Source organism: Hypanus sabinus, chromosome 13 (assembly GCF_030144855.1).
Source record: "Hypanus sabinus isolate sHypSab1 chromosome 13, sHypSab1.hap1, whole genome shotgun sequence".
Lineage (NCBI taxonomy): Eukaryota > Metazoa > Chordata > Chondrichthyes > Myliobatiformes > Dasyatidae > Hypanus > Hypanus sabinus.
This window is the reverse complement of record NC_082718.1, coordinates 41752299-41896477: the sequence shown is the minus strand read 5'-3', so window position 1 is coordinate 41896477 and position 144179 is coordinate 41752299. Positions and strand designations below refer to the sequence as shown.

Here is a 144179-nt window from a genome sequence, read left to right as displayed (position 1 = left end):
GCGCAGGAATACCTCTGGCAGGGAACGACCCACTGGCAGCGCAGTCATTTCTAAATTGACTCCAAACAGATGTAGCATATTCTTTTAAATTGACCAATCTGAAATGGCAGAACAAAAATTGAGAAGATGTTATAACATTTCTCATTAATATGGATAGGAATGGACTATCTTAAAATCAGGGAGAAAGGGGACAGTAAGGGCAACTAAAAAGAGGAGGTGATTTGAGAGAAGGGAGAAGTGTCAGAAGGGATGCGGGCGGTGTGGGAAGAAAGGACATTGGGCTAAGGAGTACTGTACCGTTATTCTTTGTGCCCCCGGAAACAGTCTGCCTGGGCTCTGCACTACAATGCTTACAAAAACTAAACAATCAGAGGATTCAGCTGCTCTCCAGAGCTGGCGTATAGAGGGGAACCCCTGGGGAAATTGGCTATGGCAGCAAATTGAAGCTAACGCTAAAACAAGGGATTTTCTGGACAATTGAACTGGGACTTGTAAACTAGTAACTGCGTTGCATTGTGCCGCGGCCTTCCGGGATCCGGATCCCAATGACGATGACAGATTCCAATCAAATCGCCACGAAGCCAAAAGGCGTCTAATATTCTTGACGAGTAGGGTAATTTTTGGCCTCGGGGGAGCAGCAGCTGAGGCTGAGCTCAAAAGAAAGCAGGAGGCACACATTCACTGCCCCATGTCTCACTGGCAGTGAAGCCTAAAGACTTGGGGACTAGGGGTGTTGCAATACAGAACTCCGCCTCACCAAGAGGGGGTGACTAACTACGAACCAGACACAGGGCGATAGTATCTCCATTACATGCTTATTGTGAATTCCATAGACAGAGCCCACCCCGTCCTCCACCCCAATTGAGCAATCCACAAGACTTCCGCAGGGTGAATCCTGTACTGTGGGCACAGCACATGGATCATGTAGGATCAGAGAAATCCGGAGCGGCGCGTCAGGTGACTGTTAAACGAAGTACTCCGGAAGCCGTCACCGGTACTGAACCCGTCATGCAGATGCTGTTGCAACAAGGGGGTTCTGCGACAAACTCAGAACCCTTGCAATACGCCGATTTTACCCATCCCCAAGCCGGGGAGACCGGATGACTGGCGGTTTGTTCAGGATCTACGGGCTATAAATCAGAGAGTGCCGCCCATTTCACCGGTGGTTCCAGGCACCAGTGTGATACTGGCCCCTCTCCCTCTGGATTTCTGTTGGTGTACAGTGATTGATTTGTTGGTGCCCATCTCTCTATACCTCAGCATGAGGACAGTCAGTATTTGCTTGCTTTCACATATAATAGACAGCAATATACGTGGACAAGATTACCGCAGGGCTATACGGAAAGCCCGCAGTCTACGCAGCCGCTTGGTGGTCACTAGGGAATATTTTTGGGGGGCTGATCGTACATAATGGACTGATTTTGGTGTTAATTGTAATAGAGGTTGGTAATTCTGCGCCTTGATGCTGAGGTGTAAAATGAAACCCAGAATCATTTGATCCTGAGTATGATGAAGGTGACTTATTGTGGGCCTCGCAGACATGGACTGATTGTAGAGAAGACTCCATGTCGTTGTTGAATCGTATGGTCGCCGGAGAACATGGAGCCTCCCTACCAGAATTACAACTGCCAGCCCACAGTAACATATCTGGGGGATGTACTGCACTTGAGCGCCCGCCCAATGGCGCCGGGGCATGTGACTGCCATTGGACTGTAACCCAGACCTGCTACCAGAAAACAGATTTTCCTGGGGAATGACGAATTACTGCCGACATTGGATACCTAAACACCGACGCTGCCCGACGCGTCGCAGTAACCAAGGCTGCACCGGATACCATACAGTGGTTTGAGGATATGGAGCAGGTTTACGAAGCACTAAAACGTGCCCTAATACAGGTCCCCGCGTTGGGATTGCCCAATTACAACAAGCCGTTCCAGCTGTAAGTGAATGAAAGGGAGGGTTTCGCAACTGCGGAACCCATGAACATGGTGCCTTACGAAGACCAGTGGCGTATTCTTCCTCCCTTTCGCCTCCAGCGGTTAGAGGAATGTCAGGATGTTTAAGGGCAGTGGCGGCGACGGCAGTAATGGTCAAGGAGGCTGCACCGTTGATGTTAAACCATGCTGACACCTCATGCGGCCACGCAACATCTCCCTGCCGCACGGGGTACGAGGTCATGCGACGTAGCGAGTCGAATTTAACTTAAGTACCCGACTGCGCTACTTGCTATGACGGAGTCCTCAGAACCCCGTTACGTCACCACGGCCTGGCCTATCCACTGCACCCCTTGACAACCCGGAGACGGACGGCTCGTCTGGCGGGCCTGCTGACCGCTCTATACTGCTGGCTCTGCCACAGTGACCCCCTTTGATACTTCAGAGATAGGAGCCTTTCCCCAAGGGACCTCGCTCAGGCATCTCAGCTTTTTGCTTTAACACGAGCTCGCACAGTAAACATCGATACACACTCTCGGTATGCCTTCGGGGTGGCCATTGATTTTGGGTGACTTTGATTCATTACGTCCGCGGGTAACCCCATCTAGCATGCGTATCTCATTAAAACAAAATCTGCTATAAGAAGTGCGATGCCCGAACAAATTGCTATCAAATTGCCTCAGATCCCGGAACTAAGGGAAATGCTGCTGCCGATAGTGCCGGAAAAGCTATGCTCGTTCGTATGCGGGTACAATGTTCCTTTGTCACCCCTACCCCAAACCTGCAAGATTTAATTTCCGCCCAAGACGGGAACCCGGAAAAGGAGAAGGGAGTATGGAAGGAAAAGCAGTGTTTTAGGGACTCGGAAGGAGAGTGGAGACATGCGGACAATCGCCCCGTGTGTCCCAGGAATCTCCTGCATGCCCTTGTATTATACATACGGCGGGGGGTATTATACATCAAATACAGCAACAATGGTTTGCACCAGGGTTAATAGGCATTGCGGGACAGATTGTGCAAAACTGTGAGATTTGCCAGAGAAACGATGGGGGTAAATCACCTGCTAAATTTGACCACCCGCGGAGGCACCATTTGCCAAATGACGAATAGACTTGTGCAATGCCTGTCAGTGGGGGTTATAAATACCTATTAGTAATAGTGGATATGTTCTTCTGAAGGGTGGAGGCGTTTTCCACTAGAAAAGATGATTATCGAGCTGTGGTTAACACATTAGTGAAGGAAATTATTCCCAGATTTGGGGTTCCATACACACATAACAGTGATAGAGGGACACATTTTACAGGTAAATTAATTAAGGAATTGGGTCAGGCGTTAGGATTTTCTTAAGAGTATCACCTTCTGAGTCAGCCCCAGTCCTCAGGACTAGTGGAACGAATAAATGGAGTATTGAAACATACATTGGCAAAGGTATGTCAGGAAACGGGATTGAGATGGCCAGAGGCTCTTCCCATAGCATTATACACTCTAAGAAATCAGGTGAGCCGGACAACTAAACTGACTGCCCTCAGGGTGTTGATGCCGGCGGGATCTCCGGACCCTTTGACTGGTGCACAAACGTCCCTGGTCTGGACCGACGAGGACATCATAGAAATTGTTAAAGTCCTAGGCGAAGCAATAAATACAAACCAAGGACATGTAGCTGCTGCATTACTCACCCCTTTAAAGCCGGAGACTGTATATGTGAAGAAAGACTCTTTCTCCTGGGTGGAAAGGGCCCTTTAGGGTGATCCTGGCGACAAGAGCTGCTGCGAAAGTCCAGGGGAAGCCTGATTGGATACACGAAACCAAGTTCAAGTTCCCTTCTCCTGAAGAAGGGAAGACAGGAAAATGAATTATGAAATTACGTTTGTTGTGTGGACTGTTGGGGTTTATTATGCTGGGAGAGCCTATAATACTTAGATGGGCTTAGCTCGTGAGTATGACGCACTTACTAATGTAGTTGTTGGGTGTGCATGGGGCAAGAGATATACCCTTATGGCCAGTTCTCTTCAGTGAGAAGAAGCGAGAATGCTTCAATAAGAAACCAGCAGTTTTAAAAGCTATTACTGGCCAGACAAAAGGAAGGAATGGATACAGGAGGGAATAGATAATCAACAGAAGAACAAGGCTACATTGATGGTTGATCTTTAAGGGAAAATGCTTTGAGGGATATAATTATACCATAATTTAACAAATCATAACGTGCCTAGATTGCATATAGCTACACAGACAGCTGGAAAGCTTTGGTGCCGGGAAGCTAGACGGGTCAATTAATGGGAAGGAGTAGATGCGGAGAGAAGACTGATTTATGGAGGGGTAACCACAGCGTGATTCAGCGAAAGGTCACCGTGATTATTAGATGGCACGTACTGGATATGTGGGGGTCGAGCTTAAACCTGTTTACCTCTTAACTGGACCGGTTGTTGTTACCCCGGATTTGCACTGACGGCGGTACTTCGCTCTCGTGTCTCGTGCCCACTTGCCCATCCGCGAAGCAAGAGGGCGATGACAGATGGAGAGAGGTTCTGGATGATTATGTTTCCTACGTATGGGGCAGGCAGAACAATTCAAGAATTGATGCGCATCGCTTCAGCCCTTGGCTCTGGAGGGTGTGCATTTACAGATAAAATAAGTAACCTCTGAAATAGCAGCTACCAGATCTGTCTGTGGCTCTGCAGAATCGCATAGCCCCAGATTTTGTGTTAGCTGAGAGTGGAGGCACTTGTGGCATAATAGGACAGGAATACAGTACATTGCCGATGCGTCCGATTGTAAAACTAATCTGGCCGACCACATTAAGGAGAAAATGGAAAAGATGAAGAAGGTGGAGCGGAACTTCATGATTATAATTCCCCGGGGTCTTGGTGGTCACCAGGGAATATTTTTGGAGGATGGTGGGAACCCATCATATATTATCGATGTTAATTGTAATAGTGGTATTGGTAATCCGATGTCCCTGCGCCTTGATACCGAGGACTCGACCCAGACCCGAGGGGATATTTCCTAAAATGAAATCAGAATCATTTAATCCTGCACAAGAGAAAAATCTGCAGATGCTGGAAACCCGAGCAACGCAAAGAAAATGTTGGAGGGACTCGGCAGCATCTGTGGAAAAAAGTATGGTCGACGTTTCGGGCTGAAACCCTTCGGCAGGACAGGAGCGAGAAAAAAAGCTGAGGAGTAGATTTAAAAGGCGGGGGAGGGGAGAGAAAAACTCCAGGTGATAGGCGAAACCTGGAGGGGAGGGATGAAGTAAAGAGCCAGGAAGTTGATTAATGAAAGAGACAGAAGGCCATGAATGAAAGAGAAGGGGGGCGGGGTGGAACGAGGAACTCCAGAGGGAGTCCATGGGTGGGCAAGGAATTAAGGCGAGGGAGGGAAAAGAGTATATGAAATGGTGAAGGGGGGCATTGCCAGAGGTTTGAGAAATCGACGTTCATACCATCACCCAAACGAAATATAAGATGCTGTTCCTCCAACCTAAGTGTGGCCTCATCACAAGAGTGGAGGAGGCCATTGGTGGATATATCGGAATGGGAATGAGAAATGGGATTTAAATGGATGGCCACTGGGAGATCCCGCTGGTGCTGAACTCGTTGACTTCATCCACTTTGCCTCCAGCTTCCACCCTGCCCTCAAATACACCTGATCCATTTCCGACACTTCCCTTTCTCAATCTCACTGTCTCTATCGCCGGAGACAGTGTATCCATCCATTACAAACCCACGGACTCCTACAGCTATTTGGACTATACCTCGTCCCACCCTGCTACTTGTAAAAACGCCATCCCCCTCTCTTAATTTTCATTCCAGATCGAAGGAGGCGTCCTCCTTTTTCAAAGAAGGGTCTCTCTTCCTCCACCATCAACGCTGCCCTCAACCGCATCTCTTCTATTTCACGCACGACTGCACTTACCCCATCCTCCCGCCACCCTACCAGGGATGGGGTTCCTCTTTCCTCACCTGTCACCCCACCAGCCTCCGCGTCCAGCACATAATCCTCTGAAACTTCCGCCATCTCCAATAGCATCCCACCACCAAGCACATCTTTCCCTCTCCCCAACTTTCTGCTTTCCACAGGGATCGCTCCCTACGCGGCTCCCTTCTCCATACGTCCCTCCCCACTGATCCCCCCCCCCCGGCACTTATCCTTGCAAGCGGAACTAGTGCTACACCTGCCCCTACATCTCCTCCCTCACCACCATTCAAGGCTCTTGTTCCAGGTGAGGCGATACTTCACCTGTGAGTCTGTTGGGGTCATATGGCCTCCCGGTATTTCTCCAGTCCTGCCGAAAGGTTTCGGCCCGAAATGTCCACTGTACTTTTTTTATCCCTGGCTTGGCCCGCTGAGTTCCTGTCATTTGATCCTGATTATGATGAAGACGCTCGCTTAAACTGTGGCCTCTAATCCCTGATTACGAAGCCCCGTTTCCAGATGATGAGGAGTAGGGTCGATCTAGCGATCAAAAAGGAGTACTCTGTGAAGGAAAGGGGTTTAGCTTGAGGACTGGGGGTTGGCAGAATCGTAGGGAGAGCATGATAGAAAAAAAACAGAATGGGTCTGTCTTCACGGTAACTGGGTCATGTCGTGAATGAGGAACCGATTGTATAGGTGTTAATCGTCTGAGAGGTGACGGGATTAGTGGATTGTTCGGTAATTGGAGCGATGAGGGACCGATTGTACAGTTGCTAATGCTTAAATTGCGGGAACAAAGTCTGGAGACCGGGTGACCTAGTGCGATTAGATTCAATGTATACATTTGAATTGTAACCTCGCGTTAGCGGAGACGCGCGTAACGGTTCCCCGTGAATTCCCGAAAATGAGACGGTAACTAGCTTCAACATCTTTACCTGCTTTGTCTTTGTTTGATAGGTACTAAATTCTCTATAACAAGAGGGATGAGAAGTCATACCTGGATTAAAGGGTCACATTTCATGAATGGGGACACATGGGACTATTAGGCAACAGGCAGGCTAAATTGAGTGTGACTTGACGTCTGACTTAGGCACAACAGCCTCCTAGTTTTGACTGAGAGGTTTCAGATGAGCAGATAAAAAGAACAAGTCAGAGATGATAATAACAAAATGCCAAAGGACCCACCTGACCGACAATTTGCTGCAGCTTCAGGGGATCGCTTGCTCAAGTCTCATCATTTCCAGAATATAAATTCATTTACTGGGGTGATTTGTATCTCCCAGCCGTCCCCCGTGGCCATTACATGAGCTGAAAGATTATTCTTGCTTCCTTACTGTGTGCACAAGCAGAGTCGGCTGAATGAACTGATCTGACTCGGGAGGCTCAAGGATCATCTGTTTGAGCTCTGCTGGATGCCACTCGTCAGCACAGACGCTTGTTCTGAACGAGTACAGGCAAGCAAGCCACAAGATGAGAAGAGAAATGGGTGAAGAATTCCTAGGTATTTGTGAGGGCCTTGTGGCTTGTCTTGCCCCTGTTACATCTACCTCACACCAGGTGCACGCCACTACTTCTCAGTTCCCTGAGGACTTTTGTCTCATTGATGAACGGGAACGTGCAGATTACTTGCAGAACAGGAGCATTTCTCATGCCTGTATTCTCTTCTGGAAATCATTGTATCTCTCTTTCTCGCATCTGCAAGTTGCACCTGGTTTGTTAGAGCTGTCGGGAGAGTTTAAACTCTCTTGGCAGGGGAGTGGGAACCGGAGTGAAAATACTCAGGATAGGACGGATGGGGAAGAAAGTAAAGAAAGCATGCAGTTAGACTGTCAGGAAGGGCAGGCAGGCAATGGGACTTAGTTGCAGCCAACAGGCTGAGTACCAAATCATTAGAGATGAAGAGTCAGAAAGGATAGCAAATGTAGTACTGGAGGTCTGTATCTAACGATGCCTAGTATAAGAAATAAGGTGGATGATCTTGTTGCAATATTACAGGTGGCAGTATAATGTTGTGGCCAGCACTGAATTGTAGCTAAAGGATAGTTGTAGTTGGGAGCTGAATGTCTGAGGTTACACGTTTTATCAGAGGGATAGGAAGGTAGGCAGAGGGGGTAGTGTGGCTCTACAGTTAAAGAATGGCATCAAATCAGTAGATGTGACAAAGGATCAGAAGATGTTGAATCCTTGTAGGTAGAGTTAAGAAACTGCAAAGGTAAAAGGACATTGATGGCAGTTATATACAGGCCTCCCAACCGTGGCTGGGAGCTGGACCACAGGTTACAACAAGAAATTGAAAAGGTTCGTCAAAAGGGCAAAGTTATGGTAGTCATGGGAGATTTTAATATGCAGGTCAATTGGGAAAATCAGGTTGGTAATGGAGAGTGAGTTTGTTGAATGCCTAAGAGATAGCTTTTTAGAGCAGCTTATTGTTGAGCCGACTAGGGAATCAGTTAGTAGGTTGTTATGTAATGAACTGGAGGTGATTAGGGAGCTGAAGGTAAAAGAACCACAAGGAACCAGTGAAAACAGTATGATTGTGTTCAACTTGAAGTTTGAAAGTAAAGTCAAATGTAGCAGTATTTCAGTGGTGAGGGAAATTACAGTGGTATGAGAGAGGAGCTGGCCAAAGTAAATTGGAAGGAGCTGCTGGCAGGGATGTCAGCAGAGCAGCAATGGCACGCATTTCTGGGAGGAAGGTGCAGGACATGTATTATAAAAATGAAGAAATACTCAAATGGCAAAATAGTACAATCATGGCTGACAAGGGAAATCAAAGCTAATGTAAAAGAGAAGGCATACAACAAAGCAAAAATTAGTGGGAAGATAGAGGATTGGGAAGTTTTAAAAAACCTACAGAGAGCAACTAAAAAAGTCTTTAGAAAGATAAAGATCAAATATGAAAGCAAGCTAGCAAATAATATCAAAGTGGATAGTGCAAATAAAAGAGAAATGAGAGTGGATATAGGACTGCTAGAAAATGAGGCAGGAGAAATAATAACAGGGAACAAGGAGATGACTGGTTAACTAAATGATAATTTTGCGTCAGTGTTCACTGTGAAGACACTAGCAGTATGCCTGATGTTGTAGTGTGTGAAGGAAGAGAAGTGGATGCAGTTACTGTTACAAGAGAGAAGGTGCTCAAAAAAGCTGAAAGACCTAAAGGTACATAAGTCACCAGACCAAAGGAACTGCACCCTAGGGTTCTGAAAGAGGTAGCATTAGAGATTGTGGTGGCAATAGAAATGATCTTTCAAAAATCATTGGACTCTGGCATGGTGCCAGAGGACTGGAAAATTGCAAATGTTACTCCACTCTTTAAGAAAGGAGGAAGGCAGCAGAAAGGAAATTATAGACCAGTTAGCCTGACCTCAGTGGTTGGGAAGACGTTAGAATCAATTGTTAAGGTTGAGGTGATGGAGTACTTGGTGACACAGGACAAGATAGTACAAAGTCAGCATGGTTTCCTTCAGGGAAAATCCTGCCTGATGAACCTGTTGGTATTCCTTGAGGAGATTACAAATAGATAAAAGGGATGCAGTGGATGTTTTATATTTGGACTTTCAGAAGGCCTTTGACAAGGTGCCACACATGAGGTTGCTTACCAAGTTACGAGCCCGTGGTATTACAGGGAAGTTACTAACATGGTTAGAGCATTGGCTGATAGGTAGGAGGCAGCAAGTGGGAATAAAATGATCCCTTTCTGGTTGGCTGCCAGTCACTAGTGATGTTCCACAGGGGTCGGTGTTGGGACCACTTCTTTTTATATGCTGTATATAAATGATTTAGATGATAGAATAGATGGCTTTATTGCCAAATTTGCAGATGATACAAAGATTGGTAGAGTGGCAGGTAGAATTGAGGAAACAGGTAGGATGCAGAGGGACACTGGGAGCCCTTGTGCAGAACACCCTGAAGGGTAACTTGCAGGTTGAGCTGGTGTTAAAGAAGGCAAATGTCATGTTAGCATTCATTTCAAGAGGCCCGATGTGATGCTGAACCTTTATAAGGCACTGGTGAGGCCTCACCTTGAGTCTTGCGAACAGTTTTAGGCCACTCTTCTTAGAAAGGATGTGCTGACATTGGAGAGGGTCTAGACAAGGTTTACAAAGATGATTCTAGGAATGAAAGAGTTATCATACAAGGCACATTTGATGGCTCTGGGTCTTCACTCACTGGAATTCAGAAAGATGAGGGGGGTATCTCATTGATACCTTTCTAATATTGAAAGGCCTAGACGGAGTAGATGTGGAAAAGGTGTTTCCCATGGTGAGAACATCTAGGACAAGAGGGCACAGCCTCAGGATAGAGGGGTACCCTTTCAAAACAGAGTTGCAGTGAAATTTCTTTATCCAAAGGGTGGTGAATCTGTTGCCACATGCAGTTGTGGAGGCCAGATCGTTGGGTGTATTTAAGGCAGAGGTTGATAGGTTCTTGATTGGACATGGCATCAAAGGTTACGGGGAGAAGGCCGGGAATTGGGGTTGAGGAGGAGAAAAAGAAACTATCAGCCAGGATTGAACGGTGGAGCGACTTGATAGGCCAGATGGCCTAATTCTGCTCCTATGTCTTATGGTCTTTGGTTCTGGAAAGAGCAGTCAGAAGTCATCTGTTGCAAAGTAGGAGCTATTTTATTGTGTATTTACCATGGTTTTCTGATGTTAATTATTCAGCTATTGAGCAGTACCTGCACCACCATCTGCAGTCTCTTGTGTCTCCATGCTTCTGCCAATACAGTAGTTTGAAAGATAGTAAACCCACATATTTGCATACTTGACTGTAGTTCCATATGATTCAGCCCGCTGACCCTGTGCTGCTTTGACTGGACTCCTATTTCTTCACAACTCTTTCCCTCCTTGCATTCCTATCAATTCTTGCACTCACCTACACGAGGGGCGATGCACAATGATCAATTAATTAACCAGTAATCCTGCATGTCTTTGAGATGTGGGATAAAACTGGAGCTCAAGTGAACATTCTGGTTCTACAAGCTGTTCCACTGTACTGTCATAGGTTCTGGACCTCCCCCTACTCTCTGCTTTTTGCAGGGATTGCTCCCTGCATGATGACCTGGTGTTATGGTCTGGTCCGGAGCACGCATTCTGGGTCTTGATCCAGTCCGCGGACTCCGGGTCTTGTAGCTGTCCCTCCTTTCACCCTTGAGCCCAATTAATCATCGTGGCTTGTTGGGACTCAAGGAGGTGCACCTGATGCCCATCGGCTGGCGGTGTATATAGGGGGCTCTGGGATTGAGTGGAGTTGGGGGGGTTGCCCTGGCTTGGATTTCCCCTTGGTAAAGATGAGTTCTTTGAGTCTGGCAGTCACCCTGGACCTAGTTCCCGTCCTATCCCTTGCCTCTGATGGGCAAGCCTGGCCAGACTGCCATTGCCTGGTGTGGGACTCTGCTCCTTTCCATCCTTCACTGCTGATGGGTTGTGCCCTGCAACCTACCCAGGTGTCCTGTGACCTGCTCAGGCCCCTGTGTTCCTGTGTTGGAGGTCTGGGCCCTGCCCAGGAGTTATGCAGCCTGCCCAGTAAACTCCAAGGTCCTGCCTTGCCTGAACTCTAAGACTCTCCCGGAACTCCAGAATCACCTTGAACGTCATGTCCCTTGCACACACCACGGTCACCACATCTTGTCTATCGTTTAGTTGTTCCTGTCCTGCCTCTAGTACTTCAGTGCCTGCGTCCTGCACTTGGGTCCAGCCTCCTGTCCCTCTTATGACACCTGGTCCAATTGTCCCTCCCAGCCAATCTCCCTCATGGCACTTATTCCTGTGGGTAGAAGGAGTGCTACAGCTGCCCATTCCCCTCCTTCCTCCCCTCCATTGAGTGCTGAAAATAGTCCTTCCTGTTGAGGCAACACTTCTTTTGTGAACCTGTTGGGGTCATTTACTCTAACCGGTGCCCCCCAATGTGCTCTCCTCTACACTGGTGAGACCGGACATTAATTAGGAGAATGCTTTGTCAGGGATCTTCTCTCCACCCACAAAAGATAAGATTTCCCAGTAGCCAACCATTTTGGTTCCAATCTGTATTCTCATTCCTTCATGTTGGCCCATGACCTCCTTTACATAAGGCCACTCTTAGGTGGGGGAGCAACACTTCGTATTTCTTTTAGCTTCGAACTGGATGGCATGAGCATCAATTTTTCCAACTTACTGTAATTTTTCCACCTCCCCTGTCTGTTTTCTTCAATTCTCCACTCTGACCCCTCTTACCTCTTCTCCTCTCCTCACCTGCCTCTGGTGCGCCTCTTCCTTCTCTACCTCCACTGGTCCCCTCTCCTCTCCAATCAGATTCTTTCACCTGGAATGAATGTATATGTACCTCAGTAATCTTTCACTCCCAGCTTCTTACTTCATCTCCCATCTCCTACCCACCTGGTTTCACCTATCACCTTCTAGCATTACTCATTCTCCTCCCGCACCTTCTTATTCTGGCTTCTTCCCTCTTCCTCTCCAGTCCTGATGAAGGTCTCGGCTTGAAATGTCTGTGTTCATTTCCATAGATGCTGCAGACCTGCTGAGATCATCCAGCATTTTGTGCATGCTGCTCTGGATTTCCAGCATCTGCAGAATCTCTTGAGTTTATAATTTTGGAAACTGTCTCCTTTAAATTTCTGCAATGTATTTGACACTTGTGGATGAAATGGAAAAACAGCTTTGAAATGCAAAGCAGATGAACGCTTCATAAACATCTTGTATGGTGAAGTTGCTGTTGCTGTCCCTCGAGGTTAAGGATGATGGTCTTTATTCCATTGATCACTTAAAGATGTAGCTCACAGAGCGAAGATGCCTGTGCATGTATTTGTTTAACGTGTACCTGATGTTGCACTCCACATCATTGTGAAGTTGCATACTTCACCAATCAACCATCTAATTCCAATGGCATGAAAACCATGACGATTGGAACTGATGGATTTGTTGCAGCCTTCATCCACCTTCACAGCCGTTGAGTTCAAAGTAACTTCATCCACCTGTTCCACCGTTGAGGTCTTGGTTGGATTGATCTTTGTCAGGGACCTCACCCTTGACCTTATCACCATGGGTGACCCTACCAGGAGCACAGCTCCAGACGGCATCACTCTCGGGATCTCAGGACCACACAAGCTTCTCCATCATGACAAGGTGACAATCCACGGAGAAGATGGTGAAGTAGAATGAGTGTTTATGTACCTCAGTTAGCCTAACCATCAAAAATATTATTTTGGATGAAACAAAAGAAGCATCAAAGAAATTAAACTTTCAATAAATTTACCAGAGATCCTGGGCAATCATATTTCACTGTTGGTTGTTCAATAAGGTACCAGGCTTCTTGCTCTGTCTCCCAGCCCTTTTCCTGGCCATTGTCAGTTCCCTGAGTGACATTTTGGCTCTTTTCACCTACATAATATTGCACCATCTGACATAACTGATTATAAAATACTCAAATTATTCCACAGGCCTTTTAGGTTCCTAAATGTTGGAAGGGCATAAGCATTGACAATGATAGGACTTCCATAACTGTCCATTATTACCAAACACACTGATAGGGAGATAACACTGAAGGATACATATTTAATCAATACTTTTGAACTAAAGCCAGCTGATTATTTGTCCCCAACAGTATTAAAAATGTTAGCACTCAGTGCAAAGCGATTGTTATGTTAGTACTTTATGCAAGGCAAATGTCAAAGTAAAATAAGATCTTTAAATTTCATAAACTAAATAAGTATGCATAAAACAGATCATGTCAATCATAAAACATCGTAATACTTACGGCAGTACTTGGACTGTAGTGGTAAGATTGTCAGCACATTACAAGTGAGATATTACTGCTGTGCCTGAGAGATTATGGAAAGGATTGGAAGTTAATGTGGCTGATAGCTTTAAGACTGAATGTTTAAATGTAGGAGATCTAATCTTGCTTGAAGAAGTCTAAAAGTTGAGAGGAAGAATGATAGAGTTCTTTCATATGTCAATATGTTTGCATACAGTGTAATGTCATAATCTATGCAAATGTTTCTTTTTAAGCTACATTATATTGTAAGATTTTGACAGGTGATATCCTAATCTTTCTCAAATTGTGTTTAATTTGATCTTAAGTAATATTTTATGAGTGAATAATATTGTTTTCTGGACAATTAAACTGTTTACAGTGAACCTTAAAATATTTTCCACCCAACCTCCAATCTATTGCTTTTTTTCTAGAACTGTGGAATATTTCCAGTATTTCTTTTCTGTTAATATTCATTATATTATTAAGGTGAAATGATTCAACAACAGCACTTCTCAGCTTGATTGGTTTTATTTTACTTACATTTTGCCATGACTGTTTTAGAGATCACACAAAGCAGCTCCATACATAGCCTCCTCACCATTGAGGACATCATCAAAACGCTTTGCCCAATGCCATCTTCTCATTACTACTGTCAGAGAGGAGAAGATACACAATGTTTTAGCAGCGGCTTCTTCCCCGCTTCCATTAGATTTTTGAACAGTCCATAAGCCCATGAACAGTAGTGGTTGCTGGAGACTGAGGAGCGGTGACAGGATTGCCTTGAATCAGTGGACTGGGCTGTGTACAAGAACTCATCTGAGGACTTGAATGACTCCACCAGGGTCATTACAGACCTTATTAAAACAGCTGTGGATGAGTGTGTCCCCACAAAATTATTCAGGGTTTTGCCTAGTCAGAAACCCTGAATGAACAATGAAATTCAGAACCTGCTGAGAGCCAAATCAGAGGCATTCAAGCTGAAGAGGTGCAGGTATGATCTCTGGAAAGCCACCTCTCGGGTGAAGTGGAGATTCTAGACAAGACTGCAATTCAACGAGGGATGCTCGATAGCTGTGGCAAGCTTTGAATGCCATAACCTCCTACAAAGCTAAATCTTGTGACATAGAGGACAACAGAACTTCACTTCCAGGTGAGCTCAATGCTCACTTTGATCACCAGAAAAGGGAGGAATCATCGCACACCCCTATGTCTCCCGATAATCCTTTGGTCTCAGAATCAGAAGGTGATGTGTGGGGTGCCTTCAAGAGAGTGAATCTAAGGAAATCATCTGATCTGGATGGAGTACTTGGCTGAATACTGAAGACCTGTGCCAACCAACTAGCTGCTGTATCCATGGATATCTTCAAGTTCTTGCTCAGGCAATGTGTGGTACCCACCTGCTTCAAGCAGGCTTCAATTGTACTGGTACCTCAATGCCTAATGCCCAGTAGCACTGGCAGCCACAGCAATGAAGTGTTTTGAGAGGCTGGTGTTGAAGCATATCAGCTCCTGTCTGAGGGCAACTTGGATCTGCACCAATTGGCCTACTGAAGGTCTAGAGCAGATGCTGTCTCGTTTGCTCTTCACAGAACCCTGGAATATCTGGACAGCAAAGATGCACACATCAGGACACTCTTTATTGATTACAGCTTGGCATTTAACACCATCATCCCCTCAAAACTAATCAGTAAATTCCACGTCCTGGGCCTCAATACCCCCTTGTGCAGTTGGATCCTGGATTTCCTCACTTGCAGACTCCAGTCATTTTGAATTGACAAAAACACCTCCACAATCTCCATCAGCACAGGGATGTGTACTTAGTCCCCTGCTCTACTTGCTTTACACCTATGACTGTGTGGCTAATACAGTTCCAACACCATATACAAGTTTGCTGATGACACCACTGTTGTGGACTGTATCAAAGGTGGTGATGAATCAGTATTCAGGAGGGAGAATGAAAACTTTGCTGAATAGTGTAATAATAACCTTTCACTCAATGTCAGTAAGACCAAGGAACTGATTGTAGACTTCAGGAGAGGGAATTCCAGAGGTCCATGAGCCAGTATCATCGAGAATCAGAGGAGGAGAGGGTCAGTAACTCTAAATTCCTGAGTAAATCTCAGGACCTGTCCTGGACCCATCATATAAAATTGATAAGAAAGCATGACGGTTCCTCTGGGAGTCTGCAGAGGTGCAGCATTTCATGGAAAACCTTGGGAAACCTCTATAGATGTTTGGTGGAAAGTGTGCTGACTGGCTACATTACGGCCTGGTATGGGAACACCAATGCCATTGAGTGGAAAATCCTACAAAAGGTAGTTGATTTGGCCCAGTCCATCACGGGTAAAACCCTCCCAACCATTGAGCACATCTACGTGAAATGTTGCTGTAGAAAAGAGCATCTATCATCAAAGATCGTCACCACCCAGGCCATGCTCTTTTCTCACTGCTGCCATCAGATATAAGGTACAAGAACCTCGGGACTCACACCACCAGGTTCAAGAACAGTTACTAACCATCAACCATCAGGATCTTGAACAAAAGGGGACTGCAACACTCATTTAAGGACTATGTTATATTGTTATTTCATGCTTTTTATTTATTGGTATTTATTTATATCTGTATTTGCACAGTTTGTTTACAGTTACTGTTTTATAGATTTGTTAAGTATGCCCGCATAAAAGAACCTTAGGGTTGAATGTGATGATATGTATGTACTCTGATAATAAATTTTACTTTGAACTTAAATAAATAGTGCAAAAAGACAGCAAAATAATTATGTTCCTTTTATATTTCTTATTGTAACATATAGTATTTTTATGTATTGCATTATACTGTTGCTGCAGAACAACAAATTTCATGACATACCTGTACATCAGTGATAATAAGGCTAACTGATTCTGATTTTTTTTTGCAGTATATTCAAGAGATTCAAGATTGTTTAATGCTGTTTCATGTACACAAGTGTAAGGCAAACAAAATAATCACTACTCCAGATACGAAGCAGTACAAAAAACACACACAAAAGATAAATGCAGTTTGGGAAAGTGTAGAAGTTTTTCAAAGTTGTACTTTGCTTGCTTGGACCACAAAACATTTACAGTGTCAGGTATTTACTGTAATTTAGTACATTTCTAACATAATCTCTTTCACCACAAAAGATCTAATTTTCATCTTCTAAGACAGAATTTCTGTGTCTGGGAGAGCATCTTTGTAATCATTAAATACCACTTAAGTAAAATGGAAACATCAGTAAAACAATGGTATTAACTTAATCATATGGATATTATTTAATGTAATGGATTTGCAAATTAAAATTAATTGTAGAAAACCTTGTAATCGTGATGACTATTTTAATGTGGAAGTATCAATAGCATTGCCTACTATCAATTTAATAAACAACTTAATAGATGGAGGAAATTTTATTTCTATGGGGAAATACATTTCAATAATCCACACATCATTTAGTATTCAATTTAATCATTCTTTTGTCCAGTGTTAAATTATGGTGTCTATAATAAATTTAATATAATGATAATTGAGAACTTTGATTTAGGCCAAATCTTTGGCAAATGAAGACAGTTTTAAAGATTTTAAAAAGTCTGTTTTGTTTTCTTAGCAAGGGAAATTCTTGAAAATGTTTTATATATTAATTACGTTAAAGCAAAACATAATTATCATGCACAAAAGTAATCTTGGGCCTCGAAGTTCATTTGCATTCAGTGCAATGGACTAAATGATGATCGCATAATACACCAGCAGTTGTTTTGGCAGTGGGCTCATCAAGGTTCTGAGCATTACTGAATGATCTTTCCACTAATTTCTTTGTGTGCGCTACCAGTATAAAACATGTGAAAGGAAACTGCAAATAAGAGTTCCTTGAAGGTCTTAGTCAAGGGGCATCATGATTTGGACATAGGTTTGGGTTACATTCAGGGTTGGTGGTTAGGAGAGGATTCTGTTAAGGGCTAGTGAGTTTGAAAGGATTATGGTATTTATTGCAGGAAGGTTCGAGTCGAGATTAAAGACTTTTTATAACAATTGCATAAGATCCAATGAGACTGAAGTTGGAATATTTAGACTTTCTACCGCAGAAAGGAGAGCAATTAAATGATTTCTGGATAGGGGGTCTTGCCCTTGAGGAAAAATTACACAAACTAAATGATGGGCAAATGCAAGGATGATATATCTCCTGGCCTGGAATCACACTCTCAGAATAATGCCTGAGCATATTGGAACTTTTCACTGGAAAATTAAGATCTTCGCAATTTTCCACCCAAGTTGCTCAGACATAGAGTATGATGAAGATGGAAACAGATGTTTAGCAATTAAGGGATATAGATTTAGTGCAGCAAAGTGGCACTGAAGTAAAAGAGAGTTATGCTGTTACTGAATGGTGGAGTAAGCACAAAGAGTTGATGGTCTACTGTTGCTTTTACTTCTGTTCTTATCAGGACCTCTGTGAGGATTGGATTGTACTTTCCTTGGGTGTTGGCGCTGAATAAGGTGTGGGACTGGCAGCATCATCATGGGCACATGGCATCGTATAAGCAGCATTCACGTGGGAAGTCCAGGGGGCAGGTGGGAGGTGATGGAGAGAGTGGAGACTGGTACTATGAAGGCACGGCAAAAGAGAGAATGCATGGAAGTGAACTTGAAATGATGTTGCACAAAAATGACATTATTCAATGTGCATCTCACCCACTAATATGCACTATCAAAACTGATGCAGCTTCTGGGAAATACATTGTCATGATTCAATATGGCGCAATTTGAACCAAAAATTGTTACAATCGCTTTCCGCTGTGGAACTGTTTCTTCACATGGTTGGTACTGAAAATAATCCTTACCATTTATTTACATTTCTAGGTTTTTCAGCATAGAAGTGGTTAAATATTTTAACTGGGTTATTATAACATGAAACTTAAATCCTAAATATGTCATGTAGAAGTTACCACTAGATGACACTATAAAATTCAATATGAAATAAGCATTCATGGTAAGCACGAAACAATGATCTACGTAGCTTAAAATCAGATAAAGAAGTAAAAATCATTGGGTTACGTAAATACAGTGACTATAATGGGAAACACTTTGAATAACAGTTTAAATTTCATACTTAATTACGTGGCAGTCTTTAAGAAAATGTGATTCTGCATCTTGTGTTTTGAGTTCAACACATAATTTTGTCAGTCCTGAGAATACTTACATTTCCCCAAATAAATATTTATATCTGGTAAAACCTTCCATGATAATTTAAGTGGTCATCAGACAAAAACTAAGGATTTGTTATAGTTTGTCCATGGAACTTCACCCTATTAAAGTTAATCATCCAGGTAATTTTAAATAATCAAAAGATACAATCAAACTACTTTCTAGTATAAGAAGTGAGGTACCAAGATTTTATGTTGGTGAACCATCCTGGACTGTTTGGGAATTTCTACAGAAATCAATGCAGAAATTTAGGGAAGTGTTGCAACTGATCCAGACCCTAGCAAAAGGATGAGACAAAGGAAGATACATAATGAATCAGAATTAGAATCAGGTTTATTATCACTGGCATGTGACATGAAATTTGTTAACTTAGCAGCAGCAATATGCAATATATAATACAGAAGAAAAAATAAAACAATAATAAATAAATTACAGTATACATATATTGAAGAGATTAAAAATCATGCAAAAAACAGAAATACTGTTTACTTAAAAAAAGTGAGGTAGTGTCCAAGGGTTCAATGTCCATTTAGGAATCCAATGGCAGAGGGGAAGAAGCTGTTCCTGAATTGCTGAGTGTGTGCCTTCAGGCTTCTGTACCTCCTACCTGATGGTAAAAAGTGAGAAAAGGTCATGCCCTGGGTGCTGGAAGTCCTTAATAATGGACGCTGCCTTTCTGAGACACCGCTTTCTGAAGATGTCCTGGGTACTTTGTAGGCTAGTACCCAAGATGGAGCTGACTAGATTTACAACCTTCTGCAGCTTCTTTCGGTCCTGTGCAGTAGCCCCCCCCCCCCCCATACCAGACAGTGATGCAGCCTGTCAGCATGCTCTCCACGGTACGTCTATAGAAGTTTTTGAGTGTATTTGTTGACGTGCAAATCTCTTCAAAGTCCTGATAAAGTACAGCCGTTGTCTTGCCTTCTTTATAACTGCCAATGTAAGTGACTTGGCGCAACCGTGTTATTACAACATATATAAAGTTTCAATGTTGATGCTTAATCTTAAACTTGCAGTCTGGGGGTTAAGTTGAATGTAGAAAAAAATCTTTAAAATAATCTTATTAATCTGGGTATCAACTGAACACATGTAAAAGCAGTGAAATATGATGGGACTAATTTACTAATGACATGTGTAGTCAAGGTAGCACGTTTCTAATACAGAAATTACCAGTCTTCTGGCTGACAAGGTTGTATGGAAATTTATTCTGGGTGTATCATACTGCTGTAGTTTATAAAAATATATAAGCATTAGGAAGCCCCTATGAAAAATCAAATTTATGCAGAAATTAAAATTTTTTTGTTTCATATCTCTTGACATTTATACTGAAGCTGTATAAACAGCAAAGCCAGTTGCTCCACTTACTCATTTTAGTTTTAAATCCCTAAAAAATACCTAAGCCTTTCTTTCCTCCCCAAACCTCCACTCTCATTTATACTCAGTTCCATTTCTTCTCAATTCTCAGATTCTTCATTTTGCCACTCTGTTTTGATTCCAATTTCTGTAAGTATGCATTCACAAGAAAACACATGTACAGTATATAGCTAGGGCACCTCAGACTGTTACACAGTACTATATTTATCAATGCAGAGCGGCGAATAAGTTTGAAAAATCTGGCAGGAACAAAGGAAGTTGGGAAGAGAGAGGATGGAGCACCACAGGAGGCGGGGGTGGGACAGATGGCAGAGAAGGAGTGCAAGGGGTGGGGTGGCATAGGTTTGTAGACATTCCCAGCCTTGAGATGCCAGGTAAAGTCACTTAATTCCAAACAATTGGTTTATTTTGGGAATTGCTACACAATGATGTCCAAGTCACTTTGTGCCTCGGAGTTTTGAATTTTCTCCCCACTTAGAAAATTTTCTATGCTTTTGTTTCTCCTACCAAAGTGTATGCCCACACACTTCCCGAAACTTTATTCCATCTGCCATTTCTTTGTCCATTTTCCTAATCTGTCTAAGTCCTTCTGTAGACTCCCTGCTTCCTCAACACTCCCTGCTCCTCCACTTATCTTCGTATCATCCACAAATTTGGCCACAAAGCCATCAACTCTGTAATCCAAATCATTGCCATATAATGTAAAAAGAAGAGGTCCTGATATTGACCTCTGGTCATCAGCTGCCAATCAGAGAAGCTTAATTAACCTTTAGGGAATCCTGCATGAGGGCTCCCAAGTCCCTTTGTGCCTCAGCATTTGAATTTTCTCTCCTTTTAGAAAATAGTCTGTGCTTTTATTTTTCTACCAAAGTGCATGACCATGCACTTCCTGACTCTGTATTCCATCTGCCATTTCTTTTCCCATTCTCCTAATCTGTCTAAGCCATTCTGTCGCCTCTCTTCTTCCTCAAAGTACCTGCCTCTCCACTTATCTACGTATTGTCCTCAAACCTGGCCACAACGCCATCAATTTCATCATCCAAATCATTGACATATGATGTAAAAGGAGGCACTCCCAACCCAAACCCCAATGAAGCACCACTAGTCACCAGCAGGCAACCAGTAAAGGCTCACTTCATTCCCACTCTTCTTCCCCTGCCAATCAGCCACTGTTCTATCTGTGCTAGAATCCTTTCTGAAAACCATGGATGCCTAACTTGTTAGGTAGCTTCATGTGTGGCACCTTCTCAAAAGCCTTCTGAAAATCCAAGTACATAGCATCCTCTGCTTTGCCTTTGTCTATCCTGATTGCTATTTCTACAAAGAATTCCAACAGATTTGTCAGGTAAGATTTTTCCTTATGGAAACCACGCTGACTTTGGCTACATTATCATGTGCCTCCAAGTACCCTGAAACCACATCCTTAACGATCGACTCCAACATCTTACCAACCATTGAGGTCAAACTAACTAGCCTAGAACTTCCTTTCTTTTGCCATTTTCCCCACGTTACATTCTATGGATTTGAGATGGTTATATTACATTTAGTGTGTGTATTACAACCTTGGAAATGTATCTTTCTTGTAAATTGGAAAATGTGTTTAACTTTTGCTACTACTGTATCTTCTGTTTTATCTGTGCAGGATGGACCCATGGACTCTTGTCTTACCATGATATAAGGAGATCTCTCTTTAACATTATTTAGCTAAAATTGGGTGTCTGGCTGCTTGCTGAACCCCTAAGCCCAGGTTATTAATTGGACTGCCACCATTAGCAAATAGTAGCCAAGACTCCAGCAAGTTTACATCAATTTACTGCCAAAATCTCCTTTGCTAACAAACTTATCCATGTCTGATTCTGTTATGCTGATGAGGCAGAAGCTAATCAGAGTAACCAATCCACATTCTGTGTTTTGAACAGAAAGAATTCCATTCTGTCATATCTTTTCAGTTGGTATGTAGACTGTATTTTTTCTCAGTGTTATATCGTGCATGTGCTTTATCCTTGCATTGTTTACCTTTTATGTCCAATTGTTTGTCTTTTCACTTCGTGCTGCAGGTGTCTCCTTTGGGACCATGGGGATTATTAAGCTCTTTTTTGTATTTATCACTTTTCTTTAATTTGTGATAATTTAATTAGCACGTGTCTGGAATTCCCGTGTGCTCCAGGGTGTACTTCAGGGGGCATGCCAACCTCTTTCGGTTGGGTCGTTGTGTTTCTTTGTCGGTTGAAACTCAGACCAAGTTCTTCTGTGCATTGTCAGTGATTTATGTTCATCAAGATTCTGTACAATTTGCTTGAACTCTTGTTTATCTTGTTAATTTTCTATAATAAATCTTCAGTATTATGTTAATTGCCAAGGTCTCTGTGATTCCTGCACTTAAGTTCGCTAGTGACCCTCACATGTTCATTCTTCTTTGAAACTATTCAACAAACCATGCAGGATCTTGGGCTGAAAAGCATTAATTATTTTACCAGAAAAACACTATATGACAGTCTTTTAGACTTCCTTATCAGTATAGTGCTGCTTGGAATGCAGAATGTGCCAGTTCAGTGAGCAGCACATCTGGGACATTTTCTGCACTAGGCACAACACATCTGGAACAGAACTTCAGTGGGCTGAACCTCACCGGAACTGACCAGCAGTACACACTAGTACATTTTGTACCTTTTCATTGCAACTGGCAGGTATGGAAATTCATAATGTACATGCACACGTACATGTTTGGGCACATACGTACATAAACACACACACAAAGTTTGCAAGAAGTCCTTTATGGATCTGCCCATTACCTTTCACTCTGATCCCACTCGGTATTCAGTCTGGAAGGCTGCAATGTGCCGAGTCAAAGGAGGAAGTAGTCTTCCTTGAAATTTTGTTGAGATCATTGTGTTCCACCTAGCTGCCTTGTTTGGACTTAGTGAATCAGTGGTCTAAACCTAACTAGCATATAAACATGTGCTCAAACAAAAGACAAGCTGCTGGATGAAGTCAGCAGAATATGCAACATCTCTGGAGGTAAAGGGACGGTCATCTTTTCAGGTCAGGACCCTGTTGCAAAGTCTTGACCAAAGCCATTCCTTTACCTCTCCAGATGCTGAGTTACCCTATGATTTCCTCAAGCAATTTTATTTATACTCCAGATTCCAGCTTCTGCAATCCCTTGTGTATCCATACTTGTGGACTAATTTGTATAAGACAGTCCTACGTAGGCAAGTAACTTTAATGAGTGTCTCCTAACAAGTTTTGTACAGTCAAAACATTAAGCATCTTTATTGTTTGGCTGACAGTGGATCAAGCAGGAATTGAATGCTGTAGCAGGTAACTCAATGACTGGTTTTGTACACTGAGCCTATGTTCACGACTTGTAGTTTACAAATAAAGAATAATTTGTTTTGTTATTATTGTCACGCATTTATCATCATTTATCTGTAGTAACAGACATTAAATGACAGTGTTTGATAGCCAGCTTGGTCCAGCATGATGTAGCTATCTGTCAAAATGTGTGAGAGAGTCTTTATCTCTCAGTGGTGTCTGCTGAGATCTTTGCAGGCTAGGTATTTTAACAATGAAGTATTTAACACCAGTTATGAAATCCTGTGCCGGGTGTGTCTGTTACACCAAAGATAAATGCCTACTGCCCTGGAGTCATTCAGCTTGGGATTGGCCCAAAACCAAATTTTTGTAGGTCATCCTAGATACTAGAAAATTATAGGGAGGAAGGCACTAAAGGTGTTGAGACAGCCAATTTATTTTTTGTATTTATTTATTGTGATACAGTGCAGAAAAGGCCCTTTTGGTCCTTCAAGCTGCACCACCCAGCAATCCTCTGATTTAATCCTAACCTAACCACCGGATAATTTACAATGACCAATTAATCTACCACCAGTGTATCTTTAGACTGTGAGAGGGAACTGGAGCACCTGGAGGAAACCAACATGATCACAGGGAGAACATACAAACTCCTTACACACAGCGATGGAGAATTGAAGCCAGGTTGCTGGTACTGTAAAGCATTGTGCTAACCACTGTGCTGCCGTTATGGGGAAGTGAGTCAATGGAGGAAGTGACTTCGTGGTATTGTGTTTAACTGACTGGACTAACAGATAGAGTTCGAATCCATCATAGATGTTGAAATCTCACCATGGTAGCTGGGGAACTGTTAGTTTGGAATTAAATCACTGGAATGGAACATTGATCACTTCAACATGTTGATGACAATAGAAGTTGTGCTACTGCCATGGTGATTACATGAAGATCTACATCATCAACATGTTTTTTTTTTCAGAATTCTTTTCTGTCAGGATATATTTCTTTGCATTTATTTAGTTCTTTAGTGATATATTCCAGGAAGCATTCCAGGAGGCAGATCTGACTTGAAAGATGTAGTGAGTTCATAATCTTTCCTGGCTAGGGTGAGTGGGGTTTGTCTGTGGACTGCCGATATGGGAAAGAAAACTATCTTTAAATATTTTATATATGTTTTATGTTCAGTCAAACATTAGTATGCGTGGTGTCTCAGAGGAGGACAATTAGAGACATAGGTCCTAAGAGACCATTCAACTAATTTGATATAAGATAGACATTTACAAAACCCTCCTGATACTACAAAATAAATACAGGTATGTGCTTTCTCTCCCTAATGGTTTGGATTAAAAAGTTTGGAGTTTCTTACATGCTTCTTTTAGTTAGAAATATATTATGTTAGATTAACAGAGCAATATTGTATCCTGATAAAACAACTTGTTTGGTATATATTTCAGGTTCTGCTGATAAACGCTAAGACTCAGGTAATCAAAAGGCAGAACATTTTTGATTATCTGAGCCATAGCATTGAATGGTTCTGGTGCAAACCATTAATGCTATGACAGCAATCGAGGCTATGCAATTCTCTCAAGACATTTTTCCTGTCTTCCCGCAGCCCACCAACCTCTCAGCTCTACAAGTAATTTTTGCTCAAGTGTTGTTCTAATAACCTTTTAAAAGTTTGATTTATTGTTGCTTTTACCCCCGTCGGCAGCCAGTCCCAGGTTATTACTGCTCTCTGCGTAAAGAACATATTTCTCATTCCTCCTAAAAATTTTCAAGCTCCATATTAAATCTGGTTTCTCCTGTTCCTTACACAATCTGACCGTGGGAACTGCCTCTCTCTACTTACATATTGTGTGTTTTTTACAGCTATGTTTCAACCTTCTCTGCTCTAGGACAACACCCTTGGCTTCTTCAATCCAATATTGTCCTAAAATGACTCATTCCTGGAGCCATATTTTCTGACACGTGCATTAGCATCTGTATAGCCTTCCATGTGGGAGTAGACTCACACATGGTGGCTTGGATAACGGACTACTTGACAGACAGACCTCAGTATGTGCGGTTGGGAGACTGTAGGTCTGACACGGTGGTCAGCGACACGGTGGTCAGCAGCACAGGAGCGCCACAGGGGACCATGCTCCCTCCGGTCCTGTTCACCCTGTACACATCAGACTTCCAATATAACTCGGAGTCCTGCCATGTGCAGAAGTTCGCTGATGACACGGCCATAGTGGGGTGTGTCAGGAATGGTCAGGAGGAAGAGTATAGGAAACTGATACAGGACTTTGTGATATGGTGCAACTCAAACTACCTGCGTCTCAATATCACCAAGACCAAGGAGATGGTGGTGGACTTTAGGAGACCTCGGCCTCATATGGAGCCAGTGATCATTAATGGAGAATGTGTGGAGCAGGTTAAGACATACAAGTATCTGGGAGTGCAGTTAGACGAGAAGCTAGACTGGACTGCCAACACAGATGCCCTGTGCAGGAAAGCACAGGGTCGACTGTACTTCCTCAGAAGGCTGGTGTCATTCAATGTTTGTAGTGAGATGCTGAAGATGTTCTATCGGTCAGTTGTGGAGAGCGCCCTCTTCTTTGTGGTGGCATACTGGGGAGGCAGCATTAAGAAGAGGGACGCCTCGCGTCTTAATAAGCTGGTAAGGAAGGTGGGCTCTGTCGTGGGCACAGAACTGGAGAGTATGACATCAGTGGCAGAGCAGAGGGCGCTGAGTAGGCTACGGTCAATCATGGAAAACCCTGAACATCCTCTGCACAGCACCATCCAGAGACAGAGAAGCAGCTTCAGCGGCAGGTTGCTGTCAATGCAATGCTCCTCAGACAGGATGAAGAGATCATTACTCCCCAACGCCATTCGGCTCTACAATTCAACCACCAGGGGCAAGACATGTTAAAGTGCCGGGGTTAGGACTGAGCTTAAGTTACCACTCAATGCACTTTAGTAACTATTTAAGAACTTTTTAAAAGCTATTTATTAAAGCTTTTTGGGAGGGTGATTTTAGATGCATATCATATTTATATTGAGTTAAATACTTATGTAATTAGTTTTGCTACAATAAGTGTATGGGACACTGGAAAAATGTTGAATTTCCTCTTGGGGATGAATAAAGTATCTATCTATCTAAAGTATATGGTGATAAACTGGGAAAAGAGAACATGCAACAAGACTGGATGTCCTTCTACACGAGTTGCTGAGAGCAAACGTTAAGATATGCAAATAGTACATTGGCCAACATTGCAATTGGTTTTGAGCACAGAATAAAGGATGACTTGTTGCCACAGTAAGGAGTCTTCATGAGACCCAGTGGGCAGCTTAGAGTGCAGTTTTGGCCATGGACGAATGCAACAAAGGTTTTCTATGCTTATTCCTAGGATGGCAGGATTGATAGACAGACAGACATATTTATTGATACCGAGGGAAACTGGGTTTCGTTACAGTCACACCAACCAAGAATAGTGTAGAAATATAGCAATATAAAACCATAAATAATTAAATAATAATAATAATAATAAGTAAGTTATGCCAAGTGGAAATAAGTCCAGGAACAGACTATTGGTGTCTGACCCTCCGAAGAAGGAGTTGTAAAGTTTGATGGCCACAGGCAGGAATTACTTCCTATGACGCTCAGTGTTACATCTCGGTGGAATGAGTCTCTGGCTGAATGTAGGAGGATGGATTGATTAGGCAAGGCCTTTATTCACTAGAGTTGAGAAAAATAAGAGGAGATTTCATTGAAGCCTACAGAATTCTATCAGGACCAGACAGACTCAATACAGGAAGGATGCTCCCAGCAGCTGGAGAGTCATTCAAAATTAAGACCTGCAGAAGTTTCTTCACCCTGGGGGTGGTATGCCTGTGAAGTTCTCTACCACAGAAGGCAGTGTTGGCCATGTCATAAAATTTATTCAAGGAAGTAGATATATTTCTCAGTGCCAAAGGGATCAATGAATAAGGAGAGAAGGCAGGAGTAGGACACTCAAGCAGATGGACAGCCATGATTGCCTTAAAGAGTAGAGCAGCCTCAAAGGGCCAAATGGCCTCATTCTGCTTCTGTTTTCTGTTTCTCTGCTTCTATGTATAACTTTGCAATCAGAATTAGATGCAATACCTGAATTGTGAATTTGGTAAAATTTTTTATGAAGTATAAATATCCCTGAATCAAAGAAATTACAGCATAGTTGCGTTTGTTTTTAATAGTTCACTGCTGTGTGATTTAAATGTGAAATGATACAGATTGTAAGTGCTGAACCGAATGACATTATGGCAAATTAGTAGTATCAATTAAATCTTTATAGTACCTAATTAAACTATCGTGGGGCCTAAATATCTGAATATAAACGAGCCAATGTTAATGACCTTATTAGCAGAGATGGGAGGTTTTTTCTAAGGTAGTGGGACAGTGATAGCTGATACTTAGGGTTTCATGTACAGAGATCATTAATAACTCATGGACAGGTCTAGAACTTAATCAAATAGCCTATTGGAATGCTATCCCTATAATAGTTTGTGTAATCTCACCTGCAATGTAACAAGTGTCATGCTGCACTCCTTCCAAGGCAAATATAGCAAGGGAAATTAGTTCAGGAGTGGTTGTGTGCAGTTAGCTTGTATCTGTTCAGACCTCATACAAGCTTCATGCTCCTCGCTCTATAACATGATTGTAAAGTCTAGTCTGTGCCAGACACTTTTCACTAGGTCTGATTTCGGGAAGGCCTCCACCAGTTGAAGCTTTGCAGAACAATTTAAATCCAGTTTTAATTTCATGAAAGCAAAGTGAATTGTGACTTTGAGTCCTGGTTGAATTGGCTTGTTCAATAAAGCATGGCATAGCACTAGGGACTGTGGCTCCCTAAACTTCCACTGGCGTAATGGAGACACTGTAAAGGAGGAATGCCATAAGGATCAGGAAACACTTCCTGCGAACTTCGCTTTGCCATTGGGAGGTGGCAGCAGAAGAACTGATTGATCAGAGCTGAGCACCAAGAAACCGGATATCATGCTGCAGAAAGTTCAATAAAGCCACATACATGATTAATGTGACAGAAGACATCTTCAAGTCCCATGAACTGACTAGTAATGTCACACACTATTGCCTTTGCAGGGCAAGAGGATCACATAGAACACATCCCATAATTCCATCTGCATTCAGCCATGAAAGAAGTCTTGATGAATGACAGGTCAGACTCCATTGAGGACAACTATATCCTCCTTCTAATCCTCTTTCCTCCTATCTGTTATTAGAAACATAGAAAACCTACAGCACAATACAGGTCCTTTGGCACACAAAGTTATGCTGAACATGTCCGTACCTTAGAAATTACTAGGCTTACCCATAGCCCTCTATTTTACTAAGCTCCATGTACCTATCTAAAAGCCTCTTAGAAGACCCTATTGTCTGAAGACCCACTGTTGCTGGCAGCCCATTTCATGCACTCACCACTCTGAGCAAAAAACTCACCCCTGACATCTCCTCTGTACCTACTTCCCAGCACCTTAAACCTGTGTCCTCTTGTGGCAACCATTTCAGCCGTGGGGAAAAAGCCTCTGACTATCCACACAATCAATGCCTCTCATCATCTTGTACACCTCTATCAGGTCACCTGTCATCCTCCTTCACTCCAAGGAAAAAAAGCCAAGTTCACTCAATGTATTCTCATAAGGCACACACCCCAATCCAGGCAACATCCTTGTAAGTCTCTCTGCACCCTTTCTATGGCTTCCACGTCCTTGTTATTATCTTCTAAGATTTGAAAAATGCAAATTGTGCAGTAAGTGTCTTGCAATTTCCCCCTTTCCCTCAACCATGAGCTTGAGGTATGCTCCTATTAGATTTGCAAGACTTGCATTATGATCATGCAGTAGTGTGTGAGAGAGAGGAAGGATAAAACAACACTATAATTTACTTTAACACTCCCAGTCAGTGACTCCAATCCATTACTGAAGAGCAAGATCAAACATAAGTTCTATGGAAGAATCGGATACAACTTTCAACAAGTCAACCTGCTAAAAGAATTTAACAGTTATTTACATTGAGATGACTCAGTGATCTCATAAATCAGGCAGGAAGCATGTATGAGTGTCAGAGACATGTGAGAGTTTAGCACCTGTCTTCAATAGGTCTTGCGTATGGCTTCAGACATCCTCCCCAGCAAATTGTGTCAATCCTCATGCAACATCTAACACAAGGGTTCCCAACCGTTTTTATGCCATGGGCCAATACCAGGGTGGCAGGGTGAAGGTAAGTCTCTAACAAAGGAGATGTAAGGTGCTCCTTTCCTCTGGTAGTCAGCAGATCATCCTTAAGCAAGGTGTAGTACCTGCTTAGCACCACCGCCCCCCCCCCCCAAAATCAGGGGCACATGAAGCCATAGGTGGATGGTCATATGAACAGCTGGCGTATATCGTAAGGCCTGGTTATGCGACCACTGATGCCAGGCAGACAATCTCTGAAGAGTATTGATAATGGCTAGGGTCACAAACCTTGTAAAGATACAGCCCAAAAGAAGGCAATGACAATCCACTTAAGAGGAAAATTTGCCAAAAACAATCATGGTTGTGGAACCATGATCATCCATGATATAACATAGCACATAACAAATGAATGTACGGACCAATACCATTAAGCAAGGGATCCGTGGACCCCCAGCTTGGGAACTTCTAACAGCTAATGTATTAGCCATGATTCTTCAATTGCAGTATAATAGCCATACCCAGATTATGTCAAAACTGAAATTCTGACTACTTCAATTGTTGAATAGAAACAGAAAGTGCCATTAGCATTAAGCAGGTGGAAAGAAAAACAAAATTAACATTTCAGATCAGATACACTTAATCAGAAACGGAAAGGAGAGAAATCAAGTTAATTATAACTCCAGTGGGTGGGTAGGATGGATAGGCAAAGAATATCATTGAGCCATCTGGTGACGGGATAATGAATGAAGTTTAGAGAGAGGGAGAAAAAAGAGAGAAATAAACTTGTATCACCTGAACTGCAGGAAATACCTCACAGTGTGGATTATGTTGGTGGAGAGGAAAAAACTGAGTTAAAACTATAGAAAGTAGCTCGTTATGAACCAGCCAGAGAAAGCAAGTTACCTGATATTGAGTCCAAAAGGCTGCAACATACCAGGACAGAATATGAAGTATTGTTTTACAAGTTTATGTTGGGCCTTGCTAAAATGGTGTAGGAGACAGGATGGAGAATTAAAGTGACAGGCAATTGAAAGCCTAGAGGTACAAGAGATTGCAAATGCTGGAATTTGAACCAAAATGACCTAAAGCAATGACTCGCCATTTCCATCTGCAGTTGCAGCCTGACCTTATGCCCCTCTGGAAATGAATTTGGGTCTTGTCTTGAAACGTCGACTGTATTATTTCCGTAGTTGCTGCCTGACCTGCTGATTTCCTCCAGCATTTTGTGTTGCATTGCTTTAGATTTCCAGCATCTGCAGGATCTCTTGTGTTTATGACTCTATGGTCTGTTGAGTTCCTCCAACAGCTTGTTTTCTGCAGCTGCAAGTTCAAGCTGCTTCTGTGAACTGAACAGAAAGCAGTCACACACCATCTAGATTTAGTTTCTTATTTATTGAGTAAGCCACATTGACCACAGGTCCAATAGGCCCTTACAGCTACCTTAATGATACTTCCTGCCACTTAACCTCCTGCAAGGACTCTATTCCACACTCCTACTTCTTCCTTTCTGTCTTTGAACTACTTCCTGTTTTAATGATGCCAAATTGTGAGACAGTACCCCAACTTACATCTGGACACAACTTCTGGGTTCAAACCGAATTCTGCAGTTTGGTTAGCTCATTTGCACTGTTTGCATCAGAACTGGCTAGGATTGTTGTTGATCATCTGTCTGTAAAATTAGGTCTATTTTGCCCTTTCCACCAGTTTGATATACAGGGATTCTTGCAGCATTGCATTCAACAGATTTTACATGTCCCCTTGTGTTTTCTCTCATTCTTTCCAAATATAAGTGGAGAAATATTTGAGTTCATTCTGACGTCCCTTGCACAAAAGAAAGACAGACCAGGCTAGTGCTAAACAGGTATGATTTAGTCTTCTGAAAATGAGCTCATCCTATTTCATGTGCTGAAGCAGGGACATGGATGTTAAACATAATGGCAATGCAGGCTAAATGCAGCAGTGTTTTTCCATTACCACATGCAATATCAGAAATAATTTTGGATCAATACTATATCGCAATGTTCCCACAAACACCAAAATAACAGGTTTTCCTAGTATTGCCTACATCTATTGTAGGTAATTTGCTCTGCCATTCAATAACGTGCATCTGAACTTTTATCTCATCACCATTTTGCTGTGCTAATCCATATCCCTTGATGTCACTAATAATCAGAATTAGTATCAGAATCAGGTTTCTTATCATCTAGGAGGGCATTATAACTGGCTGCATCACCATCCGGTATGGGCAGGGGGATTGCTACTATGCAGGATTGAAATAAGCTGCAGAGAGTTGTAAACTTGGTCAGCTCCATCCTGGACACAAACCTCTGTAGTATCCAGGACATCTTCAAGGATCAGTGCCTCTAAAAGACGGCATCCATCAATGGGACCCTCATCACCCAGGACATGCTTTGTTTTCAATGCTACCATCAGGAATGAGGTACAGAAGCCTGAAGGCACACACTCAACGATTCATGAACAGTTTCTTTCCCTCTGCTATCTGATTTCAAAATGGACAATGAACCCATGAACACTACTTCACTACTTTTTCATTTATATTTTTGCACTACCTATTTTATTTAACGAGTGTATATATTTATATGTTTTCCTATTATTGCGTATTGCATTGTACGACTGCCAAAAAGGCAACAAATTCCACGACATATGCCGGTGATATTAAACCTGATTCTGATATATATCATGAAATTTGTTATTTTTGACAGAGGCCAAGTTCCTGGAGCTTACTTATTAGGCACTTCTCATGTCTTGGTAACTTACAGTAAGAACCACACCCTATGAAGAAAACACTCCTTCCAGGTGAGGCAACACTTCACCTGTGAGTCTGTTGGGATCACCTACTGAATCTGGTGCTCCTGGTATAGTCACTTGTATATCGGTGAGACCCAACATAGATTGGGAGAACATTTCACCAAGCACTTATTCTCCATCTGTCAGTAAAAGTGGGATCTCCCAGTGGCCACCCATTTTAATTCCACTTCCCATTCCCATTCCAGTAAGTCAGTCCATGGCCTCCTCTACTGTCGCAATGAGGCCACACCCAGGTTGGGGGAGCAACACCTTATGTTCTGTCTGGGTAGCCTCCAACCTGATGGGATGAACATTGATATCTCAAACTTCCAGTAATGCCCCATTCCCTTTTCTTTCTCTCTCCTTATCTCCTTACCTGCCCTGCCAACACCTCCCTGGGGTGCTCCTCTCCCTTTTCTCTCTTCCGTGGTTTCTGTCCTCTCGTAACAGATTCCTCCTTCTCCAGCCCTGTGTCTCTTTCACCAATCAACTTCCCAGCTCCTGACTTCATCCCGCCCCCACTTCTGGATTCACCTATTACAGCACTTTGTGCTTCATTCTTCCCTCCTCACACCTTCCAACTCTGACTCATTTTCTTTCTCCTGTCCCGATGAAAGATCTCGGCCCAAAACGTCGACTGTACTCTTTTCCATAGATTCTGCCTGGCCTGCTGAGTTCCTCCAGCATTTTGAGTGTGTAGCTTGGATTTCCAGCATCTACAGACTTCCTCTTGTTATCCGTGGCATTCTGAAGCGTCTCCATCCTTGGATCTTGTTTTAATACCCTGCCCTTGAACATTAATGTAATGGATGCGTGAACTCGCCGCTGTGTCATCTTCCGTGGGGAATTGTGCAGCGCGGGCCCTTTAAACGGTGGTTGGGCTCCTCGCCCAGCCAGTCAATTCTCTTTTACAGACGTAAATTGCCGGCCCTGGCGGTTCCCATGGTTTCTGGGATCACGTGCTCCTGACAGTCGGTGATCGGGGAGGTTCCTCTGGAAAATGCTGCCAATTATTCTGTGCCATTGAAAACGGGCGAGGAACAGAGGGGGGAAGTACAATGACACTTCAATTCAGCAGGGCGGCATTTCCTGGGACCTCTGAGAGTTTGCATGTGTCCGTGTGATCAGGAGAGTTTGTCAGGAATAAGTTGGCGTGGCGTTCTTCTGCAGGCGCTGTAATTCTGTTGTGATTTCCTCGGCACATCACGGCGCAGGAATGAGTATTAACATCCCCGCTGGGTTGACGGACTTGCTGCAAAGCTTCACCGTGGAGGTGCTTCGGAAGCAGCCGGACGATCTGATCGGCTTCGCCGTGCAGTATTTCAGCAGGCTGCAGGCGAGCCGTGGGGTGTCTGTCGGCAGCGCCGCTGGACGAGCCCCCAAGACGGTTAACTTTGCCGAGGAGCCCATGCAAACCGATTCTGAGAACGACGACGAGGACGAAGACGACATCGATGAGTTGGAGGGTAAACTTAATTTCTTAATATGTGCATACAATTAAATTACTGGCGTTTATTGCATTGTATTTAGTTTGGGTTTTGTGGCCACAGGATGTGGCATCATGTGATCATCGGAAAGCTGGAGGAGAGAGATCAAGAACACGGACTATCGGCCAGTTGACTGGGATCGGTGAATTAGATGGTCTCTGTTTAATCAACGCAGTGCAATAACTTTAAAATACATTATGCGTTCGACGCTAGTCATTTGGAGTTCTCACGTAACCCGGGACAAATCTGCGTTCAAAAAGAACGGTGGGAACGTAATGTTTTTTTATTGGGATGAGAGTACATTCTTGAATGTCTTTGGGCTTGACAGGTGGAGGTTTGGATTGGTGTAGACCACTTTTAATTTTTTTTGGGTTGAGGATAGAGAATGTAGTAGCAAGGGCTTGGTGGCTGGAATCGCGAATCTGGCTTGGTGGATGACGAGTTTCCATCCGTCATTGAGTTTAAAGCGGCAGACTCGTTAATTTGGACATTATGTTGGCAGTGACCGAAGGAAAGGCGGTTAATAAGCAAGTGATCGAACTGTTGCAACAAAAAAATGTTACTGGAATGTTTCGTTCTTGGAAATACTCCAATTATGCTGGACAATATATGGTCGCTATTTGCAATTATAATGAAGCGTAGTGTAATCTGTATCTCTCCACCTTGTTTGACATCATTAAAGGTCATGTTCCCTTTTCTCTCCATGTGAACCTTTTGATGTTAAATCAGCTCCCAAGTTCTGGGGATAAACTGATTCTGTCATCTCTGGTGGATTGTTAGTTCTTCTGAGCTTGTTTAAACAGCATCAGAGTTTTAAAAAAATGCTGTGTAAAAAAAAAACACACCCAGAAAGCTGGGACCATTCAGCAGGTCAGCTGTGGAGAGAGGAAACCTGGGCAGAGCTTCGGGTCAGTGAGCCTGCTGTCTTCCAACAGGAAAACAATCAATGTAACATGTCCCAGAATCTGTATATACACTTTGCCAGACTCTCCACAGAGCCTCACACCGCATCCCCACTTCTCTTTGGAAGATTGTTTTGCTGACCCAATTAGTTCCATATTGATCAGCAGCTTTGCAGTCCTCTTGTCTGTTTTGGACGCTTGAAAACATTCCTCTTGTGTACTTAACATCTGTTCTCTTTATACTCAAGTCCTGGTTTTGCAAATCACTTGTAGTTAATATCTGGTTTTGCATATTACTTGTACTTATTATTTGCTCTTTTTCTCAACTTTCTCAGCTGACCCCACTTGGAGTAAGACATTTTTGTTGGCGTCGCCACAGTGAAGGGTGGGGGAGGACCTCCTATCCATTTTCAACTAGTGATTAATGATGCCTCTTGATGTTTTTCTTGTAGCATTGTACTGTACTACTTGGGTTTCTGTCTGGGTATCATTATGCCAGTACCTGTCACTTCATCCTATGCATCCATCAGTAATGCTCCATTGTAACTACTTTCAAGCTTTTATCTGTGCTGGATCTGCCATCTCATTTGCAACCATCATTAGATTTTTAACAGGAGGTTCAGCAGATGCTGGAAATCTTCAGCAACTCACACAAAATGCTGGCGGAGCTCAGCAAGTCGAGCAGTATGTATGGAAGCAGATGAGCAAGCATTGTTTCAGGCTGAGCCCCTTCACCAGTACTGGAAAGGCAGAGGACAGAGTGCAGAATATGAAGGTGGAGAGAGGGGAAGGGGGACAAATTAGCAGCCGATATTTGAGAGTAACAAGCGCAAAATGCTGGAGGAATTCAGCAGGTGCAGCGGCATCTATGGAGAGGAAGAAGCAGTTGATGTTTCAGGCTACTTCGTAGGTGGTAGGTGAGGCCAGGTGGAGGATGAAGTCAGAAGCCGGGAGGGAATAGGTGAAAAGGGTAAAAGGTCGAAGAAGATAGAATCTAATCAGAGAGGAAAATGTTCCAGGGAAGGAAGAGAGAAACCAGAGGGAAGTAATGGGCAGGTAAGAAGAGAAGGCTGAGAGGTTAACTAGAATGAGGAATGGAAAAGAGAGAAGGGGGAAGGGGTGAAATTATTGAACTCATTGTTCATGCAGTTGGGTTGGAGGTTAACCAGACTGAATATGAGGTGTTACTCCTCCAACCTGAGCTTGGCTTTATCGTGACATTAGAGGAGACTGTGGACAGATGGAAATGGGTATCCACTGGGTGATCCTGACTTCTGTGGCAGAGAGAGTGAAGGGGCTCAATAAGGCAGTCTCACAATCTGGCTGATCCCCATCTTCTACATCATTGGCCTGTTCAATGTGATTCTTTAGCTACTATATTATCAAATTCAAAAGGGAAATTTCCTACACCAACTTCTGGTTTAAGATGGCTCTACTTAAGATGGGAAACAGCTTACTGGTGGTTCGTAAAGCTAGAAATGCAACTGAATAATTTATTAGTAACACTTTTTCTGTGGTAAGTTGTGGGTAAATGATCACCGCAAACAATGAAGCGGTGAACAAAGGCGAGGCTGACTTGAGGGTCGAGGCATGAGGGTGCAATACAAAGTCAAAGCAAAGTCAAGACATGGTTGAGGAGAACTGTTTGGAGTGAGGTTGAGGCATGTTTGGGTTAGAGTGAGCGGAGTGGAGAAAAATTGGAGTAAAGATGTTTTAGAGCCCATCCACCTAAACCAAGAGTGAGGCTGGATTGATCTAAGTGCCAGCTGATTTGGAAAGGTCAATTATGGGCCAGAATGTCTTGGCAGGGCCCAGGCCCAGAGTGTGTTGAGGCAATGGGGTCCTAGTGCAGGGTCCACCTGGTGTTTGGACAATTTAAATGCCAGGCCAGATGGACTGAAAAGGAAGGGTGTTGAGACTGGCTGGGGCATTTCTGATCACTGAAATGCCCCAGCACATTTGCTCCACTATCTGTGGTGCTGAGGCTGTGAGATTGCTCCGGCTGTTCCAGGCTTCGTGTCCATGAGCTTCACAGCAATTTGACACTGTGATAGGCTGAGGCTATGGGCCTGCCTGGCTGCTCCAGGTTTCATGACTTTGAGCCAATTGCACCCTGAATGCTGTTGCTTGTTTTTATTGTTTGCAAGATCTTTTCCCTCTCTCTGCATGTTGGGTACTAGTCTTTTTTTAAAAATTGTTTTTTTTTTGGGTTTCTTGTTTTGTGGCTGCCTGTAAGCAGACGAATCTCAAGGTGTATAGTTTATGCAAATTTTGAACTTTGACGACAAGACTTCCAGATATCTGTAGGGACAAGGAAATTTCCATCATCGGGTGTGATTGCTTAGTAGCAGTATTCTGTGGCTTCTTCATGGTGTCTATTGTCCTTCCTTCCTCCAAGAGCATCCTTCTAGTGCAAGGGTTTCCAACTGCAGTCCAGGGAACCCTTGCATAGTGGTAATGGTCCAGGGCATAAGAAAAGTTGGGAGCCTTTTTAGTGGGTCATGCAGTTTAAATTATTTACTTCAGCTGGCTGTTCTCCATCATTGTGTTTCCTTGCTGCTGGAACTTCTTTTTGTATATTTTAAAACATTGACTTGATCACGTACCAGACAATATTAATAGAAGCTCTTACCGAAAACAATCTTCTCTTCCTCTTGGTCAGCTAGCAATCACTTCTTCATGGCAGAAGTTCACGACTTAACTTTACAAAACTTGTAGTTACAAGATGTGATGCATCTGCATTTGCATGCTGACATTGTAGAGATTAATTTTGCTTCTTCTACGGTAAGGGTTCCCAAACTTTTTTATGCCATGGACCACTAGCATTAACCTAGGGGTCTGGGTCTCCAGGTTGGGAACCCCTGTTCTAAAGACATTTCAGATATGCACCCTGGAATTTCTGAACACTCCACTCTGCAAGCTCCCAATTTCTCAGTTGCACCAGGAACCCTTACCTTTATTTAAGAAGCCTGATGGTTCAAGTTACCAGTAACACAGGACAAGTTCCTTTATGTTGTTCAACTTTGCTAAACCTATGCTATCAATATGGTAGAAGCCTCTTTCCATTTCACGGTTCTTGATGATATTTCTCTTGACCACTGGATCATTGTACTAACATGATCCTGGTGCTTCCATGAGCATTAGTATTGGTTTGCTAGAACAAGACTTGTACTTTCATCTAAATGGGAGGAGGAGCTAAAGGCAAAGCCAATGGTCATGGAGACGAGACTGACCTACTGGAATAGTGATTAGGCAGAAGAACCTGTCCTCTTAGTCCTTGTTTCCCAATCTAATCCCAACTTTATTGGCCACTGGATGGAGGAGCAAGGAGGTGACATTGATTAGGTGTGGATAGAATTGTTGTTCTTTTCCGTGCCCTGTAGTGAATTGGGCAGCAACCTTGCCAGTTCTGTAGCATTTTTGTCTGTTCTTTATGAGGCTGAGTTGCTGGCTTGATGTTCAATGCCAAACAGATGGAAAGCATGCAGATAGTTGGCTGGTTTCGAAACCGAGACCACTCTCTTCGGAAGTCTAGTGCTGATGCTAATGCACCAATGGCCGTCTTATATGGATAGGACAGGCACTTGCAACTCTGCTTTCCAATGACCTGGGGTGTCACCAAATGTCTCCTGTCTCATTGGCAGTGTGCTTTGTACAATTGTCCTGCTGAAAGACTAACTTCCTTCCCAGTTTAAGCTTTCTGGCAGAGGCTAGCAGGTTTTTATCCAAGAACTCTCTGTATTTAGCAGCATTCATTTTCCCATCAATCCTGACCAGATTTCCAGTCTCTGCTGCTGATAAGCATCCCCATAGCTTCACCATACTTTTCAGTAGGGATTGTGTTACCTGGCTGATGTGCAGTATCTGATTTACATCACACATATGCTTAGTGCTGAGGCCAAAAAGTTCTACTTTAGTCTCATCTGACCACAGGACTACCTTCTGTACCTTCACAGTATCTTCTAAGTGACACTTTGCAAAGTCTTTATGGGCAAGTCAGGGCTTCTTTCTTGCTACTCTTCCATAAATATCCGTGTTGTGCAAGGCCTTGGAGATTGTGGAGCCATGACCTCCATCTCCAGTTGCAGCCACTAACTTCTGCAGCTCACTCAGAGTGATCTTTGACATGACTGTAGCCTGTTTTGCAAGTGCCATTCTTCTCTGGTAACTAATTTTAGAGGGGTGAGCTGACTTGGGCAATGTGGCTGTGGTTTCATTTTTTTTTTCACTTATTCAGGATGAACTGCACTGAGCTCCATGGTATGTTCAGTGCCTTTGAGATAGTTTTGTACCCTTCCCCAGATTTGTGCTTCTCTACAATCATTTCCTTGACTTGTCTTGAATTTTCTTTTGACTTCATTTTGGTTTGGTCTGTTGAAAATTTACCATGTTATTGGACCTTATGGAGGGGTATTTATTCTTATGAATTGATTACAAACTGCTGAACCTCCAATTTCTTTACATCAACAAATTGGGTGAGTTGGTAAGATAACATACAGTATTGCACCGGAGGAAAATTAGCATTGTAATTACAAAGGGTATGAATACTTCTTCAGCCTGACAACTTTGGTTTTTCATTTTTAGTAAATTGTTCAAAGGTTTTGGAATTTTTCTTTTGATTTGACATGATGCTCGATGTTTTGTAGATTAGCTCAAAAATCCTACTTCAATATATTTGAAATTTAGAAAATGAGACAGTAAAATGAGAAAAGTTGTGAGGGCTGAATATTTTTTCAAGACACTGGATACTCAACATAAAGTCTCATTCATATGTTTTAGTGGCAGTTATGAACTTGTAGCTTTTCATTCTTTTACCGTCTATTTACCATTTGATTGTTAGCTCTAATGGCATGACAACATCCCTTGGTCTGTATTTGCTGGGCATGTTTCCTTGCATTCAAGCAAACTGAACTAGAATTTTTTTTTGGTTGTACTATAATTATAACTGCAGGCCGCTTTAAATCGGGAGGTTGAAGCTGTGTGGCTTTCCTGACATCAGCAGCAAGGCCCACTTCTGCAGTTGTGTGACTTGTGGTTTTCCTGTCTTTCAGGTTCCTGTGGTTAGTTGGTTTACTCCAAAATGGCACAGATAACTTGGTTCTGTTGGAGAAATGATGACTATTGCCATAATTACTCCCCCTGTAGCTTTTCCCTGCCTACTTGTAGCTACACCATTATGCATCTCAATATTATTTCCATCAAAATTGCAATTCTGCTTGCCTTCTGAACGGAAGAACCTCAAACATTGGTGTTGGGTTTGTAATCTGATGTCATTTAAGCTGCACACTAATCTGTCCCTCAACACTCTTGAACTTTCTAAAATTGCTGCCTTGCAAAGCAAATCCCCCACGGTGACAGTGTAATTCCCCATTTCATCCACTGGCATCTGATCATAAATTTGTAACTCTGAAATATTTTGAACAATGCTGTGTTGGAGATGCTTTTAACTACTCAACTATCTTGCTAGATGGGTGACTATTATATTGACCACCTCTCCTAACAACATGGCTTTAAGTTCTATATGCAGATGGTCTTCAGCATTGTTTCATGAGGCCTCTGTATTTTCATTAACCTTTTAAAACATGTCCAAACATTCCAGGTGAACACCCCTTTGCTTTATCATACAGTATTTTCCACACTTGCTAATTTATTTTGTTTGTGTTGTTTCTGCCATCCTGCCAGGGCTCCTTTTCTGAGTGTATTATTCTTTATTTTAGGTTCAAAGAATGCTTTTTTTTTTGCTTCCACATGTTTGATTACTCACCCAGTTCTACTTTCTACAGCCTGAGACTCCAGTGTATCCTATCTCTGTCACCAGTGTAGTGTATTGAATTTTCTATTGAACTGATCTGTAAAGCACAGTATCACTGCTGCTCATTTATTCAAATAAACATAACCTTTAGTTTGTGGGAATCAGTCATCTGCAAGGAAGGTGCTAACACTGTAACAACTCTAAGCTTGTAGCACGGATTAAGACTGTCGGAACTCGACAATCTTGGGTAACACCTCTCCATGCAGCGAACAGACAAACAGAACACCATCCTTCGTTCATGTATTTAGTTATTTATGTCTCAGCATATGCAGTATTGTGGTGTTTGTGTTACAATGTGCAACAAACCACATCCGAAGTAAGGGGTGAGAAGTTGCAAATGCAAAACAAAATTCTCTTAACATTTCAATCACATTTTCTCATTTGTAAGTTGGAAAAGTGTAGTGCTAATATAATGTCATATCTAATGAGATTAGTTGTGAATTGAATGTGAACTCCGACCAGTGATTCAGGATGTAAGTGTTCCCTGCTGAAAGGGTCCTGCACTGAGACTTCTAAGAGACTTGTATTTTAATCACTTCTGCAACTATAGGTTTGGCGGGAAGGAACCAATTCGGCTGGCCTTGTTCTGTCAAGTTTATGTTAATATTATATTATGTCACGTTAAGGTTGCTATTTGTGTATAGTAGAAAGCACTTATGCAAAAGTTACATGAGGCATTCTATGCGAGGAGAGCCCACAAGAAAAGTTCCTTCAGGTTATATATGTTTATGAGCAATGGTGTCTAATGCTTTTTCTCTCTGTTTCTTGAATTAATCCAATGAAATCATAGCTGGTCATCTCTGGCCCATGGAATACACATCATATGCTATATAGGAGTGAATTCCAGAACACTTCCCATGTCCTGGACATGTACAGATGATGGTGACATGGCCACAGATTTCCAGGGACTTCCTCTGACTGCAGGGTGCCGGGGTAGAGATACGTCTCTACCAAAGGAGGTGTAAGATGCTCCTTCCCTCTGCTAGCCTGTAGGTCATCTGTGGACAAGACGTGGCACCTGTTTAGCCCCCCCCCCCACCCCACCAGATCAGAATCATATGAAGCCATGGGAGCAGGTGGTGGATGGTCCTATGAGCAGCTGGTGCATATCAGAAGTGCTGGTTATGCAGCCACTGATGCCAGGCAGACAATCTCTGAAGAGTGTTGATAATGGCTGGGGTCACCTGCCTTGTAAGGATACAGCCCAGAAGAAGGGAATGGCAAACCACTTCAGTAGAAAATTTGCCAAGAACAATCATGGTTGATTGCCTATATCAAAAGACATGGCACTTAACAAACAATCCAATAACAGTGCAGCTATTTGTTAGCCTTCAGGTTTGGGTGGTGGGGCCATTGCAAGTGCCCTGGTTGTGTAGATGAATGTGGTAGTAGATTCCAGGAGTGTTTATGGGAAGAATAGATGGAATTTGTATAATTGGGAACTTGATGGTTGCCTTGGAGTTGTTGGGCCCAAGCACCTTTTTCCATGCTCTCTGACTCTGACTCCAAGTGTCATAATTTGGAGGAACCAAGCTGTAGGTCTTGGAATTGGACTCTTTAACTGATATCCCTGCAGTGCAGCTCTGAGGTTGAATATTTTGTGGATAACATATCTGGGGCCACTCTGTAGTTTGAAAGATTTTGGGGATAGTGGGAATGAGATACAACCAGCTAGATAGTGAAGTGCAGGCAGATAATTCAGGAGATCCCTGAGAGCATCTTGCTCTTAAATTGTATTTAGTGCTTGAGTACATGCAGTCTGTGGGAGTGTTTTCCAATGAGGAGTGAGCCCAGACCACAGATAGTTCAACAGTAAGTGAGGAAGGGGAAGAGGAAAACAGAGTAATAGTTGTAAGAGTGGTGCAGCAAACAAATGTTCGTTGTTTCAGGGTGGCATGGTACTGTAGTACTTTATAGCACCAGCAATTGCAAGTGAGGTTCAATTGTGTAAGGAGTTTGTATGTTCATCCCCCGACTGTGTGGGTTTCCTCCCACATTCCAAAGACATACAGGTCAGGGTTAGTACATTGTGGAAATGCTATGTTGGTGCCAGAAACATGGTGACGCCTCCGGGCACATACTTGGACTGTGGTTGTTAGCATAACTAACACATTTTACTATATGTTTTGATGTTTCAGTGTGCATGTGACAAAGCTATTCTCATCTTCAAAGACAGTTTCCTTTATCTTTAATTGTTTCTAGGATAGGCTGTGACTTTCCTGTGTTGGGATTAAGGATACCTGTGGGAAATTGATGTCAAATATAGTAGAAAAGGAGTGGGAGGGGGAAGATACAGAAATAATTGGAGATAGGTTACCCAGGGATAAGAAATAAAACCGTTTTCACTAGAACCATATCAAGGGAGAGCATAAAGGTCTAAGTTAGAATTGCACTTATGCAATGTATTCATATGAAACATTAATCAAGACGATCGAGAGGAGATTTGATAGAGGTATACAAAATCGAGGCATATAGATAGAGTAAATGCAAGCAGGATTTTTCCACTTACCTTGTGTTAAGTGTGAAAGGTTTAAAGGGATAATGAGGGTAAGAACTTCACTCAGAGGGGAGTAAGGGAGTAATACTTGAGCTGCCAGTGCAAGTATTGCATGTGAGCTCAATTTCAACATTTAAGAGAAGTGTAGATAGGTATGTGGGTGGTTGGGGTATGGAGGACTATGGTCCTGGTGCAGGTTGGTGGGCGTAGGCAGTTTAAATGGTTCACTAGTTGGGCTGAAGGGCCTATTTCTGTGCTGTACTTTTCTATGACACTATGACTAAAGTTGAGCTATTGGCACTTTTATTCACATGGGTTTGCAATCATATCGTGATCCAAAGACTTTTGTAAATGACAGGTAGGTATATTTTCCTAAAGATATAAGATGGGAAATGGATATCAGGAGAGGAATATTTTGCTGCTGGAGAGATGTCCTGGCAAAATCGAGGTTAGAATCTTTCTTGGCGGTAAATTGATCTGTAATTGCATTACTGGTACTAATTCTACAGGCTACTGACTAGAAGGAAAGACACTGAGGAATATATTTGTAGTGCAATGGAGAGACGTGCAAAAGGACAAATATAGTCTGGGATATCAATCGGAAAAAACATGAGCTGTTTTTGAAGTTAGTTCAGAAAAGCTTTCTTGATCAGTATGCTTCTGGTCGACCTTTGGAAACATAGAATGTTATAGCACAGAAACAGGCTTTTTGTCCCTTCATGGCTGTGCCGAACCATTTTTTTGCCTAGTCGCACTGATCTGCACCTGGACCATATTCCTCTATATCCCTCTCATCTGTGTACCTGTCCAAGTTTTTCTTAAATGCTAGAAGTGAGCCTGCATTTACCACTTCATCTGGTAGCTCATTCCACACTCTGTGTGGAGAAGCCCCACCCCCCAATGTTCCCTTTAAACTTTTCCCCCTTCACCCTTAACCCATGTCCTCTTTTTTTTTCCCTTGGCCTCTGGAAAAAGTCTGATTGCATTCACTCTATCTATACCTGTGGTAAACTATGTATACCTGTCTGGACACGCCCCTCTGCTGACTGCTCCTATGGCTCCTCCCACAGACCCCTGTATAAAGGTGATTGGAGGCACTGCTCCCCCCTCAATCTCCGAGATGCTGTGCTCCGTTTTGATGTTAATAAAAGCCTATTGTTCGCCTCCTGTCTCCGAGAGTTATTGATGGTGCATCAATTTTATTAGCAGCAATTTTAAAACATGGAGGGCATTTTACGACCCGACAGATTGGATATTGACCCTCAATCTCCAGAAGCCAGCATCGCTTTTGAACTCTGGCTTGCATGCTTCCAATCGTAACTGGAGGAGATTCGTGTGACTGAGCTTGCAACGATGCACAAAATTCTCCTCTCCAGGGTCAGTCCGCAGGTCTACTCCCTGATCAGGGACCTGCCAGCCTACCAAGGGGCACTGGATGCCCTCAAAAGACAATACCTGCGGCTGGTGACATCACTTAGCGACACGGTGGCAGCGGGCCGGAGAGTCGAGTGCTGAGTTTGTCCGGGCACTATAGTTACTCGTGCGGGCCTGCGACTGCAGGGGACTGACGGCGGAACAGCATGCAGAGCTCCTGGTACGAGACGCCTTCGTTATGGGGATCAGGTCAGTGTACATGCACCAGCGACTGCTGGAACACGCCAATCTTACCTTGCATTCGATGATCGAGCTGGCCGACCCGCTGGAGGCCGCTCTGCACGATGCTGACGCTGTCCAGGCGCACGATCTCCCGCCAGCCCCGTGGACGCCGCAGACCCCACCACCCACCGGCGAATCGACCTCAGCTGCTGCCAGTCGTGAGTCCGTGAAGTGTTACTTCTGCGGACTCGAAAAGCACCCCTGAAAATGCTGCCCGGCCCGAGAAGCTACCTGCTTCAGCTGCAGAAAGAAGGGCCACTTCACCAAGGCCTGTAAGTCCAAACCACGAGCGGGGTCGAGCAGTGCCGCGTGCGAGGGCACAGAATATCGGGACTTTGTGTTACTGGTCATGCCTCAACTGTGTGCCCCTGTACTATTGGGGCTGGACTACCAGAGCCACCTGAAAAGTGTGACTATGGCATATGACGGGCCCCTCCCACCAATCACTGTCAGAAATCCCCAGTTTTGTGGGACTTCATCGTATACCCCACTACTGACCACACACACACACACCGACCTGCACATCCCACCCAACACCATGCTAATGGCCGCACTACTGACATCACTTGCAGCCTTTCCACCCTCAAAATCCCTCCCCCACTGCTATTCGCCAACCCTGACTGTAAACCTGTGGCAACTAAAAGCAGCGCGGGGAACAGGGCCTTCATTAAGTTGGAGGTACAGCGGCTGCTCAGGGAGGGGATCATTGAGCCAAGCACAAGTCCTTGGAGGGCCCAGGTGGTTGTTGTTCGGACCAGGCAGGAAAATAGGATGGTCGTGGACTATAGCCAGACCATCAATAGGTTCACACAGCTTGATGCGTACCCCCTACCCCGCATCGCGGATATAGTCAACCAGATAGCTCAGTACAAGGTGTACTCGACAATAGATCTGAAATCCGCTTATCACCAGCTCCGCATCCGCCCGGAGGACCACCCCTACACCGCCTTCGAGGCGGGCGGCAGGCTCTATCACTTCTGCGCGTCTCCTTTGGTGTCACGAATGGTATCTCTGTCTTCCAGAGGGAAATGGACCGGATGGTGGACCAGTGCCAACTGAAGGCCACATTTCCCTATCTGGATAATATCACCATCTGCAGTCACAACAGGCAGGATCACGACACTAACCTCCAATGATTTTTCCAAGCGGCCAAAGCTCTTAACCTCACCTATAACAGGGACAAGTGTGTGTTCAGAACCACCCGACATGCTATCCTTGAGTATGTTGTGGAGAATGGGGTCATTGGCCCTGACCCCGACCGTATGTGCCTCCTGTTGGAACTCCCCCTTCCCACCACCCTCAGAGCCCTCAAACGGTGCCTGGGCTTCTTTTCCTATTACGCCCAATGGGTCCCTCACTACGCAGACAAGGTCCGCCCCCGGTCAAGTCCACCGCATTTCCACTCTCAGCCGAGACCCGCGCGGCCTTCAGCCGCATTAAAGGGGACATTGCCAAAGCAACGATGCATGCGGTGGACGAGACCATTCCCTGTCAAGTAGAGAGTGGCGCCTCCGACTTCGCGCTGGCTGCTACCCTCAATCAGGCAGGAAGGCCGGTAGCATTCTTCTCTCGTACCCTTCAGGCCCTGAAATTCGGCACTCCACGGTGGAGAAAGAAGCCCAGGGCATAGTGGAAGCTATTAGGCACTGGAGGCACTATCTCGCCGGCAAAATGTTCACCTTGCTGACCGACCAGCGCTCAGTTGTGTTCATGTTCAGCAACCAACAGCGGGGCAAAATCAAAAATAATAAAATTTTGAGGTGAAGAATAGAACTCTCCACCTACAAGTATGACATCCTGTACCGGCCTGGAAGGCTCAATGAGCCCCCTGATGCCCTATCCCAGGGAGTGTGTGCCAGCGCGCAACTCGACTGGCTATGTGCCCTCCATGCAGATCTTTGCCACCCGGGGGTCACCCGACTTTACCATTTCGTGAAAGTCCGGAACCTGACTTACTCCCTTGAGGACATCAGGACGATGACCAGCGACTGTCAAGTCTGCGCTGAGTGCAAACCGCACTTCTACCGTCCTGAAAAGGCACAACTTATCAAGACCATCCACCCCTTTGAGCGATTGAGTGTCGACTTTAAGTGCCCCCTTCCCTCCACCGACCGCAATGTCTACTTTCTCAACATAATCGATGAGTACTCGCGGTTCCCCTTTGCCTTCCCCTGCCCCAACATCACTGCCACGTCCATCATAAAAGTCCTGCACCAGCTTTTCACTCTGTTCAGATATCCCTGCTATATCCACAGTGATAGATGGTTCGCGTTTATGAGTGATGAGCTGCGCCAGTACCTGCTGGCTAGGGGCATTGCTACTAGTAGGACCAGGAGCTATAACCCCTGGGGGAATGGACAGGTGGAGAGGGAGAATGCCACTGTGTGGAAGGCCACACTCTTAGCCCTTAGGTCAAAGGGATTGCCAGTCTCTCACTGTCAGGAGGTCCTCCCCGAGGCACTCCACTGCATCCGCTTCCTGTTATGCACGTCCACCAATGCCACCCCTCATGATCAACTCTTTTCTTTAACCAGGAAGTCTGCCACTGGGACCACCCTACTGGCTTGGCTGACGTCCCCAGAGCCAGTGCTGCTCTGGAAACATGCGTGGAGCAATAAATACTCCCCGATGGTTGGGAGGGTTCACCTACTTCATGCGAACCCCCAGTATGCCTACATGGTCTTACCTGATGGGCGGGAGGACACGGTCTCCGTCCGTGACCTGGCGCCCGCAGGAGTACCAGACCCCTACTCTGAACACTCCACGGTGACTATGAACCCCATACCCACCGATGTATATACCCACGAGACACTACACACACCAAGCCCTACACAGACTCTTCACAACACTCCCATACCGGGCGCCTCACACATGCATGAGGGATTATTGACGCCTAATGGGCTGGCACCTCAAGTCAGGCCGGAGCCAGCAAAACCACTGGTGCAATGTAGATCGCAGTGACAGACTCGACCGCCTGATAGACTTAACCTGTAAATATACTTGTAAGAAACTTCGCCCCTTGGGGACTCTCTTTTAAAACAAAGGGGGGGGGTGAATGTGTACCTATGTATACCTGTCTATGTATACCTGTCTGGACACACCCCTCTGCTGACTGTTCCTGTGGCTTCTCCCACAGACCCCTGTATAAAGGTAATTGGAAGCACTGCTCCCCCCTCAGTCTACGAGATGCTGTGCTCCATTTTGCTGCTAATAAAAGCCTATCGGTCGCCTCCCGTCTCCGAGAGTTACTGATGGTGCAACAATACCCATCATAGTTTTATATACCTCTATCAAATCTCCCCTCATTCTTCTACACTCCAGGGAATAAAGTCCTAACCTATACAACCTTTCTCTGTAACTCAGTTTCTCAAGACCTGGCAACATCCTTGTAAACCTTCTCTGCACTCTTTCAATCTTATTAATACCCTTCCTGTAATTCGGTGACCAATTCTCCAAATACTCCAAATTCGGCCTCACCAATGCCTTATACAACCTCACCGTAACATTCCAACTCTTATACTCAATACTTTGATTTATAAAGGCCAAAGTACCAAAAGCTGTCTTTACTACCCTATCTACCTGTGATGCGACTTTTAGGGAATTTTGTATTCCCAGATCCCTACACTTGTCTGTATTAAACTCCATCTGCCATTTTTCAACCCATTTTTCCAGCTGGTCCAAATCCCTCTGCAAGCTTTGAAAACCTTCCTCACTGTCCACTACACCTCCAATCTTTGTATCACTAGCAAATTTGCTGATCCAATTTACCCCATTATGATCCAGATCATTGATATAGATGACAAATAACAATGGACCCAGCACTGATCCCTGTGGCACACCACTGGTCACAGGCCTCCACTCAAAGAAGCAATCCTCCACTACCATTCTCTTGACTTCTCCCATTGAGCCAATGTCTAATCCAATTTACTACCTCACCATGTATACCTAGCGACTGAATCTTCCTAACTAATCTCCCATGCAGGACCTTGTCAAAGGCCTTTCTGAAGTCCATGTAGACAACATCCACTGCCTTCCCTTCATCCATTTTCCTGGTAACCTCCTTGAAAAACTCTAATAGATTCATTAAACATGATCTATCATGCACAGAGCCGTGTTGACTCTCCCTAATAAGTCCCTGTCTATCTAAATGCTTGTAGATCCTATCTCTTAGTACTTCTTCCAACAATTTACCTACTACCGACGTCAAACTTAATGGCCTGTAATTTCCTGGATTACTTTTAGAGCCTTTAGACTTTAGAAAGGTAACATTGCTGAACAGGCTTAAAGGAAAAGAGAACCAGGTTAAGTAGAACAAGTATTGGGGGGAGGGAGAAATACAGTGCTGTGCAAAAGTCTTAATCATTATATATAATGACTAACACTTTTGTACAGTACTGTATTTGTCAATGCGGAATGGAGAGCAAGTTTGTAAATCTGACAGGGGTGTGGGACAGGTGGCAGACGAGGAAAGCCAGTGGTGGGGTAGTGCGGGTATAGATGCACCCAACCCTGAGATGCCAAGCAAGGTCAGTTGATTCCAAGCAATTGGTTTATTGATCATATAGAATGTATCTTTGCTGCTTCCTGCTCCCCCCTTCCCCCAACTTCCCCTTATCACAACTATGATTTCTGCTCTCAGTCTACAATAATGACCCATTTCAGAATCAGGTTTATCATCACTCATGTATGTCATGAAATTTGTTTTGCTTTGTGGCAGCTGTACTAAGCAATATATACAATTATTGCAGCACTGATAAGGCGTGAGAGATGATGGGAGAGCGTGAGAAAATGTTGGCAGCAAACAAAGGAATCCAAACACATATCTCATAGGCATGTGAGTAGAGATGGTTTTCAGAGAATTATGAATGGTCAGAGACCAAAACAGAAATGTACTCGTGGTGGATGGTGTAGCTTGGGTGCTAACAGTACTGTACTTCAGTCTTCACTGAGGAAGAAGGTACAGGTGAAGTTTCAAAAAAGAAAGATTTCAGATGGACCATAAATTGATGGAGGTGTTCAACAGATTAGGTGTACTTGGTACAGGTAGGGTGCATGCTTAGTTGCCTAGGAAGAAATCGCAGAGGACCTGGGTACAATTTTCCAAACATCTGTCAATTCAGGGTTTGTGCTTGAGATCTGGAAACTACTAATGCTGCACTCTTTTTTTAAAAAAAAATGTGCAGGGATAAACTCAGTAACCAAGATCTGTCTGTTCATTTCAATTTCAATACTAGAGGGGGCAGAATTAGTAGTCATTTGAGCAAATACTGTAAGAGGATTGGAGTTAACCATAGTTAAGTGTTGTTATAATTATACGGAGATTACACTGGACCTACCTCTCTTTCAGAATGGATATACCGGCATTGAAGGTTGTCCAAAAGAGATTCTATTGGGCTAATTTCTGTGGTGTGAGCGTTGTCCTTTTTTAATGAGCAGTAAAATAATGAAAAGTGATCTCATTGAAATATAAAACCTTTAGGGGCATGCTAGATGTCAAGATGTTTTCACCAAGAGAAGAATCTCAGAGCTGGCACAGAAGAGGAAGTGAATCCTTGGGCAGATCAGCTATGATCATATTGCATGCTGGGGCAGGTTTGAGAGGCTAAGTGACCTATTTCTGCAAGTTTGGTTCATGTATGGCTTGATTAGGGAATAATTGATTAGCATAAGCTTGAGGGGGAATTGCATCAAACTTTGTTAATTCTTGTTTTAATTGATAATTTTGAAGAATGAGAGAAATGCAGTTGGTATGGTAAAAGTGGTCCTACAAAAAAACATTTGTTAAGATGCCGTGTAGTAGGTGTGACACCAAGTTGGGAGGCGGTGAAATCAGAGGCTGTAGGTTTGAGAGGTGAAGGATTGTTATTGGCACTGGTTGGAAGTGTGTAGAAAATTCCTCAGAGCTGGTGCAAACAGAAGAGGGACCACTACTTGAAATATATTAACAACAGACTTACATAGACAGGGTACAATTGTCAGTTTTATAGATGATACAAAACCATGGATTAGAAAACTGAGGAAGATGGTAATGGACTCCCAGATGGGTTGTCGGATGAAATTTAATGTTGAGGAATCAAGTGTTACAAGTGTAAGTCTCAGACTATTCTCCATGGAGGTGAATTTTCAAGAACATATGAGACGGTGGTTTATTCTTATCCAGAGCTGTTACAGACCATAGGCCAATTGTCTTCCTCCAAGTTCTTCAATTGTGTGATGTGGAGTGGAGCTATAAATGGATCAGCATATTTCAAAATAGGAATCTCTCATTCTATACCATATTTTTTAAAGTTCCTGCTATACAGTGTATTGCACATCTATAATAAATTCTAATGCAAACTTGTCACATATATTGCAAGTCATCTGCTATTCATAATGCATCGTTGCTTTCACTGAAGGAGGTTGTAATAAATTATTAGGCTTGTGTTAGCATTTTTCATCTTTAGTGAAGTAAGTAAGCATTTATGTTTTATAATATTACATGGTGGCACAGTAGCATAGTGGCTAGCACAACACTACAGTACCAACGATAAGATTTAATTCCCGCCGCTGCCTGTAAGGCATGTATACGTTCTTGCCGTGACTGTGTGGGATTCCTCCCACAGTCCAAAGACATACAGTTTGGTAGGTTAATTGGTCATTATAAATTGTCCTGTGATTAGGCTAGAGCTAGAGGTAGGTTGTGGGTTGCTGGGGTGGTGTGGCTTGAAGGGCCTATTCTGTGCTGTATCCCAGTAAATAAATAAGCAGTCTTAGAAAACTCCTGTTATTTATTGCATATTTATAATAAATTCTAATATGAACTTGTCACATATATTGCAGTCATCTGCTACTCGTGATGCATCATTGCTTTCACTGAAGGAGGTGATAATAAATTAAGCTTGTGTTTAACATTTTTCATCTTTAGTAACAGATGTAAGCATTTATGTTTTATACAGTGCCTATAAAAATATTCAACCCCCCCCCCCGCCCAGAAGTTTTCATGTTTTGTTTTACAACATTGAATCACAGTGGGTTTAATTTGGGATTTTTAACACCAATCAACAGAAAAAGACTCTTTCGTGCCAAAGCGAAAACAAATCTCTACAAAGTGATCTAAATTAATTACAAATATAAAACACAAGATAGTTGATTGCATAAGAATTTACCTCCCTTTCATATAACACTAAAACATCACTGGTGCAGCCAGTTGGTTTTGGAAGTCACATTATTACTGAAATTGAGTTTTTTTTTGGAGACCTGTGTGTAGTCAAGGTGTTTCAATTGATTGTAGTAAAAATACACCTTATCTGGAAGGTCCAACTACTGATGAGTCAGTATCCTGGCAAAAACTACAAAAGCAGCTGTCCAAGCAGCTCTGCAAAAAAGTTATTGAAAAGCATTTGTCAGGAGATGGGTACAAAAAAAATTCCAGTCACTGAATATCCCTTGGAGTACAGTTAAGTCAGTCATGAAGAAATGGAAAGAATATGGCACAGCTGTAATCTGTCTAGTTTGTAAATCCCTAAGGCCGTCCTCAAAAACTGAGTGACAGTGCAAGAAGGGGACTAGTGAGGGAGGTCACCAAGAGAGCTATAACTACTCTGGAGGAGTTGCAAGCTTCAGTGTTTGAGATGGGAGAGACTGCTCATACAATAATTTGCTCTGGTGCTTCACTAGTCATAGCTTTATGGGAGAGTGGCAAAGAGAAAACCACTGTTGGGGGGGGGCGGAAAGAAAGCTCACATGAAATCTCTGCTAGAGTTTGCCAGAATGTTTATGGGAGACTCTGAAGTCAGCTCGAAGAAGGCTCTATAGTCAGATGAAACCAAAATAGGGCTTTTTGGCCATCAGACTAAACACTGTTTGACTGTTTGGCATAAATAAAACACTGCACATCATCAAACACATACCATCCCTACTGTGAAGCATGGTGGTCACTGCATCATGTTACGAGGATGCTTCACTGCAGCAGGGCCTGGAAGGCTTGTGAATGTACAGTAATAGGTAAAATGAATGCAGCAAAATCCTGAAGGAAAACCTGAAGAAGACTGCTAGAGAACTGCGATTTGTGAGAAGATTTGTTTTCCAGCAAGACAATGAACCCAAGCAAAAAGCCAAAGCTACATAGGAATGGCTTAAAAGCAACAAAGTTAATGTCTAGACTGATCTGGCCACTCCAGGACCTCAATTCAATTGAGAATTTTTGGCTGGATTTGAAAAGACTGTCCACTCACAATGCCCACGCAATCTAACAGAGTTTGAGCAGTTTTGTAAAGAAGAATGGGGGAAAATTGCAGTGTCCAGATGTGTAAGCTGATAGAGATTTATCCACATGGACTCAAGGCAAGAAGCATCTACTAAATACTGACTTGATGGGGCTGAATGGCTATGCAGTCAATTATCTTGTGTTTTATATTTGTAGTTAATTTAGATCACTTTGTAGAGATTTGTTTTCACTTTGGCATGAAAGAGTCTTTTTCTGTTGAACAGTGTCAAAAAAGCCAAATTAAATTCACTGATTCAAGGTTGTAAAACAATAAAACATGAAAATTTCCAAGGGGAGTGAATACTTTTTATAGGGACTGTAATTGGCAGGAAGTGCATGGAGCCGTAGATTATTTTTTAATACATAAACTTGCGAAAATATACCTGTAGGCCTTCACAGAAACATAATGGCTGAAGCAGCAATGTGGCAATGTGGCAAAAATCGTGAAGAAGGGTCTCAAAAGGTTGACTGTTTAATCACTTCCATAGATGCTGCCAGACCTGCTGAGTTCTTCCAGCGTTCTGTGTGTATTGCATGTGGGGCAAAATGGAGTGTTAATAATCAAAATTTTGGCAAAAAACTGGGTTTATATAGCAAACGTAAGAGAAAATGGTGATACATAATGATTCAAACATGAGGATATCTGCAGATACTGGAAATTCAGGTAATACACAGAAAATGCTGGTGGAACACAGCAGGCCAGGCAGCGTCTATAGGAAGAAGTACAGTCGATGTTTCAGGCCGAGACCCTTCGTGAGGAGTCCTGGCCTGCTGTGTTCCACCAGCATTTTGTGTGTGTTGCATATGTAATGATTGTTACCTTTGCCTTATGGTTCCATTTTGGTGTTTTTTGTGTTCCATTTTTGAGCTTTAATCTAATTAAGAATGACAAGGCAGATGTCCTAAAGGTTCTGTGCAGACAGATGAGCCATTGATGCATGTTGTACTCGTATATATCCAAATGTTGTTCACTCATCTGCTTTTTCTGGCTCGTGATGAATAAACCAACTGAGATGTTCTAATTTTGGTTGTGGTATTTTAAAACTAATTTAATGCATTAATTGTGTCTTTAAAATGACAATAATGAAGTCAGAGCTTTGTGTCTTGTTCCTGAATTGGTATGCTTTAACCCTAATATGGAATCTTGCAATAATCATGGATTACTCAATAATCATAGATCAGAATATTTTACAGTCAATGTGTCAAAAATGGGTGATGAACCAAATTGGAAAAATATAGGAAATATTCAGATGTCAGCTTGTATAGATGAAGGAAAATATCATTATCATTTTATACCTGTCATCTTTCACCTGCACGTTATGATCAATGTTATTACCTGAAGTTTTTTTTGTTTTATCATCTGATGTGGGAAAAATTAGGCTTTTTTGTATTTCAGGCTTAAACTATCTACAGTATTTTTCCAAAGAACCAAGCAAAAGGTGCCTCATTAAATAGGGGTTCAATCCACAAGCATTGAAATATGTGCAGCAACAGATAAATTCTTTGGTCTTTTGTTCTCATGCCACTAGTGCCTGAGATTAAGAAAGAATCCAGAAGCTATTAACAAACCTATAGTGTAAGAATATAACAGCTATTAAAAAACATTTAACAAATCTACAGTATTTAACTTGTACAGATGCCTGACATGCTGCGAGCTCACAAAGAGTTAGGCTACATCCACACTAGACCGGATAATTTTGAAAACACCGGTTTTGCTTAAAAACGATAGGCGTTCACACTAAGCGTTTTTGAAAATTCTTCTGTCCACATTGAAACAGAGATCTTGGCGAATCTCCTCCTCCTGCGCATGCACAGGACACACCTACCGAAAACAAGCGACATGTTTGGTGTCGAATCTCGCCTTGAAAGTACGCGTTTGTGCAGTTACAGACTAGAAAAGCTTAAAACGATGGACAGCTGTTGCCTCTTGCACAGGAGAACTTAAAAGAAAATACTGGAGCGTATGGAGGCAACCGACAGGGAGTTCACGAACAGTATGACCCGGCTGACGATGAAAATTGAAAAACTGACTAACTCTGTTGCATTAATAAAGCACCTTGTTAAATGTATAAAACATGTCTGCATTAGTGTTATCTTGTATTTTCATACAATGTTACATTAGGCTGTTACACATCTATTGTCAGAGAAGTACTTGCATAAATAGGTAAACCACCTTCATATGAGCAAGGACAGAAAACAGGGCTTATTCAGTAAGCTATGGGTCAAAGTATTTGGTGAATACATTTTTAACTTTTCTGGCTTCAGTCTCGTTGCCATCTGTTTTGAAATTGTTAGGTTGCGTTCAAGAAAACAATGAAATACTGTGCTGCCGTCTGACAGCGTTTTCAGATTTCTCCGGTTACCCCATCCACACTGCTCCGGCCAATCCAGCATTTTCAAAATTACACACCCTGGAGAGCGTTTCTGAAAAGCTTCGGTTTTGGGGCACGAAAACGCCGTTTTAGTGTGGACAGAGGGTAAAAATGAAGAGAAAAAGCTTCGGTTATGGATTTATCCGGTGTAGTGTGGACATAGCCTTAGTGTCACCCTGAATTGTTCAGATTTTCATCTAATTGTTACAAAATTTAATATGCCACAACACTTTATTGGAATTATTTTACTGACCAGTGGGGTTGGCAAAGGTATCAAGAGTTAATATTTTGATACTATAAAATGTTAATTTACCATAGATGTTGCATAACGAAATAATATCTCCACCATCTTTTCCATTTCACTGGTCTTTAAGGATACTTTTTTCCATCGGCAATCTCTTTTAAAACAATTTGACTAATTGTTAGCAATACCAAAATTGAAATATGAGTAATTGGCTTTGTGTTTATGCTAGGCTATTGGGGACTGGACAGCTAATGAAATTCTTGTGGAGTGATATGCTGTTGTAAAGCAAGGAGATGTGGCAGATATTTAGTTTAAAAACTGGTCTTGCTGTTGATAAAGGGATATTATCCAAGGTAGTGAGAAAAGCCCTTGCTGCAGGATATTGTGGGATTTGTTTTTTGCCCAGGAATTTTAACATCAGTCAAAAGATCAGTCAAAAATTAGCCTGAGTATTCATAGCAAACCCCTTGAAATAAGTTTTCTCTTAATAATTGTATAACAATGCTTAGCTCACTTTTGTGCAAGAATGCATATACAAAAAAAATCCTTTACATTATGTAATCTGTTTTTCTGGTAATAACAATGTTTATTGGTGATTTTGTCTTGAAAGCCTGGGGGTGGGTGGGTGACAACTCTTTTCAATTAATCTCTTCCATATTTAATATTTTTCTCTAAAATATTGTTTAAAAATAGAGGTGGCATTTCCATTTGCTGGTTTCATGAGACTTGTATTGAAACTGTAGAGGATTCCGCTTGCTCCAGCAGTGCTAATGAACTTCCGTTTGAGATATCTTGCAGGCAAATGTAACTTGTAATGAATTTTAAATGGCTTCTATCAAATTTGTGGTACTGATAATTTTACATTTATGTATCATTGAGTATTATCATGAATTTTTGTATTTTCTGATAATTGCAGTGTTCTAAAGTGATAAAAGTACGTTTACAACACTTGGTTTCCTCTTTCGGACTTAATCTTCTTGAGTGTTAAATGGAATTTTTTTTTAAAAAAAGGTCAATTGGGAAAATTAGTAGAAATTTGGACTGGTATTAGAAAATTAATTTGAATTTGAAATGTGATGTGTGGTATAAAGAAAATTGTGAGAATTTTGAATTTATAAAATAAACTTTAATATACCAATAAATGTTACTGCCACGGTGAGGTCCTTCAGCTTTGTTTTGAGAGCCCTCCATGCAGAGGTTCCCAACCTGGTGTCCACAGACCCTTAGTTAATGGTGAGGGACTATGGCATGCAAAAGGTTGGGATCCCCTGATTTAAAGGAAGGTTTTATTTTTACTGTTGCTGTGTGCCATAATGTTATTCAGGAAAACTAACTTCATGATTTGCACTTCGTCATGCTTTGGATAACAATAGCAGGTAAAATTTTGCAGAAGTATGAAGACGTCAAAGCATATCATTGAGACAAGTCACTAAAACCTCCAGGCTAGGGCAGCATGGCATAGATCAATATGACTATAACTCCTACCTTATGATGTCATTGCTTATTTGTATAATAAAGCAAGCAGGCGCCAGACATATAAATTATTCTGGATTAAATCACAATTTCAATGTATAAGCTACACACACAAAATGCTGGAGGAACTCAGCAGTCCAGGCAGCATCTATGGAAAAGACAGTGGAGGAGGCTATGGATAGGCATATCAGAATGGAAAGTGGAATTAAAATGACATTCCAGGGAGACCACTTTGCTGAGCACCTACCGGAAGAAGCTGGATTTCCCAGTGGCCACCCATTTTAATTCTGCTTCCCATTCCCATTCTGATACGTCTATCCGTGACCCCCTTTGCTGTTGTGATGAAGCCACACTCTGGTTGGAGGAGCAACACGTTGTATTCTGTCTGGATAGCCTCCAACCTGATGGCATGAACATCGATTTCTCAAACTTCCGATAATGTCTTTTCCCCTCTCTTCCCCCCCCCTCCCCACCGCTGCCCTCTCCTTCTCCCTTTCCTCATCCTTTTCCCTCTCTCAGCTTATCTCTCTGCCTGCCCATTGCCTCCCTCTGCTCCTCCCCCTTTTTCTGTCTTCCATGGTCTTCTGTCCTCTCCCATTATATTACTCCTTCTCTAGCCCTGTATTCACTAGCTCTTTACTTCACTCCTCTCACCTATCACCTATCACCTTGTGTTTCTTCCCCCATCCCCCCACCTTTTAAATGTACCTCTCATCTTCTTTTCTCCAGTCCTTTTGAAGGGTTTTGGCCCAAAACATTGTACTTTTTCCATAGACGCTACTTGACTTGCTGAGTTCCTCCAGTACTTTGTATGTGTTGTTTGGATTTCCAGCATCTGCAGATTTTCTCTTGTTTGTGATTTTAATGTGCAAATTTGTTATTGTATTGTTACGTACCCCGTAACTGGGTGTCAGACCAGCAGAGATAGAAGAATCCGTTGGAGTCTGGTGGTACCAAACTAAAGGTGTTTATTAATTAAAATAAGCAAAACCATATCAATAATGCAAATATACATATAACACAAGGTAGCAGGAATAAACCTAAAATAATAATAGGAATAATAATAACAATCAATAATAAACAAGCTCTGTTGATGTCTAGGGGTAAATGAATTGTCATAGAATATAAAGTTCAGTTCAGTTCAGTTCATGAGTGCTGATGTAGTTATGGTTGTTGTATTGTAATCGTTAGAGAGAGAGAGAGAGAGAGAGAGAGAGAGCGTGAGCGAGATGTAACAGCTACAGCAGCCCAAACCTTCCTTTGCTGTCTTAATCCGTCGTGTTGTGGTGGTCATTCAGCTATGACCCCTCCGTCCTTCTGCTAGACCGTTCTTCTGTGGTGGACTCGTCACTTTGGCATGAGTGGACACACACACAAGTGCCCACCGGCCCTGTTTTTACACTGATAGCCTTACTGACCAACCTCCTGGTTCGGTCTTCAAAGCCCCCACCTTTCTTGTGGGTTCCAACACTCAATCAGTGTCCACTGGCGTGTCTGGAGGGTGTCTCTCCAGACCTGTCTTTTATCCCTACTCACGGGGACTCAGTTATCCATCACTCCTGAATGACCGTGTCTATCAAATCAGGCCACTCCTTCAGTCCACTGAGGAATGTTATTGAGCAAACTATTGTCCTTGCAGCGAAACAGTAGGTAATTCAAAAAAGGAGTCACTATACAGTTAATCAGCAATTTCCCCCTCTCCCTTATCTGTCACAGATGTTCTTGCCTGTTTTTTGTCTCTCTTTCTCATGGTCAACATAGCAACAGTAATAGTTCGTGGTTCTCGGGGGGGGGGGGATGGTTAACTCTTTACCCCATTATCCATCAGGTCTGTTCATCACTCATAACAGTATCAACTGGTAATTTGAACGCACAGCATTATCTCCTCTTGCCCCGCAAATCCCTGGGTTATGTGGTTGGTTCCTGTCTTCTACAGTGACCTGGCTCCTAGCAGTTGAACATGCCTGGTTAAGCAGAAGCGCTCATCTCAGTAGGGACAGGCCTGGTACACTCAAGAAATAACTTCCTTAATCGTTAACGTCTTTCCTGTCCAAGCTACTGCCAGCTGAAGTTATTGCTTCTTTTGGTGAATGATTGTCAATGTCTTGACATCAAAGCATATGGAATGTTGTTAAAATATGAAATTAATATTTTTATGGATCTTGTGCTTTCCTGGTAAATAGGATGAAAATACTCTTTGGCCTCCAGCCGGGTATAGATATTAATTTTAACTGATGTTTCGATGACAAATTCTGCTATCTTCATCAGGGATAATGCCTGGGCATGTGTAGACTGGTGGTAGTTATAAGACCGTCAACCGCCCCTCCTGATTGGTTAGTCGTCATCCAGCCAGGTTTTCCCCCATCCTACCTTGTTTACAATCAAATTCCAGTTCTTAGAGCAAGACCTTCATCTTTGCTAAAATCCTTTTCCTCTCGTTTTATTTCAATGGCTTTCTTCGGCAGGCAGTCCCAAAAGTGTGGCACAGTAGTTTTGTGCCAATGAAATCAATCCTGTGGCCATTTTGAATGCAATGTTCTGCTACTGCCGATTTCTACCGTTGACCCAAATGGATGCACCTCCTTTGCTTCTTGATGTGTTGTACCACTACAATGTAGAGCAGTTCTTTCTACTTTGATAACAATGCAAAGACTGGTTTGGACCTGGAGAGTCTCCACGAGGAAATAAAATGATAATGCATGATGTTTGTATGGAATGGCTAGAAGGTGAAGAAAATCAATCAGACCCTTTAAAGGGCTGACAGAATAACCAGGAAACCTAACAAGGAGAAACCCATCACTTTTCCCTGTATTCCCTTTATTTCCATTGTTTCTGGAGGGATTGCCAGGATCCTGAAGAATTACCAGATTAATACCATCTACAAACCCTTAAGGAAGCTCAGATCACAGCTATGTGAGTCAAAGGTGACCCGGGACAGCTGGCCCTGTGAATGTGGAGCAGTGCATATCGGCCAGACGGGACATGGTGAAAGCCTGTATCGAGGAGTGCAGTAAGTTTTTGTAACCATTTGGATTACCTGGAAAAATTGGCGGTAGCAGAACATTGCATTAAAAATAGCCATGGGATTGACTTCGGCACAAAACTACTGTGCCGCGCCAATGGCTTTTGGAACCACCTATTGAAATAAAACTAGAGGAAATGAAGATGCACGCATCAGGATGCTCTTCATTGATTACAGCTTGGCATTCAATACCATCATCCCCTCAAAATTAATCAATAAGCTTCAAGACCTAGGCCTCAATAGTTTGATTTCCTCACGCAGATCCCAGTCAGTTTAGATTGGCAACAACGTCTCTTCCATAGTCTCCTTCAGCACAGGTTCACCACAAGGCTGTGTGCTTGGTCCCCTGCACTACTTGCTTTACACTATGAATGTGAAGCTAAGCGCAACTCCAATGCCATATTAAGTTTGCTGACAATACCACTGTTGTTGGCCGAATCAGAAGTGGTGATGATTCAGGAAATAGGAAGGAGATTGACAATCTGGCTGAGTGGTGCCACAGCAACACACTCAATGTCAGCATGACCAAGGAGCTGATTACTGACTTCAGGAGAAGGAAATGAGAGTCCTTGGGCCAGTCCTCATCAGTGAGTCAGAGGCGCAGAGGATCAACATCTTTAAATTCCTCAGTGTTATCATTTTAGAGGATCAGCACGTAAATGCCATGAAAAAGAGAGCACGGCAGCACTTCTACTTTCTTGGAGGATTGTCAAAATTTGAAATGTTATCTAAATCTTCTGTGGAATTCTTTGCCACAGGCAGTTGCGGAGGCTAAGTCTTTATATTTATATGAATATAATATTTAAGGCAGAGGTTGACTGATTTTTTTGATTTGTCAGTACATAAAGGGATACAGGGAGAAGGCAAGAGATTGGGGCTGAGAGTAAAATTGGATCAGCCGTGATAGAGTGGCAGAGCAGACTTGGTAGACCAATTCTGCTCCTATATCTTATGGTCTAAAAATTCAAACAAATATCTACAGCCTGATGTGAAAATACCAATGCCTTTGAGTAGTGGAAACAGCCCAGTCCATCATGAGTCCTCCCCAGCATTCAGCATATTTACAAGGAGAGATACTGCTGGAAACCTACATCCAACATCAAGGACCCCCGCCCTCTGGACCATGCTCTCTTCTTGCTGCTGCCATCAGGAAGAAGGGACAGGAGCCTCAGGACTCACACCACCAAGTTCAAGAACAGTTAGTACCTGTCAACTGTCAGGCTCTTGAACCGGAAGGGGATAATCTCAGTCAATCTTCACTTACCCCATCCCTGAAGTATTCCCACAACCCATGGACTTGCTTTCAATGATTCATTCATCTCATGTTCTCAATTTATTTTTTATTATTTTATTATTTCTTTTTGTATTTGTGCAGTTTGTTGTCTTTTGCACATTTGATTTTCTGTGCTGTTGGGTGCGGTCTTTGATTCTATTGTGTTTTTGGTACTTGCTGTGATTGGCTGCAAGAAAATACCTCTCTTGCTCGTATATGGTGACATATACAGCATGTGCTTCAGTAATACAGATGGAATGGTTTATTGAGTAAGAGTAGCAGGGCAGATATCAAGTTGGTGATGTGAAAATTATGTGGAAAAGATTTGACTGAAGAGATGACTTTCAAACAAGTGGAGCAATTAAACAACTTGGAAAGAATTTTAAACTGTGTTTAAGTAATGGTTGAATAATTGTCACTTTTTAACGTCCATGTTGTGTTTATTTCCTCAGACTTTATATTTTCATATGCTATTTTACTAACATTTGAACTGCAAGCCTTTTATTTTAAGTAACCTAGATTGGGGTGGGGAACCAGTTTAGTTCCTCAGACTCTGGAACTTTGTGTCAAATGATTCCTTTTCATTATTCCTGACTTGATATTAATTAATGGATTCTCTGAAGTTGGTTGGAAATTATCTGATGTTTATGTCATGGTATAAGCATAGTATAAAGCAGATATATTAATTAAGATAAAATGAAACATATGGCTCTAGATTCTATGGCGTTGATTATATGTTGGAACCATTTCTTTGCACAAGTGTGTGAGTGTAATGAGTTACTTAGAAAATGCATAAGATTCAAAGTACGCATTATCGAAGTATGTATGCAGTATACAACTCCAAAACTCATCTTTCCTTCAGACGGTCACGAAACAAAGAACCATGGAACTAGCCTGTTCAATGAAAAACATCAAACATCAAACCCCCCTCCCCTCCTTTTTTTGCATATAAGCAAATATGCATAAGCATATTTCATAGAACATAGAACGTAGAATAGTACAGCACATTACAGGCCGTTTGGCCCACAATGTTGTGCCGACCGTCAAACCCTGCCTCCCATATAACCCCCCACCTTAAGTTCTTCCATATACCTGTCTAGTAGTCTCTTAAGTTTCACTAATGTATCTGCCTCCACCACTGACTCAGGCAGTGCATTCCACGCACCAACCACTCTCTGAGTGAAAAACCTTCCTCTAATATCCCCCTTGAACTTCCCACTCCTTACCTTAAAGCCATGTCCTCTTGTACTGAGCAGTGGTGCCCTGAGAAAGAGGCGCTGGCTGTCCACTCTGTCTATTCCTCTTGATATCTTGTACACCTCTATCACGTCTCCTCTCATCCTCCTTCTCTCCAAAGAGTAAAGCCCTAGCTCCCTTAATCTCTGATCATAATCCATACTCTCTAAAGCAGGCAGCATCCTGGTAAATCTCCTCTGTACCCTTTCCAATGCTTCCACATCTTTCCTATAGTGAGGCGACCAGAACTGGACACAGTACTCTTTAAGTGTGGCCTAACTAGAGTTTTATACAGCTGCATCATTACATCGTGACTCTTAAACTCTATCCCTCGACTTATGAAAGCTAACACCCCATAAGCTTTCTTAACTACCCTATCTGCCTGTGAGGCAACTTTCAGGAATCTGTGGGCATGTACCCCCAGATCCCTCCGCTCCTCCACACTACCAAGTATCCTGCCTATTTCCTTAGTGGTAATTCAAATAATTAATACTAAAGAGAATAATTTGGTATTTAATAAATAAGCTCTTCATCTTTTATCTGATTCTATTTGATCTAATGTGCCTTAAGCCCAGTAGTTTATTTTGGAAAGAGTCTTTCCATGCAGCATGGATATGACTTGATCTTGTGCTTTACTTATCCAGGTTACCCTGTGAGGTGGAACGCAAGGCTAAAATGATTGGATCATGGTAGTGAAGCTCAGGAAGATTTATTAACCAATAGAAATGGGGTTGGAGGGATGGAAACCATCTCTGAGTTAATAATTGGGGGGGGGGGGGTGCGGAAAATCTGTAATAAAGTAAGAATGTGTAATTGATTGATAATTGTTTCATCTGCATGGTGTCCATGGCCAGGTTTTAACAGAAATAATGAAATAGCAGATTCTGAAAATGTGACTTAATGAATGAGGGAGCTAGAATCAGTTTGCCTGTATGTTCATTCACTTATTTACTAAAGTTATAATTCCAATTATTTTGTGAAATAAAGAAAACTTTGTTTTAAAACAGTGCTGCGCAAAAGTCTAGGGCGTATGTTTTTAGCTATGGTAGCTAAGACTTTTGCACAGTACTGTATTTGTCAGTGCAGAGTGGAGAGTACGTTTGTAAATCTGGCGGGAGCAAAAGATGTTGGGAATGGTGAGGGTAGAGCACCACAGGAGGGGTGTGGGACAGGCGGTAGAGAAAGGTGGCGAGGTGGCGCGAGTGCAGACACACCCCACACCCCACACCCCACACCCCACCCTGGTGCTTTGATCCCAAGCAACTAGTTTATTGTTCAGTACAGGATATCTCCTTGGTGCTTCCCGCTCCTTCCCCTCTCCTTTCCCCTTTTTCTTAACCATGATTCCCCTCTCCCTGCCCCCTTCCCACTCTTAGTCCACAATAGAGACCCATATCAGAATTGGGTTTATCACACTCACCTAAGTCCTGAAATTTGATTTTTTTAATATATGGTAGTGGTACAATTCAGTACATAAAATTACCACAGTACTGTGCAAAAGTCTTGGGCACACTAGCTATATATGTGTTCCTAAGATTTTTGCACAGTACTGTATGTGGCAGAGTTGCATCATGGAAACCAATGGCATATAAATAGGTTCTTGGGCCATGGTGTGCTTGCTGGCCGAAGGAGTACTGTCCATGTCTCTGTAAATGTTGACACTTGAAATGCTTATCCAGCTTTCGAGATTGTATACCTGCACCAGCCTTTCAGATATTGTACCAGATTCTGACCACCCTCTTCTGTTTTTTAATCTCTCCTCTCTTCTGATCATTTCACAAGTTACGAGTTTAATCCTGAAATGAAATTTGCTTGATTTATTTTAAACTGGTGCTGAAAACAGGCAAATTGATTTTGCTTAGTTCTCACAGACATAGAGAAAATGTTTGTGGTTCTGTTGTAAAGGGGTGAACATTTACTGAAGCTATGTGGGAGCTTTGAATTGAAGTTACAATCTCATTGTGCTGAATGGGAAAGAAATGCTCAAATGCATCAAGTCCTGATGTCGAGTCTTGGCCTGAACGTCGATAGTTTATAGATGCTGCCCGATCCGCTGAGATCCTCCAGCATTTTGTGTGTGTTGCTATAGATTTGCAGCATCTGCAGAATCTCTTGAGTTTAAGAAGTTTTCCGTATGTTCATTTTAGTTGAGTCCCCATGCTCTGCTAGTATTAGAAGATTATAAAGAAAGTTGCAGGATCTTTTAATAGATTTAGCACAACTTTATAATATATTTTAAAAACTGAATCTTGGTGTACTTTACAGAAACCCTAACGAGGAGCACAAGTTTAGTTTCATGTGGAATTGTTTTGAACTTGTCATGACATTTTTCATATCTGTCTTGGAACTTGCACAAGTATAACTGTCAGATTATAGCAACTTGTAGAAGTTTGGATTTCCATAAAAGGATGAAGCTTAAAGCATGTTTAAAAAAAATCTGGGCTGAATCCATTCCTATTATTCTGTAGTGGGAAGTATTGTCTGTCACTTAGCCAAAACTAAAATCAGCACTTACAAAAATTCCCAAGAGTGATTTTTTGTTAAAATAATTCAGTTGTAACTGATCCAGATTGTTGAGCCAATTTAAGATCTTGTGTAATGTAAGTGACTTGGGTGCAGCTTGCATGGCATAGAAATAACAGCAAATCTTTCACCTTGTTAAAGAGTCTTGGGGTGCTGTGTGTATTCCATCTACTGTGTTGAAGGAGGGTGAAGCAAGTTTGAACTCTGAATAGATACAAATCAGCATTCCTAATTGCATTTTCTTTAGGTTAAGGGTCTCTTAAAGCTAACACTGAGCTCTGAATTGTTCTGTCTTGTTAAACCCGTTTATTTCCTATTGTTCCATGGTTAGAACTCATTAGAAATGTACATTTCTTTTAAGCCTGCTGTTCACCCTATAGCTGTAGTGCTTTGTTACTCTGCTGGATCCTCAGTACTTTCCAATACTCCTGAATAATATGTTGCAGTACGGGCTGAATCTTGATGTTTGGAATAACCAGCATTCAGCCATTCAAACAGAAGCCAGTTGTTTGATTAATATTTCAGTTGTATTTGAGTAATTGTGTGTGTGTGTGTGTGTGTGTGTGTGTGTGTGTGTGTGTGTGTGTGTGTGTATATATATATAAACAATTACACGACGGAAGCAGGCCATCTCGGCCCTTCTAGTCCGTGCCGAACAGTTACTCTCACCTAGTCCCACCTACCTGCACTCAGCCCATAACCCTCCATTCCTTTCCTGTCCATATACCTATCCAATTTTTTTTTAAATGACAAAATCGAACCTGCCTCTACCACTTCTACTGGAAGCTCGTTCCACACAGCTACCGCTCTCTGAGTAAAGAAGTTCCCCCTCGTGTTACCCCTAAACTTTTGCCCCTTAACTCTCAACTCATGTCTTCTTGTTTGAATCTCCCCTGCTCTCAATGGAAAAAGCCTATCTATGTCAACTCTATCTATCCCCCTCATAATTTTAAATACCTCTATCAAGTCCCCCCTCAACCTTTTACTCTCCAAAGAATAAAGATCTAACTTGTTCAACCTTTCCCTGTAACTTAGGTGCTGAAACCCAGGTAACATTCTAGAAAATCTTCTCTGTACTCTGTCTATTTTGTTGACATCTTTCCTATAATTCAGTGACTAGAACTGTACACAATACTCCAAATTCGGACTTACCAGTGCCTTGTACGATTTTAACATTACATCCCAACTCCTATTCTCAATGCTCTGATTTATAACCGCCAGCATACCAAAAGCTTTCTTCACCACCCTATCCACATGAGATTCCACCTTCAGGGAACTATGCACCATTATTCCTAGATCACTCTGTTCCACTGCATTCCTCAATGCCCTACCATTTACCATGTATGTCTTATTTTGATTAGCCCTACCAAAATGTAGCACCTCACAATTAGCAGCATTAAACTTCATCTGCCATCTTTCAGCCTACTCTTCTAACTGGCCTAAATCTCTCTGCAAGCTTTGAAAACCTACTTCATTATCCACAATGTCACCTATCTTAGTATCATCTGCATACTTACTAATCCAACTTACCACCCCATCATCATATATATAAGCATTCTTGTTCATTTAAATAATCAGTTATGGGTTATGTATAAATACAGTATGTGGAGTGCATACATAATCACGCTACCATGTGATACTTGTGTGCATTACTTAAAGTAAACACAAAGTTAGACTTGCTTTCTTGGACTCGCATTGCCTTCCTTTTAATTAGTTTAATGTTTTGAAGTTGCAAAACATCACACAAGTCCTGGATGTGAGCTCATCTGCTAAGGGTCTTGGACCTGCTAAGTAGCAGATGGGATAGCATCTATCGCCATATTTTGCAGCTGGACCCCAAATGGAATAAAGTGATTTAGCAACTTGAACCCGACCCAGCTCTGTGGAAGCCACTCCATTTGGGGTCTCACAACCCTCAAATGCTGCCCTTTTTGTATGTTTTCCATCACTCTGAATACTGGAATTAACTCTGAATTTCTCTCCAGACTGAGAAATGACCTTTCACTGGAACTCTGTTGCCTGTAATTTGGCCAAATTTCTTTCTATACTGCCACAACCTCTTTATTCTACTGTCTTGATGACACCCCTGTGTAATAATGATGAGCATACAGTATGTGATATAATATGTCTTAGGCATTTGGAAATACATACACACCACATCCATCACTTTTTCTCTCACTCTTCATTATCTTATGAAGGAATCTATTATCAATATTATGCTGACTTGTTCTTGGAGCAGGATCAGAAATTTCACTGATTTCAATGGGTGTTCAAGGCCTGCTGATATTAATTAACTAACTTAAAATAGTTTGAGATGATTTTATTTAATTTTTTAAAATTATTTTTAAAATTCGACAGATTTTTAAGTTGCAGGTAGGGAAGATTTATAAACCTGTGGCAGCTTTGATTTCTGGCAGAGCAATGGCCAGTTTTGGCTTTAACGCAAATAGTGGATATTTTCGGAGCTGGGTCACTGTTCTGTATTGAAATCTTGGACCAAGCTTTGTTCTTTTCTGATCCACATACAGAAAGCTGAGTTATCTGGCATGCACTAGATTTGACCAAAGCCTGGTGATCGATTGTGCTAGTCAATCAAGTGTGGGCAGAGGGGTTCCCTCACTCAAGTGGGCCTAGGGCCTCCGTCAGTGCTGGTTGTGAAATGCTAGTGCAGTAATATGTGTGTAACTGTTTTTAGTGAAGTAGTTGAACCGTATGATGGAATATGCAGGAACCATGGCAAGTGATTCCAGCTGGCTTGCAAGGTCTTGCACTGTTGATTTCTGTTCTATACGTTTCTCAGCATTAAGTCATTCTGTTCAGATCATTGTTTGCAGTTTCTAGTTGTTAAACTTTGCCGTTAAGTGCTTCACAAGCTGTTGAGGAGCATGTGTATGCCCATCAGGCATAAACTATATAAACATCAAATTGTTTCTGACCCCATTATAAAAATATTTGGTGGCCAGGAATAATTGATTACCTGAAATTATCTGTCAACTGTTGCCTTGTGGGTGCCTCCTGAAGTTTACGGTTGGCTTTTCTCCAAGCTGTTTTCTAGAGGAAGCCAAACAAGGTCGGTATGGTTTTATTTTGGCTCTCATTGGTGAGCCTGTATTCATCCCTGACTGGACTCTGTTTACCCATTTTGTGTTGAATGTGGAGCAGTAGTTCCATTCAATATGTAGTTCTCCAGTTGTGTTATTCTATTTCCTTCATTTATATTATGTTGTCTTCTAGGGCTGGATCCCCCAACTCTTTGTGCCTTGTTATTCTGAATATTCTAAGTGTTACTGTTGATTTCTCCTATTGGATCTACTTAGTGAGGTGAATAAGGATTGCACCATCATGTCATTGTTTCTTCTAGCATTTTTATCTAAGACTGATTCAATGCTGAGGCAGTTCTCACTTTCAAATTGATTAACATGGAAGCATTTATTTTCAATGTTAGTGGATCTTACTGAGTGTTATACATATCTCTTTGGAAGAAGTGATGGAGGTTGTGGGAAAGTAAATGCACTTGATTTTTGGGACTGAAATCAAGCGGAATTTACAAGGGTAGCTCTGACAGCAATGGTATCACCATTGTTTTTCATTCAAGGGTGGGATCTTGTCACCACATGCAAAGGTATGAAGCAGTATTTTGCAAACACTAGACTAATGTTGCTTGATGTCCTGAGTTTGATTGTTTGGGGCCAGGGAGAGGGTTGGAATTTGAAAATAAATGGAATATTAGCCTTATTCATATTTAAAGGAAGATACTGTATAAGAGAGGAGCTTGGAACAGTACCAAGATTCAAGATTCAAAGCACATTTATTATCAAATAAGTTATAAATTATACTCCATCAAATTTGTCTGCTTGCAGGCAGCCACAAATCAAGAAACTTCAATATCCAATGTAGAATAAAGACCAAAAACCACTGTGCAGCGAAAAGGAGGGTATTAAAAAAAATATATTTTGCAAACAGTTGAAGCAAACCAACAGCATCCTGAACCAGACTGTCCCAGATCCATTCATGGAACTGCCAGAGTAGGCCCAAGCCAAGCCTCGGTCCCCAATTTTCACCCCAGCGGGGCATAAACACATGGCAGCCGGCTCAGTTCACAGCCTTGGTGCCGTGGAGAAAGGAATGAACATTCGTGGGTGAGCAAGTGAAATCAGCCCAGCCCTTGCCTCTGTACCCGACACTTGGACTCCCAGTCTTACCTGGACCAGTGTTTAAATTGCCCAAGCACAGAGTAGTTCCGCAATTTTGGACTGTGATCCCAGCACCCTGATAGGCCTAGACTGCCCTGCCCAAAACCATTCTCAATCTCAGCTTGGAGTGATCCAGCCTTGCACCCAGGTTAGGTGGACGGCATCAAAACTCTTCCACATCGATTCCTCTCCAAATTGCTTGCTCCATCTCCAGTAGCAATACAAACTCCATCTGTGAACCCCACAGCCCGGACATGTTGCGCCTTGCAATCTCTCTGCACAGCTCATCCCCCAAACCAGACTCGCCTCCGCATTGTCTGTGATGATAGTTCCCCACAACTTGCTTCATAATAGATGTCACCAGTAAGCTGTTGCACATCTTCAGTCGCGCCATCTTTAACTGAGAAAAACAGTTGTAAGAAAAGTAATGAGCTCTTAGAAGCTGGGCTAGCAAGAGAAATTGGGAATCTGGCAGAAAAAGAAAATGAGCAGAGTGGGTGGTAAGAAGCCTTTTTTGATTTTTATTCCTTGAAATTAGGGATGGGTGCTGTCCAAGTAACAAACGAGAAGTTTACAAGAACAAATCCAAGAATGCGAGTGGGTGCAGGCTCTTGAGTTGAGTAGCCATTTAAAATGAAAAGTAAGGTTGCAGTGATCCAGAAATATAAAGAAAATCACTTGGAGACTAAAATTTGGAAAGGCAGCCAGAGAAAACTCAGCAAATTGGTGGGAAGCCTGCAACTGCAGGATAATGGATAAACGTTTACAGAGACTATTCCCATTGTAAACATTCACTCAAAATTCTGTTTGCACACAGTTTATTGCAATATCTTTAGTGCAGTGAATACTGACTGCAAAAATTAAGATTACAGTGGTGTCGTTTCAGGGTGTTTGACCTTCTTGATTTGGATCTGGTTATGTTCAAACTTAAAGTGTTTTTTTAAAAGTTCATAATCCATTTCATAACCAGAGCTTTGTGGGCGGGGATCAGTCCATGAAAAATGGAAAACGTGGTCTTTTTTTTTCCCCAAACAAACCAATTGGCTGTGGAATGTGGCTTCCCTTCAAATCAAACAGTTGAGTTCATCCAGGCTCCTTATGTGAAGATAATCCTTAGAAACAGCAGTAAAGAGCAGCCAAGAGTAGAGTGACTGCAGGCCTGTTGTTAAATTTCTAAACATGGAGGGCTCAGAGTAAATGTCATTACTTTTCTTTCCCAAGGGAGGAAAAAAAACCAGGAATGTTTTGGGCCTGGTGGTAAAATCTGATGAGAGTTGGATTAAAAATTTGGCTGGTGTGTCTCAAGGGAACAGATGTTCCTGGTCATAACATGATTGGAGGATCATTGTAGTGGCAAGAGGTGATGGGAAGAAAGAATCTGCCAAGGGGTCAATTTTAATTCCCAGAAATATCACTGGGAAGTTTCTGAATTAAGTATATAGCAAAGATGAGCTTAATTAATAATATCAAAAAGTAATGCCAACATAATAGCAAGGGAAGTAGTTTGTGTGTATTTTAAAAAGAATGGAATTGCAGAAGAGAAATTAGCAGTTACAAGAGCTTGTTCACTCTTAGTTTCTTTAAAATAATACAACAACCTTTCAATTATATGGGAAAATTTTAAATCCACAGAGGAACCCAGACATTTTGGTTTTTTTAAAAACCGTACTGAAATTTGAATGTAAAATGGAAGTTATACATTGAAACCAAGGGCAAATGAGACACATGTCATGCACTTCAGATTAAAGATCTTCATTGAGAGAGTTCACGTATGTATTAGTGAAATGTAGCAAATTTGTTGTTGGGTTCAGCTGTTAAGTTGTGTGTTTAAAATGTAGAATGCTAAGAACTATGCATACTTTTTTTTACAAGGTAAACACTTAAAATTAGGTCAACCATTTCCATTGTGTTTTTAACTAAATGCATTCAGAAAACATTTATAATTTGCATCCAGTATTTCTATTGAACGTCCTAAATATTTAATTTTAAAAATCTGACTGACAACCTCTTTGTTTGCTTTCCAGTTCCAATCAAAAACAGATTAACTCGACGACCGTCTGGTAGGAATGTTATTTACTTATTCTTGAGAATCTGGGAATTATTGGGAAGGCCAGAATTTATTGCTTAACTCTGCTTGCCTCCTTCAGAAGGTGCTGATGATTTGTTTTGTTAAATTGAAAGCTGCTTGTCCCAGTGTAGAGGATGGGGAGTTCCAGAATAATGGCGGGGAGGGTGCGGTGGGTGGAGGCTGATATATTTCTAAGCCCAGATGGTGATATTGACAGTGTTCCCATGTACCTGAAATCATGGTCGTTGATAATGGAATTTGCCGAATTACTCTACATGTATTCATGGTCCGTCTTAGCCCGGCTGATGTTTGGGTTTAATAGTGATGATGGGAACTTGTTGTTCTATAAATTTGCTAGGTATGCCCATAGAAAAAGAATCTCGGGGTTGTATGAGGTGACATGTGTGTACTTTGATAATTTTACTTTGAACTTTGGTACTGATAGTGAACGGCAAGGGTAGGTGTTTGACTTTCCCTTGTTGGAGATGATCGTTGCCTTTCCTGGTGTAAGTATTGCTTGCCACTTAGCACAGGTCCAGATCTCACTGCCTACAAGTATGAGTTGTTATGAGTGGCATAATGCAAGCATCAGTAAGTGTGTTCCCACTTATGCCAGGCAACTCGTGAAGTTGATAATGATGTTTGGGTTGAGAAAATCCTCAAGGAAGTGTTCAGCAGTGACGACCTGGAGTGAGGTGTGACTTCTACTACAGGAGTGATTTCCACCACCCCCCCCCCCTCACCGGACACCCACAGTGTTATCAGGGCTTCTGGATGCCACTTTGTTGAGTTTGTAACTTGACACCAAAGGCAGTCACTCTCTCCTCGCCTCTCACATTTGGTTCATGTTTAGACCCAGGCAGTGAGCATCTGAGGCTGAGTGGCCATGCCTGTTCCCAAAATGGACCACAGCATGCAGGTTATTGGTGACTGAATGTTGGATAGCATTATCATTGCGACAATCCATAACTTTCGAGAGTCAGTAGGATCATTGCATTTTCTGCATCCCCTGTTCTCAATTGTTCTTGATTTCAGATGCAAGTTGTATGTAATAACACACAGTGGTTAGAGCGACATTATTACAGCTTCAGAGTCAGAATTCGGAGTTTAGTTCCAGCCTCCTCTATAAGGAGTCTCTCTACGTTCTCTTTGGGGTTTCCTCCCGCACCACAATCCAGGGAAATACTGGGTAGGTTAAATGGGCATTGTGAATTGTCCTATGATCAGGTTCAAAGTAAATTTATTATATTCAGAGAACATACAGTATATGTCACCATGTATAACCCAAAGATTCTTTTTCCTGCGGGCATAATTAACATGACTATGTAACTGTGACATGATCAATGAAAGATCATGTAGAGCAAAGAAGACTACAAACTGTGCAAATACAAATATAAATAAATAGCAATAAATAATGACAGCATGAAATAATAAGATAAAGTGAGATCATTGATTGCGGGAACCAATAGCTGACTGTAGTTAACCTCTGTAGTTCATTAGCCTGATGGCTAAATCAGGGTTGCTGGGAAGACACTGCTTGAAAGCCCAGATGGGCCTACTCCACGCTGTATCTCTAAATAAATAAATAAACCAAATTACATCAATTCATCGATATCAGTTCAAGTTGCACAATGACATCTGGGAAATTTAAATTCAATAACTAATCTGAAATCAAACCATTCTTATGAAAATACACCAGTATCATCAAAGATGACTAAAACAATCAGATCTGTACTTTTAAAACAAAAGTCCTGTTGGTTAACCTATTTTTCTCGTCTCCCAATCCACATGATCGTCATGGCAGTTTAAGGCAGCTGTTCATCACAGTTTCCTCGGGGGGGGGAAATCGTGTTTAGGGAGTAATGGTTTTCTTTGTCAGCAGTGTGTATATCCTTAAAGTTAGTAAACTAAAGCCAATGTATTGCCAGTATGATTTGCTTGAAAGATGTTTATTCTTTGCTTCACAGACAGAGCAATGTCCAGACAAACATTTAATATTTCAATAGTAAATTAAATTCATCTCAGTAAAATGTATAGAAGTTGGTTTCCAAGTGATTTATGAAAGAAGTTGCCATCTATTTGGAGCAAGAAGACAGTGAGTGGAATGGCTAAGGATTTCCGGAGTGAAGGCATTTTACTACTTGGGTAAAAGAGAAGCAAGACTGCGCAGGCGTGTGACGTCAGCCAGTAGAGCAGTAGAAAAGTTTAAAAAGAAGACTGCCGTATCCAGTGGGCAGCGGAGTCAGAGGTAGCACAGTGATAGGGCTTTGGCTCAGCAGGCTTAGGCAGTAACGAGGCAAGGTAGGTTTACCTGTGTTAGTTGCGTAAAGGAAGTAGTATGTGTATGAGGCCAGTTTTCTGTGCTTGGTGTCAAATGTGGGAGGTCCTGGAGTCTCCCAGCTTCCTGGATGGCCATATCTGCACCCGGTGTGTCGAGCTGCAGCTCCTGAGGGACCATGTTAGGGAACTGGAGATACAGGTCAATGACCTTCGTCTGATCAGGGAGAGCGAGGAGGTGATAGAAAGGAGTTGTAGGCATGTGGTCATACTGTCAATAGACAATAGGTACAGGAGTAGGCCAATCGGCCCTTCAAGGCAGCACCACCATTCAATGTGATCATAGCTGATCATCCACAATTAGTACCCCGTTCCTGACTTCTCCCCATATCCCTTGACTCCACTATCTTTAAGAGCTCTATCTAACTCTTTCTTGAAAGCATCCAGAGAATTGGCCTCCAATGCCATCTGAGGCAGAGCATTCCATAGATCACAACTCTCTGGCTGAAAAAGTTTTTCCTCAACTCCATTCTAACTGGCCTACCCCTTATTCTTAAACTGTGGCCTCTGGTTCTGGACTCCCCTAACGTTGGGAACTTGTTTCTTGCTGGGGCCATGGGAGACAGACAAGTGGGTCACAGTCAGGAGTGGGAAGGGGAAGAGTCAGGTACTAGAGAGTACCCCTGTGGCTGTACCCCTTGACAATAAGTACCCCTGTTTGAGTACTATTGGGGGGACAGCCTACGTGGGGGAAGCAACAGTGACCATGCCTCTGGCACAGAGTCTGGCCCTGTGGCTCAGAGGGTAGGGAAAGGAAGAGGAAGGCAATAGTGATGGGGGACTCTATAGTTAGGGGGTCAGACAGGCAATTCTGTGGACACAGGAAAGAAACTCAGATGGTGGTTTGCCTCCCAGGTGCCGGGGTCCGAGATGTTTCATATCGCGTCCAAGATATCCTGCAGTGGGAGGGAGAACAGCCAGAGGTCGTGGTACATATTGGTACCAATGACATAGATATGAAAAGGGAGAGGTCCTGAAATAAGTACAGGGAGCTAGGAAGGAAGTTGAGAAACAGGACCCCTGCAAAGGTAGTAATCTTACAACTACTGCTTGTGCCATGCAACAGTGAGTATAGGAATAGAATGAGATGGAGGATAAATGTGTGGTTGAGGGATTGAAGCAGAGGGCAGGGATTCTAATTTCTGGATCATTGGAACCTCTTTTGGGGCAGGTGTGACCTGTACAAAAAGGATGGGTTGCACTTGAATCCCAGGGGGACCAATATCCTGCTGGGGAGGTTTGCTAAGGCTACTGGAGAGAGTTTAAACTAGAATTATTGGGGGGTGGGAATGGAACTGAAGAGACTGGGGAAGAGGCAGTTGGCTCACAAGTAGAGAAAGCTTGGAGACTGTGTGCAGGTGATAGAGAAGGGACTTGCTCAGACGGATGGTTTGAAATGTGTCTATTTTAACACAAGGAGTGTTGTGAACAAAGCGGATGAGCTTAAAGCATGGATCAGTACTTGGAGATAAGATGTGGTGGCCATTACAGAGATTTGGATGGCTCAGGGACAGGAATGGTTACTTCAAGTGCTGGGTTTTAGATGTTTCAGGAAGGACAGGGAGGGAGGCAAAAGAGGTGGGGGCATGGCATTGTTGATCAGAGGTAGTGTCATGGCTGCAGAAAAGGTGGATGTCATGGAGGGATTGTCTACTGAGTCTCTGTAGGTGGAGGTTAGGAAACAGGAAGGGGTCAATAACTTTACTGGGTGTTTTTTACAGGCCGCCTAATAGTAACAGGGATATCGAGGAGCAGATGGGGAAACAGATCCTGGAAAGATGTAATAATAACAGAGTTGTCGTGATGGGAGATTTTAATTTCCCAAATATCGATTGGCAATTCCCTAGAGCAAGGGGTTTAGATGGCGTGGAGTTTGTTAGGTGTGTTCAGGAAGGTTTCTTGGCACAATATGTCGATATACCTACAAGAGGAGAGACTGTACTTGATTTGGTATTGGAAAATGAACCTGGTCAGGTGTTGGATCTCTCAGTGGGGGAGCATTTTGGAGATAGTGATCATAATTCTGTCTCCTTTACAATAGTATTGGAGAGAGATAGGAAACACAAGTTAGAAAAGCATATAATTGGAGTAAGGGGAATTATGAGGCTATCAGGCAGGAAATTGGAATCTTAAATTGGAATAGATGTTCTCAGGGAAAAGTATGGAAGAAATGTGGCAAATATTCAGGGGATATTTGTGTAGAGTTCTGTATAGGTACATTCCAATGAGACAGGGATATTATGGTAGGGTACAGGAACCGTGGTGTACAAAGGCTGTAATAAATCTAGTCAAGAAGAAAAGAAAAGCTTACAAAAGTTAAGAGAGCTAGGTAATGTTAGAGATCTAGAAGATTATAAGGCTAACAGGAAGGAGCTTAAAAGTTAATTAGGAGAGCCAGAAAGCCTTGGCAGGCAGGATTAACGAAAACTCCAAGGCATTCTACAAGTATGTGAAGAGCAAGAGGATAAGACATGAAAAAATAGGACCTATCAAGTGTGACAGTGGGAAAGTGTGTATGGAACCAGAGGAAATAGCAGAGGTACTTAATGAATACTTCACTTCAGTATTCACTGTGGAAAAGGATTTTGGTGATTGTAGAGATGACTTGCAGCAGACTGAAAAGCTTGAGCATTAAGAAGGAGGATGTGCTGAAGCTTTTGGAAAGCATCAAGTTGGATAAGTCACCAAGACCGGGTGAGATGTACCCCAGGCTACTGTGGCAGGTGAGAGAGGGGATTGCTGAGCCTCTGGCGATGATCTTTGCATCATCAGTGGGGAAGGGAGAGGTTCTGGATGATTGGAGGGTTGAGGATGTTGTTCCTTTATTCAAGAAAGGGAGTAGAGATAGCCCAGGAAATTTTAGACCAGATGCATTGCTTATTGAGAAAGTAAGGAGACATAGGATCGAAGGGGACATTGCTTTGTGGATCCAGAACTGGCTTGCCTACAGAAGGCAAAGAGTGGTTGTAGATGGATCATATTCTGCATAGAGGTTGGTGACCAGTGGTGTGCCTCAGGGATCTGTTCTGGGACAGCAGCTGTCAAAGCAGCTGCGCAGGTTGACTCTGTGGTTAAGAAGGGAAACGGTGTATTGGCCTTCATTAATTGTGGAATTGAGTTTTGGAGCCAAGAGGTAATATTGCAGCTATATAGGACCCTGGCCAGACCCCACCTGGAGTACAATGCTCAGTTCTGATTGCCTCACTACAGGAAGGATGTGGAAGCCATAGAAAGGGTGCAGAAGAGATTTACAAGTATGTTGCCTGGATTGAGGAGCATGCCTTATGAAAACAGGTTGAGTGAACTCAGCCTTTTCTCCTGGGAGCGACGGAGGGTGAGAGGTGACCTGATAGAGGTGTATAAGATGATGAGAGACGTTGATTGTGTGGATAGTCAGAGGCTTTTTCCCAGGGCTGAAATGGTTGCCACAAGAGGACACAGGTTTAAGGTGCTGGGGAGTAAGTACAGAGGAGATGTCAAAGGTAAGTTTTTTACTCAGAGAGTGGTGAGTGTGTGGAATGTGCCGCTGGCAACGGTGGGTGGAGGCAGGTACGATAGGGTCTTTTAAGAGGCTTTGGGATAGGTACATGGAGCTTAGTAAAATAGAGGGCTATGGGTAAGCCTAGTAATTTCTAAGGTAGGGACATGTTCGGCACAACTTTGTGGGTCGAAGGACTTGTATTGTGCTGTTGGTTTTCTGTGTTTGATGGCTCTGGGCCTCTACCCACTGGAATTCAGAACTATGAGGGGTGACTTCATTGAAACCTCTTGAATGTTGATAGGCCTCAGTAGACTGACTGTGGAGAGGATGGTTCCTATGGTGGGGGAGTCTAGGACCAGAGGACACAGCCTCAGAATAGAGAGGAGTCCTTTTAGAATGGTGACGAGGAGGAACTTCTTTAGCCAAGAGTGGTGAATCTGTGGAATTTATTGTCACAGGCGGCTGTGGCGGGCATGTCATTGAGTATATTTAAGGCAGAGGTTGATAAAATTCCTGGTAAGTCAGGGCATGAAGGGATACAGGGAGAAGACAGGAGATTGGGGGCGGGGGGGGGGGGGGGAGCTGAGAGCGAAACTGATCAGCCATGATGAAATGGTGGAGCAAAGTTGAGGGGCCAAATGGCCTAATTCTCCTCCTGTATCTTGTGGTGGTGTTATGGTCTTTGACTTTTTTTCTTTGTATGTGTACTTGCCTGTCAGTCATAGTATTTTTGACCAGTGCTTGATTTGTAAAATGCCTTGTCTTCATTACACATGTAACCAGGATAAAATAAGGACACATAAAATCTTGTTTCAGAATGCAATGAATCCTATGTATATTATGCATAGATACTTTTTATGACTTACTATAATCTTGTGATTTATACTTGTGATGTTGTCATGAATAATTAAATATGTAAACCTGACAATTCCCAAGAAACTTTCTGTGCGATGAGACAAAATGCAATTTAATTTAATTAAGTTTCAGCTGGAAGTGTAAGATGTGAGATTCATAAATATTGACTTTAATAACCATCATCATCATGACATGCTCTCCCATGATGTAGACTATCATGGTCTTTGACCATGATTGTTCTTGGCACATTTTTCCGCAGAAGTGGTTTGCCATTGCCGCCTTCTGGCAGTGTCTTTACAAGATGGGTGACCCCAGCCATTATCAATACTGTTTGGAGAATGTCTTCCTGGCGTCAGTGGTGGCATAACCGGGACTTGTAATATGCACCAGCTGCTCATGCCACCATCCACAAACTGCTCCCTTGACTTCACGTGATCCTAAGCAAGTGCTACACTTTGCACAGGGGTGATGTGCAGGCTAGTGGTGGGAAAGAGTGCTTTTGACCTCCTTTGGTAGAGACTTATCTCCACCCTGCCACCCATTTGTAACCATGTAATAGCCAGGTCAGTCTTGAGATAGCAAGTGAGCTTAAGGTAATTTTTGCTAAAATTTAGAAGCATTGTAATCTTCTAATTTGGATGGAAATTCATAGAATATCTTATTTCATTATATTTATCTTACGCAATCAACCAGCAGATGTTAAAGCAATTTCAAGTTCCTGGATGTCAGTATCTATGAGAATCTAATCTAGACCTAACATATCATGGCAGCTACAAAGAAGGTCCTAAGACTTAGGAGCAGAACTAGGCCATTCAGCCCATCGAGTTTTTACTGCCATTCCATCATGCTGATCCTGGTTTCCTCTTAACCCCATATACCTGCCTTCTCACCATATACTTTGATGCCCTTATCAATCAGAAAACTATCAACTTCCACTTTAAATATACCCTCAGACTTGACCTCCACTTCAGTCTGTAGCAGAGTATTCCACAGATTCACTACTATCTGGCCAAAAAAAATAATAAATCTCTCCTTAACTCTGTTCTAAAAGATTGCCCCTCAATTTTGAGGCTGTACCCTCTGGTTCTGGATACCCCCACTTTAGGAAGCATCCTCTCCACATCCACCTTATTTAGTCCCTTCAACATTCGGTAGGTTTCAATGAGATCTCCCTGCATTCTTCTAAACTCCAGTGAGTACAGGCCCAAAGCCGCCAAATGCTCCTCCTATGTTAACCCCTTCATTCCCAGAATCATCCTCGTGAACCTTATCTGGACTCTCTCCAATGACAGCATATCCTTTCTGAGATATGGGGACCGAAACTGTTGACAATACTCTAAGTGCAGCCTGGCTAGTGTCTTGTAAAGCCTCAGTGTTTTCTCCTTGTTTTTGTATTTCATTCCCCTTGAAATAAATGCCGACATTGCATGTGCCGCTTTACCACAGACTCGACCTGTAAATTAACCTCTTGGGAGTCTTGCCCGAGGACTGCTAAGTCCCTCTGCAACTCTGATGTTCGAATTTTCTCCCTATTTAGGTAATAGTTTGCACTATTGTTCCTTTTACCAAAATGCATTATCATACATTTTCCAACACTGTATTCCACCTGCCACTTTTTATTCCAATTCTTCCAATTTGACTACGATCTGTTGCAATCACGTTGCTTCCTCAGCAGTACCTACTCCTCCACATGTCTTCATATAATCCGCAAACTTTGCCACAAAAGCCATCAATTCCATTATCTAACTCACTGACAAATAATGTGAAAAGTAGTGAGGGACCCCACTAGTCACTTGCAGCCAACCAGAAAAGGCCCCCTTTATTCCCAATCACTTCCTTCTGCCTGTCAGACATCCCTCTGGGGGGTGGGGATCACAGTGAAACATTTTAAATGCTGAAGGCCTAGACAGAGTAGAAATGGAAAGGATGTTTCCCATGGTGAGAGAGTGTACGACGAGAGGGGACAGCCTCAGGATAGAGGGGCGCCCTTTCAAAACAGAGTTGCAGAGAAATTCCTTTAGCCAAAGGGTGGTGAATTTTTGGAATTCATTGCCACATGCAGCTGTGGAGGCCAGATTGTTGGGTATACTTAAGGCAGAGACTGATAGCTTCTTGATTGGACATGGTATCAAAGGTTACGGGGAGAAGGCCAGGAACTGGGGTTGAGGAGGAGAAAGAAAAGATCAGACATGATTGAGTGGCAGAGCAGACTCGATGGGCCAGTTGGCCTAATTCTGCTCTGGTGCCTTATGGTCTTATCCATGCCAGTATCTTTCCTGTAACACCATTGGATTTTATCTTGTTAAGCAACCTCGTATGTGGCATCTTATCAAATGCCTTTTGGAAATCCAAGTAAATGTCATCCACTACCTCTCCTTTATCCACCCTGCTGGTTACTTCCTCAAAGAACTCTAACAGATTTGTCAGGCAAGATTTCCTTTTACAGAAACCATGCTGACTTCGACGTATTTTATCATTTAGTCTCCAAGAACCCCAAAACCTCATCCTTAATAATAGACTCCAACACTTCCCCAATCACTGAAGGCTAACTGGCCTATAATTTTCTTTCTTTTGCCTTCCTTCTTTAAAGGGTGGAGTGACATTTACAATTTTCCAGTCCTCTGGGACCATGCCAGATTCAAGTGATTCTTGAAAGATCATGACCGCTATCTCTACAGCAACCTCTCTCAGGACTCTGGGATGTGGTTCACCTGGTCCAGGTGCCTTATCAACCTGAAAACTGTTGAGTTTGCTTAGCAATAATAGCAATGGCACTCACTCCTTCTCGCTGACACTCACAGACCTCTGGCATACGGCTGGTGCCTTCCACATTAAAGACTGAAGGAAAGTACTTACGTTCATCTGCCATTTCTTTGTCCCTCATTGTTACCTCACCAGCATCATTTTCCAATGGTCCAATATCAACTCTCACCTCCCTTTTACTCTTTTTATATAATTGAAACATCTTTTGGTATCCTGCTTTATATTATTGGCTAGTCTGCCCTCAGACTTCACCTTTTCTCTTCTCATAGCTTTTTTAATTGCATTTTGTTAGATTTTAAAAGCTTCCAAGTCATCCAACACTCCACTCACTTTTGCCACCTCATGTGCCCTTTTCTTGGTTTTCATGTAGTTTTTACCTTCCCTTGTCTGCTGTGGTTGCCTTCCCCTGCCATTTGAGAACTTCTTCTGCAGGACGTATCCATCTTGCGCCTTGTGAACTATTCCCAGAAACTTAAGCCGCCTCCACTCTGCTGTCATCTCCACCAGTATCCTCTTCCAGTCCACCTGGGCAAGCTCCTCTCTCATCCCTCTGTAATTCCCTTTATTCCATTGCAATTCCGATACATGTGACTTGTGCTTCTCCCTCTCAAAGTGCAGTATGGATTCAATCATATTATGAACACTGCCTCCTAATGACGTGCCTTTTCCAGCTCCCTTTGCAATCTCAATCCCACACCTTGGCTACTATTTGGAGGGCTCTATATGATTTCCATAATGTTTTTTACCCTTGTAGTTTCTTAACTGCACCCATAAAGATTCGAAATTCTCTGATCCAATGTCACCTCTTTCTAAAGATGTAATTCCATCTCTTACCAACAGTGCCACACCACCGTCTAGGCCAGGGGTCGGCAACCCTTACCACTGAAAGAGCCATATGGACCCGCTTCCCACAGAAAAGAAAACACTGGGAGCCGCAAAACCCGCTTGACATTTAAAATGAAATAACACTGCATACAACAGGGAGCCGCAGCACAGAGTTGAAAGAGGCGCATGCGGCTCCGGAACCGCGGGTTGCCGACCCCTGCTCTAGGCCTTCCTGCCTGCTCCCAACTATGGCCTTCTTTCAGCCACAACTCAGTGATGCCTACAATGTCATACTGATTAATTTATAATTGTACCACGAGTTCATCCACCTTATTCCAAATGCTACACACATTTAAATACAGCACCTTCAGTCCTGGATTCTTCACCCTTTTGAATTTTGCCTCTGTGGTATAATTTAATTCTTCACTCTGTCTGCATTTGCACCCAGTCATTGGCTTGTCCTTTGTTACATTCATGTTACACCATCATCTACTTGTAAACCTGCTGGCTCATCCTCAGCTCTATCATACTGGTTCCCAACTCTCTGCATACTAGCTTAAACTACTCCCAGCAGCTCCGGCCTATGGATAGGCCACACTTAGACCCCCTCCAGTTCGCCTACCAGCCCCGACTAGGAGTTGAGGATACCATTGTCTACCTGCTGAACCGTGTCTACGCCCATCTCGACAAGCTGGCGAGCACTGTGAGGGTCATGTTTTTTGACTTCTCCAGTGCTTTCAACATCATTCGCCCTGCTCTGCTGGGTGAGAAGCTGACAGTGATGCAGGTGGATGCTTCCCTGGTGTCATGGATTATTGATTACCTGACTGGCAGACCACAGTGTGTGTGCTTGCAACACTGTGTGTCAAACAGAGTGGTCAGCAGTACTGGGACTGTCCTGTCTCCCTTTCTCTTCACCATCTACACCTCGGACTTCAAATACTGCACAGAGTCTTGCCATCTTCGGAAGTTTTCTGATGACTCTGCCATAGTTGGATGCATCAGCAAGGGAGATGAGGCTGAGTACAGGGCTACAGTGGGAAACTTTGTCGCATGGTGCAAGCAGAATCATCTGCAGCTTAATGTGAAAAAGACTAAGGAGCTGATTGTGGACCTGAAGAGGGCTAAGGCACTGGTGACCCCTGTTTCCATCCAAGGGGTCATTGTGGACATGGTGGAGGATTACAAATACTTGGGGATACGAATTGACAATAAACTGGACTGGTCAAAGAACACTGAGGCTGTCTACAAGAAGGGTCAGAGCCGTCTCTACTTCCTGAGGAGACTGAGGTCCTTTAACATCTGCTGGACAATGCTGAGGATGTTCTACGAGTCTGTGGTGGCCAGTGCTATCATGTTTGATGTTGTGTGTTGGGGCAGCAGGCTGAGGGTAGTAGACACTAACAGAATCAACAAGCTCATTCATAAGGCCAGTGATGTTGTGGGGGTGAAACTGGACTCTCTGACAGTGGTGTCTGAAAAGAGGATGCTGTCCAAGTTGCATGCCATCTTGGACAATGTCTCCCATCCACTCCATAACATACTGGTTATGTACAGGAGTACATTCAGCCAGAGACTCATTCCACCGAGATGTAACACTGAGCATCACAGGAAGTCATTCCTGCCTGTGGCCATCAAACTTTACAACTCCTCCCTTGGAGTGTCAGACACCCTGAGCCAATAGGCTGGTCCTGGACTTATTTCCACTTGGCATAATTTACTTGTTATTATTTAATTATTTATGGTTTTATATTGCTATATTTCTACACTATTCTTGGTTGGTGCGACTGTAACAAAACCCAATTTCCCTCGGGATCAATAAAGTATGTCTGTCTATAGTAAACCTGCCCGCAGGAATATTGGTCCCTCTCAGATTCAAGTGCAACCTATCCCTTTTATATAGGTGACAGCTGCCCCAGAAGAGGTCCCAATTCTTAAAAAATCGGAATCCCTGCCCCCTGCTCCAATTATTCACCCACATATTTATCTGCCACCTCATTCTATTCCTGTCATCACTGTTGTGTGGCACAGGCAGCAATCCTGAGATTACTACCTTCGAGGCCCTGCTTCTCAGCTTCCTTCCTAACTCTCTGTATTCTGTTTACAGGACCTCCTCCCTTTTCTACCTGTGTCGTTGGTACCAATATGTACCACGATTTCTCGCTGCTTATTCTCCCTTTTCAGGATATTGTGGGCGCATTCAAAAACACTATGGACCCTGGCACCTGGAAAGCAAATTACCAACCATGTTTCTACAGAATTGCCTATCTGTCTCCCTAACTATAGAGACCCTGTAACTGCTGCCATCCTCTTCAGTTCTCTACCCTTCTGAGCCACAGGGCAAGACTCAGTGCCAGAGACACAGTTGCTTCCCCCAGGTAGGTTGTTCACCCCCTAGCAGTACATTACTCAAAATGGAGTACTTATTGTTGAGAGGGACAGCCACAGGGGTACTTTCCACTATCTGACATTTTCTCTTCCCTCTCCTAACAATCACCCATTTGTCTGTGTCCTGTAGCCTTGGAGTGATTACTTACCTGTAGCTCCTGTCTGTCACCTCTTCACTTCCCCTAACAAGCTGCAAACTGCAACCCCAGTTCCTTAACATGGCCTCTAAGGAGCTGCATCTCGATGAACCTGGTGCAGATGTGGCCATCAGAGGCTGGTGGTCTCCTGGAAATCCCACATCTGACACCCAGAAAGAACACTGGCTCTGTAGACATGCCCCCTATTCTCTCAAGAGTTAAAGAAGGAATGAACTTGCCTACTTGCCTCCGCATGCTCTCTCCAAAGCCCTTTTGAGCCAAACCCTTACCACTCTGACTCTGGCCACTCCTATGAGGGTCACTCTGCTAGATGGTGTCCCTCGAAAATGGAGACAGTGTTTTTAAAGCTCTTCCCTGGACTTGCATGGGGACGCTTCTACTGTGTCTGTGCAGTAGTCCAATCAAAGAAGACACAACATGGCTGTATTTCAGCCCTGTCTCTCTTCCTCCACTTCCGGTAACGCTCCCCCTTCACCATTCCCCATCCTCTTTTCCTTATCTCACCTTACCTCCTCATTGCCTCCCTCTGGTGCTTCTACCCCCTTTTCTTTCTTCCATGGCCTTCTGTCCTCTCTGATTAGATTCCCCCTTCTCCAGCCCTGTATTTCTTTTACCAATCAATGTCCTAGTTCTTTGCTTAACTGCTCCCCCCTCGGTTTCACCTGTCACCTTGTGTTTCTCCCTCCCCTCCCCTCACCTTTTCAATCTGCTCCTAATCTTTCTTTTTTTCCTAGTCCTGCTGAAGGGTCTCAACCCGAAACATTGACTGTACTCTTTTCCATAGATGCTGCCTGGCCTGCTGAGTTCCTCCAGCTTTGTGTGTGTATTTCATTAGGAGTTTGAGGAGATTTAGCATGTTGCCATTTCTGCAGATGTACCATGGAGAGCATTCTAACTGGGTTGCATCGCTGTCTGGTATGGAAGGGGTACAGCTACTGCACAGGATTGAAATAAGCTGCAGAGAGTTGTAAACTCAGTCAGCTCCATCATGGGAACTAGCCTTCATAGTATCCAGGACGTCTTCAAGGAGTGATAACCTTGATAATGAGGCATCTGTCATCAAGGATCCCCATCACCCAAGTCGTGACTTGTTCTCATTGCTACCATCTGGGCGGAGGAGAAACCTGAAGATGCGCACTCAAAAGATTCAGGAACAGCTTCTTGCCCTCTGCCGTCTGATTTCTGAATGGGCATTGAATGCATGAACACTACCTCACTACTTTTTTGTTTCTAATTTTGCACTTAGTTAATTTAACTATGTACTTCTGTTTTTTTTCTACTATGTATTGCATTGTACTGTTGCAGCAAAGACAACAAATTTCTCTTCATATACTGGTGGTATTAACCTGATATTAACTGCCTGTCCAAGAGTACACAGGATTTCTTGTTAATTTCTATCTTTTATTTAAAATTTTGTGTCCACGTATCTGAATTTGAACCAAGACAGTAAAAGGGGTTTACTACTCCTTTACACTCTTTTGATTTGTAATCTGATGTCCAGCAGAGCCAAATTTCACTGGAGTTTTATTTAAATATAAAAGTTGAACAGGTGAAACCCTTTTGCTGTTATTTGCTGAACTAAATTTGTAAAGTTTTGTAAAATATAAATATCTGAACCATTCTTCTTTAAGCTTTTATTAATATTTTCAAATACTAAAGCAGGTTGTGAGATAGGAACAAAATTAAAATTTAGAACAGGATCAGTGTAGCAATCACTTGCCTGTATTTTTCTGGATGGAATATTATTCCATATGATCGATTGTCAATTTGTTGCAATGAGGGACGACTGCTCTATTTGCATGAATACAGACAGGCCCTCAATTACAAGAGGTACTTCTGTGTAAATTTTTTTCTCTCATAAAAACTTTTCCCCTTTTTTATTTATGCTGATGCTGCAACCCCAGCTTCTTCACACTTCTTCATTCATTTGAAATTGCGGTAATCAAACTTGCATTGCTAATGCTGTCATGATCAACTTGTGACCTTTTGCTTTCGCCAATTTCATATCCTTTCATCTTTGCTTCCTGTGAGTTGTTTGCTGAGGTATAGTGCCATGGCTTCTGGTAGTATCTGAAACCCACGCAGTTGGCTGATGTTCATGATTTGATCTGGATAGGGAATTTTGCATTTTTTTTGGAACATTAATCAAACATTCCCAATGTGTGCACTTCAATTAGCTTGAAGAAATTTCAATGATTTTTTTGCTTTAAGTTAGTCAAATGGCTAAAAAAAATAGTGAATGGACAATAGAGCATTGTAGTCTGAAGGCACATTTAGTTGTATACTACTCACTGCACCATTGGCAAATCTGTCATTTTATTTATAGGATCTTGAATTTTAACAGGATTGAAAATGAGGGAACTTATTATTATTTTTTGAACATTTGACGACCTAACTTTCATAGCTAGCAGGAGTGAGCAGAGTTCAAGCTATTTGTGGTTGTGCTAGCTGGATTGTCTCACGGCCTCGCTTTCAATTTTCTCTGCTTCTGCTTTTGATGTGGCTTGTCCCATGAAGCTAGCGTTCGTGGTGAGCTGTGGGGTTTCAGGTGGACTGAATACTATTGACCTTTTGATCAAAGCCCCATAGGGGGATGTGGCTGGGTTTGACCAGGATAGGATCTGGGCAGCAAATCATAAACATGAAAAAGTCTGCAGATATGCTGCCTGACCTGCTGAGTTCCTCTAGCATGTTGTGTGTGTTGCTTAGGATCTGAGCAGTAATAGTGTGGATGCCGAGTTGTTTGACGTGTGGCTTGTTAATAAAAGCCTGTAGTAATGTCATAAATTCATGAACAAAGGTATCAGTAGAAGATGAGATGGGATTTTGGTAAAGGCAAGGAATGTTGGTGGTGATAGTAATCAGTGTTTCTTGTGATGGAAGAGTATTGTTGGAACCTGCATTTGGACTTAAAAGAGCCTTGGAATTAATTGATTCAGGCTGTGTGCGGGCTTGGAGAGGGCTTATCATTTGCTGTGAAGCCCAAAGATAAGTAGAATTGACGGAAATGTAGATTTTTCAAAGACTGGAAATTAAGCAGTAAAAACTTTTAAAGATATCATTGATGTTGGGTTAACTCACACAGGTTACCAGTCAGGTTTTATAAAAGTATATTACTTAGGATCTATATCCTCCAGTATCTGATGGTAAAATTTCTGTTTTGTTTTCATATTGAATATTGGTTATTGCAAAATAAAGCTCTTTGAAACTTCAGTTTGGCAGGGCAGAGCTGCATCTCTACCAAAAGAGGTGTAAGGCGCTCCTCTCCACTAGCCTGCAGGTCACCCTTGGGCAAGGTGTAGCACCTGCTTAGCCCCCACCCCCAGATCAGGATCACGGGAATCCATGGGAGCAGATGGTAGATGGTCGTATGAGAAACTGGTGCATATCACAAGTTCTGGTTATGTGACCACTGATGCTAGGCAGACAGTCTCCGAAGAGTATTGATAATGGCTGGGGTCAACCGTCTTGTAAAGACACGGCTTAGAAGAAGGCAAACCACTTCTGTAGAAAAATCTGCCAAGAACGATCATGGTCATGAGACATGAGACCATATCGTACAACACGGCATGTAATGATGACGATGAATGTAATGATGAAGGCATGTAATGATGAAGATGAATGTAATGATGAAGGCATGTAATGATGAAGATGAATGTAATGATGAAGGCATGTAATGATGAAGGCATGTAATGATGAAGATGAATGTTACTTGGAATTTGTATGGAAGAGATTTGACTCCAAACAATATTCTGTGAAACTGCACTGTTACTTCAGTGTGCTGTAATGGAGTAGAGAGATAAAATGATTAATCTCAACTATACCACCAGAGGTTGTGTAGTGAAGTCCTAGGCCCTTTCTCCCAACAGTATGGAAGAGTTTACTGGAGCATTTGTAGCGAGGAATCAAGTTGATCTCTGGGTCATTTTCACCATTGAGAAGGTTCAGAACAGGTATTAAGGCTGCTATTCATGTGGTAGAAAGGGAAAATCTTCGAAAAGATTAGCTTGTGTCAGTGCTCCTCACTCCTTTGGCAATGTTATTACAAATTTGATTAACAGCAGTTCATGGAGCTTTTGCATTTTGAACAAGGCATTGGGAAATCTATACATCTGAATTGATTTCTCAGATCTAGATTCTATAATGCATGAAGTGAACTGTACATTTTGATATTATCTTTGTGGCACCAGTACAGAATGAACATAAAATTACTATAAATACGTAATAGCGTAAGAAAGGGAATAATGAAAAAAAAACGGACTGCTCAGATACCTGAAGGTGGACCGTGAAGAAAGTGTTCCTGAGTCATTGAGTGTAGGTATTCAAACTTCTGTACTTCCGCCCCGATGATAATGAGAAGAGGGCAGGTCCCAGATACCAAGGTTCCTTAATGATGGATGCCATTGTTGCCTTGAGCCACCACCTCCCAACCTTTCAAATTTTGAAAGACCTAGATAGAGTGAATGTGCAGAGGATGTTCCCTACAGTGGGGGAGTCTAGGATCAGAGGACACATTCTCAGAATAAGAAGGATGCCCCTTGAGAACAGAGATGGTGAGGAATTTCTTCAGCCAGAGTGTAATGAATTTGTTGAATTCATTGGTACAAGTGGTTGTGGAGGCCAAGTCATTGGGTATATTGAAAGCAGAGTTTAATCAGTCAGGGCATCAAAGGTTACAGGGAGAAGGCAGGAGAATGGGAATGACAAAATTACTTTTTGGGCTGAATGGCTTAATTCTGCTTCTGTGTCTAACACTCTTAAGGTGTCCTCAATTGGGAGGAGGGTTGTGCCCATGATGGCGCTGACTGAGTCTACAATCCTCTGCAGCCTTTTTTCGATCCTTTGCTTTGGAGTCTCTGTACCGGTCTGAAATGCAACCAGTCAGAATTCTCTCCATTGCATATCTGTAGAAATTTACAAGAGCGTTTGGTGACAAACCAGCTCTCCTCAATCTCTGACTGAAGTAGATTTGCTGGTGTGCCTTTCTCGTGTTTGTAACAGTGTTGGGCCTAGGACAGAACTTTGGAGATGTTAACAATGATGATTGATGCCAAATTGGTGAAGATTGCACAGAGATGTGAAGGAGAATGAGGGAGATTATGTCTAAGTAATAGAGTTTGAGCCATCAACTGAAAATAATGGAGCTGTTGTTCCCAATATCCAGTGGGAAGGAGTATTTGCTTCTCCTGTTTGTCTGATAATCAAACATTCTGATAATTTAGAGAAACTGCACCTATATTTGCATATGACTGGATAGCATTGGATTATATTCTGTCCAGATGTTCCAGCGTTGTATGAAGAGCCAACGAGATAGCAACTGCTGTAGACCTGTTATTTCAGTAGGCAAATTAGAGCGGATCCAAGTCAGCACTCAGACAGGAGCTGATATGCTTTTACAGCAGCCTCTCAAAACACTTTGTCACTGTGGATGTAAATGCTACAGGGCGATAATCGTTTAGCCGACTGACCACACTCTTCTTGGGCACTGTTAGGACTGAAGCCCTTTTGGCACTGGAGGGTATCACACACTGCTGGTGTGAGAGGTTGAAGATATCTGTGAATGCCAGTCGGTCAGCGGAGGTCTTCTGTACTCATTCTGTTACTCCACCCAGACTGGATGTTCTCCGTGAATTCACTCTCTTCGTCATCAGATACTGAGACTAAAGGATCATTGAAAAACATGGGGGTGTGCAATCCTTCCTCCTTGTTCTTGTGGTCAAAGTGAGCACAGAAGGTATTGAGCTCTTCTGGAAGCAAAACTCTACTGTTCCCTATGTCACAAGATTTAACTTTGTAGGAGGTTATGGCATTCAAAGCCTGGCACAGCTGTTGAGTGTCGCTTGTTGATTCCAGTCTAGTCTGGAGTCTGCATTTTGCCCATGAGATGGCTTTCTGGAGACCGTACCTGCACCTCTTGGAGCATTCTTGATCTCCAGACTTTAATGCCTCTGATCTGTCTCTCAGGAGGATCTGGATTTCATTGTTCATTCACGACTTCTGATTGTGGAAATTTTGTGGGGTTATACTCATCCACAGCCGTTTTAATAAAGTCTGCAACAACCCTGGTGTTCAGGTCCTCGGATGAATTCTTGAACACGGCCCAGTTCACTGACTCAAGGCAATCCTGTAACTGTTCCTCTGCCTCCCGCAACCACCTCTTGGTTGTCTTGATCGCTGGAGCCTGCACTTTAGGCTGTGTCTGTATGCAGGTAGTAGGAGTACAGCCAAACGATTTGACTTGCCAAAATGCAGTCTCATGAACAAACGATAGGCATTCCTTATTGTAGTGCAGCAGTGATCTCATGTGTTGGGATCTTTGGTGCAACAGGTTACTTGCTGGTGATAATTGAGCAGGGTTTTCTTCAAATGGGCCTGTTTGAAGTCGCCAACACTCCTTGCTTTTCAAAAATTTTATCTATGAGAATAGACTTGCACTAATTTTGCATCAATTGCATGATGCAGAAGCTTGGCTTCTCATAGTTCACTGAGACTGTGTCCACATTCTTTTGATCCATTGTCCTCAAACAAAAATATCTTGTGTTTAAAACGGGCAGTCCTGTTTTTTTGAATAATGAAGCCAAGTCCCAGATTAAACCATAACAGCAAAGTATTGTGTATGTAATATATCAATAATATTTGAGTTATATTGTGAATATATTGTTTGATTATTTAAATACATTATGGTTATAGCTACAAAGTACATGAATGGCATATGTTATCACGTCACTGAATCATATTCCTGTGTTTCGCTCAAAGTAAAAATGAAGTTAGGCTCCCATTCCAGACTCCCTTTGTTTTCATTTCAATTAGTTCAAAGTTTTGGAGTTGCAAAATATAACAAAAATGTCTTCTGTCTCCACCATGTCGAGATTTCATTCAGGAACTCATTTATTTCACTTGGGTCTCCTGCCACTTTACTAAATTCCAGTTGATCTAGCCTTTCCTAATCTTCCTCATTATCCTGCCTTTCAAAGCTTCTGAACACCTCCTAATTTATTAATAACCTTCTTTAAGTAAGAGGACTAGTGCAGTGTGTAATAATTTAGATGTGGTCTTGCCAATGCCCTGGATACCCAGACATTCTCTTTTGCCTTGATGTTTATAAATTTGCAACTGCTTTGCAAAGTACTTGCATATTACAGGTGACACAAAAATGCAGATAGTTCTAGTGTAAAAGAAATCTTGTTTTCGATTACCATGTGGAGGCACTAATGAAGCTTGTGCAGTAAAATATCAACTAGTTCTGTGGTAAAGTTCACAAACTCTGTGCAGAAGTTGGTGAATAGAAGGCTGAGTACACTTGATAATAAATGGAGGAAAAGCAAGCGAGCGACTCTGATAACTTGCTGTCATATCTTGTCTTGTTGCAACATGTTAACTCCGACCTTAGAATTGAATACTTGCCAGTCATCTGAAGGGAATGAAGTGTGTGATAAAGTGCGAATGGTTAAACGATAGGATAGAGAAAATAAAAAACTTGGTTGGAAGAATGGACTCATACTAATTTTGCATCAATTGCGTGATACGGAAGCTTGGCTTCTCAGATTGTTGCATATAACTAATTTCCTTTAAGATGGCTGTGACCTTGGTTTTTTTGGATAAAACATTCTTCAGATGGGTCCATCTGTTACACTATGAATGTTTAGTTTCATTCACTTGTGCTCATTTTAATGCAAGTAAAAGTAAAAAATTCAGGAGATATGACGGAGTTTGAAAAAGCATGCTCTATAAATGCATAAGAGCATATTTCATAAATAAAGATTGTGAAGGTCAGTCAGATTTACCATTGGTGTCTCAAAATAGATTTGGACATGACATGGATGAAACTGGACATGATTTACATTACTAGGATATGACTGATGGGGAAAATACATAGAATATGATTATACTTCAGGTATTATGAGAAAATTCTGAAGGAGCAAGATAGGTGATCAACAATCTTAAATTTTGAATTGAATTGACTTTATTACTTACATCTTTATATACATGAGTAAAAATCTTTACAATACGTTTCTGTCTAAATGTGCAATGTACAATTTGTAGTAATTTGTAATAAATGGTATGTACAACAGGACAGTTAATATAACATAGAAAGACAATTGTATCAGTATGAATTAATCAGTCTGATGGCCTGGTGGAAGAAGCTGTCCCAGAGCCTGTTGGTCCTGGCTTTTATGCTGCGGTACTGTTTCCCGTATGGAAGCAGTTGGAACAGTTTGTGCTTGGGGTGATTCAGGTCCCCAACGATCCTTCAGGCCCTTTTTACACACCTGTCTTTGTAAATGTCCTGAATAGTGGGAAGTTCACATCTGCAGATGTGCTGGGCTGTCTGCACCACTCTCTGCAGAGTCCTGCCATTAAGGGAGGTACAGTTCCCATACCGGGCAGTGATGCAGCCAGTCAAGATGCTCTCAATTGTGCCCCTGTAGAAAGTTCTTAGGATTTGGGGGCCCCACACCAAACTTCCTCAGTTGTCTGAGGTGGAAGAGGCACTGTTGTGCTTCTTTCACCACACAGCCAGTATGTACAGACCACGTGAGATCCTTGGTGATGTGTATGCTGAGGAACTTAAAGCTGTTCACCCCCTCAACCCCAGATCCATTGATGTCAATAGGGGTTAGCCCAGGCATGGGCAAACTACGGCCCGGGGGCCATATGCGGCCCGTTAAGCTTTTTAATCCGGCCTGCAGAACGATGAAATTATATTAATAAACCTTGTTAATGTTTTTTTCCCCGCAATTCTGGCGTTTTCCCAATAGATGACGCACTCTATATACATTGACCTTTGTTGAGGTGCAGCATATTACTTCACAATTGCGCTTTACTCTTTGTTCGGCTCAACCTATTTGTGTGAACAGGCGTTCAGCGTCATGAACATCAACAAAGCCAGCCACAGATCCAAGTTAACTGACCAACACCTCAGATCCATCCTGAGAATCGCCACAACAAAACTAAATCCAGACTTTGATGCGCTGGCTAAAAAGGGAGACCAACAACACTGTTCCCACTGAAATTAAAAATAAGTTTCTTCGTTGTGTTATGTAAAAAATGCATTTGAAAATATTTTTTTCAATAAGCCTTACATGTTACATGTCATTTCTGTTAAGTGATGGACATGAGTAGTGCGCAGGTGGACGTACGTTCTCGAAATAAAAAATGGGCTCCAGATCAAATAACGCGCTCCACATACTGGCGCGCTGTCACTGTTCTGTCTTTGTGCTGGTCGTTGTTGAGTTTTGGCACAGGGGACAATTGAATAAGAAGGAGCAGGACAAGTAGACCTGCATCTCCTACTGTTTTTGAAATAAAGACAGTCAGGAGGAGAGTGATGATGATAATATCTTGAAGGATAACAGAATTTTCAGTGCTTTAAAATAATAACTGTTACCATTAAAAAAAGCTGTATTTTATTCATTTAATTTTCAGTGTTTTAAAAGTCATTTCAATAAATAGCTGAATACCATGGGACTTCAAAGACAGATATTTTGTTGTAATGCATTTGTTCATTTTCAATTGAAATTAAAGCACATGTTTTCTACATATCCCATGATATTTTATTTTCTCTTATGAGGAGTATTACCAAAACACTCCATCCATCTGCTCCTGGTCCGGCCCCCCTGTCAAATTTTAGAACCCTTTGTGGCCCACAAGTCAAAAAGTTTGCCCACCCCTGGTTTAGCCTGTCTCCATTCCTCCTGTGATCCACAACCAGCTCCTCGGTTTTTGTGACATTGAGGGAGAGGTTGATGACTATCAGGGTGATGACTTCCTCCCTGTAGGCTGTCTCATTATTATTTGAGATTGGGCCAATCAATGTATTATTGTCAGCAAATTTAATTAGCAGATTGGAGCTGTGGGTGGCAACACAGTCATATGGGTATACAGGGAGTGAAGAAGGAGATATCGTACACAGGACTGAGGGGCTCCTGTGTTGAGAGTCAGAGGGTCAGAGGTGAGGGAGCCCACTCTTACCACCTGCTGGCGATCTCACAGGAAGTCCAGGATCTAGCTACACAAGGCAGGGTGAAGGCCAAGGTCTCTGAGCTTCTTGTTGAGCCTGGATGGAATTATGGTGTTGAACCGTAGTCCAAGTACAGCATTCTCACATAAGCATACTTTTTCTCCAGATGTGTAAGGACGGTATGTAGAGCTGTGGCTATTGCATCATCTGTCAATTGGTTGTGTCGGTAGGTGAATTGTAGGGCGTCCAGTGTGGGCGGTAACATGCTGCAGATGTAATCCTTCACCAGCCTCTCAAAGCATTTGCTTATATTTGAGATGAGTGTGGCAGGACGCCAGTAGTTCATACAAGTTATCTTGGTCTTTTTAGGTTCAGGATCAATGGTGGATGTTCTGAAGCAGTTGGGCACTCTACGCTGGGAGCGGGAGAAATTAAAAATGTCTGTACACACACCTGCCAGCTGTGCCATGTTCACTCTGAGCACCTGCCCTGGGATGTTGTCCAGCCCTGCAGCCTTGCAACTGTCCAGCCGTTGGAAACACCTGCATACTTCAGCCTCCGAGATGACCAAGGTGCAGGTTGTTTCGGTGGCCCTCCTCGGGCTCAGTGTTGGCGACATTGAACTGAGCGTAAAAAAGATTTAGCTCATCTGGGTGAGAGGTGGTGATGTTGGAAACTCCACTGTGTTTAGCTTTGAAGTCTGCGATGGTGTGCAGACCTTGCCATAAGCTGCGTGTGTTGTTGCTGGAGAGTTGTGTCTGGATCTTGTCCCTGTATTGTTGTTTCGCTGCCTTGATGACTTTGTGCAGATCATAACTGCATTTCTTGAGCTCCTGTTGGTCACTGGCAACGTAAGCTCTTGGGTCACGCATTAAGTGCTGCTTATGTGGAACTGTTGATCCAAGGTTTCAGGTTTGGATAGACCCTGACCGATTTCTGGGGGACAACATCCTCGATGCACTTTTGGATGAAGCTCGTGACCCCATCTATGAACTTGGAGACATCCTCATCACAAAAGACATTCCAGTTGATGTCATCAAAGTAGTCTGGTAGCATGGAGTCCAATTGGTTGGACCAATAGTAGAAGGTTTTAACTATGGCTGCCTCTTGTTTTACCTTTTGTTAAAACATTTTTCTGCATATCTTGTTACTAATTATTATGTACTGTGGCGACCCATTTCCTGGCACATCCGAACCGGCTCACAATTAGATAGCCTACGGGGGTTTGCGAGCACAGAGCTTTGGAGCCTCTGCGCCACGGGGGGCAGGTTGAGGGAGGCTTAAAAGTGAGGCTGAAGATTTCGAATAAAGTTTTTCCTTCGACTGCAGTTACCGACTCCGTGCCGTAATTTTAGCGCTGCATGTATCACACCGCTACAATTGGTGACCCCGACAGTCCAAACGATTTTTGGACCAGAAATGACCGACGCCGCCTCTGCTCATGCGGTTTCGTTGAAACTGCCGGGTTTCTGGACACAGCGCCCGCCAGCAAGTCGGGCCCAATTCCACGTTCGCCAGATCACCTCAGAAGACACCCGCTACTACTACGTGGTGAGCTTCCTCGACCAGGACACAGCGGCCCAGGTCGCGGAGTTCGTACAGTCGCCCCCGGTAGACGGCAAGTACACGGAATTCAAAGCCCTGCTCCTCAGGACTTTCGGACTCTCATGGCACGAGCAGGCTGCCCGTTTACTGCACCTGGATGGCTTGGGAGACAGACCTCCATCGGCTTTAATGAATGAGATGTTGTCTCTGGCCGGAGGACACACACCCTGCCTCATGTTTGAGCAGGCATTCCTGGAGCAGCTGCCCGAGGACATACGCCTGCTGCTGTCCGACGCGGATTTCAGTGACCCCCGGAAGGTGGCAGCCCGGGCGGACTTGCTGTGGAACGCCAAAAAGGTGAGCGGGGCGTCCATCGCACAGATCTCCCAGCCACGCTCCCGGCAGCAAACCAGTCCAGGCCCGGCCGCAGAGCCCGCCAACCCCCGGCCCAATGAACACTGGTGCTTCTACCACCAGCGGTGGGACACAGAAGCCCGCCGTTGTCGCCCGCCCTGCAAGTTCCCGGGAAACGCCAGGGCCAGCCGCCGCTGATGGCTACGGCGGTTGGCCATCGGGATAGCCTTCTGTATGTGTGGGATAGAAGGTTGGGACGCCGGTTTTTGGTCGATACTGGTGCCAAGATCAGCGTTTTACCTCCGACGAGTTACGACACCCGCAGCAGGGCACCGGGTCCCCCCCCCCCCCGAGGGCCATGAACGGCAGCACAGTAAGGACCTATGGCACCCGTCAGGTGCAGCTACAGTTCGGCTTCAGCCAGTTCACGTGGGACTTCACACTGGCCGCCGTAGCCCAACCGCTTCTGGGTGCGGATTTTTTGTGGGCTCACAGCCTACTGGTCGACCTGCCCAGGAAGAGACTGGTACACGCCGAGACCTTTCAGACGTTCTCCCTGGGTGCAGCCCAGTTGCCAGCCTCGGCTCCATCACGCTGTCCGACAACGACTTCACCAGGGTCCTGGCGGATTTCCCATCGGTTCTGGCACTGCAGTTCACAGCGGCCATGCCCCGACACGGCGTACAGCACCACATCCCGACCCAGGGACCACCCCTCCATGCCCGTGCTCGGCGGCTTCCCCCGGACAAGCTCCGACTGGCGAAGGAGGAGTTCCAGAGGATGGAGGAATTGGGGATCATCCGGCGGTCCGACAGCCCATGGGCCTCCCCCCTGCACATGGTGCCCAAAGCGACGGGGGGCTGGAGACCGTGCGGCGACTACCGCAGGCTGAACGAGGCTACCACACCGGACCGCTACCCTGTGCCGCACATTCAGGACTTTGCAGCAAACCTGCACGGCGCACGGATCTTCTCCAAGGTAGACCTCGTCCGAGGGTACCATCAAATCCCGATGCATCCTGACGACGTCCCCAAAACGGCTCTCATCACCCCGTTTGGCCATTTCAAGTTCCTCCACATGCCGTTCGGCCTGAAGAATGCCGCACAGACATTCCAGCGGCTAATGGGCGCGGTGGGACGGGACCTGGACTTCGCGTTCATCTATTTGGACGACATCCTCATAGCCAGCAGCAGTCGTCAGGAGCATCTGTCCCACCTCCGTCAACTCTGCGCCCGACTGAGTGAGTACGGTCTAACAATCAACCCCGCCAAATGCCAGTTCGGACTTGATACCATTGACTTCCTGGGCCACAGGATTACTAAAGACGGAGCAACCCCTCTGCCCGCTAAGGTAGATGCAGTCCGCCACTTCCCCCGACCCACCACGATCAAAGGCCTTCAGGAGTTCATAGGTATAGTCAATTTCTACCACCGCTTCCTCCCTTCAGCTGCCCGGATCATGCGCCCCCTGTTCGCCCTGATGTCGGGTCCGAGCAAGGACATTACCTGGGACGAGGAGTCTGCCGTCGCTTTCATTCAAACGAAGGAAGCTTTGGCGAACGCTGCAATGCTAGTACATCCCAGAATGGACGCCCCTACCGCCCTCACAGTGGACGCATCTAACACGGCAGTCGGTGGGGTGCTGGAGCAACTCATCGCAGGTCGCTGGCAACCCCTGGCGTTTTTCAGCAAACACCTGCGGCCACCCGAGCTCAAGTACAGTGCTTTCGACCGGGAACTGTTGGCGCTCTACTTGGCAATCCGGCATTTCAGGTACTTCCTAGAAGGTCGGCACTTCACCGCGTTCACGGACCACAAACCACTTACCTTTGCGTTTACGAAAGCGTCCGACCCCTGGTCGTCCCGCCAGCAACGCCACCTGTCCTACATCTCTGAATACACGACGTATGTCCGGCACGTCTCGGGTAAGGACAATGTCGTGGCTGATGCGCTCTCTCGCCCTAACATTCATGCTCTTTCCCAAGGGGTAGACTTTGCGGCACTGGCAGAGGCATGAGGAGATTCCGAGTTACAGAACCACAGTCTCCGGTTTGTAGCTCCAGGACCTCCCCGTGGGCCCGGGTGAGAGGACCCTACTCTGTGACGTCGCCACCGGCCAGCCCCGTCCCGTCGTCCTGACAGCCTGGCGGCGCCATGTTTTCGACTCCATTCATAACTTGGCGCATCCCTCCATCCGGACGACTGTCCGGATGATTTCCAGCAGGTTCGTTTGGCACGGACTCCGCAAACAGGTCAGTGAATGGGCCAAAACGTGCATGCACTGCCAGACGGCCAAGGTGCAGTGGCACACCAAAGCTCTGCCGCAGCAGTTCCACCCCACCCGCCGGCGTTTCGACCAGACTCATGTGGATATTGTGGACCCCTGCCAGTGTCGCGTGGAGCATGGCACCTCCTGACTATCGTGGACCGGTTCACAAGATGGCCAGAGGCGGTCCCGCCCACCTCCGAATCTTGCGCCCGAGCCCTGATCGCCACCTGGATATCTCGCTTTGGTGTACCTGCCCACATTACCTCCAACAAAGGCACCCAGTTCACCTCCAGCCTGTGGTCAGCTATAGCCAGACTTTTGGGGACTCAGCTGCACCACACAACTGCCTACCACCCACAGTCGAACGGGCTAGTGGAGCGTTTCCACCGTCACCTGAAGTCGGCCCTCATGGCCCGCCTGTGAGGAGCCAACTGGGCGGACGAGCTTCCCTAGGTCCTACTCGGCATCCGCACAGCGCCCAAGGACGACCTGCACGCCTCGTCGGCCGAGCTGGTATATGGCGCGCCCCTGGTCGTCCCCGGGGAGTTCCTACCAGCCCCAAGGGGGCAAGAGGAAGATCCCGCAGCAGTCCTGGGCAGACTACGCCAGAAGCTCGGTAACCTGGCCCCCATACCCACGTCATAGCACGGGCGGCACCCGACCTGCGTACCCAAAGACCTACAGAACTGTAAGTTTGTGTTTGTACGAAGGGGCGGGCATCGGCCACCGCTGCAGCGGCCATACGAGGGGCCGTTTATGGTGCTCCGGAACAATGGGTCCACGTTCATGCTGGACATTGGGGGGAAAGAGGAGGTTTTCACGGTGGACCGCCTCAAACCGGCCCATGTGGACCTGGCGCAACCGGTCGAGTTTCCAGCACCTCGGTGCAGAGGCCAACCTCCCAAGCAGGTTCTGGCCCAGACTGTGGACATTGGGGGGTGTATCGCCGGTTCTGGGGGGGGGGGGTTATGTGGCGACCCATTTCCTGGCACATCCGAACCGACTCACAATTAGATAGCCTACGGGGGTTTGCGAGCACAGAGCTTTGGAGCCTCTGCGCCACGGGGGGCAGGTTGAGGGAGGCTTAAAAGTGAGGCTGAAGATTTCGAATAAAGTTTTTCCTTCGACTGCAGTTACTGACTCCGTGTCGTAACTTTAGCGCTGCATGTAGCACACCGCTACAGTACAATGTGGGGAAAGTATATTTTTTAGTGTAATTAAAGTAATTATGACTTTTGCTTTGCCCTTTTTAGTTGGGTATAACTTTTTTTTAATTGATGTGCTGACCTTCAAACTTATTCTGAGATCATCCTAACCCTTCCCTCCCACGTAGCCCTCCATTGTTCTATCATCCATGAGCCTACCTAAGAGTACTTTAAATGTCCCTCATGTATCTGCCCCACCACCACCCCTGGCAGTGTGTTCAATGCTCATATCACTCTGTATAATTAAAAAGAAAACTATCTCTGATACAACATCTCCCCTGTACTATCCTCCACATTTCTCTTGGACGCACCACCTCCCTTTGTCCTTTCAGCTGTGAATCGGATAGGTCATCTACACAACTCTTGGGCTTCAGGCTGTCTGTTGTTTCAAGCTACTAAGCCAAGATTTGCATTGAACACACATTTCCTCAGTTTTGACCCTCATTAACCAACACCAAAAACAGGAGGTATTCTTTTTCTTGGAAGTTTTTTTAAAATCCCAGTGCATCTTCTAGCTCAATTTTTTTTCAAGTGCATTTAGCACTGCAATAGTGAATGCGTAGAATTATGCCTATAGCAGATATGTGTGATGATGAGTGGATCTGTCACTGATGTTGAAGGGTTCAATGTTAATGGGAGCACCGCAGATTTACTTTACCTTGGTGGAAAGGAAATTAAGAAAATGCAGTGGGCTTGGGTTTGGTTTTTCAAGTGCAACTGTATAGCACTTTCTCAATCGTTAATTCTGCTCAAGTACAGAGAGGAACCTGAACTTGCAAATTCTGACTCTCGTCAACCTACTGAGAGCATATCATGCAATCTGATTGCATTGGACAGTAAGAGGTGAACACTGAACTTGTTTTGGATGTGAATTGGGTTTATGGTGCCTTCTGCATGTACTTTTACATATGACCCTCAATTTTTTTCCAAACGTGAACCAAGAAAGGCTTTTTCACCTGAAGCTTGATGCAAATATAATGATGTAAATGAAGTTTAACAGTCAAAGTAAATTCTGTAGTTCCTCCATTCTTTTGGTGAATAAATTCCTCCTTGGCTGAGTCTGAAAATCAGAAGACCGTAAGATATAGGAACAGAATTAGGCCATTTGGCCCATTGAGTCCACTCTGGCGTTTCATCATAGCCGATCCATTTTTCCTGTCAGTCCTAATCTCTTGCCTTATCCCTTCATGCTTTGACCAATCAAGAATCTATTAACCTCTGTATTAAATAATATGTAAAGACTTGGCCTCCACAGCTGCCTGTGATCTCCACATATCACCACTCTCTGGCTAAAGAAATTCCTCCTCATTTCCATTCTGAAAGGACACCCTTCTTTATTAAAATTCTACAATAATGAGAATAAATGAGACAAACCATCTGTTTAATAGTTGACTTGCATATTAAAGTGTGTACAAATTAATTTATTGAATACTTTTTAAGAACAATAACTAGTTATTTTCATTTTGTAGTTGGCAGTGTTGTTACTTTAATTTCATTAAACCCTTAAACATGGGGGAAAAAAATCTGCAGTTGCTGAAAATCCAAAGCAACACACATAAAATGCTGGAGGAAGTCAGCAGGTCAGGCAGTATCTGAGAAAAAGAGTAAACAGTCGACATTTCAGGCCCAGCCACCCCGTCCCAAGAGTTGGGTTTGTCTCCTTTGTTAATTGTGACCTTGGAAGTGAGTTACTGAGTTGAACAAGTTCTTCATTCAGTGACTGGGCAGCAGTATGTCAATTAAACTGATGGCTGCTTTCACTCAGTCAATATCGCATTGAAAGAAAGGAATAATGGCAAGAAGATCTGAATTAAGCTGATTACTTCCGAGATGCTGTTGAAATTCATTGTGGTCTGCTCCGTAAGTCATTGTGGAGATGGTGTGAGCATGTAGTGAATTCTAAATCTTAAATAGCAGTCAGCTGGTTTGAAAAAGAAAACTTCGCTGCATTGAGTGTAAGTTTGCCAGCATGCTGATGTGGTCAGGGTTTTGGTGCGGTGGGGGTTAGGAAGCCATTATTTCTGCCTCCAATACTTAAGGTTTGTGTGAGCTTCATACAATCAAACAAAACATAACTGTCAGACCAAAAAAATTTGGTTTACGTTACTTGCAGCCTGTGATTGTGTAGTGGCACCAGCACCGGACCTCAAGACGAGTGGTCCCAGGTTCGAACCTGGCCGGTTCCTTACACTCCATGCTGGGTTGAGCATCGAGATAGCAACTTGGGCTTGTAAAGAAAACAGACAAAATGCTACAGAAACGGCAAGGTTGTTGCCAAATGCACTGTGAGGCACAGACAGGAATTGTACACATTGCTTGAGGACTATACAGTTAATGAATTATTAGCTACTATTAAGTGAATATGTAAAATCCAATTTAGTAGACAAAACTGTTGTAACTGCAGAATGTGTGAGCTGGATGAGAACAGTGAGATCAACAGCACCATCATCTGCATCCTGATGATCTTTCAGCTCAACAGCTCTGACCTTGACTGTAGATGTTGTGATGCATTGGGGGAAGGAGCAGTCACCTTGCTGGTCTAATCAGAAAGCAGGAACACACCGGCCAGGAATAGAAGATGTAGCCGGTTCAGGATGTGGTGATGCAGGAAATTGTCATAGGACTCTGTCTATTCAAGTTTAAATTGTGTTTTTATTACTCCAGTCTTGGGGATTATTTGTTCAATATCTTCAGCAGTTTGTTCTCTTGGATCTCATTCTTGGTTGCAATCCTTGAGTGAATGGCAAGGACTGGAACTGGTACAAATTGGATCCAAGCCTAGTTGCAGTTGCAACAAAATGAAGCTCTGAAATCATGATTTGAATAGAGTTCTCTTCTCGCTCTACGCCTGATGACTAGAATTAGAAAGTGGCTGGAATAAGCTGGGGCTCTGAATTATCCCAGAGAAACTGATGTGGAAGGTGAAACTCTAATCCTACTGACCCCATTCCATAATGATTTGAAGTTCAAAACACACAAAAAAAAGGAAAAGCAATAAATAACGTGGAAGTTAGGAAGAGATTATCTTAAATCAGGAGCGTGCAGAAGTATCCGTGGTTGAAAAGCTGTTACTTTTAACTGCTAATTTCAGCAGGCTGTTTTCATCTTTGAATGTTATTACAGTTTGGTGTCAATTTGAAAGACAAATTATTATGCTGGTGATGCTGCTCTTGATATGATTTGTCACATGAGATTACTGCTGGGTTGAGTAGCAGTAGGTATGTACTTTGAATAATTTAGTTATCATACTCTACATCTCCTACTATTTCTGAAAAGCATTATCAGCTACCTTTCCAATCTGCATTTACTCCCACTGTCCAGGAACCAGTGCAGCAATACCTCATCAAGTTCAGGTAGCTGCATCGCTTTGAGAAGTTGCTTAACTCAAAGTCCCAGTAATTGGCTTCCAATGTGATTTGACCTTGAAATAGCATTCGGCGTCTTCAATAGTAATGTTTAAAACTTTCAGCATTTGCAACTTTTAGTTTGAGACTGGCTTATTGAAAAAAAATTTGTAAACACCGTCTCAAAGGAAGATTGGGTTTGTGGATCGTATTTAGTAACTGTAGCCAGGGTGAAAGCAGAATGATTTCTTGCTGATGGACTCATATCGCTGACATTGCGAAATTAACCCCTTGATATTTACTGCCTACTTTATCAATACACAGCACAGGTTTACTTTCATTTCTCACTGTAGCTCATCCTTTTGCAGAAGTTGCTTTTGCAGGATTTGTATTTGGTACTGTTTCTTTCAATACTTCTCATAGATTGTTCAGATCTCGACAGGAATAGGCTGGTAATGGTAACCTGGTGGATCAACTCTAGGCATTGAGAATATCTAGAATTAAAAGTAATCTGTTGCTAAATGGGGAGAGGTTTATTTTTTTCTGTAAAAACAACTACTTCGCTCTATTAAACTGGTAGTTATTGCTTTAAAGTCATCAAACTGCATGCAGAGTCTCTATTTTGAATGAATTACATCTGTAACGTTCTCCTTCGGGTGTAACGAAACGCCGAATTTAACGTCCGGATAAACCACAGCCAATGCAAACCAGATCGCAGTAAGATTAACCATTTACTGTTCACTCTTCACATTAACATATGGTGAAAACTGTTGATAAAACAATACAAGATTGATACAGTATTTGTTCCTTCCTTAATATCACATTTCAAGTGTAAATACTTGCAAAGGTGACTATAACTACATTACACTAAGGTGCAGTATACAGAGAGAGTTTACCTGCTCCATTGACTACTTTAAATACACTTCCATGCAAACTATCCGCGACTCTTTAACTAACGAAAGCATAAACATTATCTACCGTCGTTACTTCTAACAGGATCGGCATTAACATCTTAGTTCAATATATCGATTATCTATTAACTTACAGCGTTGCTCTCACTGTGATTTCTCATGCCTGCAAAACTGCTTCTGCTCAGGTGAGCCTCGTGGAAAGCCCCCACCCTCGCGCTAATTTCAAACCGGTGTTTTCCCACAAGACGCGGCGAAACCGGATGTGACGTCATCGCATGCCGATATATTTTACATGCAATGAATACACTTTAAACACTTCTAATTCTAACTAGAAAATACTATTGAATGAATTACTAAGCGAAAATATTATAAACTAAATAACTGTCGTAAAGACAGCACAACATCAGTATTACTTCCAACCTCATTATATCTGGATTATTAAACAGAACCTTTGGAAAAACAATTGTAAATATCTGAAATAGTCAAATTTTTATTCAAATTATTTACACACGTCAACTGAAATAATTATCTGTATACAAGAATCTCTCCTTGTATCTTGTCAGATTGTCAGACTTTATCGCCTGGTATTGACAGTGTGATTTTGGACTCCTGTGGTAGACTTGTATCTTTTCCCTTGTGATCACGTTTAAAAACTCATTGCAACTTTGCTCACAGGGAGCAAGTGGGGAGCAGGCTACCAGCAGAAATGGAACACATGGATGCAATTGTAACATTAAAGTTTGGATGGGTACAGGGATGAGAAAGGTATGAAGGGCTTTGATCTAGCTGCAGGTAGATGGAATTAGGCAGAAGACCTGATCAGTATGCGTAGACGGGCTGTTTCTATGATTTACTTTATGATGACTGTAATTTCCATGTGGTTGCTGGTGGTTTTAATAAATTTTCTGTCATTGCATTCCTTGGGTTTGTTACACTGACACAATAGGACAGTGCTATTTTACAACAAGTTGTCTAAAATGGATATTTAAGAGATGGTCTTAAATTATATGACACTTAATCACTAGATTAATAATTAAATAACTTGCTTTCAAGTGAATAACATTGGTCAAAGCAATCATAAATGATTAGAAACCTTGTCAAGAGTAACCATAGATTCTACTTATGAAGGAGATACTAAGCTCCAAGTGCTTTGAAAGCATTATTGTACTGAACTATTTTTGTGAATGGTTATCAATGTGAAGTTTATTTAGACATAAGACTGCAGATGCTGGAATTTGGAGCACCAATCATTCTGCTGGAGAGACTTGCCGGGGGAAGGAATTGTTGGAGTTTCAGGCCCCCCCCCCCCACAATCAGTGCTGAGAACAGAGTGGAGACAAAGGAGAAGGGGAGTGGTGAGACAGGATCCCAAGGTGACTGGTAAATGGAGGAGAGAAGGATGACAGGCAGGCCGAGCCGGTTTGGGTGGAGTTGGAGGCAGAGGTCGGTGGATGATGAATGGAGGTAGAGATGAAAACAAATAGGTAGATGGAACTCAGCAAGTCCGGCTGCAGTTATGGAAGTAAATAAACAGTTTCTTCTCCTCCATCGATAATGTCCGACTTGCTGAGTTCCTCGAGCATTTTGTGTGTGTCACCTTCCCTTGCTGTATCTGCCTCTCCCTTTTTACCCTCCGCTTCTATTCTTCATTTGCCTCCTTCTGTTTCCAAACCACACCCTTCCTCTCCCATACCTGGTTTGACCCTACTTGTCATTCTTTTCCCCTCCCAAGTCCACCAGTCACCTTTGGGCCCTGTCTCACCACTCCCTCTGTCTTTGTGCTAAATGTCTCCCCTTTCCACTGCAGGCTCTCTACCTAAAACATTGGCAACTCCTTTGCCTTCACAGATGTTGCTTGACCTGCTGAGTTCCTCTAGGAGATTGTTTATAGCTGAGGCTTATTCAACCCACAATTGTCCTTAACATTGTTTCGTAGGTAACTTGGGTGGCTTGTAATGATGGTGAAGAGTAGTTGGGTGAATGAATATTGAGGAAGGTATTCTATTCAATATTTTGTTTTTGCTACTCTTCATAATTGTAACTGCAACAACTTCTGGTATGTCCTGACAAAGGGTTTCGGCCCGAAACGTCAACAGTGTTTTTCCTTACAGATGCTGCCTGCTTGCTGTGTTCCACCAGCATTTTGTGTTGTTTGAATTTCCAGCATCTGCAGATTTCCTCGTGTTTGCTCTGGTATGTCAAGGATCCCTTTGTGAAGTAGTCCCAAAGTTATTCATGAGATTGCTTCCAATTAGTATCAGACATGAAGCCACAAGGACATTGGGCTCTGGACAAAATATTCAGTGGAAGAGTTTGCTTTTAAGGAGCATTTTATGAGATGAGAGAGATGAAGAGGTTTGGAACTAAGACTTGCAAGCTAAATCCACTGATGGTGGAATTGGATGAGAGAGTTATAGAATGGGGGGAAGATGAGGGAAACTAAAATTGTGGATGGATTTAGGAAAAGGGGTGAGAATCTTGAGATGTTGCTTAATCAGGATCTGTTATAGGTCAACAGGTATTAGGATTTGGTTGTGATGGGTGATAAACATTCTATTTATTTTGAGGGATGCGGGCCAGAAACATCATGCTTTGGAGAGTAGAGGAGAAAATGTGTAGATGAAGGTCTACCAGTCTGGACTTGCTTTAAGAGATTTTTTTTTTTTTTGAAAAATTCAAAGCATGATATTGACATGGCTATATTTATTGTAGCTTTCACTGAAAACAACTATTGTCAGGTCAAGGTAGTGATTGGAAGGGAAGGCCTTCTGCAAGTTTTGCTTGGTCTTCTGCTGCAGATGTTTGATGGTTGATGTTCTGGCTTTATTTTAAGGATCTCAGAGTGCATGCAAGATTTAATTGCATGCTTGAAGGAAGGGATTCTGTAGCACTAACCTTTAAATTGGGAGCTTGACTTTCCAACATTTTAATCTTATTAAATGATGTACAGTATAATTTGTTGCGTCTCAGCACCAAATACCACATCACAAAATAATCAGTGCTGCTGTTAATACACTTTTGGGTGTTTCCTTTTACACCCTGACCTTTTAAAACTTGAAGCCTGTGTGAACACTGACATTTTACTTTATTTGAAAATGATGTGATATCCATGTCTAGTGATGTGTAACCCTTCATAGAAATTTTCACAATTGAAAAATTAAAGATTTGTGTTTGATTATGTAATAGATGTTATTTAATGGATATTAATCATACTTTGTATAGTAATGAGGATGTTTCAGATCTTTGAACACTTTTTTGTTTTTCTTCAGTCAGCTCCATAATTCTTTTAAAAACTTATCAGTGTCTCTTTTTATATTTAAGTATGTGCGGAGCCTTTCAATCCTGATGAGGAAGAGGAAGATGTGGAACCACGGGTATGCAGTGTTTTATAGGATGATGTATAATAATGTGATAAGTGGAATATGCATATTTTGAGAAACTGAATGGTACCCCCACCCATCTTTTCCCACCCCCAACTCCTCTCCCCTAGGCTTGCCCAAATTTCTAAATGTGCACGTGTGCCCAATAACTTGTGATGGTGTCAAAATCAGACTATATTCATTTTGTTTGGGGATTACTGCATCAGAGCCTGGGTTGGAAGAAGAAGGAGGACTTTTTTTGCAAATACCTTTGAGGTAAAACCAAGGTAGCCACCAGAAAGAAGAAAATCTGAGCTAAAAGAAATTTTATTGAGAAATAATAATTGCAAACTGGAACAACTTGTACAAGATACAAGAAAAAGGAGGGGGAAATTAGAGAATTAAAAGTAAGCAACATTAAATGGTAACAGTAACATTAATGAAAAGAACAAATATTTGGGCTTTTAAAGGTGATTAGCTGTCAATAATAAAGTTCCTTTATTTCATACTGTGACATGCCAGCTGTCCCAAATTCATAACAAGATGAAAACAAGACATAGGGATAGAGTTTATTGCCTTATAGGATGCTAGAAAGAACAGCAGAGGGCAGCAGTGGCTGCAGTGAACAGTGCTATAGATGGGAAAATATAGACCAAAGCATTTTGTTCAAAATGTAAAAAACAGTGGGAAAGATAAGTCATATCAGAAAATGTGCAAAGGTGTTCTCGACATTTTACAAATATACAGAAGTGTCTGTGTCTAAAATTTGTTCAATAATTGGTAAACAAAATTCAATTCAACTTGCTAGACCATGTCAACTTACCTGCAGTTTTGAGTTTATGATATCTCAGGCCACTGTTTCTCTTTTTAAAAAAAACTGCAAGAAACAACATAAGCCAAGCTTGGCCTGCTTAATAGCAATGAGTTTATATGTATTTTTGCCTAGTGCTCTTCACTGCCTCAGAAAGGTGGCATTCATCATTAAGGACCCCCACCACCTGCAACATGCCCTGTTCTCATTGTTGCCATCAGGAAAGAGGTACAGAAGTCTGAAGGAACACCCACCAACAATTCATGAACAGCTTTTTCCCCTGTGCCATCTGATTTCTAAGTGGACAATGAACCCATGAACACTACCTCACCACTTTTCGGGAACAGCTTCTTCCCCTCTGCTATCCAATTTTCTAAATTGCCACTGAACCCAGGATATATACAGAACCTTATATATAAATGTATGTATGTGTGTCATTGATATTGGACCTGATTCTGATTATCTTCCTATAGTGAAAGGATATTTAGTCTGCAGTCCTTTCAGTTCTGAATCCAAAGTAAGGGATTTGGTAGTTGCGTATTACTCCTGGACCATCTTGACATTTACCTATAATAGTATTGGTGAGATGACAATTGTGTATAATGCCTTGGATTTTCCAGTTTTGTTTGTTAGGCCCTCAAGTAAATGACTATGCTATTGAGAATGAAACTTAATAAATTTACTTGATATTTCTCTTGTAGGTTATTCATCCAAAAACCGATGAGCAAAGGAGAAGATTGCAAGATGCCTGTAAAGACATTCTGCTGTTCAAAAACTTAGACCAGGTATCAACATCATACTAAATGCCTTGTATGGTGATCGAAATGGGCAAATGTAACTATATAAGTATGAAGACATGACTTGTTATTTGAAATATACTGTCTTCTCCTTAAATTGCCAGATTATGTTATGCATGTGTTTGATTTTATTTTTGCAATTCCTAAACTGTAAATCAAAAAAAAAGCAGCAATTTGGGCTGATGCTTTTTCGAACCAGAAAAGGTCATTGTGCCCATGGAAGCTATTGCTTATTTGTTCATCAGGCCCACTCTATTTGAATATCTTCTGTTCATCCCCTGCTCATCTTCATATAATGATCTAAATTATTCCTTGATTGTTCATCCTGGGTAACTTTTAGCTGGGTACCAACTAACTTGGCTCTGTGTCCATCATTTTAACAGATTTAGCATTGTGGACAAATTGCTTGGGTAAATTTTCAGGTATATTTTGTCAGCTTAATTTTAAAAAATTCTCCATAGCAATTCTTTGCTGATGCAAACTGCGAGATAAATAAATGTTTTCTTACCAGGTCACCCACAGTAACGGGTATGTAAACAATACAAAATATTGATTTTTTTCCCCCTACTTATTTGCCATCTCTAATAATCTAAGCATTTTAAAAGAATTTTAACTTGTGCTTATTGGGGATGATAACAAAAATTGAGCCCATGAATTTGGGATCCTTAGCTATTAAAATCCTAGAAAAGTACAGCACAGTAGCAGGCCTTTCAGCCCAGCTAGTTCATGGCAAACCATTTAAACAGCCTACTCCCATTTAACTGCACTATGACCATAGCACTCCATACCCCTACCATCTGTGTACCTATCCAAACAGGTTCTGAATTTGCCTCCCTTAAATTTGTCTCCTAACTCTCATCGTGGTCATTTAATGTAATGTTATCTGTAAGGCCCCTTTACAATTCCACAGATCCTTTCCCACTACACTTCCGTTTCTTACACCCATTCTACTTGCTATTGTAAGTGATTTCAGTAGGGTATATTAAAATAGTTATGAATTGACTCCCAGTTTAGGAGCCACATATCTATTTTCTGTCATGAGTTGGGGAGTGGTAGAAGCAAAGGAGTAGTTACGTGTTCTCATTTTGTTAGTTTAGTATAGTCTTGTGGAGATGGGTTGAGCTACAGAGAACAATATATTTTTTTAGTTGACCTCTTAGTGCCATTGAGATTGCAAATTTAGTTTGGCTTAGTTATGCTCATTGGGACGTTATTGGAACACTTACTAATCACTAACTTTGTATACGTTAGTTCGACTGCTAAATTTGCTGCTTTGTTAATTTGAATACTATATCACTAACTTGGTTTCGCTAGTTTTTTTTATTGCTATAAGATTGTTCATCTCTGCTTGCTTTGTAATAGGGGATTGAACATGCCTTTTTTGACTTTGGAACTTTATTAATTTGGAAGCATGTCGATCTCCTGGCTAGTCCCTCAGTGGTTTTGGTTTGTTTTAAAGTTACCACTACACTCAATATCCTAAAAAACTGCGCCTGATCTCCAGACACTTTTCAAGTCTATTTTTTTTTTGTTCTGTCATCTTCTAAATGAATGCATATTTGACCACAACAAATTTGGTTGATTGTCCAACTCCTACCACAAGACCACAAACAATTCGAGTCTGGGCCTAGCTGACATCATGATGGTGACTGTATTCTCTTAATTTTCAGTCTCTTTAGATACACTGCCACAATTGTCTGATTTTTTTTTTCTCCAAAGGCTTTTCTGTGTCCTTCTTAATAAACTTACAGTCACTGTGGTTCTCTTCATTTCCTTTGGTGATCACCCCATCCCAGGATCCTTCCCTTTCTTCTGGCTCAATTATGAGCTGCTCCTTGGCAATGTGTCTAAAGATGCTGAGTCATCTTCCTTGTATTCTGAACTCACCATACTTTTGTACTGAGACATCACATCTGCAGTTCGATCCTAAATAAATTAGTTTAAATCCATTGTCTTCCTCCACAGATCCCTGCCTCAACTCTATTCTCTTCATAATGCCACTGTTACAAGCTGTGCTGATTTTCTCCCTTCCTTCCTTCATCTCTATCAGGCATTCCTCCCTCATCCCATTGTTCTCTTGTTTTTTAAAATCCCTTTGTAAAATCCATATTCTTACCCCTAATATTTTTTTCATGTCTGTTACCGTTTGCATCTGAGGAAGCACACTGTTATTTTTAATGTTTAGGACAGTAATTAAAATTAGTATTTGTGAGTTAATGTGCAACTGTAAAGAATTTGATGTGCTTTCTTCAAGATTTGTGTCAGTGATTGAAAACTTCAGAGATTAATTCAGTTTGATTTTGGTTCAAGGTCCATAAGTGGGTTAAAATTAGTAGTAATTACTGTAATATTTTGCACTGCATGACCACAAAGATTTTGAGAGTATGGTTCAAAATGAAAATATTAGGCTTTCCAGCATGAAAATCTTCAACTACGAAAACTAAAACAACTTTGTTTTTCCTCAGACAATTTAATTTTTATGTTATTTCCTTCACTTGTGTAACTTTCCACTCATTTGTTTTAAAGTGATACTAAAATTGATTTCTAAAAATGCTCAGACTGTGCACTTGGCCCTGTTTGATATGTGCTGAAAGGAATCTGAAAAGCTTCTCGTTTTTTTCCCTCCCTATTTTCAACTTTTATCATTGATCATTTACAATGTGATCTCTGTTGCGATTTCTTGTGTTTCAGTTCAGCTTGCAACTATGCAATCAAAAATGTGACAGTGTCACTGCATCATTGAAGGATGGAGCTGTTTGCATTACATTGCCATCTAGTGAGCCCATGATTTGAACAGAACAGTATTGGAATGTTGTTTAATGCTTGGGGCTTGGGAGAATCAAATGCCTACTCAGAATAGTCCACCATTTGAGTGTTTACCTACATAAAACAGGATGAACCAGAAAACATATTTTGGTCTTTCTTCCCCCCCCCCCCCCAAATTGCTCGATAATAACTTGTCGTAATTAGTATGTCATGCTCCTTCCTACTACATTGGACCTTGCTCACAATAGGCCTGAACAAGTCACTGCCCTCTCAGTAGGAATGAGGTATTATGTTACTTGCTTCCTTTTTTTTTGAGGAAGTTTAGAACTTGCTACTAATACCATGTGATTTGTAGCCTATAGCATAACTCTGTTACTCTGGATAGACTGTTCCAATGCCATTAATCCATTTTGGGATATGGAGCTTGGGAATTATTATATCCACCTGAAATAGTTTTAAAATATGTTTTAATGAGACTCAAGAACTCTATTTCAACATTCAACCTCTGTTAAAATCCTCAAGATGATATTGTATTGCACTAATCGGATCAGAAATCATTGGTTGCTGGGTCAAAAAGATATTGGGTTAATGAGGGATCAAATTAATGGGCGGTTGACATCTGAGATATCACATTGATTCCAATGAGGAACTAATTGAATTGCAGCAGCAAATGTTATGCAACCACAAGATTAAAAGCAGTATTCAGTGACCTTGTAGACTCAATTGATTTACATTTTGTGGTGTTACTTGAAAATAAAGCCAAACTGCTGAGTGGCTGAGTACAGGAGTAGGCACTGTATAACGAGCTTCCAAAGTAACTAAGTTCCAAGTCGAGAAAAGTAACTTTGATCCTTTTATTATGAAACCAAGACAAACGGCCTTATAGTGAGATAAACATTCCAATTAGCGATATAGCAAAATTAACGGTCAACAAAAAAAAATCACTCCTGGCTCAACCGTTCTCAACCAGATAGAGCCGACTAACTAAAACAAAGTGAGAATATGTAACTATACTCTTTGCTTCTACCAAGCCCCAATCCACATGACTAATTACCCATAATAAAACGTGCCACCCAAAATACAATCCAGTCTGAAAATAGATACATGGCTCCTACACATCTGATTCCCTAATGTCATGAGGATAACTGGTTTGCAAACAAGGTCATGATATCTAAATGAGTTACCATGTGGCTGCTTTTGTTTTTGCAGTAAGCTTTCAAAGGTACTGATTTGGCTTTATTACTTACATCCTTCATATACATGAGTAAAAATCTTCATTATGTTTCTGTTCAAATGTGCAATTATAGTAATTTATAATAAATATTATGTGCAGCAGGGTAGTTAATACAGGTTTTCCCTGCTATCCGAAGGTAGAGCGTTCCTGGGAAATGGTTCGTAAGCCGGAATGTCGTAAAGTGAAGAAGCAATTACCATTTATTAATATGGGAAAAGTTTGTGAGTGTTCACAGACCCAAAAAATAACCTACAAAATCATGCCAAATAACACATAAAACTTAAAGTAACAGTAACATTTAGTAAAAGCAGGAATGATGTGATAAATACACAGCCTATATAATGTAGGAATACTTTTCTGCAATCATTGCAGCACTGTCTAGCATAGCAAAAATCTCACGCAAGCACTATCAGCAGAAGCACTCTTTCCAGTAACCTTTAAGCTATGAAGCTGCCAAATCATACCAAATAACACATAAAAATATACAGCCTATATAAAGTAGAAATAATGTATGTACAGTGTAGTTTCACTTACTGGAATCGGGAAGACAGTGGGCACTCTGACGAGGTGTGTTAGACTGAGTTGTCGGAGGTTGCGTTGGTGGGAAGTACAGGAGACTGGGTGTCATCTCATCGTCGTCTGTTTCCATCAGGACAGTCAGCTCACCACCTCCTATGTCTGCCTGCCTCGACGTCGAAGGTCGAGGTCCGTCGTCTGCTGTGGCTGATGTGGAAGGCTTAAAAAACGACAGTATGCTTGACTGCTTAGCCTTGTGCATTTTTCTATCATACAGTTCTTTGTAAGCACTCAAGCCATTCTGCAAATATGCCCTAAACCAATGTATCCTTTCAAAATTAAAGTCAAACTTTTCTGCGATCATTGCAGCGAAAACTTCACGCAATTGCTTCACGTTCATTTCCTGGATGACTCCACTTTTGGGCCGTTCGCTACTGCGTTTGGTTTTGATTCTTATCCTTTCCTCTTCATCAGCTCTTCATCTGTCATTTCTTGGTCATTGGATGCCAAAACCTCTTCAACATCATCTTTGTCAACTTCCTCAAACTCAGCCTCTTTAGCCAGACTCACTATTGCCGTATTTATTTTAATGGATCAAAGCCTTTAAAATTATTCCCTGCTTTGGGACGCAGTTTCCTCCAAACGCCATTTCTCTTTGAGATTGTAGGCCTATTAAGAGCATTTCCAATGTTGGCGATTGCCAGTTTTATATTGTACTCTTTCCAGATCTCTCGCAAAGATGCTTTGGAGTTCCTCTCTGTCAATGGCACTTAAAATAAAACGCATCACATTTTGTGTATAGTAAGCCTTAATTGTGGTTATTAGGCCTTGGTCACACGGCTGCAGCAACAATGTCGTATTCGGAGGTAAGACCACGAATGTTACCGCCATACTTGGTAATGCCAGGTGGATGAGCAGCACAATTATCGACAATCACAAGACACTTAGCATCGAGGTTAATTTCTGTACAGTATTTTTCAACAAAAGGACTAACGTATCCACTCATGTACTCAGAAAAAAGCACTTGGGTACTTGGGTATTCCAGCCACTTGGATGTGAACGAAACACAACGGGAAGTGTCTTCTTTAAGTGCCCTCAGATTGTCTGAATGGTACACTAGTAGAGGCTTAAGGACAGCGTCACCAGTGCCGTTAATAATAGGCATTAGGGTAAACCTGTTCTTCGATGCCTTGTGCCCCTTAGCCTGCTTTTCTTCTATTGAGATAAATATCTTTCTCAGCAATTTTTTCCAATAAATTGCAGTTTCGTCACAGTTAAACACTTAAATGAATAACCACCTTCTGTAATTATTTTCTTCAGTTTTGCTGGGAACTTTTCAGCAGCTTCAGTATCAGCTGAAGCACTCTTTCCAGTAAACTTTAAGCTACGAAGCTGCCCTCACATCAGAAACCTATCAAACCACCTATGACTACCTTTAAATTCCACTTTTGCAACACTTTCATTACCATTGTCCAGTGCTTTCTGTTTCAGCTTATTAAAAAGACTGACTGATTTCTCCTTAGGTACAAGATAACTTAACGAAACACCAGACTTTGTACACCCATCAATCCACTCAAGCAGTAGACTTTACATTTTATCCATTATTGGATGCCGACTAAAAGAGACCACTTTGCTACGAGCAGAACCAACAGTAACATCGGCAGCTTTCAAGATTCTTTCTCTCAGCGTGTAAATAGTGCAAATGGTGGACGCAGGCAAGTTCAGTGTGCAGTCAATGTTCTTACTTCATTCACCAAGATCGAAACACTTAATTATGTCTAGTTTTACACTAAGTGTCACACCCTTAAGAGCTCTTTTGGGCTTTTCCGATACCTTAGAACTCATCTTGCTAACAGATGCACAAAATGAATCGAGATAAAGCACAGATGCTCACAGGCACGTGTTTAAGCAAAGGCGGCTAGAATGCAGTTCCAGGGGAGGAGCTCGACTGCTCGGGGCGCACTGCCTTTTTTCACAACAGTGAAAACAACTTCTGTTAGCGAAAACAGGTAACTAATGTAGGTCTTTCGTAATAGCGAGGTGTCGTAAAGCGAGCATTTGAAAAACAGGGCACCTGTATAACATCTGATGTGACTATCAGCTAGTTGAACAGGAAATGCGAAGGATATTGCAGAAATCAAAAGTATACTGTAAAGTTGGAACGGAGCTCGCAACACGGCTGCTGTGCGCGGTACCATCTTGATGAGGGTAGTGGAGGTGTAGGTGTTTGCAATTCTTTTTTAGTCTATTTAAATATTCCCATTGGATTGCATGTGTGGAGAACAGAATAGGATTATGTGGTCATGGAGCAGTAAGATGGTCACTAGTATTCTAATTGGATGGCTATGGCTTTCACAGTTGGGCAGCAACACTGTTTACTGTTTTATGATTAATTTGCGCCCTTGATTGTTTCAGAAGCAAAAATTGTTCTGTTGTTTGACTTTATTGTTCTGGTTTCCACCTGTACACACTGTTGCTAGAAAGTGCACCTATGATTACTGTTTTGGATAATATGAAGTGATACTTGGAAATCAAAACAGCATTAACTCCCTGTAACATTGCCTGGACCTCAAAATGAAATTTCAACCAAAGCCAGTAATTTTAACTAAATGAAAAATTACTTAAGTACCATTGTCACTTGGCTGAATAAAAATCAGTAATATGAAATAGTCTGATTGTTTGTTCATCATCATTACTGTCCAGGTAGATATTAATGTAATTTTATGGGGAGTGCAATGGTAAGGAAGGCTGCAAATGGCGAGGAAAAGAAATGGGAAGTGCAGCAGAATTTTCTATTAAACTCATTTGTATTAATCTGTGGCTGCCAGCTTTAACTGGGTAAGTATATTAATTCTGCTTAGACATATAATGCTCTGAAGATGATGTCCATTCCAAAGTCAATCCAAGTAAAACCTAGAAACAGTATTAAAGATGTACAACACTCTCTGTGTTGTATTCTCTTAGAACAGATGTAAACCACTGTTTCAAGTAGCTCTTTGGTAGATTGTTAATGATTAAGTTGTTGTTACAAAGAATGGGAGAATTATTGTCTTTGCTTTGGCAACAGTTACACTTCAATTAACGTGGCTCAATTATTATCTGGGAGCTTACCATTAGGTTGTTAGATAGTATTCAAATTTGCTGAACCCAAGAAGTACTTGACTGGATCTGATGTAACTGAATGTTCATTTCCCTGGTTAGAATTTTTGTTGCTTTGTTCACCAAGAAGACACAAAGCTCTTTCTGTTATCTCTCTCTTCGTGCTGATGGTTTTGTCCATTGCAAAAGCAGCGTTATGGCGAGCTTGGCAGGTACAAGCTTCTGCAAGCTGTTAGTGCATATTTGTTTCCATATGCGTTGCTATCCACATTGCAGAATGAGCAATGACTGAACCGTTACTTGGATAATCAAGCTTCTATGTCCCATTGCCCACCCCTTCACAACGGGTATTTGCTTCTTTCTAGAATTTGGAGCCAAGGTTCTGTTTTGCTTTTGTTCATTCACTTGCTTGCTCTTAGTCCAAGTCTGAGCCTTCACGGTGATCATTGGCATGTTATTCAATAGGAATTAGTTTAGGGTTTAGGTAGGGTGGAAAGATTTGTAGTTACTCTGTATATTGGAACTCTAGGAGAGGGTGCACAGCGGCTCAGATTCTACATAATAGCTTTTCAATATCAAATTTGTATCGCAACTGTGATGTTACAGAAACTGTTCTAGAATCTAACAGGAACTTCCATCTATTGTATGCTTTCAAGTCAAGTAAAGTTTATTGTCACTTAATTATACATGTATACCGTAAACAAGATTACGGTTCTCTAGATCAGGGGGTATGCATATTACATATAATACGCAATAACTTATGAAGTAAGGAAAAATCCTACAGATCAATTACATGTAAATAAGCAAATAAAGTGCATAAGTTAAATATTGTAAGGTACAGAACAGATTAACCAATGACACTTTGAATGTGGTATGGTAGGGAGTTTAAAAAAAGCCTAATGTCCTGAGGGAAGAATCTGGATCTATCCTGACCATTTTTGCTTTTATGCATTGTAGTCTCCTGCCTGATGGTAGAAAGTCAAAGAGAATGCTGGATGGATGGGTGGGATCCTTGATAATACTGAGGGTCCTGCATACTGATAAATGTTTCTGATGGACAGCTGAAGTATTAAAAGAAAAACTAAAATGTATATTTTATTTGCGAGGTTATTTGTAAAAATGGGCTGCTATTACCACTTTTGAAGCTTTTATAACCTTTATTTCTTCAGGAACAAATGTTTCAGCTATTGGATGCCATGTTTGAAAGATTTGTTGAAGTGGGGGAACACGTGATTGATCAAGGAGATGATGGTGATAACTTCTATGTAATTGAAAGGTAGTTTCTAATTTTATTATATTCTGAATGTAGTTTGTATGTAAAAATAAAATATTTCATTGAGATTGATGAGAAAAAAAGAGTTTATGATTTTCCTTTAGCAAGGTGAAGCTGTCATTTGGGAGGTTGTTTCATTTCCACAGTAGAGGTTTACCTGAGATCAGACCCATTGGTCACCACTATTCTTGCCCTTAACTTTTCTCTCCAGCATCTAATGGCATGAATTGATCATTGGCACTCATTCAGTTTATTGAATTCAATGAGTTCTCTTGAACTTATTATGAAGGTGCAAGAAGGAAAATACTCGGGTGAGGTCGGGCACAATTGCAGCCAAGATGATTTTACCTGAAAATATTTGTTTATTTATTGAGATACTGCATGGAATAGGCCCTTCCAGACTTTTGAGCCCCAACGCCCAGTAACCCCCGATTTACCCCTAGTCTAACCACAGGACAATGTACAATGACCAATTAACTTGCCAACCAGTACATCTTTACACCGTGGGAGGAAACCCGAGCACCTGGAGGAAACCTCAGTGGTCATGGGGAGAATGTATAAACTTCTTGCAGGCAGCAGCGGGAATGAAACCCTAGTCACCTGTACCGTAAACCATTGTGCTAACCACTACACTACTGTGCTGCCCTAATTAAATGAGCAGAATCTACTTTTTTATATCCAGAGCTTTTTAGTCCTTGTAGCAATGTGATTTTGTGATGAATTTATGAAAAATTAATGGCAAGATTACAAACACCAGGAATATTTAAGCTACAAGTTTGCCTGAGTTCATTCAGCAATTCTTGTATCCTGTCTTTTATTTTCCTCTAACAGTCTTCAAAGATTCAAAGTACATTTATTATCAAAATAGGTATAAATTGTACAACCTTGAGATTTGTCTGCTTATAGGTAGCCACAAAGCTAGAAACTCGAAAGAGCCCAATTTAAAAAGAAAGACCCACACCCAATGAGCAGAGAAAGAAAAAAGCACAATTATGCAAACAACAAGCGCAAGCAACAGCACTCCAAACCAAATTGTGTCCTTGGATCTGAATCTCTGGAGCAGCCTGCAGTAAGTAGGCTCTGGGCCTTGGTCTCAGTTCACCATATTAGCGGGGCAAATCGCTGCGAAGCTCACAGACATGAAGCACTGCAGCTGGGGCAATCTCACAGCCTCAGCGCTGTGGAGAGAGAACGGAACATAGCAGGAGAGCGAGGGAAATTTGCCGAAACCTCACCTCGCCTGCGGTCCCAACACTCTGCCTTCCCAGTCTGTGTGTGTGTGTGTGAGTCACATAGATGATAGAAAAATGGAGAGCAAGGTAGGAGAGAAGGGTTAGGCTGTTCTTAAAGTAGGTTATAAAGTTGGCTGAAGGGTCTGTACATGTTGTGTTTTATGTACGTTAATATTATACAGCAATGTTACACAGGATATAAAATGTATTCTGTTAATGTTAATTGTGCCCTTCCATCACCTTTTTTATCTTTTAACATATTTTATATCTGGGATCTAAACTGTCAGGATGCCATCTGCTTGCAGTGTGCACTGATTTACTGTGGAATGTTCAAAGTTCAAAAGTTTAAAGTAACTTTTATTATCAGAGTACATGCATGTCACCACATACAACGCTGAGATTCTTCCCCCCCCCCCCCCCCGGGCATACTCAGCAAATCTATAGAACAGTAACTGTGAACAGAATCAATGAAAGAGGAAGAGCATGGAAGACAACAAACTGTAAATGCAAATATAAATAAATAGCAATAAGTAACAAGCATGAAATAACAAGATAAAGAGTCATTAAAATGAGATCATTGGTGGTGGGAACATCTCAATAGATGAGTGATTTGTTCAGGAGCCTGATGGCTGAGGGGTAGTAACTGTTCTTCAACCTGGTGCTCCGAGACCTGAGGCTTTTGTACCTTTTTTCCTGATGGTAGCAGTGAGAAAAGAGCCTGGCTTGTGTGGTGAGGATCTTTGATGGGTGCTGCCTTTCTGTGCCAGCATTACATGTAGATGTGCCCAAGGGACAGGAGGGCTTAACCCCTAAAGCACTGGGCCAAATCCACCATGTTTTGTCGGGTTTTTCGTTCAAAGGCATTGGTGTTCCCCTACCAAGCCGTAATGCAGCCTATCAATCGTGTATTCAATGACTACCTTTTGCCTTGAGAAGATCTTATAATGTTTCTGTTTATATCTCACTCAACTGGTGTTTTGCCTGTCCGAAACCGAGTTCAAGAATGCAGGCTAGTGGCAACACAATAAGACCCTGAAAATCTGGCATGCTTGAAACCTTTATGCTATGACAGATTTTCTACATGTGTGGATTTTTTTCCCCAACCTGCTTTTAGTTCAGTTCATTTCAGATGGTACATAGCATTATAATTTTTTTTTCTCTGGATAAACTAGCTGAATTGAAAGGGAACGCTGAACACTGGCAGGTGAGCCAGATGCTGAATAACCGGGATTTCCAAATAGATGATGAGAGGATTATCTGAGATTTACTGTACTATGGAGGTATTTTATTGGTGGTACCAATATTGTATCAAATAGTAAAGCACTAAAACAAGTGGATTATAAAGGATCCTTGGGTCATTATTTTGGAAAAGAGCAGGAGTTTTTAATCTTAAAATCAACATTGTTAGATAAGACAATGTGAATGTCCATGAGAGCTCGCTGTGGAATTATGGCATTGAAGATGAGACTGCATTGAGATACCCTGAAATTCTGAAGGGCATTGTGGAAAGGTAATTATGTTTTTGATTCACATTTAAAGCATTTTGAGAATGGATATTCCTTGACTGCAAGGTATAGAAAAGGGAGTCTGGGGTAGAAATTTGCCTGTCAGTAAATGTGCACACATAGCGGTTTATTTGTTTATGCAATATTGGATAATGCTGGCACTTTTGCTTCATATTGGTTGACCATGTCAGAAAGCGTTTGGAGAAGTTGAACAACATTAATGGGTAACACCAACTCTGATTTCCTTGAAATACAATATGCAACAATATACATAATATTTTTAGCTCTGTTAGATTTTTAACAATGTTTGTTAACAGATATCTGCCATTAATGATCTGTTTCAATGAGATATTCCAGTTTGATATGATCAAAGATGCAATGTAACCTCTTATCATGTGAAAGAAATTTATTTTCAGTTTCAAATCTGTCTTGCACCATAAGACATAGGAGCAGATTGAGGCCATTTGGCCCATTGAGTCCACTCCATTATTCCATTATGGCAGATTTATTATGCTTCTCAACCCCGTTCTCCTGCCTTCTCTCTGTAACCTTTGACACCCTTATTAATCAAGAACCCAGCAATCTCTGCTTTAAATTGATCGAATTATTAGGCCTCCACAGCTATCTGTTGGAATGAATTCCACAGATTCACCGCTCTCGGGCTAAAGAAATTCCTCTTCATCTTTGTTCTAAAGGGTAGTGCCTCTGTTCAGCGGGCGTGCCCTCTGTTCTGAGACTAACCCATTATAGGAACCATTCTCTCCACATCCACTCTGTCTAGGCCTTTCAATATTTGATAGGTTTCAATGAGATTTCCCCCCCCCCCCACCCCATTCTTATAAACTCCAGCAAGTACAGGCTCAGAACCATCAAACGTTGCTTGTGTGTTGACCCTTTCATTCCCAAAGTTATTAACGTGAACAACCTCTAGCCTCTCCAATGGCAGCATATGTTTTCTCAGATAAGAGGCCCAAGACTGCTTACAATACTACAAATGCACTTTGAGCAATGCCTTATAAAGTTCTGGCGTAATTTTTCTGATTTAATGTCTTCAGAAGATCAGTTAAATATGTATCCTTTGGTTAATCAGTGTATCTTTTTGCAAGGGTTTACTTGGAGATTTTGTCAGACTCTATTAAAATATTTTAATTTTTTCATCAACTGTGCTGATATAGACAACTTGTAAATCTTTTGAAGAGCTAATCAACAAGGGGTATAAGGTTGTGCCAATCAAGGAATTAGGATATAATAGAATAATCTGCATTTCTAAAACAATTGAGTTGTAATCAATTTAAACAATAAAATTGCTAATATGGACAGGAGGCAGTTGAGAGGTCGAACACCGAAGTTTTATCTTGTGGCAGGGGTTCCCACCCTGGGATCCATAGACCCCTCGGTTAATGGTAGGGGTCCATGCCAGAAAAAGATTGAGAACCCCTGTCTTATGGTATTTAGGGTAATTTTAATTAGTTTTGAATCTGATTTGTTTTACTTTTCAGCAATTTAAGCCCTGATTCTTGTATTAAGTATATAACTAATTGATTCAGATATTAGTTCTAAACTCTGATTTGTGCCAATAGGAATACATGCATAAATTTTTAAAAATGTAGAATCTCTAGAGATCTATAAGAGAATTCTAGGGTGCCTAAGACCAATATTCTAAGACACCCTAGAATTTTCTTCTGTGGTTTTTAGATGGAATGGTCTCCTAAGTGCCCTGATCTGAACATCATTGAGGCCGTCTGGGATTACCTGGAGAGACTGAAGCAAGCGAAGCAGCTAACGTCTGCAGAAAAACTGTGGCAAATTCTCCAAGTCACTTGCCTAGCCGGTGTGCTTATAAAACTACATAACACTGTTGCACTAGATGAAGTTTTGATGAAGTTTTAAAGGCAAAGGATGTTCACACTCAAATATTGATTTGATTTAGTTTTTTTATTGTTAACTGTTCTTTATAATTTTTTGATATTTAGAAACTTTTCATGTTTTTAGTGTATTCATTTTGTAGTTTTTTTATGTGCCTAAGATGTTTGCACCGTACTGTGTGTCTGTCTGTCTACAGATTGTGCCACTATATCAACTGATATATATATATAATAAGAATAAAGCACCACTCGAACCTAAATCAGCAAACAAGAGATAGATTGCCATTTTCATATTTTGATATCTATATATATTCCTCCTATCCGTCTTGAAAAAATAAACAGACATTATTGGAACATGACCCAGAAAATTATACTGGGGGAAATTGCAGCTTTATTGTAGTCTATAGTATTCTGTGAGCAGGCTCCAGATTAATATAGCTGTAACTAAGACCATCTGGAAAACCAGCAGCACGAATGTTTCTGCCTAAAGTTTTCATGCAACTGTGAGAAAATCATACTTTTATTAGTTGGTGTGGCTTTCATTAATTAAAACTTCACTGACCCAGTTGTGTCTGGTTTTGTTGTCATACCTGTTGATGCATTGACCTCTGAATCTCCCAAAGTGGAAACACAAGAGACTGAAGATGCTGGAAATCTGGCGCAACACTTAAAATCCTGGACAAACCTTGTGGGTCAGGCAGTATCCATGGAGGAATATAAACAGTTAAGGTTTGGATCAAGACAATAGACAGTAGGTGCAGGAGTAGGCCATTCAGCCCTTCTAGCCAGCACCTCCATTCACTGTGATCATGGCTGATCATACACAATCAGTACCCCGTTCCTGCCCTCTCCCCATATCCCTTGACCCCACTATCTATAAGAGCTCTATCTAACTCTCTCTTGAAAGCATCCAGAGAATTGGCCTCCACTGCCTTCTGGGGCAGAGCATTCCACATATCCACCACACTCTGGGTGAAAATGTTTTTCCCGCATCTCTCTTCTAAATGGCCTACCCCTTGATCTTAAACTGTGGCCTCTAGTTCTGGACTCTCCCATCAGCGGGAACATGCTTCCTGCCTCCAGCAGGTCCAATCCCTTAATAATCTTATATGTTTCAATCAGATCCCCTCTCATCCTTCTAAATTCCAATGTATATAAGCCCAGTTGCTCCAATCTTTCAACTTACGACAGTCCCTCCATTCCAGGAATTAACCTTGTGAACCTACGCTGCACTCCCTCAATAGTAAGAATATCCTTCCTCAAATTTGGAGACAAAAGCTGCACACAATACTCCAGGTGGGGTCTCACTAGGGCCCTGTACAGCTTCAGAAGGACCTCTTTACTCCTATACTCAATTCCTCTTGTTATAAAGGCCAGCATGCCATTAGCTTTCTTCACTGCGTGCTGTACCTGCATGCTTGCTTTCATTGACTGATATACAAGAACACCTAGATCTCGTTCTACTTCCCCTTTTCCTAACTTGACTCCATTTAGATAGTAATCTGCCTTTCTGTTCTTGCCACCAAAGTGGATAACCTCACATTTATCCACATTAAACTGTATCTGCCATACATTCGCCCACTCACCTAACCTGTCCAAGTCACCCTGCATTCTCATAACATCCTCCTGACATTTCACACTGCCACCCAGCTTTGTGTCATCAGCAAATTTGCTAATGTTACTTTTAACCCCTTCATCTAAATCATTAATGTATATTGTAAACAGCTGCGGTCCCAGCACCGAAGCTTGCGGTACCCCACTGGTCATATGCTGCCGTTCCGAAAGGGACCCTTCAAATTCCTTCATCAGGACTGGAAGGATATCCTCCATAGCTGCTGCCTGACCCCTGCTGAGTTCCTGCAGCATTTTGTGCATTGTGGAAGATCATGTGTGGTTGGTGATGTTGACTTGCCTGAAATGGAGGCAGGATTCAAAAACACTGTGTTGGTGCAAATGTTGTAGGGCTATTTGCTCTTTAATTATGGTGATACTTAAGTACAGATTAATCTAACTTTATATTTTACAGGGGAAAATATGATATATTTGTAAGTGTGGATGGCATGCAAAAGTGTGTTGGGACCTATGAGAACCATGGTAGCTTCGGTGAGCTAGCATTAATGTATAATACACCCAGAGCGGCAACCATTATTGCTACCTCCAATGGAGCACTATGGGGCTTGGTAAGTGTTCAGTATTTGTAAAAATTTGTTTGTGCAGCCCAAGAAAACAGTTAAAATGGGAAATCCTTTGCTTTATTTTGACATAGAACTAATGGTCAGAAAGGATAAAGCACCACTTAAGAACCTGAATCAGCAAACCAGAGATGCATTGCTACTTGCATGTTTTCTAGTAATTTCGATATTTCTTTATGATGTGCAAGGGCATTTACTCCATCAGATCTAATGTCCCCCCTGTCAATTCCTCCTGTAACATATTCTCCACCCCACCCCTAATTCTACACTAAAAGAGATCTTACAGTGGCCAATTAACTACTGGGACGTGGAAGGAAATGAGCACCTGGATAAACGATGTGCAGTCATGGGGAGAACTTGTAAATCCAACGCAGACCGTTTCAGAGGTTGGTTTTGTACCCAAGCCCCTACTGCTGTGTGACAGCCTCTACTGGCTCTGCCATTATGTCACTTGATGTGTAAACTTTCATTTCTGGTATCATTCCAGTTGATTTTCTCAGCACTTTCTTCATTACCTTGATATGTTTTTTAAAAAAAATACTTGGGGGGGGGGGTGGGGTTTAGAACTGCACATAGTTCTTTAAGTACATAAGGTTTGGTACAGTTTTAGCTTTCATGTGTTCATTCTGTGGCATGTTATATGATGCAGAGGATCGTTGTCTTTCCATGATCACGATTGTTCTAGGCATATTCTTCTACAGAAGTGGCTTGCCATTGCCTTCTGGGCAAGATGGGTGACCACAGCCGAGACGGTCTGGTGTCAGTGGTAGCATAACCAGGACTTGTGATATGCACTAGGTGCTTATATGACCATCCAGCACCGGCTCTCATGGCTACACATGACCCTGATCAGGGGGCTAAGCAGGTGCTACAACTTGCCCAAGGGTGACCCACAAGCTAGTGGAGAGAAGGAGCACCTTCCACCTTTGGTAGAGGCTCATCTCCACCCAGTCATCCAAAATTTCAGCATTCCCCTCCAGAAATGTATGTTGCTACTCACTTTGCAATTTTTACATGACTTTCCATATCTGTGGCACATTTCAGTGATCCTTTTGTTCCTTTCTCATGTGTTTTTAAACTACACCTGTTAATCATTTGCCCGTTCTGTCTGTTCATCTGTATCCTTTGTTTTCAGTCTTCCTCAGCATTAATTATTTTGCACCACTTTGTCCTGTCCCCACAAGTTTGCTTGCAAATTTGCGAGCAAGAAAATTGAACTTTTAAAGGAAATGAGCATTTTCTCATTAAAGAATCAGGGCTTAGAAGGGAAATTAGGGAAGGTGAAATGGAAGTAATTGAACACTGAAAAACAGATGAAAAGCAATTCAGATAATGGACAGGATTGCATTGACAGCTAAGCATCAGTTCCATCATGAACCACTGGCTGCCTGTAGTGTAGGTGCATCTGATCGCTTTCCTCTGGACACGGGAGAGCCCAGATTTATCCTGTAACTTCTGGAGTCAAGGGACTAGCTTCTATGATAAACTACATCAATCAATAAAGATTGTTTCACTGGTTATGAGTGTAGGTTAACCCTTTTCCTCTTGTGCACAACCATATGGTTGACTTTGACATTGATTTTGGGGAAAAACAGTTGAACAGAGAAAAGGTAGTTCTACTCAACTATTTTTACAACCATGTTGTTAATCTGATATTTTACTCTCTGTTAAAATTATTTCAATGTTACAGAAGTGCAAGTTACAAATGAATATATCTGAAACTGGAACAAAGTTAAACATGAGATTAGATGAATTGACAATTGACCTTTTTTTTCTAGGACAGGACCACATTTCGTAGAATTATTTTGAAGAACAATGCCAGGAAACGGAAATTATATGAAGAATTTGTCAAATCATTGCCACTTCTAAAGTCACTAGAAGTATGGTGCCAAAGTATTTACTGATTCCACATACCAATTAGTCATGTAACTAACTATAATGAACCTGTTAAGTGTTTTCTTCCGTTGTTTAAAATTGTTAATGTACATGTCCCATAGTTGTGTACAAATTATTAGTTCTGAAATCACCATCGGTTTACATGTGCTGTCTATTATGTGTTTTTGTGGATAGTACAGAGAGCTGATCAAGCAATAAAAATGTTAAAAACCTATCCATTTGCTCATAAGGTGCTACTGATTAGAAACTTATTGAGAAATTGTGACTGCAGAAAAGTCAATCTTGCTTATACTTTTGTGAAGAAATTGGATTTATATGCATTTTTGGAATAATGACATTTTGCTTTTTCAAGTTGGGGGAAAGGTTGAAAGTAGTTGATGTATTTGGCACCAAAACGTACAACGATGGAGAACGCATAATTGCTCAGGTGATGAATCCTTATTCCATCTGCTTGATTCTTAAACTGTCAATAATGAGTAAAAAAGATCTTGCACCATTAGCAGAATTATTTTTATGTTAACACTAATCTTAATGCTGATATTTGCTTTATAGTATTTAGTTTTGAGTGGGTAAAGCAGTTTAAACTAGGAATGAAATTTTTGTGGCATTTATGAATGGTACATATTGCAAGTGAGAGTGAGAATCTAATGTTGCACTTCTAAGGTAGGAATAGAACACAGACGTTTGAGCCTATGTATACAGTTGGCACAGTAGCATAGTGGTTAGCACAATGCTTTGCAGTTCAGCTGACCAGGTTCGATACCTGCCGCTGCCTGTAAGGAGTTAGTACATTGGTTAGTTGGTTTCCTTTGGGAGCTCCGGTTTCTCCCACAGTCCAAAGAATACAAGTTAGTATACTAGTTGTCATGGTTAATTATCCCAAAATTAGGCTAGGAATAAATCGGGGGATTGCTGGGTGGCACAGCTCAAAGTGTGGAAAGGGCTGCATCTCAATAAGTAAAGTTTAAAAATCCTCATTTTTTTTCACCAATGACCTACTCTTTATCATAATGTTGAAACTGAAGGAGTATATGGTTAGTTAACCTTCATCACAGTTTACCAGATAGTGAAGTTGGAGATGTCAGAGGCTGCTGTTATGTTTTGTAACTCCAAAACATAAAAACTAATAAAAGGAAAGCAAGGGAGTTGGAAATGCGAATCTACCCTCATTTATACTTGAAATGAGGTGCATAAGTATGATGTGGCAGTGTAATCACGTATGCCATTTATGTACCCCTGCAATACATTATGTAAACAACAAAGAATGCTTTGTCAAAAATATTTACAATATTATACAAATATTACTGAAATATTAAATATATGACACTCCTCTCTGCTTAGCTGTGAACTCCATATCAACATAGAAGGCATCTCAAATTATATACATATATATACAGTATACTGCATATACAACTACTATATAGACATCCACAGCATAGTAAATTTTAAATTGTCCCATTCAGACCTAAGGATTTATTGGTGAAGAAGGAGGCTTTCTTGGTCTTTGTCTTTCCTGACAAGGGAGATCACTGCCTGGTAGGAGAGACTCGTGGCTGACAAAACAATCGCAGGTTTTGGGGCCTCCTTTGTGGTGATTGCAGGAGTTAACTCATTTAAAATTGGGTCTCATTTATCCTTTCCATGGCACTTATGTCATCCTCCTCTTTCTTTTCCTTTTTTCTTCTTTCTAGTTTGTGCATCATGATCTTGGGAAGGTGCATTTAGTTCACTGGGGTATTCTCTTAGTAATCCTTCTATTTTCTCTTTTATGATCTGATCTCTCCCCTTTGTTTCCTCATCCACAATGTATGAAAATATCATCTGTTTTCATATCTCCATTGAATCCTTTCACTTTGCTTTCCAGCTGGGCTTTGGTCTTTTTACAAGCAGCTTTTTGTCTCCCACTTGCACTTCATGCAATAACCTTATTGAATGCAGAATAGATGCTGGTTCTTTATAGTCACAGTAGCTGAATGCTTGCAACTTTCCTAAAGCTCCATGAACCCTCTTTCAGTTTAAAATGAAGCAAGATTTCACAAGTAACTACCTGATTAACATATCAGGAAGTTTCTCAGATATGTTGCCTACAAAAGCCACTGTAGTCGGACCACTGTTTTTGTCGCCTCTGAGCAGCATGGTTCTTCCTTGGTCCAAAATGCTTTCCAACCAGAGGCACAAAGGCTGGCACTAATATCTGTTGCCCTCTGTTGGGCACTGGTTCATGGTGTACAGCAAGGAGACAGCTGTGGCATCATTCAATACCTTTCTTGATTTAGTTACAGTTGACTCGATTAAAGGGGATAAGACATGCTAATAGTGGATGAATCTCTAATTAAGTTCTAGTTGTCTCAACCAATCATGCCCCTACAATGCTGGCCCTCCTGTTTATACAACGTACAAGCCCAATGTAGCTTGTTGTTTGTTGTCTCTCACTGTTACAAATGTCATTCCCATGGGAGTTTTTTATTTTCTCCAGTGTAGATTCTCAGTTGAATATCTGCAAGTTTCAGTTCAGTATCTTTGAAATGCCATTCAAACTCATTTTACGGATTGACTGAAACAGCTGAGTTAGTGTCCAATTCCATTTTAATTAATTTGCCAGTCACTTCCTGTGTAAGCCCTATTGCTTGTCTATTGTTCATTTTCATGTTATGGGTATGTCAATTGCTCCAAAAAACTGCTCAATCCAGTACACAAAATCCAGTTGCCCATTGTGTAATCAAATGGGTTAATCTTTCTGATGGAGCCAGCCATTTTTTAAATACATGATTATCATCACCTGCTATTCACTGTTTATAAATCTGTGAATTTGTCTGTTCTCTACCTGTTTGTTTTTAGCTCGACCGTGTCTGTCCCTTCCCAAACAAGCGAGGCGTGTACCTAAGACATGGCAGTAAAATTATGTATGCCATTTAGGATACTTTTAGATTTAACCCACTATGCATTATGTAAGCACCAAAGAATGCTTAATCAACAATATATTACAATATTACTCAAATATTACGGAAATATTAAATACATAACAGCTGCAGACCCTGGAATCTGGAGCCAAAAAAAAAGCAAATATCTGAGATTCAGGAATTTGGTTGACTCTTGGCAGATGCCATTACAATCTTTAAATTACTTGTCAGCTAGCTCTGTATAGCCTTATTTTCTACCGATCAAAAATCATTTTTTAAATCCCCACTGCATCAATGGGGATTTCCCAAAGTTATAAGATTCCCTTCCCTAGTTTATTTTCATTTTTGATAAAACAAACTTTTCCTGTGAAGTAAGCCAAACATATTTGAATTGTGACTCTAAATCCAGTTTTTAAAAAAATATTCTGAAAATCATTACCAAATAGGAACATTTCTTCTGGACAGTTTACTTGTACTGCCTTGTTTTGAACATTCTTTTAAAGTAAATGTCATGGAATATTTGCTAATAAAATCAACTCAAGTTTTTATTATACTTCAGGGAGACAAAGCGGATAGCTTTTATATTGTAGAATCTGGAGAAGTCCGGATTACTATGAAGCACAAGGTAAATGAAATTACTTAACTTCATTTGTATTTTTAGATGGTTACATTTTTTTTGCTTGTGTGTGCCTGACTGTGCTATATGTTGAAGATAGGAATATGTTCTGTAGCTCCTACAAATGCAATTTGTTTTCCTGGAGACTTGGCTGATTTGTAGAGGCTGGTGAAAGAAACATCCTGCCCATATTTTAGAATATGGACTATTTTTCACAAGTTGCATGCATTAAGAACAGTGTAATGCAGGTAAGATATAATCACTTTGCTGATCTTCAATCAGTTGTTCATTTGTAATACCTCTGATCTATCCAGTTCTCTGCAAGTTGCTATTTTTAATATCCACAGTGAAGCAGTATTCCATGTCTGAGAAAGGGCAAAGAAAATAAACCTCAATCATTCACTGCCGGCTAAATTTGCCTCCATCTGTTAAAATTAATTTCTGTATCCCATACAGGGTTGTATATTTGTGGAATTTATTTTGATTTGGGATTAATTATCTAAGATTTTATTTTATCTAATAATTTAACAGAGAAGAGCCTGATGGAATGAGGAGGAATGGAAGAACACATAAAACATTAAAAAACAATATGAGTGAAAATATGCAAAGATGAAAATTTTGTTTTGGTCATTGGCATTGTACTACAGTAATTATGGAATTCCATTTGTTTGCCAAATCCAGGCCTGTAAAAATTGAGAGGAGGGTTTTCTTTTTATGTTCTAAAGACATGCAGTGTGAAATGAGTGTGAAGAGAAAGAAGATAGTTAAGAACAGTGTTGGGCCCTTGAAGAATGAATTGGGTGAAATTGTTATGGGAATCAGAGAAATGGCAGAAGAACTTAATGAGTACTTTAGATTTCACTAAGGAAGACACAAGCAATCTCCCAGATGTATGGATGGGCCAAGGACATAGAGTAACAGAGGAAATGAAACAGATTGACATTCGGAAGGAAACAGTGATGAGAAGACTGATGGGACTGAAGGCTGAAAAATCCCCAGGTCCAGATGGTCTGCATCCTAGGGTACTAAAGAAGGTGGCCCTGGAAATTGCAGATGCATTGGTAATCATTTTCCAATGTTCCTTAGATTCAGGATCAGTTCCTGAGGATTGGAGAATGGCTAATGTTATCCCACTTTTTAAGAAAGGAGGAGGGAGAAAACAGAGAACTATCGACCTGTCAGCCTGACATCGGTGGTGGGGAAGATGCTAGAGTCCATTGTTAAGGATGAAATAGTGGCATATCTAGATAGCAGTGATAGGATTGGGCCGAGCCAGCATGGATTTACCAAGGGTAAATCATGCTTGACTAATCTGTTGGAGTTTTTCGAGGATGTAACCAGGGAGTTAGACGGGGGAGATCCAGTGGATGTAGTGTACCTTGATTTTCAGAAGGCATTTGATAAGGTCCCACATAGGAGATTGGTGGGTAAAATCAAAGCTCAGGGCATCGGGGGGAAGACATTGACATGGATAGAAAACTGGTTGGCAGATAGAAAGCAAAGGGTAGCAGTGAATGGGTGTTTCTCGGAATGGCAGGTGGTGACTAGTGGGGTGCCACAGGGCTCGGTATTGGGACCACAGCTGTTTACCATTTACGTCAACTATTTGGATGAAGGCATTGAAAATAACATCAGCAAATTTGCTGATGATACTAAGCTGGGTGGCAGTGTGACATGTGATAGGATGTTAGGAGAATTCAGGGTGACTTGGATAGGCTGGGTGAGTGGGCAGATACTTGGCAGATGGCGTTTAATGTGAGTAAGTGTGAGGTTATCCACTTTGGGAGTAAGAACAGGAAGGCAGATTATTATCTGAATGGTGTAGAGTTAGGTAAGGGAGAAATACAAAGAGATCTAGGAGTCCTTGTTCATCAGTCACTGAAGGTGAATGAGCAAGTGCAGCAGGCAGTGAAGAAGGCTAATAGAATGTTGGCCTTTATTACAAAGGGAATTGAGTACAAGAGCAAGGAAATCCTCTTGCATTTGTACAGAGCCCTGGTGAGACCACACCTGGAGTATTGTGTACAGTTTTGGTCTCCAGGATTAAGGAAGGACATCCTGGCTGTAGAGGAAGTGCAGCGTAGATTCAGGAGGTTAATTCCTGGGATGTCTGGACTGTCTTACGCAGAGAGGTTAGAGAGACTGGGCTTGTACACGCTGGAATTAAGGAGATTGAGAGGGGATCTGATTGAAACATATAAGATTATTAAGGGATTGGACAAGATAGAGGCAGGAAATATGTTCCAGGTGCTAGGAGAGTCCAGTACCAGAGGGCATGGTTTGAGAATAAGGGGTAGGTCATTTAGGACAGAGTTAAGGAAGAACTTCTTCTCCCAGAGAGTTGTGAGGGTCTGGAATGCACTGCCTCGGAAGGTAGTGGAGGCCAATTCTCTGGATGCTTTCAAGAAGGAGCTAGATAGGTATCTTATGGATAGGGGAATCAAGGGATATGGGGACAAGGCAGGAACCGGGTATTGATAGTAGTTGATCAGTTATGATCTCAAAATGGCGGTGCAGGCTCGAGGGGCTGAATGGTCTACTTCTGCACCTATTGTCTATTGTCTATTGAATCTTTAACTAGATAGGGGTGGGCTTGAGATTCTGAGTAAAGCACTGTGGTTTTCACTGCAGGCAAAGTTGATGCTCCAGGATTAGCATATGAAGTAGTTTTCAAAGTAAATTATTTGCACCGCTGTCGTGATACCCTTTGATCTGTTATTTTATTGGACAAAAAATGAACTGGTTAATGCTTGTATTAAGAATGCACAGCAGTGTTGTATCTTGGGGTGATCCTCTGCAGTGACGTTTTAAACTGAGTTAATTTTCAACAAAATTTGCAGTTAAGCACGTAGCAGGTACTGGAATTCTGAAATTGGAAAATATTGGGTGTCATGCAAGCCAGTCCCACCTTCAGAAAGTTCGGAGTTTTAGAGTAGAGTACCTTACCAATACACAGCACTCCCTGTCATTAAGCACATTTACGTGGAGTGCTGCCACAAGAAAGCAGCATCCATCATCAAAGATATCTACCATACAGGCGTGCCTTCTTCTTAAAGCTAGCATTGGGCAGGAGTTGCAGAAACCACACCAACAGGTTCAGGAACAGTCATTACTCTATAACCAACAGGCTCTGGTTCTGACCTGGATGACTTTAATCACTTCTGCTTTGACCTGATTCTGCAACCTACAGACTCTTTACAACTGATGTTCTCAGTCTTTTTTTTCGCACAGTGTGTCTTCATTTGCAGATTGGTTGTCAGTCTTTGTTTACCTATAGTTTTGCATAAATTCAATTGTTCTTTGCAAGTAAACGCTTCAGTCTGCAAGTAAACAAATCTCAAGATTTTGGTAACTTATAGGTACTTTGATAATAAATTTACTTTGAGTTGTTTGAACTTTTAAGCATTCTTTGATAAAGATCCATTTTATTGTAGCATGTACAATACAACTGATATTCATCTTCTCCAGATAGTCATGAAGTACTGAAAAACCATGGGAAGTCATTGGAAAAAATAGATATCAACCCCCCCCACATGAAAAGGATAAAGAACATTCTGAAACCCTATACCCCCATCCCTCCCTCATACAAAAAAACTAAGAGATCTTGTGCGTGAAGAATGGCAGTGAGATCATCAGGTCCCAAACCCCTCCCCTGCATAAAAGCTAACAGATCACTCAGTTGGAAAAGGGTAGCTAGAACATCAAAAACTGCCAACCAGCAACAAGAAAGAAAACACAGAAAACAAAGAGAGCAATATAAACTATAGTCCAATAATCCTTAGAATTTCAAAAACATCCCCTCCCCATCAAAATTGAGGAGAGCGGCTGCTCGAACTCAGTCCTTCTGTGAAGAGCAGCCATCATGCCAATGGCATATAGCCTTCTGAATGCCACCAACCACCATCGACCCATGGCCTCCACTGCATCTGACTTCCACCGCATTCTATCTCCGTCGTCACTTCGAAATGGAGTCGATTGCCATCTTCTCCACAAGGCAGCTCATGATTGCGGACCTCTCTGGGGATGGCAGAATGCTACATTATTTGATCAAATGCCACACTGCACATCACAGATTCCAACAGTTTCCAAAGTACAATCCAGAGAAAAAGAATAAGCCGAAGGTGCAGAAAAAGTGAAATAATAGAAGAGATTGGCTATCTGAAAGATGTCATCTGAGGAATCGTTCATTTGTACTGTTTTGACAGGGTGTTACCTAACTTTAAATTCCTTGACATTGTCATATCAGAAGATCTGTCTTGGTACCAGAATATAAGTGCCATCACAGAGAAGACACAACACCTCTACTTACCTAGTGGTTTTCATAGAATTGTTCTGTCACCTAAAACTTCAACAAACTTGTATCGATGCACAGTGGAGATTATCCTAACTGGTTGCATCACGGCTTGTCATGGAAACACCAATGCCTAGGAATGAAAAGGTCTGCTGAAATTGGTGGAACAATCTAGACTATCACAGGCAAAACCCTCCCCACCACTGACCACATTAACAAGGAGCGCTGCCACAAGAAAGCAGCATCTATCATCAGCTGCCCCACTATTCAGACTGTGCTTATATCTCACTACTACCATTGGGCAGGAGATACAGGAGCCTTGGGTCCTACACTATTAGGTTCAAGAACAGTTAATACCCTTCAACCATCAGACTCCTGAACCGACAAAAGATAATTTCACTTAACTGATTCCACAACCTACAGACTCCCTTTCACTCTACAATTCATGTCCTCAGGATTATTTATTTATTTTTAATTTGCACAATTTGTCATCTTTTGCACTTTGGTTGTTTGTAAGTCTTCGCTTATGTATAGTTTTTCATAAATTCTGTTGCATTTCTTCAGTTTTCTCTAAGTATTTGTATGGTGACTTTGATTAATGAATGTACTTACTTGCCTAAATATTGCTCCAACTGCTTTTTTTTTGTTTTTGTTTCAATGTATAATTACTAATGTACCAAATTTGTATTTGTTTTGTAATCACTTCCTCTTTGTTCTCTTTCAATACAGTCTAAACCTGAGGCAGATGATGGAGTGGAAATAGCACGTTGTTCAAGGGGACAGTATTTTGGAGAACTTGCTTTGGTAGCAAATCAACCACGTGCAGCCTCTGCATTTGCTGCGGGAAGCGTGAAATGTCTAGGTAAAGTTTTTTTTTCGGTTTAGTAGGCATTTAAAAATGTTTTTCTTTGTGGTGGGATGACCTCTGATGCTGTTCACAATGGCATAAGGAAATTTTTGGTTAGCATGTAACAGGCTTGAAGCTTACTGAAATATAATCAAGATGTGTTTCCTCAGATGTTATGCTGTATACAGTATATTGGATATACCACTGTTGAAATATCATGCATAATTCTAGTCTCCATGTTACAAGAAGGATATAAAGGCTTTGGAGAAGATGCATTTACAGTTCAAAGGATAATACAAAACCTGGCATACTCACTCAGTCCAGGATGGGACTCTCAGCTGGATAGGTGGCTACAACATTATTGGTCTTTAAAATTACAATGGGCTGTCAAAGGGTAGGCGTTATTTTTTATTTATTTTATTTAGTGATACAGTGCGGAACTCACCCTTGTGTCCTAACAAGCCACATAGCCCAGCAACCTGACTATTTAACCCTATCTCCATCACAGGACAGTTTACAAGCTTCATTAATATTAGATAGTACCTAGTAAGTCTAATTAAGAAATTAAGTGTAACTTTTTGAACCCAAAGGGTAGTATGGTCGAATTTAGAACTCCCTGGTACCACCCAGAGACCTAAACAATCCCTTTAGGTTTGAGATTACACCTCTTCCAACCTGGTCTACTTCATTCTAGGCTCACAAAGTAGATTCTCCTGCATTGGAGAAACCAAATATAGACTAGACAACCATTTTCCAGAACACCTACACTTTGTCTGTTATGGCCTTCTGGAGCTGCTTGGTTGCGTGTCATTTTAACAAGCCGTGCTCTTTGTCATTTTCATTGTCCAGTCTGATAATACTACCTTCATGTACTTTAATATCCAATTTTATATAGTGCTTGAATCCAATACTTTTAATTATAATCAGTTTCATCTCAATAATTTGCTCAGAAGATGTATTTTAACTCATTTACATTGTTGGTGTAATGTGATTACTACTTACTTATGAAGAGTAATGCCTTTTAAAATTAGCATTAAATTAAAATTAATTTGGGTGGGGGATTGGGGTTTGAAGTTAAAGTATTCAATAACCTGTTTATTTTTTGCTATAAGAATGTAAATATCTTCAATGCAAAATTAGTATTTTAAATTTCTGCATTTCAAATCTGGTTTGTAATTTTAAGAACCGGGAGTTTAAGAAACGAATCTATGAAATATTTCTTCCCTTATGAAGTAGAATCAAGCAGATGTGACTAAGGGTGCGCTAACTAACTTCATGCCAATGATGATCAAATTCTGACTTTTGTGACAGTGTTCCCAGTAACTTTATGATGGACCATTCTGTGATGGCCCAAGTTAATTCTTTGGTATTGCAAGAATCAAGAAATTATTCTATAATTAATGACACTGGCAAAGGGTGTTTTGGGAATATGATGCAGTACTAAAATAGCTGACTTAGGCATGTGACACACTGACATAGGATGATGTAAAAATGTAGTAAAATGGGTTTGTATATTTAAAATAAAATGTTTTCTTAACACCCATGTAAAATACCATAAAGCCAAAAAGAAAGCTCAGATCAAGGACATCTGAAAAGTAAAAGTGTTATTAATGTTTCTTGTTCATTATATTGACAAATGCAGTCCCATTGCATTCTGATGAACTATAATCTTTCTACCTAGGATACAGTCGATTAGATGTGCTTTTAATCTTCAACAAATTAATGCTAATTTACTAATCTTGTACTGCCTGAATTGGATCTCTTAGGATTTGCAAGACCTGCCAACATGAATTTTACTGGAAATCAATCTTTGTTCTTGGCAACTGCTTTCTAAAAGTACTTGAATATAGGATACTATAATGAAGGAAAAGCTAGTATATTAGCTGAAATTTTTTGGACCACACACTAAATGATGGTGGAACGCAGCAGGCCAGGCAGTGTCTATAGGAAGAAGCGCTGTCAACGTTTCGGGCCGAGACCCTTCGTTAGTCCTGACGAAGCGTCTTGGCCCGAAACGTCGACAGTACTTCTTCCTATAGATGCTGCCTGGCCTGCTGCATTCCACCAGCATTTTGTGTGTGTTGCTTGAATTTCCAGCATCTGCAGATTTCCTCGTGTTTGAATTTTTTGGATCTGGTTTACTTACTTCACTTTGGATTTGTAATTTATTCTATTCCATTCAAAATTGATTTTTTTTACCATCTCAATCTGAATTATTTCAATTCTTAACTGTGGCAATTCCTACAATTCAGGAGACTTGATGTTGAAGACAAATAGGTTGTAATGCATATAAACCTCTAATGATAAGAAATGTTAGAAATCTTTGCCCATTTTAATAAGCAGGGTGTTAAGTAGTTCCCACTGGCTGAGAGCAATTTGGATCAGCCATGATGAAGAGACAGAGCAGACACAATGGGCCGGATGCCCTAATTCTGCTCTGATGTCTTATGGCTGAAATATGTATGACTTGGGCCACAGCCTTGGATTGTGTTTAGCCCTTTAGGAATGAGAAGATTTTATTTTTCCACTATATTTGAAATGCTCCATTCCAGAGAAATGTGAATGCTCAATGTTTGACAAAGCTTTGCATGAAGAACTTTCAATAGTTAAGGGAATCAAGCAAAACAAATAAAATAATTGTGTGGAGAAAATGTAATTGATTTGGAATTCCAGTCAATTTTATTGAATGCTGACATTAGGTTGAACAATACTCTCTCCATCTCTCTCTCATTAGAAAATACACATGTGGATTTCAAAAATCAGGTATTTGAGATGCTGGCAGTGGCAAATAACCATCTGGGCTCATTTGGAAATTGGAATCACGGTGCATTCTGTTGATTTGTGATCTTTCATCACAGGTAGACAGTCAGATAGATAGAATTGCAATGAAAGCTGGCCACTCAATTACTCCCTTAGCTTTGAAACAACCTTTTGAAAATATGCTGGAAAGCTATTGGTCCCATGAGAGCGCACAGGCAAATTTGGGGTGCCTGGGGAAACTTGCTTCTTTGCAGCAACATGTGCAACACATTGGAGGAACTCAGCAGGTCGGGCAGCATCCGTGGAAACGAGCAGTCAACGTTTTGGGCTGAGGCCCTTCAACAGGACTGAAGAGGGAGGGGGCAGGGGCCCTGTAAAAAAGGTGGGGAGAGGGTGGGAAGGAGAAGGCTGGTAGGTGTCAGGTGAAAAACCAATAAGAGGAAAGATCAAGGGGTGGGAGAGGGGAAGCAGGGAGGGGATAGGCAGGAAAGGTGAAGCAGGAATGTAAGGGGAAAGCACTATGGGTAGTAGAAGGAGGCAGAACCATGAGGGAGGTGATAGGCAGCTGGAGGAGGAGGCAGAGTGAAACTGGGATGGGGGTATGGAGAGGGAGGGAATTACCGGAAGTTGGAGAATTCGATGTTCATACCAAGGGACTGGAGACTACCCAGATGGTATATGAGGTGTTACTCCACTGACCTGAGTTTGGCCTCATCATGGCAGTAGAGGAGGCCAGTATGGACACATCCAGCTGTCTATCACCTCTCTCATGATTCTGCCTTCTTCTACTATCGATAGTGCTTTCCTTACACTCCTTCTTCACCTTTCCTGCCTATCCCCTCCCTGCTTCCCCTTCCCTACCCCTTGATCTTTCCTCTGATTGGTTTTTCACCTGGCACCTACCAGCCTTCTCCTTCCCACCCTCCCCCCACCTTTTTTATAGGACCCCTACCCCCCTCCCTCTTCAGTCCTGACAAAGGGTCTTGGCCCGAAACGTTGACTGCTCGTTTCAACGGATGCTGCCCGACCTGCTGAGTTCCTCCAGCGTGTTGTACGTGTTGCTTTGACCCCAGCATCTGCAGTGTACTTCGTGGTTGCTCCTTTTCATGTGTACACCCAGTGGCCACTTTATTAGGTACACCTTATAAAAGCAAATATTTAATCAGCAGTCATGTGGTAGCAACTCAATGCTTAAAAGTATGCAGATATTCCATTGCTGTTCATCAGAATGGGGAAGAAATATGATTGAAGTGATTTTTGACTGTGGAATGATTGTTGGTGCCAGATAGAGTGGTTTGAGTATCTCAAAAACTGCTGATCGCCTGGGCTTTTTTTCACAGTCTTTAGAGAATGGTGCAAAATAAACCAAAAAAGCCCATCCAATGAGTGGGAATTCTGTTGGTAAAAATGCCTTGTTAATGAAAGTGGTCAGAGGAGAATGGTCAGACTGGTTCAAGCTGACAGGAAGGTGACACATTACATGAGTGGTGTGCCGCGGAGCATCTCTGAGCATACAGCACATTGAACTTCGCAATGGATGGCCACAAACATACAAAAGTATGTTCAGTGACCATTTTAATAGGTATCTCGTGTACCTTATAAAATGGCCACTAAGTGTCAGACCCAAGGGACAAGTGTTAGCCTCTGGTAGGAGCAGGATAAGGAAGCAGCTGCTAACTTTTTTCAAATCAAACATGGATAAAAAATTCATGGGAAATTATTCTTTCTACCCTCAATTGCAGGAGTATATTAAATGGTAACTTGTTTCAAAGCTTATTCAATATAGATAATTGAATTCGTGTTCCACCTTCAATCCTGTGCAATATATCTGTGTACAAATTAGAGTAGGTAGGTTTTTGTTTCAAAATATACAGGTGAGTCTACTTTGATCTGTGGGCTAACACTTTAAATGGTACAAATTATGTATTATATATCGATTTCTCCTTCCGGTTTAAAAAAATTCCTTGTCCTCCCCTCTTTCTCTATCCCCCACTCTGGCCTTTTGCCTCCTCTCACCTGCTTATCACTCTTTCCACACACCCCCTCCCACCTCGGGTCCCCTCCTTCTTCCCTTTCTCCTATGGTCCATTCTCTTCTATCAGATTCCTCCTTCTTCAGTCTTTTACCTTTCCCACCCACCTGACTTCTAGATAGCCTCCTTCCCCTCATCCACCTTTTTATTCTGTTGTCTTCCCCTTTACTTCCCAGTCATGAAGACAGGTATCTGCCCAAAACATTGTTTGCTCATTTCTGTAGATGCTGCCTGACCTGCTGAGTTCTCCCAGCATTTTGTGTGTGTTGCTTCTGCAGAATTTCTCATGTTTATATTCTACTGCCATGTGAACATGTCAACAACTAAACCTTTAAATTGAACGTGTATTACCTTTTCCTTTCACAATGTTTTTATACCTTTTTTACAGTTATGGATGTTCAAGCATTTGAGAGACTGCTCGGTCCCTGTATGGAAATTATGAAAAGGAATATTGCAAATTATGAGGAGCAACTGGTGAATCTTTTTGGAACAAATATGGATCTAGCTGATCGCAGCGCATGAAAACAGAATCACAGAGGTCTCAATACATCACTGTGGAAACTGATTTTACCACTGAAAGTGCATTTGAATTGTGTAGAAGCAAACAATTTTTATAATGATTCTATTTATTTCAAACCAAAAATGGAAATTATTCTTTTGCGGTTTAGGAATAATCCAGAGTAGTAGCCTTTACTGCTTTTTATCTTGCTCTCCAGAGTAAACAAGTCATTAAATAATGGAAACATTCTGAAATATATTAGTCATATCTGAAATGGATAGTTCAACCAAATAGTTGTTCAGCAGAGTGTCTGTAATGATCAAAGTACACAATCTTTGGATTTTAACAGTGTTTTAGTACAATTTAAGCTGTCAAATAACAATTTACAATTATGGTCTTGTATTGAGATACATCATTAAATACACAACATGTAAATAGGAAAGTAGAATTAATTTCATTTCTATGCAGTTTTGCATCATAACATTAAATTTTCATTCAAAAGTGAGATAATTGGTGAACACAATTGATTTTCAGCTATTTCATTCTGATGAATTAGCATAGAATGAAAATTACAAAACTATTAGAACTTGTTCAAATAAAACTATATATTGGGAAGTCCAAAAAAAGTATATCTGGTGAAGTGAAAGTTTAAAAAAAGTATTTATTTCTAAACTTATTTTTACAGTAAAGTAACTGATATAGTTTTAAACTGCAATTTTAAGTCTCCCACTATATATCTTGGACTTTTTAGAACAACAATCATGATGTGTTTTGAAGCTGATTTTATTATGAAAATTGAAATGACATGAGAGAAGCAATTCCATTATTTTGGAATATACAGGTAATTACCAAAGGCTCCCTTCAGAACTTCAAACCGTTTAGACTGTGGCTTTAATTAGTATGCAGGGCAACGTCACTGCACTGAGGACAGACAAGGAGTTGGAAGGGATGTGCATATTTCATTAAGAGCGATGATTCTGTTATCTGTTTTTACATCATGTAGTGAATATTATTCCATTAGATCTATTTCAGTCCAATTATTTATCTCTCTAATTCACAATTTCTGTTTTAATATGGATGTTGCATTGAATTGAAAGGGATATTGAGAACAAAAATAATAATTTCACTCTGGTTCTGTATCCAGAATATTTTATCTGACTTAAATCATCATGGTTGTGCATTACATGGTAGCCAGATACTAAAGACTGTTGATTAATCAAATGATTCTCCCTAGTGAACAATGTTCATCCCACATGTTGTCCTGTAATAGGATTATAGTCCTTTTTAAAAAAAAATCTACTTTTGGATTATTACTGTTTTCTTAAGTATATCTAGTCATTTTTAGAAGATGTATATGCACCTAATAAAATATGAATTTATTTAAGAAATTATTTTGTAAATTTTTTGAAGTGGAACCTGTATGGAGGGCAGAAGCAAAAATTATTTTCAATTCTTATTTTCAGCTAAGAATTATGGCAAAGGAAGTAAAGTTGAGTGATTTTGGATTTTTGTGGTGTTGCTCACTGCTATTCCTGACTCTGGTCTGATCAATTAGGAATTAGCGCAAATAATCTTCTCTCTGAATTTTAGAATTTAAACGACTAAAATTGTTAGATTGTTCTATCACTCCAGGAGCAGAAGATGAACAGAACTGCTGTAAAATCCGTGGCTGAATATAACCTGCTCCTAGGACTGGAATAACTCTTTTTAATGCCTTATCTGGAACACCTAAACTATTCAAGCACTTTATCAAGTGAGGGTAACTTGGATTATAAGAACTCTTTCAGCAACTGGTTCAAGCTTTAAGATTGAGTGTGGCTTTGGGGAAATCTTGCACAATGCCAAAGGGTGGTCTTTTTTTCTGGTCAAGATGACACCAAAGAACAATGATTCCTCGGGCAACATCTTCAAGATAGCCAATCTGTTCAATTAGTTGAAATTTTCTGTGCCTTCTGTTTGTTCTTTTTGTCTTCTCTTATGGAAACCATTGGAGCCTGTGACATACAGTTTGGAACTTGATTGAAGGATCTAGGGCTCTACTGTGCTGTGTCCGGAGAGCTGCCTTGAGGAGAAGATCAGAGATGGGGACCTGAAAAGGACTGAGAACATGAGCTGATGCGTGGAGAAGACCAATGACGGTGCATGGGGTCATGAATGGCTCCATCTCAAGCGGCAAGGAAAATTGAAGCATCGAGATGAATGTGGATGGGTCAGTAATCACTTTCAACGGAGACCACCGGCGCAGCAGCTAGGTTGGCGGCATTCAGATCTGATGTGGCGGTCACCCTTTACGGAAGAACTGAGTTCATGCAGCCGCTCTCCTCTCCTGACAGAAAGATGTTTTTGATATTCTGAGACTCGTATGATTGTTGAACTGTATGTTATATTAGTTTGCTTCAGTTTTCGGTGTTTTCTTTCTTTTGGCGGGTGGGTGATCTGTTAATTTTTTGTTTATGTGGGGGTTGAGGGATTAGTTGCTATTGTCGCTGCTCTTTTTTGCAAGTGAGTGGGTTGGGGACTTATTGTTGCTGCTTTTTTCTGTGCGTGAGGGTGTGGTGGATTTGATGCTATTGTTACTGCTTTTTCTATGGGGAAGGGGTGGAGGATTTTTGAGGTTTGTAAGTTTTGTTTCTTTTTCGTTTTGATGGGAAGGGTGTTGCTGTCTTTTATTTCAACTGTTCCCCACGTCCTTCTGTTATTTCATGGCTATCTGGAGAAGACTAATATCAGAGTTGTAAATGCATACTTCGACAATAAAACAAACATTTCACTTTGACCTTTGATCATCTCTCTGTTGGGATACAGGCCAAGCCTTGCAATATCAGCAGCAGCTGTAAGAAACAAAGACAAATCTTAAGAACCATAAGATGACCATTGAATTCCTGATCCGGCTTTGTAAGAGCACCCAGTAAATGTTTGCTCTGTACTTCCTGAACAGTCACCTAAGAATGCTTGATACAGATGATCACCCCCTACCCTCTCATATCCATGATGTCGAAGGTGCTCTGAAGCTTTGTTCAATTGATCCAGTGAGTTCAAGCAGGACAGCAATACCTCCAATCCCAGTCCGACTTAAAAACAGTAAATGTTGAAATTTTGGGATATCTCAGCCATGGGGTGGGGGAGGTAGAAGAAAAAGTTCTAAGTTGCAGATATGATTGCTTACTTACTGCCCATTACACTATTGGCATTTAGGACAACGATGAAGGCCCTCCATCTCTGGCACTCTTGTTTTTCTCTACTATTGGTCATACAAGTCCCTGGTGGAGACTCAGGAATACCTGTACTGTCGTACTCAGGTGTACAAGGATTCTCCATTGCTGTTTCTCTAACTGTTTTATTTTACCAGTCAGGGTTGTCCACCCTGAGCTGAACCCCCGAACCTGAAAGACTGCTGGACCACTTAGTCTGGCCTCTACCCTTTGACCTGTTTGGCATGAGTGACCATATCAGGAGCTAATGTATAAAGCCCTGACTTCAGTCAACATAGCTCTCTGGATCATTGAGACATGTAAGCCTCCAAACCCAATGACAAGGTTGTGGTTTGCTTGGAGATGCAGATATGATTTGGGGAAGTGGGGTGCTAGAGGAAAGAAAATATGTGATATGCTGTTTACCAAATTATTCAGCTGATCAATTAATGAAGGCAATTTATTTATTTAATTGTAAAATGGTTTCAGAACCAAAGGGACGATGTTGGAAATGCTCAGCAAATGTCTGTGGAGAAAAAAAAAGAGAATAACTTTTTACAGCAGAACTGACC

General features: G+C 42.0%; 1 protein-coding gene across 1 annotated transcript; it reads left to right on the top strand.

Annotated features, from left to right (window-relative positions):
• The first annotated feature begins 33154 nt into the window (after positions 1-33154).
• LOC132403801 (cAMP-dependent protein kinase type II-beta regulatory subunit-like) lies at positions 33155-143192 on the top strand. Its single transcript, XM_059987495.1, has 11 exons — positions 33155-33994; positions 71488-71523; positions 107248-107300; positions 108798-108881; positions 117678-117784; positions 124410-124563; positions 126354-126455; positions 126824-126898; positions 129931-129996; positions 135008-135140; positions 140306-143192. The coding sequence occupies exons 1-11, from the start codon at positions 33745-33747 to the stop codon at positions 140437-140439; spliced, it is 1194 nt and encodes a 397-aa protein (XP_059843478.1). The 5' UTR covers positions 33155-33744; the 3' UTR covers positions 140440-143192.
• The last annotated feature ends 987 nt before the right edge of the window (positions 143193-144179 follow it).

Excerpts from the sequence above, each read along its gene's own strand:
- LOC132403801 (XM_059987495.1), top strand. The coding sequence starts at position 33,745 with ATGAGTATTAACATCCCCGCTGGGTTGACGGACTTGCTGCAAAGCTTC. Across the intron at positions 124,564-126,353 it reads ATGGAGCACTATGGGGCTTG|GACAGGACCACATTTCGTAG; the intron begins GTAAGTGTTCAG and ends TTTTTTTTCTAG. Across the intron at positions 129,997-135,007 it reads GGATTACTATGAAGCACAAG|TCTAAACCTGAGGCAGATGA; the intron begins GTAAATGAAATT and ends CTTTCAATACAG.